This window comes from Embiotoca jacksoni, unplaced genomic scaffold (assembly GCF_022577435.1).
Source record: "Embiotoca jacksoni isolate LCO1_2020_lvr unplaced genomic scaffold, fEmbJac1.0.p SCAF_7, whole genome shotgun sequence".
In the NCBI taxonomy this organism is placed as follows: Eukaryota; Metazoa; Chordata; class Actinopteri; family Embiotocidae; genus Embiotoca; species Embiotoca jacksoni.
In genome coordinates, this window is record NW_027185425.1 from 6784384 (window position 1) to 6925859 (window position 141476).

General features: G+C 42.3%; 9 protein-coding genes across 13 annotated transcripts; 5 read left to right on the forward strand and 4 right to left on the reverse strand.

Annotated features, from left to right (window-relative positions):
• Positions 1-10599: 10599 nt before the first annotated feature.
• On the forward strand, positions 10600-47572 carry cdk6 (cyclin dependent kinase 6). The gene is made up of 8 exons (XM_069177007.1): positions 10600-10795; positions 11636-11986; positions 16609-16744; positions 21811-21978; positions 35124-35233; positions 43353-43403; positions 43830-43965; positions 44179-47572. The coding sequence occupies exons 2-8, from the start codon at positions 11763-11765 to the stop codon at positions 44329-44331; spliced, it is 978 nt and encodes a 325-aa protein (XP_069033108.1). The 5' UTR covers positions 10600-10795; positions 11636-11762; the 3' UTR covers positions 44332-47572.
• Positions 47573-48315: 743 nt separating this feature from the next.
• On the forward strand, positions 48316-57010 carry fam133b (family with sequence similarity 133 member B). 2 transcript variants are annotated; one of them, XM_069177009.1, is made up of 11 exons: positions 48316-48446; positions 49287-49384; positions 50539-50617; positions 53182-53301; positions 53399-53431; positions 53580-53651; positions 54046-54144; positions 54246-54284; positions 54441-54530; positions 55988-56038; positions 56223-57010. In XM_069177009.1, exons 1-11 carry the CDS (start codon positions 48423-48425, stop codon positions 56316-56318), a joined length of 801 nt encoding a protein of 266 aa, XP_069033110.1. In that variant the 5' UTR covers positions 48316-48422; the 3' UTR covers positions 56319-57010. The 2 variants fall into 2 exon arrangements, with proteins under 2 accessions (XP_069033110.1, XP_069033111.1); XM_069177010.1 differs by lacking the exon at positions 55988-56038 and having other exon boundaries at positions 48317-48446.
• Positions 57011-57502: 492 nt separating this feature from the next.
• LOC138215057 (progranulin-like) lies at positions 57503-60494 on the forward strand. Its single transcript, XM_069177008.1, has 6 exons — positions 57503-57828; positions 58089-58238; positions 58383-58685; positions 58842-59015; positions 59622-59765; positions 60006-60494. The coding sequence occupies exons 2-6, from the start codon at positions 58089-58091 to the stop codon at positions 60132-60134; spliced, it is 900 nt and encodes a 299-aa protein (XP_069033109.1). The 5' UTR covers positions 57503-57828; the 3' UTR covers positions 60135-60494.
• Positions 60495-60604: 110 nt separating this feature from the next.
• On the forward strand, positions 60605-67943 carry LOC138215059 (uncharacterized). The gene is made up of 7 exons (XM_069177011.1): positions 60605-61526; positions 63652-63831; positions 64178-64330; positions 64957-65082; positions 65222-65254; positions 66227-66370; positions 66471-67943. The coding sequence occupies exons 1-7, from the start codon at positions 61334-61336 to the stop codon at positions 67127-67129; spliced, it is 1488 nt and encodes a 495-aa protein (XP_069033112.1). The 5' UTR covers positions 60605-61333; the 3' UTR covers positions 67130-67943.
• A 1198-nt stretch (positions 67944-69141) lies between these two features.
• LOC138215083 (serine/threonine-protein phosphatase 6 regulatory ankyrin repeat subunit A) lies at positions 69142-89351 on the forward strand. 2 transcript variants are annotated; one of them, XM_069177051.1, is made up of 29 exons: positions 69142-69240; positions 77794-77877; positions 78707-78785; positions 79898-79968; positions 80555-80755; positions 80843-80930; positions 81022-81164; positions 81334-81441; positions 81525-81629; positions 82161-82239; positions 82409-82523; positions 82765-82847; positions 82929-82992; positions 83265-83333; positions 84222-84362; positions 84482-84593; positions 84694-84720; positions 85072-85146; positions 85278-85479; positions 85625-85712; positions 85882-85999; positions 86155-86374; positions 86471-86558; positions 86648-86731; positions 86824-86972; positions 87058-87140; positions 87587-87669; positions 87774-87865; positions 87982-89351. In XM_069177051.1, the coding sequence occupies exons 1-29, from the start codon at positions 69214-69216 to the stop codon at positions 88278-88280; spliced, it is 3177 nt and encodes a 1058-aa protein (XP_069033152.1). In that variant the 5' UTR covers positions 69142-69213; the 3' UTR covers positions 88281-89351. The 2 variants fall into 2 exon arrangements, with proteins under 2 accessions (XP_069033152.1, XP_069033151.1); XM_069177050.1 differs by lacking the exon at positions 69142-69240 and adding an exon at positions 74969-75574.
• Positions 88792-93630, reverse strand: btd (biotinidase). 2 transcript variants are annotated; one of them, XM_069177052.1, is made up of 6 exons: positions 93096-93630; positions 91106-91255; positions 90780-90931; positions 90521-90698; positions 89806-90396; positions 88792-89725 (listed from the first exon to the last, which is right to left on the reverse strand). In XM_069177052.1, exons 1-6 carry the CDS (start codon positions 93312-93314, stop codon positions 89453-89455), a joined length of 1563 nt encoding a protein of 520 aa, XP_069033153.1. In that variant the 5' UTR covers positions 93315-93630; the 3' UTR covers positions 88792-89452. The 2 variants fall into 2 exon arrangements, with proteins under 2 accessions (XP_069033153.1, XP_069033155.1); XM_069177054.1 differs by lacking the exon at positions 91106-91255.
• A 2876-nt stretch (positions 93631-96506) lies between these two features.
• snx13 (sorting nexin 13) lies at positions 96507-118035 on the reverse strand. Of its 2 annotated transcripts, none has more exons than XM_069176407.1 (25): positions 117867-118035; positions 109857-109969; positions 109645-109747; positions 109306-109395; positions 107177-107298; positions 106878-106996; positions 106545-106649; positions 106314-106402; positions 105966-106049; positions 105709-105847; positions 105505-105593; positions 105227-105326; positions 104317-104510; positions 103985-104089; positions 103462-103632; positions 103286-103355; positions 102486-102664; positions 102274-102381; positions 102071-102181; positions 101677-101838; positions 101488-101559; positions 101250-101395; positions 100582-100650; positions 100385-100497; positions 96507-99231 (listed from the first exon to the last, which is right to left on the reverse strand). In XM_069176407.1, exons 1-25 carry the CDS (start codon positions 117876-117878, stop codon positions 98996-98998), a joined length of 2901 nt encoding a protein of 966 aa, XP_069032508.1. In that variant the 5' UTR covers positions 117879-118035; the 3' UTR covers positions 96507-98995. The 2 variants fall into 2 exon arrangements, with proteins under 2 accessions (XP_069032508.1, XP_069032509.1); XM_069176408.1 differs by having other exon boundaries at positions 102486-102628; positions 117867-118034.
• An 11171-nt stretch (positions 118036-129206) lies between these two features.
• Positions 129207-130871, reverse strand: twist1a (twist family bHLH transcription factor 1a). The gene is made up of 2 exons (XM_069176224.1): positions 130113-130871; positions 129207-129663 (listed from the first exon to the last, which is right to left on the reverse strand). Exon 1 carries the CDS (start codon positions 130692-130694, stop codon positions 130146-130148), a length of 549 nt encoding a protein of 182 aa, XP_069032325.1. The 5' UTR covers positions 130695-130871; the 3' UTR covers positions 129207-129663; positions 130113-130145.
• A 2198-nt stretch (positions 130872-133069) lies between these two features.
• LOC138214525 (fer3-like protein) lies at positions 133070-133543 on the reverse strand. The gene has a single exon (XM_069176225.1). It carries the CDS (start codon positions 133541-133543, stop codon positions 133070-133072), a length of 474 nt encoding a protein of 157 aa, XP_069032326.1.
• Positions 133544-141476: the final 7933 nt, after the last annotated feature.

Consider the following 141476-nt stretch of genomic DNA (forward strand, 5'->3'; position numbering starts at 1 on the left):
TCTCTCTGTGTCTGACTGTTGTTGCTTATGTGGCACCTTGTCTTCATGAGCTGATCGTCTGTTTGAGTCAAGTGTGAATCTTGAAGATTGCCTCAGCATTCTCTGTCCTGAGTCAGTCAAAACGGTGCGTGCGTGCGTGCATGCGTGTGTGTCAGTGTGTATGCGTGTGTGCTTCCTCTGCATTGTACATGCCTGACCTGTCTATACGCAAACCTGTAGATATACTTGTGCAAGCTGCACATTTGTATGTCCTCCATTAATGTAGCTTGTTTCTAGTTGCATGTAGGAATGTGTGTATTTGTGTGCGTCTGTCACTGTGTGTCTGGTGGCAAGGGCCTCACCCCTTTAACGCATTCCACTATCTTGCGCCCACGCACTCACTCACCATGTGACCCGCAGTCAATGACAGGAAATAAGCCGATGTCAAATCCTGCTGCCTGCAACCCAGATCCTCTTCTGCTTCCAGTCAAACACTCAGCTTTGTGTGCTCAAAACATGCTCACAGCACAGAGCACAATGTAAATCTATAGGAACAGAGTAGCGTTTTTATTCAGTATGTGTGTGCACTACTTTCCCCTGCAGTACCTTGCTTGAGTAATTGCTCTCTTAATTCAAAAGACACTGTAAATATAATTCAAACACTTATCCTCATTCACTGCATGTGACACGGTATCTGTCAATCGCAGGTGTAGCACTGATTAAAAACTTACCTCAACAGTTATGTTTACATAGTTGACACCCATGTACACACACAGTCATTATCTTGTTTCCTGTTCTTCAGTCCAGAGCTCCTCAGAAAGATAAAAAAAAAAAATCGAATAATCTTTCTCTGAACAGGCATTTTTTTTTTAGATGTATGTCCTGCTGAGAGGTAAAGAAAAACAGATGCACAGACTTTAAAATATGAGAAGTGTTTACTCCAGACATGACTAAGGAAAAAGTCTGTGGACTGCAAAGTGTATATTTACCTAACCAGAGAAGTGAAAGTGCACAGTTATTCCATTGCTCTTTAATTCATTCTCCAGCAGCTTCTGGTTAAAGACAGACACACACATCTATGAAAAATAGGTGTTTACATCGCACGTGCCACAACCCAAACTTGTGTGTGTGTGTGTGTGTGTGTGTGTGTGTGTGTGTGTGTGTGCTTGTTTTGTGTGGGTGGGTGCACGTGCATGCATACTGAGTTGAATGGACACAGCCACTTCTATGTTCTCTACAGCAGTAAACTGTTGGCTGTGAAGACAGACCATGATCCCAGACTGAAAGTCAGTACTCCCTTTGCTCAGGTCTGTGCTTGTCCTCTTCACTTAGAGCAGGATAAGGGAAAACAACACCATGCACGCACGAGTTTAAGGTAAGACGGTACATATTAACCTTATTTGACCAGCTTCACCGGTTCAGTAAGAAGCTCAAGTAACCTGAGAGGAAAACGTGATAAAGTCAGACACAAGCCCATGATATACTTTTCCTGAAAGTACAGTTTTGTAATTAGGAATTGCCATTAGAGTCAAAACATCAGCATCCAAACACACATACACACCTCTGGCACTTACACAGACTGACTCATTCCCCCTTTTTCCTACCATTGAAGGTGCTGATGTTTATCATCACAACACATGAACTAGCTGGTGGCTGCTCATGTGTACCAGTGTACAGGTCCCCATCTAAATATAATGCTCTCTGCCCCACACCCATGCTGCAAAGCCCAACATCTGGCCCTCTCTCCCTGGAGGTATCACCCTGAAATGTTTTTTTTACTGGCAGGTATTTAAGGTATGAGATTACATAGTTCCCGTCACAAAAGAGAGATGTGGTGATAAGGCTGGACGAGCAGCTGGATGGGACCTATCAACCCCAAAGTATCTTAAATAGAGGCAATCCTTTGTTTGAAGGTATTCAGATGTGAGACCCATAACCACCCACACTGGTGATGTAATCAGCCCGAAGTGTGAAGTAAAACAAGCTGACCCCTGTGTGAGTGAGTGACTGTTGCTGGTGTTCTGGGGGAAATGGAGGGCATGTTGTTTTGAATCCATAAAGAGAACATTTTACAGGAACCTGTGTCCATAAAGTGGGATGGTTCAAGAGAGCTTTTCATTTTATGTGTGATTTTTTTTTTAGAGTCCAGACTGTTCAAAAGCGACCAACACGGGGGTCCATGTCAGCAACTCCCACCAATTACGTCATGTTGTTTCTCATCTTAGCAGAAGGCCACTGTTGCAGCACACTTATAACTGTTTCTGAAATATTTTACAAAATCACAGCATTTTTACAAAGACATTTTAGAGAAATTTAAACTTTAGTGATTCAGTGATTAAATTTTCCCTTTTCTTGTGATTCTTGGACGTTTTAAGGCTAAAGGAGACTTTGATGTTAAGTCCAGTATGTCTAGCCAAAAATAGTCTGTGATGTAACCCCAATAAAACCACAACTTGTCACTTTTCCAATGAGAGAAACAAGATGTAATGTGTTAATCAAACTTTATATGTGCTGCTTTTCTTACCTTTGAACAGGGTTTCTACTGTTTCCAGACTTTAACCACCTGCAGGCAGTAGCAAAAACAAACAGATGTTAGAACGGTATCAATCTTCTCATCTAACTCTCCAACAGAACAAAAATATGTGTATTTCTCAGTATGTTGAACTATTCCTTTAATTTGGTACAGTGTCTGTGTAATGTTTTGATTGGTCATTTTGCCGAGACAGTAGTGTGACTAACATCTATCTCTGTTTGTCCCTCAGAGCTGGTGACGGTACCTTAGACAGACTGTAACTGTTTCTAAATATTTCTGCAAGTTGATTTCATCACATTCTTTTTTCAATGTTTGAAACATTTGTACAACTACTACATTAAATCACTTAAAATGCAGACGTAAATAAGTCGTATCATGTTGAACCAATGAGCAGTCAGTTCTAACAGAGGTCTTACATTCACCTTTGACAACTTGCTGCTTGAAGTTGCATGTGGTGTATCGGTCATGAAACACTTAAAAATGTGTGCGATGCTGCAAGAGGAAAAGTCTCAAAATTTGTGTCAACACACTGCATATACAGCAAAACTGCACTAGCAAAGAGGAACAGTGCTGGAAATTAGACCCTCACCCACAGCGACTGCATACGAGGAGAACTGCTCAGCAACTCTGCTCACTGCAGCCTCAAATATAATCACCAAAACTAATCATTTAAGTCTTATCCCATCTGTAATAACGCCGAGGCTACTTTGTCGCGTAAGGAGAGTCTGCTATTTTGTTCCTTGTATATATACATGCAAGGAAACACAAGCTGGAATGTAAAGTATGTGTTTACTCGTGCAAAACCATGAACAAGAAAAGAAAGAGGTCTGCCAGACCCTCTAATTGAAAGTGATCTGGAAAACAACCTTTGTGTTACCAGTAATTAGATCCCACCTGTGTTGGTGCAAATACCAGGAAACGGGACAGGAAGACCAAGTGCCCCTCCGTAACACGGGACTGAACTCCCACGGCAGGCACACATACAGTATCTGTGACCACTCAGCTGATTACAGACAAGACAGCAAAATTGTTCCCAGGTGAAAGAATAACACGCCTTCACAGTATAAGAGCGGCAGATGCCAGTGAAACTCCAGCGGTGCTTTTGAAGGGCTAATTAAAGCCCTCGCCGCTGTGAGATAAAGTCACTTTGATTTCTTATCGACAGATGTTGTAAAACAATACAGATGATACACTTTTGAACCACTGATATTGTTCATTATATTCTTCCTTTCATGGAGAAGGAGGTCAAAATACTCCAAAATGGGATTTAAACATGCAACAGGTTGCATGGCACATGTGCATGCATTGCATCACAGATAATTTGTTTCTTTCCATCTGTCTTGTTTCTTTTACTGAGACAAATGCCTCTTATTTGTACTAAAGCAGTGAAGCCCAAATTGAAATCATGTCCAGTACACAAACAATTAAAGACAAATGCTCCGCAATCACCTCAAAGTACACTTAAAATTTTAACTTGCACTTATAAATCAGTGCTTTTAAATAATACTTTCCTCTTTTCTTTTTTTTTTTGGCACCAACAGCATCTCCTAAAGGGCCAGTCAAAGTCCAGGAATAATACACCAACCTTAATTTATTCATTATAGTCAAGACAATAAAATGATATGTTAATCTTTAGCAATGATAGCAAAGGTGTTGATTGCATTCCAATAAAATGGAAGACAATATGATACTGTAGTGTACAAAATAAACGGCAAAATGAACTGCTTAACAAGCCTATCCTTAAGTAAAGGTAAAGCATAAGTTGGGTAATTCAAAAACAGACAGAGCAGAGTTTTGCTCATGTCTTCTTGGATTTAAATTAGATTTGATTACATTTTAACCCTGATTCTGCATTTTTACTAATTTCACCTCCAAATGGTCACATGACACTTCGTCTATAGTTTTTATCACAACGGTAAAGTTGCTGAGTTCTTTTGCTTCACATCCCGACTGAATGCCTAAGTGGCAACACAGCAAACATTATCTGTACCCACATCTTCCGCTTCTTTATCTATTATCGCACAGGCTTGAAATAATCCTTCCAATCCACTCTTTAATCACCAATCCATCCCTTTAACAAACAAGACAAAAGAAATCTGTCAAATGTTATTTATTTGCCCCCAGCTTGTTTTCCGGTGTCTGCAGTTAATTTTCTGTGGAATGTGAGGAGCAGCTGTCACTTTAGCACATGAATGGAGCCAGTTTTGCGGCCCAGAGGCATAGGAGTGGATCAACGGCAGAGGAGGGACAGCTGGGCTCGAGGGGACAATAGCACTGTCAGTTAATCATTAATACTCTTAATGAACAGCAGCCAGGCACCAGAGGTTCACTCCACAGTCTCTCCAGAATATTCTGCCTGCGACAGGAGGACGCAGGAAGCCTCGGCTTGCCGGCTGACCCCAAACTGACACTTGTTGATTGGGGCCTGCTGGAGCTTTAAATTGCTGTCTGTCTGATGAAGTTTTACACATCGGCCTTGAGAAAAATCACAACAAAGCGGCATTAGCTTGATTTATTATAATGGAGAAGCAACAGATCTGGGCCAAATTGGTCTTCTTGTCAAACTGCATTGTGGCTGTCAACAAACTGACGTGTGCTGTTCGCTCAAAAGGTTAATATAGTCATGATGAAAGTGAATAATTGTGAGACATTAGAAACAGGAGGTATCCACGCATATAAAGCTAAATGAGGTGGACATTTTGGGAAACACATTTTTCTTCTTCTGAGAGAATTGCTGTTTATTCAGTAGAGTTACCCAAATACAAAACTCTCGGAAAACCCAGCACCCAGCAAAGGAATAGTTATAGTGTGTAAATCTCAGTAGTATTACAACTTGTTGATGTGTAAGGCTTCTCATCTAACACTGTAAAAGAAAGCAAACTACCACATTTTTTTTTAACATTTCAAGCTATATACCTTCATTAAGACACTTTACCAAGAAATCAGGGTGTGTTCAAGGGATAGTCCAGTTTAACTAATGCAATGAGGTTAAAGGTACAGTGGCTACTGCATGGATAAGCTGGCAACTCAGTTGAGCAGGTGCATATAGTCTCTCAGGGATTTAGAAGCATTTTCATTAATTGTCTGATGGTGTAAAAAAAGACTGAGCTGTTAAGATTTTTTTTTTTTTTAAGTCTTTTATCTGATAATCATGAGATTAAAAATGTATTTTTGGTTTCCATTCTACTCTTTCCTTGTTTTGTTTTCTTGCCAGATAATGATTCAAGAAAGCCACCGGACAACCTGAGATGTTCCTGGACGATAAAATAGCTTTTAAAGGGGAGCAGATGTTAGCTGGAGGTCTCATTTGAATGTCACGCCAGCTCTCTGTCTATGTTTGTGTGGATATGTGTGTGTGTGTGTGTGTGTGTGTGTGTGTGTGTGTGCGTGCGTTTGCGAACACATGAATTTGTATGTGAGTGTGTCTGCACGTGGCTGTGCGTCCAGCCTGGCCCTCCCCATCGGCTGGAGGTGGCAGGTGTTCCTGTGTCCCCTAAAAGAGCAGGTTTTTATGTCGCCTCCTCAAGTTAGTGGCTGGGTTGCCATGGCGATGCCCCAACAGAAAGAGGCTTGTGTCTGGGGGCCGGTGCCGGGGAGGAGAGGAGGACAGGGAAAGTGGAGAGAAGGGGCTTACTTGCGCTACACACTCTGGACTTCAGTGTGGCTTGACGAGAAAGAGGAATCAAAGAGAAATCAAGTCAGAGACACAAAACAGAGTCGGATTGTCTGCCGGCATTACGGTGGCCTCCGTCCTCATACTCAAAATGTCACTTAAATATTAAGCTGCAGATGGCTGGATGAGATCTGACCCACATGAAACGCAGCAGACTAAGTGATGCTTGTGAATCCAGACAATGGGATTGGGGACTTAAAAAGGCATCTGATATCAGTTTCCTCCCCAGGTGTGACAGATGTCTGCCTGAAGACTTTTGCTTATTATCACTGTATGCATTGTGGCGTGGACATTCCCCTCCATTTAGGTGGGATGTGGTAGACAGGCCCACAATCAATCTCTCGCTCTCCCTCTGTGTATGTGTGGATCCTCTACAGTGTGTGTGGGTGGTGGGTGTAAGGAGAGACTGGGAGTCACCTGTCCCTTGTTGGCCTCTCTCGTCCCCCCCACGGGAGGGCCGTAATTCTCTCTTGGCTGGACTGATCAGCAGCTGCCATGTGCACGCACGCACGCACACACACACACCCAGACGCACACAAACACACACTGGCATAATGGCAAACACATTCAAACTCATAAAGCATTCTCTTTCACATCTCAGAGTCAGAGTGAGAGATTGAAGTGTTCTTTGTTGGGCTGCTCGAGAGCCGGAGCATATTATGTCTCAAATGATCCGCTTCGGTACATGCGTGACACTGCGATGACGTCATATTGTCGAACATTGTGAGCTGGTTGTGATTCAGATCATATTCTGGGTGACTCGAACTGTGTGTCACGTTTCTTAATGAATAAATTATCTTTTCTCTACTGTTTTTTATTATGACTGTAAAAAGCCACATGCAAAACATATAACTAAAAGCCACCTCACATAGTGTAGGGAAGAAACAGCTACTTTAAATCAGTATTTTTAATTAACAATGTATCAACTCCAAATATGTAATAATATTATTAATAGTTGCTACTTGGGATTTACCCAGGGAAACTTATCAACCAACTCATTCTGTAATTTTCTGTGGAGCGTTTTATTGTCTTTCAGCTAACTGTTTTAATTGTATATGCTGTATTATTCCTATTTTGGTTTATGCTCTCTTAGTATTGCCTTTTTCAAATGACTATATTTAAGCTTTTAGCTAATTTACCAGGAGTTGGTGGAAATGTATGTAAATGTAAAGTATTAGTATTAGATACTTGAAGTAAAAGTACCATTACAGCAATGTAAAAACACTTAATTACAGGTAAAAGTCCTGCGTGAAAAATCCTGCTTAAGTAAAAGTACAGAAGTATTAGCAGTAAAATGTAGTTAAAGTATTACAGTAAAAGTAGTTTGGTTCCTCTGACTGATATATATATTACATTATTAGATTGTTAATATTGAAGCATCAGTGTGTGAGCAGCATGTTACTGTTGTAGCTGCTGGAGTTGTAGCTGGTTTGAACTACTTTATATCCCGTTTTGTATCCAGGGACAGCAGATAAATCTGAGGGGTTGTCAAACAAAGTTCTGATTCACAAATCTGTTTTTAGTTTTTGGAGAGTTTTTTTCTCCTCTGATTTTTGCCTAGATATCAACTCATTTGAACATTTACTGAAATTAAACCATGTGAGAATTTTAGAAGGAAAATCATAATTTGGTGGAGCTGTTAACAGCTCATAGATGTCTGAAATGTGACAGCTATTTGATTCTGAAAACAATTAAATTATCAAATATTTCAAATAATTGTTAAGGTTACAGAAAACTCCACGACCCCGGAGGTGAAAAACACAGGAACTAAAATTCAAACATCAACACAGTCAGAAACAACAGTAATAAAAAAAATGTGTACAGATTTATCATCAGTATTAATAACCTAATCATTTTTACTCCATTACCGCATATATTTAAATACGTTTTACTTCTAATTAAAGTAGGAACTTTTATTTGTATCTGAAAACCAACATTAAAGAGAAACATGACTATTCAACAGTAAAGTTAGAAATGTCCTTAAATCATGCAACCCACATAAGCACATCTTAAGCAACAATTTGCGTGTGAAAATGAATATAAATGGGTTTCAGTTCAAGTCTTGTTCACTGCGACTGCCTGTTGTTTAAGTTACAAAATAAAAGTACAATTTTTACGCAACTAGAGAAGAATAAATTATGAATTATAAGGTTTAAATACTGTGATTAAAGGACAGATTTGGCGCTTAAATGACATTGGGTTAAAGTCAATTTAAATGGCCAAAATATTGGAAGTATTAAGTTTTTGTGCATATTTCAAAGTAACAAACTTTAAGTAAAATGGTACTATTGTGCATGCTGCAACTTCAAGAAGGTCAAGAAACGCACAAGATTAAACACTAAATTATAATCTGACCATACTATTCCCAGAACAGGATGTTCTTAATTGGACCATCCTGTTTCTGGATATTTTCTCAAATGATCCCTCTGCATGAGCCTCATCAAGGCAAACACATGACGAACACAGACTGTGGAAACTGGGGAAAAAAGGTTATGAATCAGATACTGAATCAATGACTGCTGCAGGATGTAGTAAAAAAAAAAAAAAATAGTCATGCTATTTCATAATGTGGGTGTGTGACTGTTTGAGGTTTGTGTGTCTCATCTCTATACTGCATACAACTGATCTAATTGGTTTGTTCTCCAGCCGATGTATGGGAAGTTTGCTGATGTATTCACTCTTGGCGATGGCTCTCAGAGCTGATTTCACATGAACAATGATGATGAAAAAATGTAAATGTCCCCATTTACAGTAATTGGTCTGGGACACATTGTCTGCATTGTGCGTTTTGTGATGTAAATGGTCTAAATTTGGGGTTGCCTATAAAGTTGGGCAGGGGCGACTGCCACAGATACTTCCATGTCATTATCCCCCCAAGGTTTACCTTTTGAGTGGAAATGAGTGGATTCTACGAGCAGCATGGAAGACAAGTTTGCATGAACATCGTAGCACCGGGGGGAATGACCTTCTTCTGATCTTCTGTGTGTCTCTGATACACACCTTCCAATGAAGTTCTGATAATGGGGCTTGGTTACACGCCTGTAATTGGCTATTCATTGGAATAGTCTGACATCAAGTCTTGTCATGTCTAAACCGTGTCCAGCAAGAAAGAGGAAAAAGTGAAATAAAAACTTTATGTTAGAGTTTGACAAGCCTTTAAGGCAACATTTTTAAATATCTACACATATAATTAGAATTCTAAACAGAAATGAACCCGACAAACAAAAGAAAAGAAAAATAAATGTTAGACTGGGCCTATAAAAAATATAAAATTAAGTTAATAAAGGCCACACATTTTAACAGCTGTTCATGTTCAAATGAAATAACTTATAACTTGCATACAAAATACGCATAGGCCTTTACTTGCTGGTTATCAGGGAATTTATTATCAATAACTGCAAGATGAAATAAATAGCACTGTCAATTCATGAAAACCTCAAACATGCTAAGATTTTCTACAGAAATCTAATTTTATACTTCCTTTGGCATAATTATGATTCTAAAGTTATAAATAAATTATGTTAAAAACCTGAAAAAAAAAGTCAGAATTTTCCATCTTTTGCAGTGACAAAAGAGAGGTGAAATTTGCAGGAAATCAGAGCTATATCCTGGTGACGTCAGGAGACGATGAGATGATGCTCAGCACTTCGACTTACTTGTTTTTAAAAATCAGTGTTCGCCAGTGGCACTTGTTGTGAGACATGGAGCCTTGCAAACGACCACCCGAACAGAGGAGTCCCCCCTGTCACAGATCAAGCCTCCGGGCCTTGAACCTGACCCCTCAGGAGCATCTAGGGCGAGCTCGTCACACTGCATTCCCGCTGGCGCATTGTTTCTGCAGGAGTTCCTCAATGGTTTGAGGGAGATAGATAGTGTGGCCGTCCATCCAATAAACCTCCTCTCTCCCCTCCCCGATCCCTGCGGTGCTCCTAGTTTTGACACGGGAGACAAAACCCGCGGAGAGTACTATGAATGGTAAAGCACCAAGGAGGCCGAGGGAGAGCAAAAAGGAGGCGGTGTGCCTTTGTAGTCGGGGAGGAATGCGGAAATGTCCCCGCTCCGTGTCAAACCTCTCTGAAGGGGGTCAGGCCACATTCAGCCGGCGTGGGAAAGCCAGGCAGAGACGGAGCTCACACAGGCGAGCGGGGCTGCAGTTGCATAGGGCCTATCTGCGGATATATGGAAGAAAAGAAAGGAGAAAATCCAAAGAAGAGCGTGGTTTTGGAGGGCTATATCACGCGTTTGCCTTTGTCCTATGACCCCCCCCCCCCTCACAACTACACCCCCTTCTCATACCCCCCCACCACCACACACACACACACAGACACAGTTGCAGTGAGAGTGTGTGCGCGAGTTTTCATACAGCCCTCCTCCTCCTCCGCCTCCTCCTCCTCCTCCTCCCCCGTTTGAGTGTCTCTGCCTGGGCTGGTGCAGTCTGAGGGGATGGGGGGTTAGAGTCTGTACCGTCAACTACCTGTGTGGCCCCCGCATGGAGGACAGCGGCCAGGGATGCGTTTGACAGAGGAGTTTTTATCGGAGACGCGAGAGCCTCCTCAGCATTTTATCGGGCATGCCGACGTTACGAGATTTTACTGACAACACAAAACAAGGTAAATGCTGAAATAAGTGGGCATGTTTGTGCATAATTTGATACAAAAAAAAACAACAAAAAAAACCTGGAAAACGAGGCTAGAAATGTTGATTTACGACCCCATAACATTTCAAGCAGTGACACGAGCGTTTCTTTTTATTAGGTAGAATTTGAGTCAACGCGCACAATTAAATTGGAAAAAAATTAGAGGAAGCGGTCCAAGCTAATGAAAACACCCTTAAAACTCGGCTAATGAATTGTTCTACGCATTTATAACGATTTGCAGGCTTGGGAAGCGAGTTTTACAGTGTTTTAAATGGACTGTTGCTGTAGGAAGTTCAGACAATGCAGCCACGTGCTCGCTAAGTTTGCGTCTCCTGAAACAGAAACTCTTGTTAAAACAGGACAGAGAAAGTAGGTAGTTCAGCATTTTGCTAACAGAAAACAGCCTGCTCTGTAAGGTTTGTGCTCTCCTTTTGCGTGTTCTCTTTATATTATCTTGCCTTTATGTCCTGTACACCTCACATCAACATTACTTTAATGTTGCACGTAGTGAATTTTTTTTTTTTTTAATTTTTTTTTTTTTTTTAATGCGCGAGGCAACATTTTTAATGCAAAGTTAAATTAAAACGGAGCTGAATGTGGTTATTTTGAATTATTTGACATTACTTTGTGTTAGAGGTAGGAGGACGAGCAATGCGTAATAGGAGAGGAGGAGTGGAAGTTGGGACGCAGCTGTGCTCTTTTGATAGTCGGAATAAAACATGATGACAGTCCTGTTATTGCCTACCTGGAGTACTCTGTGACCAAATTTGACAAAGATGGTGTCTTCCTCCATCTGTGTCTCCCTGTCATCTAGGCATTGCATGTGCCAACTTTTTTCTGTGAATATGCCTTTGTGAGAAAAAAGCTCTGGCTCGTTACCCTCGCCGGGATTCCCCCGCAATATTTTCACCAAGAGACCGAGGAAAAGAAAATCTGCAAAAATGGACAAAGAAAGTATTGGTCCTCAATATGAGCCTGTGGCCGAGATTGGAGAAGGAGCCTACGGGAAAGTGTACAAGGCGAGAGATTTGAAGAACGGGGGACGCTTTGTAGCCCTAAAAAGAGTTCGTGTCCAGACGGAGGAAGAAGGAATGCCCCTCTCCACTATCCGGGAGGTGGCGGTACTGAGGCAGCTTGAAGCCTTCGAGCACCCCAATGTTGTCAGGTAAGTGAAGGGGCAGAGGTGGGTAGGTAGTCTGCCTGCTATGTGTGTGTTTGTGTGTGTTAAGGAGAGAGGGCCTGACAGACGGAGAGAGGAACTGTACACATGGCACCAGACACTGTACTTCCTTCTTGACGGTCTCTGGTTCTATGACCTTTAGGGCAGGATTGCACTCCTGCTCGTCTGCTGTGTTTTGCAGCAGAAGTCCTGGTCTTTTACAGTTTTTTTGCTGACTTTGAAATGTGTAGTTGCGCAACAACACACTGTTTGCTGTCACTATCAGCGGGCAGCAGGCACACACCTGTCGGACCATTTCTTCCTCCATTTTTAATGTCATCCACATGGTTCGCTTCCTGTTTTGGTTTGACCCCGCCTCCACTCATCAGTAGATCTGCAACAATTAGTTGACTAATCAGTTAGTTAATTGACAGGCCAACTATTTTGATGATTGATTTGAGTCTTTTTTTTTTTTCTTTTTTTTTATGAAGACATGTTGGAATAAGTGTTCCTTTTATCGTCTATGATAATGAACTGAATATCTTTTGGCTGCGGACTGTTGGTCGGGACAGAGCAAGACATTTAAGGCCGCACACTGGACCTTAGGAAACACTTGTTGATGTTTTCACAATTTGCTGCCGTTTTAGACCAAACAACTAAACTGTTGCTCAAAAAAATAATCAGCAGATTAATTAATACTCATAATAATCATTGGGTGCAACCCTATTCATCATCATTGGTCTGCTCCAATCCGATCACCTCGTGCATTTTTCTCATGGCTCTATCTTTTGGACAAAGAAGACTTTATATGCTTTTATTTTTTAGGGTAGTCAGCACTGATTTGGTCACAAGCACTTTGACATAAGCGTTGATGAACACACATGAGCTTACAGCAAACCTGTGATGTTTCCATTCAACATTTGGCCTTGACTTTTCTGCAAGGTCTTTGTTAGCATGCAGTAGTTTAAACTACATTATTATGCATCTGGTATTCAATAAATGTCTCTGATTAAAGGTCCCCTGCAACCACGTTTGAAGAGGCTTAGAAGTATTCAGCCTTGAATGATGCATTTGTCACCTATGATTTTTCTACACAAAGTTCTGTTACCTGGTTAGAAATGCTTAAAATGAAATGTATGCCTCGTCCCTAATTTATTTATTGATTTCAAAACTTCTGCATACAAGATGTTGCCCACTCCATCAAAAGTCAGTTGTCAATGGAAGTTTGAAGGTGCCACTCACGTACGTTCCTTATTGGACCAGCATTGTCTTCTAAGCTACTTTTAAATACTGCTCGCTTGTACAAAACCTTAAACTCAGACTTTTAGGTGAACACAGAGAAATGTTCTACTTTCAGCAGATGAATTTGAAAATGGCCTTTTAATAAGTAATCTTCTTCACAGGGATCATCAAATATCTAAAAGAAGTCGTATTGACCTAAACACACATTTAAGTGGAGAGTGACTTGAAATTTTACAAATGTACTTACAAGATATTTGCAGACCTTCTTCAGCAAAATACTTGCTCAGGTGTCATCACATAACCTAAAAAAGCTGGGAAGCAGAGGCTTACAATTTTTTAAGTAATCAATTTGCCTGTTTCATGTGACTAGCAGCTGCATAACAGCTTATTTTCAGTTTACTTTGATACAGGACTGACAGGAAACAACACATTCACATTTAAAAGGTTGCAACCAGTAAATATCAAAAAGTTTTTGCGAGTTTAGATAAGAATCAGGTTTCAAAATCAGTAATGAATCACCATGCTCAAATACTAAAAAAAATAGCTGTGATCATTAAAGAAATAATCACCTTTTTAAAATTGTATTTAAAAGACTTTGTGGATCTTGTTTTGTTTTGATGCATTTGAAGTATGTCAAGCTGTTATGTGCTCATGAACACTGATCTGTGCCGTCAAGTACACTTAAACTCTCCCATATCTCTGAACATATATATATTAAAAAAAAAAAAAAAAAAAAAAAAATTCAGTTCCTCTACTGTCTGCACCGCACGCAGCTGCCATTTTCTTTCAGTTTTGTAATGAATTGTACTCGGAGGGGACAGTAGTCAGATACTGCGTCATAGCCAAGGTCTGACCTTGTGCTTGTTTTATTGTGGAATATTGAGTGCTTTGGGACTGAAGGGGAAGTTTCAAATGGATGTTTGAGAGGCATGGCTAGTGCCCTTGTGCCTCTAACAATAATTCCCCAATGTATCAATGAATAATGGAGGATAATGTTGTTGTTTTTTGCTCTTAATGGGATCACAGTGGGGTTTGTCCTCACTGGAAGACAGATGCGTTAGTGGGCATTAAAGTTCAGTTTTATTTAGTGGTTGAATTCACCTTGTGCACTGCTGTGAAAGCATGAATGTATACTGTATGTTACACACAGTAGCATTTGTTGCAGTAAATCATTTCAAGAGTGAAAGCCGTCAGCTCTTTGAACCCTCGGAGAAACTCCTCTACCCCCCCCCCCCCCCCCCCCCCCCCAGTTTAGCCAACTAGCATAGCCAAGCCGCTCAGGCCAGGAAAAGTGCATTGTGGGCCTTCTGTGTGACTCCAGGCAACCCCTGGATGTTTGTAATGAGGCCCATTATTCATTCCATATGTTCAGTGTCTGCTGAGAGCCTCCATTGTAGTCCAACAATCGAGCTGTGAGGGGCGTTTAACCCCAGTGCTTCAGGAGGAGGCTGCCTTCTATTCTGTGACATCATGCACAGGACTAATACCTTGAACGAATTGCCTCCTTCTCTCACTTCTCTGACTCCAGCCTATCCAAGTCCATTGATTACAAGGGTGTTGGTATGGACACATGATGCCTCACTGGATCAGAATAAAGGAGTTTCCAGCAAGATTTACTTGTTTCTTTCCATGCTTCTATTTAAATGGCTTATGTAGACTAGATGGTTTGAGTTATAACAGCACATGCATTGAAAGGTGTTTAATATGTCAGTGTAACACTGAATGAATATAATACCTCATGAATTTTATCAAGTGAATAATTGGACCCTCTTAAGTATCAGTATCTGTTCGTACTCCTTCAGTGTTGGCATTTTGAGGCTGAAAGGTAGCACTAACGCAGAGGTTCCCTCCATCAGAACTACAACTGGGTTATTTTTTCTTCTGTCTCCTTGGTGGAACTCTACTCATTACTTTACTTTGGATTAAAAAAAGGGCTTTGATAACTTCATACGTTTGTGTTCATGGGACAACAAAATTTACTGACTCAAGTAAAGCCAAATTGTATATGATTAGAGGCAAAATTATATGTTTAATGTTTTTTTAAAGAGGGAACCTACACAATTGAATTGACTTTCCACGTAATGTTGTCGTTACAAATAGACAAATGTGTTACATTTAGCCCTGTTAGGTAAAAGTAGCCCCTTTAAAAAATTTCCCCTCGGGGATTAATAAAGTATATACCTACCTACCTACCTACCTACCTTACTGACAACACAATGTGTGTCTGCTGGAGATCCATCATGGGTCTCCATCGTTTGGTCTCCTGTGTTGTCGTGATGACAGATACTGCCTCTGCTCAGCTACATGCAGCCTCCACTCGACTTCCCATAGAGCGTCAGGAGTTGTCATAGTGCCGGTTGAGGAATGCTGCTTGTAGTCCCCAGCGCTTTGAAGAGGACATACTGCATAGCTTTTTTTTTTTTTCAGCTTTTCGTCAAAGCCCTCCTTGGCAGGTCTGCTGACATAATCTGGATTCTTGGCCTTAGTTGGTTGCCTAGTGAAACGCGACCATAAACGCTGGTGTTTTAAGGCTTGATGGTCTCACATTTCCAAAAGCTTTGCATAAAAGTAGTCGATTTTTTTTCAGTGTAATTTGAGATGTTGTTATCAAACCCGTCAAATGAAAATACCCAGCCTGAGGTCCACATTCAGGTTGTTGGCTTAAGATTTATGAGTTGCTGTCCCAGAACTGATGATGCTCTCCTGACCAACCACAGAGCAGTATGTTAAACTGTCAGGTGTTAAGTATTTATCGGAAGAGTTTTCTCTTTCCATAACTGAATTTAGAACTTTTCAAAGAAAGATGAGAAACAACCATTGTGTCTTGTTTCTTTTGCTGCTCTATAGAGCCTTTTGGCATGTTGACGCACCGGTGAAACTCATAACATTAACGAGGACTACGTTACATGTAGACTTTCAAGACAGCCTTATCTAGTATTATTAATGTTATTAATTACACCTGTGTTTGATAGGCCTCTTGCTGTGTCTGAGATCATTCACTTATTGCTTTAAAGTGCTCTGTATTTACTAACCCTCCATTGTATTGTATTTTTAAATATTTGCACGGGACTTTTGTTGTCATTGGAGTTACGCCACTTTTGTTGCAAACCAGTACATTTCTTCACCATTACTGATGGAGCATAAGTGTCAGTAATCTCAATTTACAGCTCACTATAGAGCAAACGATCAAATGTTTATTATGAAGGAATGAATACATGAAAGGGGGAATGGTTTCAGTAAAGTCAGTTACTTAGTAATGTTAATATTTTCTTGTGATATGTTGAGATGTAGATACGCTCGTGCTTTGTCCAGCAGCAGTGTGCTCAGCACAGCGGACCCCGTCAAATCAATTGTATTGATCTCGTCCACTTGTTCTCTTGTTCTAGGTTGTTTGATGTGTGCACAGTCTCTCGGACTGACCGAGAAACCAAACTCACTCTGGTCTTTGAGCATGTGGATCAGGACCTGACCACCTACCTGGAGAAGGCCCCTGACCCCGGAGTACCACCCGAGACCATCAAGGTAACCAGTGCCATTGTTGTCTCTAAGCACTCAGTGAGGCCAACCCCAAAAAAACATCTGTCATGGTCAGAAGAAGCGACATTTGTGTGCTTTCCAACTGAAACATCAATGAGAGATACAATAATTTACATTCCTTGACACATTTCAAAACAAGTAGGATCTCAATTTAAAATATTACTTTCAGTTTGTATTTGGACTATAAAAGAAGCTGTTGGCTAATCCTCTGTGGCTTCGGCGTTGGTTAAACACAGTCATGTCTGTATGGTTCTGAATGAGTTTTCTTGGCCAAAGACGCAGACGACAGAGGAGCAGTTCCCTCAAACATCAGAGGTACCGGGGCGTTTTGAAAGGCAGCACATGTGGCAGATGGGCTCCAAATTAGAGGCTCCGTGCCTTCTCTATTTTCACTTTGCCCTCCAACTTTGTGCAGTATTACAGATGAAGACAGAGAAGGAGTTTTACAAATCTTCCCTTTGTGTTTAAAAACCAGGAGTTCTCAATGCAATCCTAACAAATGTACTTCACAGTAGATCCTCCTTTGTATCACTTCTTCTATTGAAAGTACAGCACAACTCACCATCACTATCAGTTTCTCTAATTCATTAAATAAATCCACCGGGTGTCCACTTACACTTTTGCCAAAAGGTCGGAAGTGGATGTGTTGCCATCTCCTTTCCTCTGTAACCGTCTCCTTTTATGTTAATCTTTCCCACACAAACCCCTTTTTTACAAAATCTCTTTATCGTGTTTCACCCCAAGGTCCGTAGATGTCCCACGAACAATATTGGAAAGGTATATCCCTAATTTTGGACAGAGAGGCCCTCGCAGTTTGAAGTGTCAAATTTGAAACAGAGAAGTTATGGCGCTAGAGTAACCGCTGACCCCCCCCCCCCCCCCCCCCCCCCCCCCCCCCCCCCCCCCCAGGGCTGGGTTTACGTGTGAAAGTTTTGTGTCGAGCTGTAGTGTTGGTGGGATGCTGTGCAAGCATAGATGAGTCGGGTAGATCGCACCTGAGGCTTTCCCAGGGCTCTTGCTGAAGTGGACACAGTGAGCGGTACTGTAGTTTCCATGGTTGTGTCCATGTGATGGTGCCGATTGAATAATGTACCCGTTTTATTAATTTCCTTGTTTGTAAGGTATGACTTTGAAACGTAGATTGGCTTCAAATTAAATGACAGTTATGATGATTCCTTATTTGGTATTTTTCTCGATAAATGGCTGAAACGTGGTTCCAGATATCGGTTAAGGGTTACCCAGTAGAGTAATAATAATTGAAGGATTAATCAAAGAAAGTACTCATTAGTTGCAAACCTAACTGAGTGTGCTTAAAACAAGCTATTGCACCTTTTTCCATCACGTCAGTGTCAACTTTTTTTGAACATACACTTTACATTTGAGCTGTTGGGGAAGTTTCCATGAGATGTCTTTTAATCGAAGGAGAAGAAAATCTCCAATATTGAAGTCTTTTTTTTTGTTCTTCTATAGCCATTTGCAGATTTGAAAACATCTACGAGCCAAGAAAGATTACAAACAAACCATAATGCTTTCATGTATTCTAGCCATCATATGTAAGATTCCCCTCTCCCCCGTCTTCATGTGTAATTTCTATGAATTTTTTTTTTATTTTTTTATACAGTATAGTTGAGCCGATATGATACATCACATCTTCTACAACCATGTCTGAAGACAAAGGCGTCTACAGTTGTTCTGAATGTCCACTTTTGAGTGGGTAAAGAAATCTGGACACTTCCAGACGTCTCCCCTCGCTGGCATCTGTGTTGTTGTGCTCGATTTGTACTGAATATAAAAAGAGAAGTAGTCTCAACTGCTAAGTAAAAGAAAGAAATGATAGACGTTCAAAAACGTGTCTACTTTCTTAACACAACACACTTGTCCTCTCACTGGGTGAAGTGGGCTTCTTTGTGGAATCATCAGTTTTGTAAATTGTCTGATGTACACTCTGCCACAACTCCCAACTTTGTTAAAAAAAAAAAAAAAAAAAAAAAAAAATGCGCGGAGGCTTCGGAAGCAGTTCGACAATCCGACAGCTCTGCATTTGAAGCATAGTGACCCATAAAGGGACCCTCCTGCCTTTGCTTTCTCCCAACATCCTCACAGCTGGAGCCTCGAGGGGACAAAAGGACAAGCAGCAGTGACAACGCAACATAGGCACCATGCCCTGTTATTTCTAGGACAGTGAGCGCTGCACAGTAACCCGAAAGTGGCCCCTCCCCCCACGCAACTTTATTTGCCGTCGGCTAGTCCAGAAGTCCAACATCTGTGACCATCTCATTAAATGCTAATCAACCTTTACTATGTGAACGTTTTCACCTTCAACTAGGAAAAAAAAAACATTCACCCATAAACCGAAAGGAACCGGCATACTTTTCCTGAACACCAATCTATCCCCAGCACCAGACACCCCACCCTGGCCCAGCCTGTCCACTTCAGCCCCCCACCCTCCACCACCCACTCAGACTCAAGACCCACCACATGGTCATTGATGAAAGAGGCCCTCCTCCAGGAATCAAATGAGCTGGAAGGACATCAAGCAGCCGGGTTGCCCCAGCCCCAGTGCTCCTCAGCCGGGCCAGCGCTTGGGTCTCACCCACCCTCCTCTGCCACCATCATCCAAGCTTCCACAGCTCCATTCTGTGGGCCTGTAAAGGGGGAGGTTAATGAAGCATGGGGAGGGAATTACACTAACGCTAACCGGCAGATGTCCCATATTGTGCCGAGCTACAATAAACAATATGGCTGCCTCTGGTACATTAGCATTAGAAAAGAAGGCGCACTCAGAAAGCCATGTTTTGACTGCGTTTTGCAGTGGGGCTGACTACTTTTTTCCTGATCCTCCTGTTTTTTCAGGGTCAGATCTGTTGCCTTTTTGTGTGATTTTGCCTCCCCCTGGCCGAGTTGGTTGTGGTGCCTTTGGTTGAAGTGCTGCAGGTGAAAGAAAGCTGTGGGTTGAGCAACATCTTACCGCTGGAATCAACTCTGAGCGAGGTGGATCACTTTTGCCCCCGGTGCTGCAAGTGTCCTTAAACATTGTAGGGCTATTAATCATCATATTTTCCTACGTGAACTTGACATTTCCCTATTGGCTAAGCGTCAAGTTATTTTGTCAAACACAGTTGAAATATTTTTCATCTCTCAGCTGTGATCGTTCTGATGCTGTAGAGAAGATGTCACTCGCGCCGAGGAGGCCAAGATTGTTTGTCTATTTGTCCAAGAGTCACACTTCTGAGATAATTAGTGTTTACTAGGAAATGCTGCTGAAAGGAAGCATGGTGCAATGGCTATTTAAAGCAGAGGAACTGATGTGTGTGTGTGTGTGTGTGTGTGTGTGTGTGTGTGTGTGTGTGTGTGTGTGTGTGTGAGAGGGGGGGGGGCATGCTATTGTGTCAGCCCCCCTCCACACACACAAAATAACCAACTGCCTGCCTCTGTCCTATGGCCCCGTCTGTCTGCTGCCCTGCTCCGTAGGTCATGGCTGGATGGAGATGTAGAAAGGAAGGTCTGTTTATGCATCCTGCCTGTCCTTGGTCAGAGGGCACACACACACACACACACACACACACACGCTGAGCTGTGCACACACACGGATACATTTAGATTCACTCATATCACATTTACACCGATCCCATTCGGTTTGTTTGTGTACACACACACACACACACACACACACACACACACACACACGCACACACACGCACACATCACTCCCCATCTCCACAGTATTGTGTGGGGTGCCCTGTCTCCTCCTCTATGGGCAGCGCAGCAGCCAGCCCCACGCCATTTGCTAATGTTTTCTGCTTGAGTGTGCAGACCCCTTTGATTCACTCACCAGCTGGTCGGCCAGTGAATAGCGCGGCGGGCTCAGGTCCATGTCACTTGTGAGGTCTTGGCGGAGGGTTTTGGGGTTGTTGTTTTTTTATTTTGGAGGGTGTAGGGGGGGAGTGAGGGTGTAGGTGGGAGTATGTGTCTTATAGAAGGAGAGCATCGTGGCATTTCCCTTTGCAAATGTTTCTCTTTTCTCTTCCTATCTCCGCATTGTGTCCTTTACAGCATTTGTTTTTCTACCAAACGCACAAAAAGACTCGTAAATTGAGCCCCAAAGATTTATTCATTTGATCTGTTGTCAAGTCTTAACCTGAACTTACTCTCCCCAGACTTTACTAAATGAAACAGTCCAAACTATAACTGCCAGACCTACCTGGTCCTCTGTAACGACTTGTTATTTGTTTACAGGTGTGGGACCTGTTTGAGAGTATTGCGGTTTGAAAAGAACAAGTCTAAGCTGGTTTTGACATAGTTTGTTCCTGCTCGCACCAGTTTACTTTTGCTGGTCTGTCATGGATACAGCGCCTCTGGCCATTTCTGAGGTCAGCTTTTGGGCATAAAAAAAAGAGCGGGTACCAATTAACTTAAGCAGGACAGCTGCTGAGTAACAGAGATCTGTGCTTGTACAAAGCGGAGGCCTCTTTCTGCCTCTATTGTGTGTGTGTGTGTGTGTGTGTGTGTGTGTGTGTGTGTGTGTGTGTGTGTGTCAGTTATCAAACATCTGCCGCAGTCGACAAGAAAAGACAGGCCTCTAGTTAACTCCCTCCTTACCACAGTGTCTCAGCTTTTATACTGAACTTCTCACTGCAGGGTCTCGTCACTCAGTCCTTTTGTCGCCTGGTTTGACAAAGGAATAAATTTGAATTGTTGTCGAGGTGCTATGAAGGCATCAGTCTTTGACATTTTGAAATGACAGTTACGGCTGAACTATTTAGGGAGGCAAAATCATCAGGCCATATTGATTCAGAACTGCATATGAAAAATGTAATTGATCTTCAACCATCTGGTCTGTTGATGTGTTACGTGCCATGAACTAACCTGTGTTGTGATTTGGCGTTATATAAATAAAATTGAATTCAATTGGTCTGAAGTGTTTGCTCACATTCATCAGTGTCGTTTATACATGACCTTAAACACCGACTGCAATATTCAAAAAATTTGATCGCCCTCTTTTCAGCTTCGCCTTGTTAATTTTACGCTCCTTCTGTTTTGTTATCCTACAGGATATGATGTACCAGCTGCTCCAGGGGTTGGACTTCCTGCACTCACACCGCGTGGTTCACCGTGACCTGAAGCCCCAAAACATCCTGGTCACCAGCGGCGGACAGATAAAGCTGGCCGACTTTGGTCTCGCCCGCATCTACAGCTTCCAGATGGCTCTCACCTCTGTGGTGAGTTTATGTTGTATGTATGATGGTGTATGATGTATCTGAACACACTCGGTCTCTCCTAATAGTTTCTTACATTAGAGTGAATCAAAACAAATAACTCCCCAACGCTGTGAGCCTGTGGTGTCACTAATTGCGTCATGTTAAATTTTGGCCCTGATGCCAACCAACCTATGCTGCACCTATGTCCTTTAGGGATTTAAAGCTGCTTCTTCTGCATCTTTGTCTGTTTTTTTAAATGTGATGTTCGAAATCTCCAAACAATCCAGACCCAAGAAGTATTTCATTTTGTTCTGCTTACGTAGATCTTGAGTCCACTGCTTTTTTTTAATACAAGCTGGAAACTCTTAGCCTGGTGGGAACCAGACCCATATTCACACAGTGAAATTGGGTCAGGCCAATCTCCACAGGGAATCGTTTGCAGTCGTTCCATCCTACTGGTCATAGACCTCAGGTTAATTTTAACCAATCAGCATGCGCCAAAACCGGCCGACACTCTTGCCACCGCGGCAACTACCCAGTGTCCACCAAAGTGTCTTTTCCCTGAGTGCAGCATATTTTTTTAAAATTGTTTTAATGAACGCCAGCAGCTTGACGAGGTGCTAAATACTAGTTCGGTGCTGAGCACGGAACGTTCTGTGTTTTTTTTTTTTTTTTTTTTCTCGTCACCAAGAGTTGAAAGACATTTCCGCTGTGCTCATCACTGTCACCAGCCGTCCAATCACTGTAGGGGGGGGGGGGGCACTACAAATGTGGTTGATTGGTCCATTCCTCAGAGTGGCTGAGCAAATCAGTGATACGAGCCGAGTTCCCAGACTGTATTCACAGCAAAGAAAACTGAAGCTGTCAGCGATGGTGAACGCAAACCAGGCTAAGAACCACTATCAGCAGATGATACATCATTCCCTCTTGTTTTTACGCAAGTAAACTATATAACTGACCTATATAACTCAGCTTTTTGATAGACACACACACACACACACACACACACACCGCCCGCCTTGAACTTCCCTGCCATCTCCAGAGAGTTAGATGAAAAGCGTCTAATGTGTTGGAGCGGGCACTTACAGGGCATCAGTGGGTAGCTCGGCACAACTGCACCAAATGATAGGATTTCTCTGTGTAAAGTGAGAACCAAAGGCCCTGTAGCCTGTCTCAGGAATCCCTCAGTGGCTGTCGCAGACAGGGATGGAACAGACAAGGAGAGACAGACACCCCTCCCTTCCCACTGTCGGCACTTTGATGTCCAACTGTGGAGCTCTGGGCTCTGATGACCAGATAATATGGAGAGAGACACTGAAAGGAGTCTTTGGGAGAGCTTGACATAAGGAGAGATGAGACTTTTAAGATCAAGGTAGGCAGCGACAGTAGAGTTTAAAAAAAAAAAAAAATTTATAAGCCTTTATTTGTAGGTTTTCTGATCTGCCTCACATTCATGCAGATTCAGGCACTCCTGCTTTTTAATGTTACTCTCACAGTCCACTGTTGAGGCTCCAGAATGAATGGAGGACATGAAGTATGGGGTTGAGGGCCATATTATATCAAGTTGGAAAAGCTTATTGGAACGCAATCTGATTCATCCAGTGGTGCAGCATCTGCCCATCGAAAGTAAATATAAACATCCTCAGGGGAAAGAATGCAAACTCTTATTCCGCTATCGGCATCAGAATAGACACATCTGTGTCACCTCACAAGAGGGCAGCTCGGGTAGTGGACACAAGCAGGTCCTTCTCCCTGCATGTGAAGTAAAGCTCATGTGCAAACATCTGACAGACTCTCCTAAGGACCTATAAGACAATGAAGGCCCTTATTTTTGATTTTAATGAAGTTTACGATGTGGAAAATCTCCCAGATTTCCAAAACTTGTCATGTATGCCAAGCAAGCTGAGCGGTCGATCCAACTCCTGAGGAAGCAGGTTTGAAATGAAGATAAACACATACGTGTATAAAAGAAATTGGCAGGTGAATGTGTCCAAATAACCCCAGTGCACATTTGCTGATGAAACCCTGGATAGGTTTGGGCTCTGGCTTTATAATAAAAACCCAGCAGCAGTGAAATCGCACTACACCCAAGGAGAAGCCAAGTCATTTGTGTAGGAAATTTCTTGATTACACCTATAACAAGATGATGGAGAAGAAAAGAGGCCATATAGCTTCAGCCCAGCGTTTTGGGTTTTTCTTAAGTTTTCAACCTTTTATTGCATTAGCTTCAGCTTTTAACAAATTTGTTTCTCGGGACAGACCAGGAAAAGTAGTCCCTTTTTAAAATATATATTTATTCTCTTCATTTTACATACATTATACCTTTTTCAGTACTTCCTATGGTCATTTTTGGGAAATAAAACCCACTACTGTAGATCTCAGGAATACTTAAAAAGAGATGTTAAGTTTATAAAACAAAAAACAGCGACAGAACAGAAGTGCTGAATTCAAAAGAAATTACTTCAATTTACATCACTTTTTGATGACGTTTTTTGAAACGTAAGGACGGGATCATTGAGAAAGTTAGCACAGCAAAGTTAACTGTTAACTATTAAGGATATTAATACAGCAGTTCTAGGAAAGTACTGATAAAAGTCTATGCTTTAAATGTCAGGACTGACTGAGGGGGAGTTTCAAAATGTTTTTTTTTCTTTCAAGCCTATTTTCTGTTTGACTAATGTGTGATGTAGTCCAGGCCTTTTAACTGTAATAATACAGTTAAGTATTATTATCAGGGGTATTTTTTAGGATTAATATAAGTATTTCCCTTGTTAAGTTCAATAACGTATCATCCATTGATAATAATTCACAGCTAACTTGTGGAGGAAGACTTATCTAACTGTAGAATTTACATCGTGTTACACAAAGTGTATGTGTGGTTTCACTGGCGGGTTTGTCTGCGAGTAGATCTTATACTTCTTTTATGATTACACGGGGGACATTTTTGTCAAGAACAGAATAATTACCCGGGAATCCACCTTTAGACGTAAGTGACAGATATCGAGTCCCTACACACACGCACACACACGCGCACACACACACACACACACACACGCGCACACACACACACGCACACACACACACGCGCGCGCACACACACACTCACTCACTCACTCACTCACTCATACTCATTTCCTTCCTCGGTTATACAGATTGGGCCACACAAAAATGTGTGTGTGTGTGTGTGTGTGTGTGTGTGTGTGTGTGTGTGTGTGTGTGTGTGTGTGTGTGTGTGTCCGCCAGAGCGGAGCACTGCAACTTGAGCATGGGATTTTCGGTTCCAGATGAATGTTCCTGTGTCTGGAATCCCCCTATCAGTCCAACACGCGCACACAACCGCCATTCATCCATTCATTGTTTCCTCTTGCTAATAAAAGCGCGGAATCTACACTGTATACAGCACACATACACACAAATACACACATGGGTTAAGAGGATCTTCCCCTTTGCCCAACAGAGCAGCAGTTACTTATTTAGTCACCTAATGCCACCGTTACTGGCAGACAGATGGGCTTTGGAGAACTGCTGTTGCTTAAGTGAACATGTCGACTTTCTCACTTTCAAAGTGATTCATTTAGCACTTCTAGAATGACAAGATGGCTGAAGTGAGCATTGGCATGAAGAGTCCCTTGCTCCTTTTTTTTTTTTCTGGTGTCACTAACTGAAAGTAGCACTCCTGTACTTTCTGCAGATGATTACCAGCATTGCTTGAACTTCTCTTTTTGTGATGAATTTGCTCTCTCACCTAGCAACATGCTGCGTTGGTGATATGTCATTGACAAAACCTGTGGTCAATGTATGTACGAAAATGTGCAGGCATGACTGTGACTGATGGCCCCATTGACATAACCCATTGATCATGTCTCACATGTTTCACCGCGAGAGAGAGAGAGAGAGAGAGAGAGAGAGAGAGAGAGAGAGAGAGAGAGAGAGAGAGAGACCACCCATTAGGCTGGTATGGGGGTCCAGATTAGGCTGCCCCTGGCAGTCCCTGTGGGACCGTTGCTTTGTTGATGGTTTTTTAATGACCCCAGTCTGGCTACAGGCTCATTGTACTACCTTGAGTGACAGGCAGATGGAAAAAGCTGATGGGTTAGTCTGACATACCAGGAAGGAGTGCTCAGGCATCTTCTCTCTTCCCCCCCCCTCCGTTCGTCCCACTGATATCCCAGTGTGTTTCAGCATTTTTGGTACAAAATACTAGCAAGAGTCTGAAGTGTTACAGAAATTCCTTCATGTTAAAACATTCTTACATTCAAAGACTGGTGTAGGATTTTGGCACATTTGATCAAAGAGACAGCCAGACACAAACCAACTTATCTAACGCATATGTCTGCATGACTTGCAGCCCCCCCCCCCCCCACAAGCACCAATATGCAGCTTGAGGAATTTAGGATATCTCCGTCTCTCAGATTTACTCATCCAACCAAAATGTAATCTTCATATCTAAACCATATTTTATTTTATTTATTAAATATTCATCAATTAATCAACAACTGGTTCTCAACTGGTGGGTCACGCCCCAAAAGTGGGCAACATGGCCATTTTGAGTGGGTCGCAAAAGTTGAAGGAAAAAAGCTCAAACTTTTATTGTTAAGTCTACAGAATTTCTCCTGCGGTACTTTTTCTTTGAAGGACAAATGTTTCCCATGACACAGTGTGCTTGTGTTTGCTGCCACCGTTGTCATGAAGGTAACAGCCAAAACTAATGGCATCATTCAAACATTTATAAACATGATTAGTGTTTGATAAGTCTGCCTTTATTTCATTCTACAAAGGCTGTGTGGTCATTTTATTCAACAAAAATGTGGTTTGATTCAATTCAAGAAATAATTAGTTTGATTTAATTCAACGTAAGTGAGCCTTTTTAATTTTATTTTTTTTTAGCCCACTTTTGTTTGTTTATTACATGTACACGAAGGCATCGCATATTATAGCACAATTGTTTTTGTGAAATAAATAAGATTTGGGTCACGACGTAATTACCAAAGACAAACGTGTCCTGAGGCTTGACAAGTTGGGAACCACCGCCACAGACAGTGTACCTATTCCATGAAACAAGATGTCATCCACAGCAACTCCACCCTTTCAATTAGCAGTTCTTCTCAGGTCCTCAGTTAAAGCTGTAAAAAGGTCTTGAGAAGGAGTCCAGCTCCGTTTTGAGTTTGTGAATAAAGTCCCTGATCCAGAAGTGACAGAAGATTAGAGGTCAGGTGAGGTGTTGTTTTTAAAAGATAACCTCCAGTAACCCGACTATGTCGCCATCAACACATTGGCATCCAATGTAATACAACGGTGACTGGATGATCCCATGAAAACAATTAGTTTACACTCTCATGCATGTCATGCGCATCTCGTTGCCTGTCAAAATTGGATTTGGGAAAACTCAAGGGGACTATCACCGGACTTTTATATCAACGCTCATGTTTTTCTAGTTTGAAGTGGAAATCCACCCAGGGATGCCATCATTTACAGGAGATGACAAGATAAGCTTATTGGTGGTGCAAATGTTTTTGTCTTGCCTATGAGCTTGTCTTAAGTCTGATGTTGAGTAATAGCCAAAGGGAACTTCAAGCCAGATCCTTGGATCAATCAGCGTGTTTTCACATGTTTAGATTTATTAATTTATTATCACTGTTATTATTATTATTACAGTTGCTGTAATGGCTTCCTGTAAACTCTGTTGTTGGTGACATGCAGAGGAGTGAAATTGTTACCTGATCAAAGGTATTTTCCCAACCCCCCCTCCCCTCCCCGGTTCCGTCTGCTCTTAGCCCTCCCACTGCTCTTACGAGAATAAGACACCCATATCTCAGACGACATTAAACAAATTGAAACCAGATTTCCTGCCCGCGCTTAAACTGCAGACGGACTTTTACAATACAAGACTTTCAAGTCTGACTTTTTTCAGTCTGGATTGGCATTTTCACTATGAAAATGTTTTTGCACCCTCAACTATCAGTTGAAATCAGTTGGTTTGGTTTGCATAAGGGGAACGTGTGGATTGATGTTTTCTAACTTGTTGCACGCTATGATAATCTTACCAGATAGTGATGATCATGCAAATAAGATGTCTTTAAATTAGTAAACCCCATGCTTGCTGAAAATGTATTTTGCCCCCCCCCCCCCCCCCCCCGTCAGAAGCTAAAGGAATTGATCCTCTCTTCAAAACACGCAGTGTACTTGCACGTCAGCGGAGACCGATGAAGCTGATGTTACTCTGGGGATGACCAGGGATGAACTGGACGGTCATGTCTGTAAATTTGTTCATTTGCCAGACAATGTGTTTTTACTCTGAGCAGACAGAAAGAAAGGCAGGCAGCGGGAGAGGGAGGGGGGGAAAACCCTTGCACTGCACGCAGGAGAGCACGTGCAGCTCACTCTGGGAATGTTTAGATATCTCCTCAAACGGCTCCACATGGGAAAAAAAGGAAAAGTCATCCTCTATGCTTTGACTGCAGCCGGCTGGAGCAAAGGGGCTGGCCCCGGTTTGACATAAGCAAACACGTACACAGTTCTCACACACACACACACACACACACACACACACACACAACACACACACACACACACACACTTTATGATCACTCCACTGCATTAATTGTTGGTGATGTCTTGGCACTGCTCCTGGTGGAGAAAAGGGGTACTGATTGGTGTGTGTGTGCGCGTGTTACATGCGCATGCATGGTCACCTGGATATTAAAGCCGAGTCTGTACCAGCAACGGCGAGAGGAACAGGAGGAGGAAAAAAAAAAAAAAAAGGAGAAAAAAAATTACAGCATATATCAGGAATTTTCCAGCTAATGATGTGCGGATGTGGTAGCACTGGGGAGAGAGAGCCACTGACTGTGCTGTCTTTGTTTCATTTGCCGAGGGCCCCGTGCTGCATTCCTGTACACTGTGCATACTTTGGCAACAGTTGCAGTGCCCCCCTTTTTTTTTTTTTTCTGTTTTACTGTATACAGTTTGTGTGCTGCTCTGGCACTTTTTCTTTCTAGCCCTGTAGTCTTTTCCTCCCCACACCCTCTGTCTCAGTCTACCTCTTCCTCCCTCATCTCTCTCTCCTAAATCTTCACTGCCTTATTTCCTTTCTTGGCCCGGGGCTGCAGCATTGTTGGGACTGTAAATTGTCCTTTTTGCAGAACAAGAGAAAGAAAGAGGGAAAGTGAGGGAGGAGTGAAATAATGGTGTTTACAACATGGCTGACTGCTGGAGCATGGGGCCTCTCTGGAGACACAACATCACAGCCACAGCTCTACTGTACTCTTGAGTGCATAGTTTTATTATTATTATTATGACATCCGCTCTGCTTCACCCATATGTGGCCTGCCTATATGCTGTGAAGCCTTCATCCGTTTTCCTCTGAGATTCACTTAGGAAGACTTTAATTTGTGGCGAATTGCTCTGAAGAATGTAATCAACTTCAAGCTCAAGACACCATCCATCGAGCCCTTTACCTGCCAGAATTCATTCAGCGATTGCTCAAAGTTAAAGCTTCCAATCATGCTCTTTTCAATTACGACAGTTATTTTGCCTCTGGTGCATTTAAAGCGCCTGTGTGCCAGCTTGCACAAAAACGTATGTGTTTGTATGCAGTGGTCCTCTTTCATCCTGGGCTTCCTCAGTGAGAGGGAATGTAAACACAGGCCCCCGGCCAGGCACCCCATTGCTGCTGCCTTAAGCCCTGTCTTTAGTCATCCTCATGACATCAGGTCCCTCTGAAGGCCCCCCTCAGAAGATCACAGAGTGACAGGAAACTGTGACAGGAGTTGAGGAGAATAGGATGAGGTATGAGGAATGTGATTTCTAACAGCTCCACCAGTTGCCCATAACCGAAAGGATAATTCTCGTTTATTACAATGTAGGTCTTATTTTTTGGTTTTTAGTTTAGCTGTAAATTCTTATCTGTGATGATACCTTTTGTGCACAGCAAAAAATCTGGGCCGACAGTGACATCGCCAACAGGCAAGCTGAGCATGGCATAAAGGCACAACACAACATGCACAACAATGTTTTCTTAAACCTGCCTTAGCTCAGCTGCATTTTCAGGCTGTCTTGAGGTCATTCCACTGCATCTCTTTTGGGTTAACATCTGGAAGTCTCCAAAAGGTGGATCTTCTTTCACCTTTTCTGCATTTTGTACTAAATTTACTTCTGTTTAGGGTCATTGTTATGCTGCATCACCCAGTTATGCTGAGCTTCAGCTGGCAGACAGCCACTCTTGACATTATCCTGGAAGATACCTCAATAAACCTCTGCTCAGTGATGATGAGCTGTTCTGTCCCAAAGTTTTGTGTTTGTTCATAGTAGAAACTTAGGTGAAGATCTGACCATGTTTTAATACAGTGGGGGCAGGAAACAAAAACCTGCCACATTCCCAGATAGAAGCAATTTGGTGAATGCATAGTTAAATCAGAATATTGCCCAGGTTGCAAAGAGCTGACTTATCCTTTAAACATCAAATGCATGCTGCAGATAACTTGCACACATTTGCAGATACACACAAAACGCTGTTGGCACCGGGAAAAGCAGGTGGTCTCCATGTCATGTGTGAGCATTCCCACATAACACAAACCAAACGCCCCCACTCTCACATATGCATGCAGCCTATAGTCACACCAGTGCACTGTACATGTACATGCAGGTCCGGATGTTGCAGGCGGCCTGGCTTGGAGGTCTGGTCTAGGAGGTCTGGAGGTCCTCTGGGGCAGGAGAAGTCATTTCCTCCCTGATGGGGAGCTGGGAGGAGAGAGCAGCCGTGTGGGCTGAGGAGGAGGAGGAGGAGGAGGAAGGGGAGGAGGGGGGGTGGTGGTGGTGGTGAGGGGGAGGATGCTCTCAGCAGAAAGGAATTCCCAGAATGTTGTCCTTTAATCTGGAGTCAGCCTCACACACACTCTCTGTCTCTCTCAGTCTAACTCCCTCTCTTTTTTTTTTTTTTTTGGTCTTTTTCTGACCTCTGGTTTTTTCTGTTACCATGCAGAAGGGAAGAAGTTTCCCAGATAGACACAAAGACAAGACTGAAAATGCAAAGCAGCTGACAGAAGAGAAAAACAGTGTATCACAGTTTTCTGACTTTCTCTATCTCTGACTGTCCAGTAGTATGTGTGCATTAGTCTGGATCTCTGTTTTCTGTGCAGTGAAGGGATATGTGATGCAGAACAGAGAACGAGAAGGGTGAGAAAGTGAAACTAAGGAAGAAGGAATGCAAATGTGGTCAGAAGAAAAAGAAGAAGAAGAAGAAGAAGAGGAGGAGGAGGGGAAAGGACACCAAAAAACAGGGGAACATTACAATTGGGGAATGTCCTTTTTCATTGTGCAACCGCCATATGTTGTTATAATCATCTCTGTGTAAACGGTTATTAAGTTGTGTGTTTTGGCCACGACTCAGAGCCATTTACCTTTTGGAGGTATTTAGTCTAACAGGCTTTGAGACTTCAGCAGTTTTGTGATCAAAATCCATTCATGGCTATTACAGGCTCTCCAAACTGTTAAGTGTTGGCTTTACTGCATTTCAGGCATATGTGTTTTACAGACTTACAGGCTTACAGAAACTGTCAGAGAAAGAGGCATTTTATAGAGAAGGAAACAAGAAGTTGCAGGAGAGAGAGGGAGAGAGGGAGAGAAGGAGAGAGGGAGAGGGAGAGAGGGAGAGAGAGAAGGAAGCAAGGGAGAGGATTTCTGAGAAGACAGATGAAATGAGCTATTTGAGGTACCGACTGTTAACAATTTTAAAATATTGGGCATTAAATAAAATATAGAAGAGCAGTATAGTTTCATAAAGTGGTTTTTTTTTTGTTTTTTTAAACACTTCGTGGTTGGAACTTGCTTGAGCCACACTGTCGCAATAGCAGACAATCTCCCTCATTTAAATGAGTTGTTTATATCTAGGTAGTGCTGCATAAATGTGCTGTAAATACTACCTGTTGCAACAAACTGAAAATAGTCTCTAACAGTGTTCCTCAACTGGTGGGTCGCACTGCCATTTTGAGTGGATAGTGAATGTGTTCACGGACAAAAACATTTTGTGGAAAAGAGTTGAATTATTATTATTATTATTATTATTATTATTATTATTATGCATATATATTTTGAAGGACATGCGTTTTCCATGACCCAGTGTGCATGCAGTAGCCTTTTTTTTTTTTTTTTTTTACCAGCGTTTTCGTGACATTACCACCAAAACTGAAGCCATCACCTCCGTAATTAGCTCTTTTTGAGCATTTTCTAAACGGGTTAATGATTTGATAAGCCTGAGTTTTTATTTTATATTCCTAACATCACTTTAAACGTGGTTTTGGTCTTTTTATGTTATTCATTGACAAAAAAAGAAAATGATAGAATAACGATATAGGCTTGTCCTTTAGTGCAGGGATAGAATGAAAGGCCACCTTACCATAGACGCACAGCTGCAAAAACAGTACACCACAGTGGAAGTAGTTTCAGATTGAAATAACCCTTAATGCAGCTATCTTCCGGTGTGTCTGCAGTGCATGCATGTGTTATGTATATGCCTTAATCTGCAGTTGTGGCCGGGGTTTTCGAATAACTGCATTGCACTGAGGCGGATATACCCCGAGCTCTAGGTCTGTGGTTCTTCCTAGAAGGCTTTGTGTGTGTGTGTGTGTGTGTGTGTGTGTGTGTGTGTGTGTGTGTGTGTGTGTGTGTGTGTGTGTGTGTGTGTGTGTGTGTTTATATGAGCTCTGACTTTTCATTCTGCAGATTGACAAATCCATGAAATGAAGTCACATGCATTTGAGGCTGGAAGTGCTACAGTCACAGGGAAATGTTGTTTGGACCATTTGTCAACTAAGCGTCCATCCAGATTTAAAAAAGGCAATTTGTTTTTGAATGTTTAATGACTGTGCCATTGAGGAAATGTGATGAGCTTTAAATAGATGTTATGATGAACATTTCAAAGTTTAAAACAAATAATAAACTCCTCTAAAAATGAAGCAAAACTGTTGAACTTTCATATGTTGGAAAAACGGCAATATCGGTGTGGAGCTGGGCAGCTGTGCAACTTCCATTCATGATTATCTTTGAGGTTTTTCTGTTCTAAGATTCTTCAATGACCCCAACAGTGAGTCTTTTCATTCTCACCATATGTCTCATTTCTGGTCACGTGACCCAGCCGACTGCATCTCAGCCAACTAGCCTCAACTTCCGCCCTGTTTCCACTAAAGCAGGAAGCAGAGATGAGAGACTATCACGCATCTGCAGAATGCAGCCCCTGAGCTCTATTAATAGTGTCATTCAGTGTAGAAGAAAAAATGTGACCCAACTTTTTATTCCTCTTATCGGGCTGTGTTGACTGCCTCGCTGGTCAGCTCGGGGTTATTTTTGGTCATTGTATCTCAGATATCCAAGACTTCCTCTTGTACTACATTTATGAATAAAGTCCCTTTTGCGTGGAATCCCAAAGCGCATTTTTCTGTTTTACACTGCCATTAATTACTAAATAATATAATTGATGTCCATTTGAATGATCAGGGCTGATAGTTGCTGATGACGGGTGAAACCTTTCGGGATAAGGCTGCCCTGAGGCACAGCTGTGCTTTGTGCTAAATGCGAATACGAGCATTCACGGTGACAACGCTAGCCTGCTAATGTATAGCGGTTGAAATGAGCCACTGGAATCATCTTTGTTTAGCATGTCGGCATGCTGACTTTGCTACTTGGCAGTTAGCTGAAGGTCCAACTGAGGCTGGTGAGAATTAGTTTTCATGGTATTTGATCTTAAACAATCAAAAACAGTCTGATGGTGGCGCTGTATAAAAAGGCAGTGAAACACCAAAGTCTATGATTCATCATCTGGGACCATGAATCTCTCAGCAGAATTTTATAGCAGCCTCATCGGGTTTTTTTTTTAATGTATTTTACTTTGGAACGAATTGCGAGATCAACGTTGATATCAATAAAGTTGCTTTGGGGGAAAAAAACACAAGTTGTCTTTCCCAGCTCATTTTAAATTATGTCGGACTAACAAATGAGTTACTGAAGCTGTTTCAGTGGGATTGAATCCACTGATCAGTGCAAGCAATACTAAAATAAATCCTGTCTACAAGCCATGAAGATATTTGATTGCTGACAGAAACTAACTTCTAAGCACATAAACAAGGACTTAATTCACTCTTCAATAGTTCATATTTGGTTCTCCACATCCTTCGAAGATCGCTGTTCTCATATTACCTATTGAAGCATATTTAAACATGTGGTCAACATCTAAAAAACATTAGGTTCTGGTTCCTTCTTACTCATACTGAGAGTCCAAGATAGCCAAGCCAATAAAGATATCCCGATGACCCTGCACTCGTTTGGCTTACCAACATTAACCTCGGACTCTGAGATCCAGATAAGCACTGTGCAGTGCCTGAAGGGGGAACAGCAGCCAAAAGCTGTTGGAAAAATCTGGAGTTTAGGAAAGCACCTGGAACCGGTCCACTCTCTTACTTGGGGTCACTGAGTTTTGTCTGGAGGCTTTCCCTACTGTAGCTGTTAACAATGCTGCTGCTTTCCTGCAGGCTAGAGCTACACACACTTACACACACTCACATGCACTTAAAGGTCCCAATAGAGTTACAGGGACAAATTTGGAAACCATGCTTAATGTGAAGTGGCACAAAATGGCTGCCATTATACCTCAGGTGGGTGTAGGGTTGTTTAATGAAAGACAGGAAGTGTTTCTTTTCTGTTTTGACAGGAAGACTGGGTAGTGTGGGGTGGTTTATATCCGTCGCCCTGTTATCACATACAACTGTCATCTGCAGGGTTTAAACCGGCGAAATGTATTCTGCATTATTGTAACGGGCAGCCCTCTGTACAAACACTAATCTACTGTAAATGTATGTACAGTATTGTGTGTCCCTGGACTGCTGTGGAAAGACTGTGTGATGTGGGCACTCCAAAATGGGAGCAGGGAGACGTGTCCTGCCAGATATGATTTCATGTATTACGTAAGCCCAAGATGGGGGCAGAGAAGCATTAACCCTGTGTGTGAGAGAGTGTGCTCGAGCCCCCCTAGATGGTGGCATGCACATCGTACCGCTGGCAAGTGATATGTGGTTGTGTCTTTGTGTGTACTTTTTTTTGAAACAATGAGGTCTTAATGGGTTTTCTGCTGTGTGTGTGTGTGTGTGTGTGTGTGTGTGTGTGTGTGTGTATTGAAGGTGGTGACGCTGTGGTACAGAGCCCCAGAAGTGCTGCTCCAGTCCAGTTACGCTACGCCAGTGGACCTGTGGAGTGTTGGCTGCATCTTCGCTGAGATGTTCAGGAGAAGGTAAGAACTGCAGAGAGCTAAATATTGGTATCATATCTCCGAAGTCCATAGGCACACTGCTTTACACCCATGTCGTCTCATCATTGTAATTACTACTGATATCTTGTAGCCTGCGAGGGGGACAGGGAAATGCAATAACAGAGGGACAATATCTCACATCAGCACCTGCAGACACTCTCATCCAAAAATCACCACCATGTGGCCGGATATTCAGACTACATGCCGTCAGCCATTGATGGCTGATTTCAAGGACCAGTTCATCTTTACCTGACAAACATTGCTTGAACTCTACCTGCTTCAACTTAAAAATGGCAGACAACGCTGTGAAATGGGTCCTAAACAATCTAAACCAGTCAAACGTTGAAAATGACCATGCTTGAGCTCCCCGCGTCATTCAGTACGTAGTTAGATGGAGTCTACGGGGAGAATCAGAAGTCGATTATGGTATGACTTCAGATGAACCTCACCAGACTGTTGATATAACTTCATATCAACTTTCTCATTAACCTCGTGCTGTAGGCTGTGGAAGTTCTTGGAGCTTCTCCCTTGCTGCCGCTGAAACTCTGAAACCCATCACTCTGTTTTCACGCCAACTTTAGTTAAAGCAGCAGCCTCCGCTTCAAGGCAACTTTTTTACAGAAAATGACAACATCTTATTTTCTAGCTCTATTTTATTTATTTTTTCGGCCAAGTTTCCCTCGGTATTCTCTTTTCCCAGAAGTGAACAGTGGCGTCTTTGTGCCAGAGATCGATGTGGCCATTTTAAAGTTTAGAATGTGCTAATTAGGCAAAGATAAATATTTTTGTGTATTATTTTTGCTCATTGTGGATTCCAAATAGGTTTAGATTCCCTGCTTTGTTTTTTTTTTTTTTTTTTTGTCATTTGGACTCAGGGAACATGGCTTCTTTTACCTCTCGGGCCTGAAACATTGTACTTTATCTCAGGTTTTAGTTCACATCTTCCTGCTGAAATTGAAGAGAGCTGCCCACGCCTGCGGGTCAGGTGGTCTTACAACATCTTGGCGGCTAATGTCCTCAAGAATGATGTGTTCTCCATCCCATCTTTATCTGCCTCTTTTGATCACGTTGATTTGACTCCTATTACTTGTACTGTTTCTTTTATTCCCATAAGTTATAATGTCTTTACTTTCAGCCCAGTATGGACTGTAACAAGACTCTGCATTACATTGTGGGTAAATATTTTTGTTGTTGTTCATGTTAAGGTGGTTAGTTAAGTGCTATACATCACAATGAGTTCAAAAGTTTGTATTCGTTTTTTTTTTAAAAAGTGATGTTTGGGTTTACTTCGCACTTTGTCACCCGTGTCACTGGCCGGTCCATCATTTGGATTTTAAAGCCGTGAAGCAGGTCACACCGCAGATAACATCTCTTTTTTCCTCTTTTACCACATTTACTGTCAGATTATGATCAATGACGTACAGGGATGCACATTAACTGTCCACACACATTCGCATTCAGGTTGCCCACTAATCATAAGGTTGGCTGTTGAATCCCATGTTCCTTCTGTCCATGTGCCAAAGTGTCCTTTGGCAAGATAATGAACCGAATAATAAACTCCTGATGGCAGGCGAGCACATTGCATGGCAGCTCTGCCGCCATTGATGTGTGAATGCTTCTGAGAATGTCGTTTTGCGACTGTAAGGTGTTAAAGCGCTGTATGAGCGCAGACCATTGATCACTCTAAAATTGCCCAGATACGACTTGACGAGCTCAATCGCTGGTGACATCATCCGCTGGTTTGAGTCCAGCTAAGAGGCTTCACGCTGCTGCAACCTCATCAATCCGGTTTGTCTCATCGCAAATCTTTGGTTCTATCTGAGTAGGCCGGTCACAACTATGACATAATCACTTCATCGCAAATATTTGAGCGTGATTGTCATCATTTTGCATAAACGTTACAATTGTTTCTATTCAGCTCTATAAAAACAGCTGGATGAAATAAAAGTAAACACAAAAATATTTCCACCATTTAAGGTTTGACTTCCACCCTCTTAATGTCATCTTGTCTCATCCACTTCTTCCACGAGGAGAGAATTCAAACTACCAACTTTTTATCTTGTGGTGCCTTTGACGACGTTTCAATAAGCGTCTATTGACATTAACATGGATTTTGTTGCAAAGCCAAACACCAAAGCCAATAATGTCTCTTCCTCTCAATAAGGTGTATTATTAAACTATGATTACATTTTTACTATTGTAGTGGCATAAAATAAACAGGAAAAAAAAGAAAATGTAATTGTTTTTGGAATTATTTGATTGCGGATCAATCGTCCACTAAAATTTCATGATCGTGACGGCTCTTCTTAGGAGGAGAATGTTCAGTTTCGCTGCACTATTAGTTTAGTGAGTTGTGTTCCACATAAAAATTAATTACAGCCATTCAACGCAATAAAAGTATTTGGAAGTTTCTTAAACTAGTCACATTTCTCTCAAATGACACCTGTCAGATGGTTAGCGAGCAGCATACAATCACATTTCGGTTGGCTTATCAAACCATTCCAGTGACACAGGCTGCCTGCTGTGGTTGCAGCATGCAAGTCAAGATTCTGTATGGTATAGGTATTTGTCAGTTTGTGGTCTAACGAACTTCACTCACTGGAGAGCTGGGCTAATAACGGAACCTTTTTCTAAACAAAAAAGTACTTTTAACCGCCTGTCAACAGACCGGAAAAAAAAACCCCATTGACATCAGGACATTATCATCATGGCATTAAGATGATTGAAGTAGTAATATTTATGCTCGTATAGGGACGTGTCTTGTAACCGACAGTAAACCGAGATCGAGCCAGCCGCTAAATGTGTATGGCAGAGGAGATAAGAACAGTCTTTCTGAGGTAGGGCAGAGTGCCAGAAGGAGCAGCCCTGCTTCCTTCCCCAACCGTCTTCACACCCCAACATGCACAGCCGCACACACAGCAACCCCGGCGTTGCACTCAGGACTCGGTGGGATTTTAATAACTCTAGTGGCAAAGGGTGACAAAAAAATGACTATGGCGAGATTATGAAGGCAGATGCTTCCATACAGGGCCAAATGGGGCCACCGAGTGGTTTACGGAGTATAAACACTCTTGTCTTGTGTTTTAGGCTTCACAGTCACCACACAGGGAATTTAGAGCCGCACGTTAGATAATCCAAAATACTAAGTGAGGGAATACCTTTTAGTAAAATGGTGCTATGTTGAATTACAGCTGTTCTGGTAGCTTCCAATCTTTCACCAACCTCGGGTAATGATGTGGTGCTGACATCGAAAGTTGAGAAAGTACTGCAAGTTTGGCTCATTTCAAGTTGTCAAGCAGCAGACTCGCACGATGTTTTCCTGTATTCATTCCTTCTGTAACAGGGTTTGATGTGTTCACTGTAAACTATCTAAAGTTGACGAGTCTGTCCTTTTAGAGCGTTAGTGCGTGGGTGCAGGTCATGTGTTCAAGGTTCATTTGTTAGCCTGCTCTAATAACGGTGACATGTGACAGGTTTTCACGGTGCCAGAAAAGATCTCTACTTGAAATGTTTCCATGTTCACAAGGATGCGCTGACAGGGAGGGTGAAGGATGGACAGGGAGGGTGAAGGACAGACAGGATCTGTTTTGATCTTCTTGGTTTCCTACTTTTACATCCGTTCATAATCTGTTACTGCCTCATGTGACTCAGTTTTGTGAAGGAATTGCTTCAGCTATCACTTGCCACTTAGTATGTTTATGTTTTCTACTTTGGTATATCTGTCAGGTCGATCAGAGTTTGATCAAGAGTCAGATCTGAAGTTGAAGAGTCCTTCGACTAAACGTTTCTGTTGCCTCTTTCTTCGTCTTTGAGTCCTTTTTGCATCTTGGATTAAAGCAGAAACGGTTAGCGGATAAATCAATTAGATGAAGTCAATGAACAAAATCATTTTTAGTTGTTTTGGGAGTCATTTAGATGTTGTCACTTTCCAAGCCAAAATTTCTTTCATTCTCTAATTGCAGCTTCTCAGTTGTGAGGATTTGCTGCTTTTCTTATGTGACTGCATTTCTTTGGGTCTCAGACTGTTGGCGTAGCAAAACATAGTGGCAATTTGGTCACCTTGCCTTGAACCATAGGAAATTGTGGTTGGAATTTGTGTCAAGTTTTTGATTGATTGATTAAAAAAAAAAAAAAAAAAAGGAACGAATTAGCAAACAAATTGATAATGAAAACGGTTGTTAGTTGGAGAACTGATGATCTGAAATATCCCAGAAAAAGACAAAGATGTGTGAACAGTTTTTCAGACTGGTATTGATGATTGTAAAGCCAGCTTATAAAACATCTGATCATATCATTTTCATTCATGTCTGTAGATGTGTGCTCTCACTTGAGTAAAATGAAGCTGGTGTGCAACAAAGCATAGTTTTGTTTTTGAGTAGAGGCAAAGTTCTGATGTTGGATTGGCTGCTTCTTTTTTTTTTTAAGTTAATGTATTCACACTCAGGTTTGCAAATAATACTTGAGTCCGACCTTTGACTCATTGAGGTAAATGGCATTTGCATGTCCAGCACTCTGTGCCATACTGGTGGCAAGGTCAAGTTGGACATGTTTAATGCTATTCAGACCTTATACAACACACGCGTGCTCCATTACCGGCACAAAACTGAAGGGTTTTTCATGGGTTTGTAATCTTTTATTGGTCAAAAATGCATCACCTGTAAGCAAACATCTTGCTGCCAAATAACCAGGAACTATAAATACAATACCATCCCAGTTTTTCTATCCAGCTCCTTTAAAAAGCCGACACAGTCTGAACCCATTAGTGGTCTGGTCCTGATAGCAGTGAGCAGTCTGAGTGTGTGTTGTCTTGGGTGGGAGACTTCCCTGCTCACCCTGACACAATAAGCTGTAAAAAACTTTGCTGTGTGTACTGTATGTGTGCCTTTTCACAATCTGGCGCCTGTCCAACTTTGCCTTAAGGTGCAAGGTGAGGCAGAGCCCTTTGATGGCCTGGAACAGAGCATACACACACTCTCTGTGTCTCTCTGTCTCTCTCTCTCTCTCTCTCTCTCTCTCGCCCCTCTCTCTCTCTCCCTCTCTCTCTCTCTCTCTCTCTCTCTCTCTCTCGCCCCCTCTCTCTCTCTCCCTCTCTCTCTCTCTCTCTCTCTCTCTCTCTCTCGCTCTCTGCAGGTGATTAAGATGGCTTTTTAAAAGGCCACCTGTCAGAGATTAAAGGGCACCTGGGAGAAAAGCAGGGGAAGAAAGCAAACGAGTGACTGAGGGAAAGTGCAGAACAAGAGAGGATGAGAAACTGCTGTTTATTAGTTTGCAGGTTATGTTTAATTTAAGATTAGAATCGTTGACAGCTGAAGAACAATGAACCAGACAGCCCCGCTCATGGTTTAATTGCCTTTCAGAATAGTTGGTGGCAAATTTTAATGCCCTTTTCTGGGAGCAGATTAAAACATCACTTTAGAAAATTAGCCAGTTGATATGTTAGTCTGTTCACTGAAAATGTGTCGTCAGCAATTGTTGATAATAAAGTGATTGATTTTATCCTGGAAGAATGTCAAACGTGCACTGCTTTCTGCTTTGGTTTGAAAATTATGATCTAAAGATGTTACATTAGACTTTTCTCACATTCTGCAGCCTACATGTCATTCTGAAAGTAAGCATTAGGTGCAGTCCCATGTCAGAGCCCCACCGAGCAGTGTCAACCCTAAGTTCACCTCGTGTTGTAGGTCCGTATGTACAAATCCAACCTGAAAACATTTCCATTATGACTCATTATGCTTTGACGGTTACCTCTGAACACAGTCTTCTTCACTTTCATCATCAAACATGGTATTATATACATATATATATATATATATATATATATTTTTTTTTTTTTTTTTTAAACCCTTCTTTAATGACTGTGTACTGTCACGAGAGTAGCTGTTAGAGGAATTTGAGCAAATATCATGCAAGTCTGCATCTGCATGGCTGGGATGGTGTGGAGGTGAGTCATGGTTCAACTGAATGGGGTAAAGGGAGCGTGTTTGCTTGTTGACATTCCTCCAATCGAAAAGATTGATCGTGGTGTGTTTAACAGGCCATGTTCACTTTCTCACAGTTTGCAACTGAATTGTTGAATCCTCCACAATGCACCCTGCAAATGTGCGTTTTGTTTTTGTTTTTTTTTAAACATGCCTGACATGCATGTAGACCTATAGCACCCAAACAGACATGGATGTCGATGCAGCTCACACTGACTGGGGTTGAAACACAGGAGTAAGCCAAACTCAAACACACCATTTCTCTGATTCCCAGTCAGACAGATTGAGCCTCTCGCGTGCAAACACACACACACACACACACACACACACACACACACACACACACACACACACACACACACACACACACACACACACACATTCCAGAGGTTGTCTCAGTGGAATGTGGGACAGAGCAGCGCTGGCACTAAAGGAAGCGTGACTCAGCGGCCTGTCCCAGCCCAGTCTCAGTCCTTCACTGTCACCACTTGTGTGTGTGCATATTTATGTGCACATGCAAATCTGAAAGTGGGAAACAATCCCAATGCTTGCTCGTGTGTGCGCATTTGTGCATCCTTGTGTGTGTAGTTGCTGAAAGTGTGTATGTGCACTTGCACTTGACTGTTGACTGTGTGTGCATGCCATCGGCCAGCCCTATGTGAATCCAGTTATCCCCCTCCAACAAACCGACAAACCGCTCCAGGTTTAAAAATGGACCTCTTGGAATTATCAGCCCTACTTGTTTTGGCACGATAACTTTGCTGAAGGTGTTTTTTTTTTTTTTTTTTTTTTTTTTTTTTTTCTTTCTTTTGCAACAGTCAGAAACTGGTTTGGTCTGATCTTAAATGGCTTTCAATGTTTAACGGAGTGCTTTATCCTGAACAAGCTGGATATGTGGTGAGGTCCTCTTTCAAAGCAGCAGTGCAACACTAAAGAAGCACAGAGACATTTGTGAGTTAAAGGCACCATGTCTGATTAATTGAAGAAAGAAAGAAAAAACTTGTATCATATATCCCTGTCTGGACTGAAGCATGTGACAGAGTTTGCTGTCACTAAAAAGTTGCAACCCCCACTGCGTGACTAATATCCCAGTGTTTGAGTCGGTAGGAAAGTGTGGGTGTTCAGCTATGCAAAGCTTCCTGCAAGTGGGAAAACACAGGGAGCACATGGTGACTAGTCAGTCTTTGTTGACTTCAGTTAAGTGGGGTGCACTTGAAGTGTATTGAGGCCTGGATACATGCATAGCAGCAAACCATTGGTGACAGTGTCCTGCATTACGTTGACATCTGCTGGCGACTAATGATCTCAAACAAGTCAAGTATAACAAGAATGTCTTCTTTCTCTGACACTGGTGCTTTCATATTGCAATTCTGAGATGAAGAAAGTCCTCTCTTTTAAGAGCGCCGCCTCATTTCCCTTCAGAGGAACTTGAACAGGAAGGCTTAGTTGCTATACCTCTTTCTCTGCTAGAATAATCCAACTTTTCTTTCCCACACGTCTCCCCTCCCAATTTCCGACACACACCGACACTCGGAGAGAGCAAAAGCAGACGCACACGCTTTAAGGGATAAATAGGCTTTTTCTGTCCCATGCGGCGACCGGCGGGCTTGTGCTGATGATGACTACTGGAATTTGTGTGGGTGCCAGGCGCAGGCATGGCCGCCCACGGGCATCCAAAGACGGCCCAAAGCCACAGGAACCACCAGCAGCCCTGCTGCCGCTCTCCTCCCTCCTTTCATCCCTGCTCGGGCTCCCTCCCTCGCCGTCTTCTGTGGCACTACCAGTACCGCTCCACAATCCTGAGCTGGAGCTGCGAGTGTGTGGCGACTTCAAACGTTCACATCAGAGTCACACATTCCTCTTTGCCTTGAGCCAAAACCTTATATATTAGGGCTGTTCATCCCGAGTGTCCCATGGGAAAGTGAGCAAAACACTCGCATCTCAAGCAGGTCAACGAGAACACAAAGCTTTGCTCTTTGTCGTGGAATCTTTCTCAATTTCGACATGAGTTTTTATTTTATTTGTGCAGCACAACGCAGGAAGACCTTAATGAACATTTGTTTACACATTAGCCGTCAAACTAACCTGTTTTTTTGGTTGTTTTTTTTTTCTCTCTTTCCCAGACCGCTTTTTCGAGGAAACTCAGATGTTGATCAGCTGGGAAAGATTTTTGAGTAAGTCTTAATAATTGTGTTTCCTTTTGCTTTTAAGATCCTGCAACTTATAGTTTTTTGAGAATGAATGAAAAAGTCTTTATATCCAGACATAGAAATCAGTCAAATCAGTTCAATAACATTTTGGAAACCGCTATCAAATCATGTGTGGATATTTTCCACTTTCCCTTCATTAAACCGGTTAGACAGCGTCTTCCCCAAATATAGAACAAGACGCACACAACTACTATTCTCTAATTAAATCACCCCCTGCCCCCTTAAATTAGATTATGTTGTTTTTCTAGAGTGCACATCGTTAGCTTTTCTCTAATACTTGACATTATTTGGCAAACCAAGGATTATTTTAGCAAAGTTTTGAACTGGAGAGGCTGTGCATGCTGCTCATTGCTGACAGTGAAGGAACTGATGACCATTATCCTCCCACAGTGTTGTTGGGGTACCTTCAGCAGAAGACTGGCCCCAGGAAGTGGCCCTACCACAGAGTGCCTTCACACCGCGGCCCCCGAAACCAGTAGAAGACTTGGTGCCAGACATGGACGAGCAGGGACGGGCTCTATTAATGGTGTGTAGCCTGAACCTTTGTCCAAACCAGTCCGGCTTAATCACGCAGTAGTTATTTTCAGTTTTTTTTTTTTTTTTTTGCCAAACCTTGAAATCTAATAACCTGTTCATTTTATCATGTTATTAGAGCTATAGATTCATTTGACCAATCTTCCTATCTCCTTCACTAATTAGTCTGCGTCCCCCTCTTCTTCACTTCTCTCTCTCCCTGCAGCAATTCCTCGCCTTCAACCCCTCCAGGAGGATATCGGCCTTCGCTGCGCTAAGTCACCCTTACTTTCAAAGTTTGGACAGCCACAGCAGGAGTGTGTACGCAGCCCAGCCCATCCCCAGCAACAAGCCCACTATGGAGGAGAGGACTGCCTGATGGTCCTCCTTCACCTTTAATCATCCCATACAGTGTCCATAACAAAAAGTATTCTGCGCACCCCTCCCTGGTGTTTTTCATGTTCTACTGTTTTCATGGCGTTAAATCAAAGTGTGTTATTTTAAGCTTGTTTGACACTGATCAACAGAAAAGATTTCAATGTCAAAGTGACGACAAATCCATAGAAATCAAGTTAGAATGTAAAAGACAAAATAAATGGTTATAGAAGTAGTCACACCCGAGAGGAAATGTTTAACAGAAATCTGTATTAGCTTTGCACGTTTGGGTACTGCAAATTTTCGAACCGTTTTTCTGATGTGCCTCAAGTTCTTGATTGGATTGTGGGCCTGGATTATGATTTGCGCCTTTGTGTGTTCTTTAGGGGAACATTTGCAGGTTGTTCTTCTGCTTTAAAAAAAAAAAAAGTTTTCTCCCCATTCAGCAGCACGGCTCCCTCCATGATAGCTCTGTATTTTGCTGCGTTAATTTGACCCCGTATCCTTACAAATCCTCAAGAGCCTGCTGTAAAGACGTTTCACCCGAACACCCGGCTTTGCATAGCATTTAGTTTGCTGGGCAAAAACCTTGAATTTTGTTTGCGATCCCGCCACAGAGCCTCGTTTCATATTTTTGAATGTCCCACGTGCCTTTTGGGAAATACATGCTGACATGTCATGAGATTTTTCAACAGTGCCTTTCTTTTTTTTAATCTTCGTTGGTCATAATTCTAGTAATGTCCCCAGGCAGCAGCTGCTCAGTCGGTCTGTGCCAGCTGTTGGGCAGATGCAGATGTACGTGCATTAAACTTAAGAAATCCCAACCAACAACAGTTGGCTGCATCAGTGATAAATAGTGTCAGTTGATAAAACGCGTTAGGGTTGCTTGAGACGTGACTTTTTTTTTCTGATAATCAGTGTCAAAAAGTTGAATTAATTGTGTTTCCACATTATACATGAGCTCGAAAAGAAATCATGAAATGGATCAGAGGGGGAAATATTTTTTACAGTCAATGTGCAAAGGTCCAGGATGTTCTCAGACAGAGAGGGTCAAGACGTGTCCAGAAAGAAGGCACCAACACTCCTGCTCTGATCCATGCACGAAAGCTGTCCTCCTTCCATGAACTGATGGATTGTAATTGCTGCTTTTAGGTTGTGAAATGTTAATTGACTGTGTGTAACAATGCAAAGAGACCTGCATCTCAGATTCACTGTTAGTCGTTGGCAAGACCGACTGTGGAGGCCCTGAAGCTAAAGCCTTTTTATGACCAGTGTTGAGCCCTCCTGACTCTGTGGAGGGGGGTGGGGATGGGGGGGGATTGTACAAGAGGAGCCCGGGTGGACAGCATGGATCTCACCTGCCTTTTATGCTTATTCTGTGTGTGTGTGTGTGTGTGTGTGTGTGTGTGTGTGTGTGTGTGTGACAGAGTGTGTGAGTATGAGTGTGAGTGAGTGTGTGCATGCATGTGCAGCGAGAAGATAAATACACTCACAGATATGTACATGTCCACTGCCACTGACATGAGCATGCTCGTGTACCTATGTGCTCACTGAAACATTATGAGTGTCACAACCAGCCGCTCACTGCCATGTCGTTATCATTCCAGTTTTACCTATAATGTTGCTGCCACCTTGTGGATGTCCAGAGAAACTGCAGACCAGTAGCGGGATTCTAATGGTTTCTGCACTCTTCAAGGAACTCATCATACTGGGCTGATAACAGTGCTGAGACAATGATAAAAGAACTTGGAAATGTTCCTGCCACTCACGTGGTGTTTCAGACTTTTTAATTACTTGTAATCTGCCATGACGGGCTTTTATCAGTATGAAATCCAATTATTAATTACTATCCAGATGATACAGTAATGCACAGGCTTCAATAGGTGGGGAAAGTCCCACCAGCACTATTCAACATGAGAATATTTGGCATAGTATCATGTCACCAATATCCTGTATTTAATTTTAATTTTATTGACAAGTCTTGTATACTTGTTACTTGATTTTTTTTTTTAATTTTTTTTTTAAGATGCTGGGGCATATGATATTCTTACACCACGTACAACAACTCTTTAGATGATTACAGAGTTTGTGTAAAAAATAGTTTGACAATGTAAGGAATGTATAAAAGATAGGCATTGGTACTGTACAGTGTATTGTGCTAGCTGTAATGATAGAAAACTTTTGATACGTTCATTGTCGGCGAAATGGCTAGACGTAGAGTAGCGAGGGTCAGTGGAATGTCGTATGGCGAGAGTACTTTGTCCTTTGAAAATGTCGGGTGGGTCCTGTGGGTGCTTATCGAATTTCCTTTACCTTGGATTGAGAATGACAACAAATTTCACAGTAGTTTTGATATTGAAATAATGCACAAATATTTTGTGTAGAGTTTTTTTTTTTTTTTTTGTGTGTGTGCTTTATTTTACATTAATGTGCTGTTGTATTCCAGTTCAGTTTTTTACCAGCAATGAAAAAAAAGCAAGTTATGCAGAGTTGTATTTTTGTATGTAGTAGTTCTTGCAGAACAGTAACATTTTTAACACTGGTTTATGTTTTCTTAACATGTAGTGCTTGTCAGCACACACACAGACACATTCTTTGACTTTCTCAGGTTCTTGTTATGGACGTCCGAACCTTTCGGGCACAGTTTGCACATCTCTGGGCTACTAAATGAACACATTACAACTTCTTCAGGTTTTCTTTCAAGCTGTTTCACGATCACGTCATTGATCGTAGTCTACTGTCATTCCTATTTATCAATATATATGTTACTGTAGTCATTACTGTCTGAAGATAACTGCCTGTATAAACTGTTTTTGCCAGCAACTTTGAAGTGCTCGATGGCAGACACACCACAAATACATGTGTAATTATCTGCTTGACTAAACACTGTGTTACTTTTCTATTTGATAACTTCTCAGTTCTGGCGTAGGTGGTGAATACAATGCAATTAAAGCTACCATACATTGTAGGCACAGCGGTTTACGGTAAAAAAAAATAATGACTGCTTTAGTCCCATTACAGTTAATACAATCACTGTGCTTTTCTTATGAGTTAACCAGTTTGTAATGCATTTCAATTTCATAACAACTGAAGTCCACTGTTGACCTTCTAGCAGTTTCACTGTTTTTGAAACCAACATAGCTTGATCCATCATATCACTCAAATCGGCATTATACTTATGTATGAATGCATTGGTGTCTTATTATTGTGTTGCACCAGCTGAATAAAAAGCAGCTTTTTATGGATGTTGGTTTTTTTTTTGGCTCGTTTTTCAACACAATTCACATCTGCTGTTGTACTGGTGCACTACTTGGATACTGCCATGGGGGCAGCACAGTGGTTAGCTATGTCTAAATTGGCTGTCGGTGTAAATGTAAGCGTGAAAGGTTGTCAATCTTTTTGTGTCATCCAAAGTCAGCTGGGATAAGCTCCAGTCTCCCCATGACCTTGTTCAGGATAAAGTGGGTGTAGCTAATGGACGCATGGATTCTGGCATTCTGTATTTTCTCAACGATACGCTTCTATTTCATACGAGCTTAAGAACGTGCGCACAGTAAATCACTTGTTTTTCTATCTCCAAATTTGTTTGTTATATGAAAAAAAAAAAAAAAAAAAAAATGTTTTCAGTCTGTTTCACACTTAACCTTATCAGGTTGCCACCTTCCATCAACAAAATGTTGAAAACAAAATAATGCAACAAATACAATGAACAAACGGTAAGCCCGCAACCGAGGGAGAGAAGACAGAAGAAGTACAAGGAACAAATAGAGATAATGTGTGGGAAACACGGAGAGGGTAATAGATTTTATTAGAAAATAAATAAATAAATAAAAATTAAAAAAAATATAACCCACCAGATTATTTACTAGAATACAAAAGACTTTTGTGATATTAAAACAGCTGAGTTGTAGTACGTGCTCCGGGTCAGTAGATGGCGGTATGCAACTGACAGTCGGAATGTCAGTCCTCGGAAAAAAAAAAAGAGACGAAGAAGAAGCTTCCGTCAACTCAGTCTTAAGTGGCTAGGTAAAAGCTAGCAACGGTGATGGTTGTTCTTTCCCTTGGACATGTTTCCTCGTGACTAACTAACTCGACATGGGCAAGAGGGACAATCGCGTGGTGAGATGCGTCACATAATTTGAAATAAAACGGAGGTATTCATTCGCGGTGACATTTTGACTCCCCACCTCGGATAAAAACAAAACAAGCCCAGCGTTAGCGTTTAGCAATGGCTGGCTAACGTATGTGATGCTAGGCCTTAACTGTGCTCAGCTGATCCGCGTATTAATATCCCTAAATATATATATATATATATATATATATATATATATAGAATATTCATCCTCAACAATACGCGTGGAATTTCTGCGTGTTCAGGGTTTTTAAGTTGCTTAACTGCAGCGTGTAATGGCCAAGACTTAAAAGAGCACACGCTAACTTTAGCCTCCGTCCCTTTTGGATCAGTTTCTGTCTTTTTTTTTTTTTTTTTTTGGACGTGCTGATGTTGCGCAGCGTTTTTCGATGCGTCTCGCAGCTTCACCTCGTCTTCAACACGCTGACATAAGATCTAGTAGCAGTCAAAAGATTTGCGTTTCAGCTTCCACGTAGTACGTGAAGCGCAGGGATGTATTTTATTTTGGTTTGTAACACTGTTCGCTGACAGACGTGGATGTGTGAAGTATGAAGTGAATTCAAATACATCTGTGAATAATACATCAGCCCTGCTGTGATCTAACCCTCAAAGGTTTCACTGTTCAGACGTTTTTGTTTTTTTTAAACTGTTTTAGAGCTTTATTGACTCGAATTTAATGTTTTTTTTTGTGTGTGTGGAGATTTTAGCATGTGGTGTTTGCAGAATTATTTAATCTCAGTTCCTTTTCATTTTCCTGATAGTGGGAGTATATTTGAGTACCTGCCGTCGGACGTGTGTAAATAAAGTGCCTCTGTCTGGTGTTTCAGGCTTACATCAACCCCATCGCCGCTGCCCGAGCCCGGGGCCCGGTACAGAACTCTGGACCGACCATCCAGGATTATTTAAGTAGACCTCGGCCGACATGGTGAGTAAAGGGACAGACACTGTGAGATCAGACGCGTACCGTTCTCACTCCCGCCTTCCCCTGATATTTGCATCCCTCCCGGGTCTTTCAGTAACACGGTTCGATTTAGCCATCAGGTTTGGATTTTTGTGCGGCTTTCTATAGTCAGTGGTTCTCTCGACACGGGTAACCAGAACCAGATCTCATCTAATGGGATAAAAATCAACAAGTAAGCTGTGAAAGTGCATTCAAGCTTAGGGTTGTGCTTTGCAATGTTGTGGGTGTGTTTTATTCAGCTAAAGAAGTGTTAGGTATGGGCCCTCACGGAGGAACATTGAGTCCCGCAAATAGATAAAGAAGTTTTGTCTGATGTAAAGCAGCCTTTGTAAAGATATCTTTGTTGGGTAAAGTAGTCGGTGCTTCATAAAATGTTTATCAAGAGAGACAAAATGGTTTTCGTCATTCCGACTCGCTACACGTTTGCACACCATGGACAGAAATCATGACGCTCTTCTGATCTGAATTTGATACGGTATATCATTTTGAGTCCACAGCATAAACAGACTTTGAGGTTACATGAGGGTTTGTTACATTTTTACGCACGCGTAGAATTTGAGTGACACCGGCTCGTTAAAGTTCAGTGTCACAGCAGGAAAATGAAGTGACATTTTTCACTCTATTTAAATGAAGTTGATTTTCAGTGGATTTGAGTCTGTATAGCTGCAATGTCAGCATTATTCCAGGGTGCTCTTGTAAAAAAAAAAAAAAAAAAAAAAGAAGTGCTGCCAAAGACAATTGAAATCAGAAATAGAGGTCCTCTGGAAGTTGATGGCTGTGTGTGAACTGAGGGTTGGTTTACTCATCGCCACAATACATGGATTATAAATGATGTAGATTGAACTGTCAGTTTTGCTATCTATCGCTTTTACTTGAGCATTTACATTTATGCAAAGAGCAAAGAATTTGTAATGCAATATTAAAGAGTACAGGGGCATAAAGTACTTTTTTCTGGCTCTCCAATATTTCTTTTTGATGGTTTTAATGAATTATAGTGTTCACCACATTTTTATCAACAAGAATTTACTGTTCAAATATTGTACAAGAGAAATATTTAACAGACGTAACATTGTAACATTATGAGCTGTATTACAAATGATTTACTGTCTGTTTATCAGGGAGGAGCTAAAGGAGCAGCTGGAGAAGAAGAAAAAGGGCTCTCGAGCTCTGGCTGACTTTGAGGACAAAATGAACGAGGTTTGAATCACATGCCGATGTACTGATCTCTAGAGTGATTCAGCTAGGCAACAAAGTATGCACTAGGGCTGGGCAGTTAATCAAATATATGGATTTACCAACTCTGTGACCCAGTTTCCCCTAATGTTGGTAAAGTTGATAAATGATTTCAGCCAGTCAACCTATTCTTAATGATTTGACAACCAATCACAGCTTAGTTTACTAACAAACAACCAATCGCTGTCAGTTAGTGTGTGTTCATGGTCTTTGTTTATGGATACAGATGTACAGTGGTGTGAAAAAGTGTTTGCCCCCTTCCTGATTTCTTTTTTTTTGCACGTTTGTCACACTTAAATGTTTCAGATCATCAAACAAATTTAAATATTAGTCAAAGATAACACAAGTAAACACAAAATGCAGTTTTTAAATGAAGGTTTTTGTTATTAAGGGAGAAAAAAAGTCCAAACCCACATGGCCCTGTGTGAAAAAATGTTTGCCCCCTAAACCTAATAACTGGTTGGGCCACCCTTAGCAGCAACAACTGCAATCAAGTGTTTGCGATAACTTGCAATGAGTCTTTTACAGCTGTGGAGGAATTTTGGCCCACATCTTTACAGAGTTGTTGTAATTCAGCCACATTAGAGGGTTTTCCAGCACCAACCACCTTTTTAAAAGGTCATGCCACAGCATCTCAATAGGATTCAGGTCAGGACTTTGACTCCAAAGTCTTCATTTTGTTTTTCTTCAGCCATTCAGAGGTGGACTTGCTGGTGTGTTTTGGATCATTGTCCTGCAGCAGAACCCAAGTTGGCTTCAGCTTGAGGTCACGAACAGATGGCCGGACATTCTCCTTCAGGATTTTTTGGTAGACAGAAGAATTCATGGTTCCATTTATCACAGCAAGTCTTCCAGGTCCTGAAGCAGCAAAACAGCCCCAGACCATCACACTACCACCACCATATTTTACTGTTGGTATGATGTTCTTTTTCTGAAATGCGGTGTTACTTTTACACCAGATGTAACGGGACACACCCCTTCCAAAAAGTTCAACTTTTGTCTCGTCAGTCCACAGAGTATTTTCCCAAAAGTCTTGGGGATCATCAAGATGTTTTCTGGCAAAAATGAGACGAGCCTTAATGTTCTTTTTGCTCAGCGGTGGTTTTCGTCCTGGAACTCTGCCATGCATGCCATTTTTGCCCAGTCTCTTTCTTATGGTGGAGTCATGAACACTGATCTTAACTGAGGCAAGTGAGGCCTGCAGTTCTTTGGATGTTGTTGTGGGGTCTTTTGTGACCTCTCGGATGAGTCATCGCTGCGCTCTTGGGGTAATTTTGGTCGGCCGGCCACTCCTGGGAAGGTTCACCGCTGTTCCATGTTTTCTCCATTTGTGGATAATGGCTCTCACTGTGGTTCGCTGGAGTCTCAAAGCTTTAGAAATGGCTTTACAACCTTTTCCAGACTGATAGATCTCAATTACTTTCTTTCTCATTTGTTCCTGAATTTCTTTGGATCTCGGCATGATGTCTCGCTTTTGAGGATCTTTTGGTCGACTTCACTCTGTCAGGCAGGTCCTATTTAAGTGATTTCTTGATTGAGAACAGGTGTGGCAGTAATCAGGCCTGGGTGTGGCGAGAGAAATTGAACTCAGGTGTGATAAACCACAGTTAAATTATGTTTTAACAGGAGGGGGCAAACACTTTTTCACACAGGGCCATGTGGGTTTGGATTTTTTTTTCTCCCTTAATAATAAAAACCTTCATTTAAAAACTGCATTTTGTGTTTACTTGTGTTATCTTTGACTAATATTTTAATTTATTTGATGATCTGAAACATTTAAGTGCGACAGACACGCAAAGAAATTGGAAATCAGGAAGGGGGCAGACACTTTTTCACACCACTGTAGGCACGTTTCTTCCTACCAGCCAGCAGTTATAAATGATCTGAACAGCCCAATGTTGGAGACACCGAAACAGCCACAGGTGCAGACGAGGAAGAAATCATACAGTGTGAAGAAAAAAAAAAAGAGGGTGTGCTAGTCGTGTGGGTTCATTTAGGCTTCAGTGAACACAATATATTAAAGAACAGATGCAGAAGCTGAATGCAAATACTGGAAGACAAAAGTTAGTGACGAGGCAACGCAAACCAAACCATGTCACAGAATCTGCCGTGTGCATGTTAAGAAAAAGAAAACGGCCGAAAATCAACTCGCACGTGGGTGCTTCTTAGACACAGCAGTTGAGGACACAGGTGGTGTACTTCATACGCTAAAACTATTTAACTTCTGTTGTTTGGAAATATGCAATATTTCAGTTAACTTTCTGTTGTACAGTGCTAAATCAAAAATGTATAAATATCAAACGTGTTTTCTGCATGTGTATTGAGAATCATTTTAACCAATAAAAATCTGGATAAATGTACACCAAGCCCTCACGTCCAGAATATAACATGTGGTCACAGTGTTTAACTGCTCTACAAGACAATCACTTGCGCTTCTTACTTGGTTAGAAGTTGCTGCATGTTGGGGAAAAAGTTAGTAGATAAATATCAGTTATTACATCTATAACGTTATTTCCCGTTGTTTTCAGAGATGGAGAAAAGAGCTGGCAAAAAACAGAGAAAAACGGCTCGGTGGAAGTGACAAGGACAAAGAACGAGATAAAAAAGCAGCGGACAAAGACAAAGAGGAGAAGAAAGACAAGAAGGAGGTACGATACCGATCCCATATTAGAAATTTGAAGTTTCACCTTTTTAAATCTCATCTTTACTTACGTTGACTTCTCTTTGGTCGGCATTTGTTTTCAGAAAAAGAAGAAAGAGAAGAAGAAATCTAACAGGGTGAGGAGACGCCTCCAGTATTCTGATGGCCACACAAAACACGCAGTGTTGCTTATTTTATTGAATCCTATGAATCTAATGTTCTGATTTCAAACAAGCGAATAACCTCAAGTCTAATGAACCCTGCTTCTACTGTGTTTTGGTCAAGCATTCTTCATCTTCCTCCTCCTCATCGAGTTCTGATTCCTCCAGCAGCTCCTCCGCAGAGTCTGAAGATGAGGTAGGTCGCATCAGACTTCACAGTGTGATTTAAAAAAAAAAAAGAGCACTGTTAACCTCAATGTAACACTCGGAGATGCATGTATGAGAATGTGGTTATTGATCTGCCCATATCACAGTTTTTGACCCCAATCCTGACGGCAAAAAGCAAATCTGTATTCGACATGAAGCTAGTTTGACAGCTGAATAGCTCGGCATTACGAAAACGTATCCTGCATTAAAGTATGCTGTATAATCTGTGGAGAGATTTGTGTCGTACTTAAATTGTTGTATTAAAAAAAAAAAGGGATAGACGTATATTAAAACACAACTTAACCTCACAATACACGGAAGCTCAATAGTTTTGTTTTATGCCGCTCGACACCGTTTGATTGTAATTCCGTTTGTGTTCACAGGACGAAAAGAAGAGCGTGAAGAAGAAGCGGAAGAGAAAGAGGTCGTCAGCCAGGAAAGCGTCGGACAGCTCGGACGAAGAATCAGATGCTGAAAGCAAGGTTTATCTTTTTATTGTGGCACAACTGGCTTCTTTTGTTTCATCACATCTTCATAGAAACAGACTCTGGTAGTAAAAATGTGTGTTTTTCTGCCCAAAAAGAAAAGAAAAAGAATCAAGGTTGAAGGCGACAAAGACAAGGTAGTTTACTCTAATTCAGTGACTCATTGAACTGTCTTTTTGGTGGCAATAAATTGACATGGGTACAGTTCCACAGATTTGTGATGCTCGGTGTCCAATGCACCTGTTAAATCTTTTTTTCTTTTGTTTTTTTACTGTAAATCTTGTGTCCATCAGGATGAAAAGGGACGCAGAAGAAAAAGGAAGGCAGAAAGAATTCATAAAGGCTCATCTTCAGAGTCGTCTGCCGACTCAGAGGGTGAAGAGGTATTAAGTGTTTTTATTGTATAATTATAGAAGGGGAAGTGAGCTGTTGACAGCGCTGAAATCTGCAGAGAATGCCGTTCAGTGTTTCTTTTTCAACTATTCTTCTGGCAAACCGGTTAGCAGTCCTACTTCCACAAACTGACTTGAATTAATTCATCCGGCTCTCCTCCTTGTTCCTCTTTTAGTTCTTTGTTCCTCTTAATTAGAAGTCTTTTTGAGAACTCGCGACACCTGAATTTATTCCTGTGACGCTCCATGCTAACATGAAAATGCACCAGATTTGCAGCTTTGGTCAGATTTAGTCGTCTTCATCATTTAAGCATTTGGTCAAATTGAACCACAGAAATTTCATTGTCTAGTTTTAGTCAACAAAGCACTTCATATGTTAACCCCATTTTACTCATCAATTAAATTTGAATATTGCAGTACATTTTAGACCTTTGGCCAATGTTAAGTCAGATTCCCAGCAGTGTATAAATATTTTCTTTGTGGGTATGTTTTATTTCTGTGCTCCGCCTCTTCTTCTGAAATAAAACAATGAGGAACAGAATGCACAAGGAGCAACGTCCACTCTCAAGCCCTTTCAGAAGACACATTTAACCGTTTAATTTGACTGCAGTTGAAAGTTAATGTGTGGTTTTCTGTGTTCCAGTTCCAAGCACTGTATCTAAACCACATTTACAGTACACGTTTACCAAACATCAAGTCTCACTTTCATTTTCCCTTATATATTCACTCTGCCAGATGTTCATGTTTTCTTTCTTTCGCGCTTTAGAGGAAGTCGGTTAAATGATGTTTAAATCATTTTAATACGTTTTGTTTTTTTCTCTGTATAAAACTCGTGTTCACTATAAGCTGTCAGTACAACCCATCGACAGTTACTGTAGGTTTAACTCGTGTCTTTAGAGGTGCTCAAAGTATCACTCAGGAAGGAGATCTTGACCGCGATTAACCACCGCCGTCTAAAAAAAACAAAAAACAGCCCCACTTTAACGGTTTAATATAACTTTCACAGCATTCATCAAATCAGTTTCTTAACCCTTTTCTTCATGTTTTTTTTTTTTTTTAAACTAAAATGGCTCCAAATCAGTTGTCAGTTCAGTGTTTTATTTTCACTGGAAAAACATGCATTGCTGATGATTTTGTACTAACTTTTGTGGCCAAATTTATGAGCAAAATGTAAAATATAGTTTAAACAAAACACGACAAAACCATCGGCGTCTTGTTGCCCTGTTTTGTATGTAGTATATGTAACAGAAGACAGAGATTTGATTCATAAAGAAGATTATACCTGACAAATCTGGACTAAAATTCACTTGTTCATTTAACTGCTGTTGCTGTTGCAGCTGCCTCTAAAAACTCCCATATTGTGAAATGAGAAATGGTCTTTTTAGGAGTAGCTGGATCTCAAAACTTCCCTCTTTTCATGTTCACATTTCTACTTTTCCCTCTAATAGAGAGAACCCAAGAAGAAAAAGAGAAGTAGTGAGGAAAAGGAGAAATTCACAGTGAGCAATTTGCTTGATTTCCTTTTTTCAAATTACAGTCAGAACAAGATTATTCGGGGGCGAGGGGGGGGGGGGGGTTAACTATTACCTTATTCTTGTCTGTATAGCTGCAGATGTAGCTTAAATGAAGTGAATGCTTTATTTAAAAGTCATTTCCTAAATGCAAAATGTTTACTGTTTCCAGGATAAATCCAAGAAAAAGAGGAAAAAGAAGCACAAGAAACACGGCAGGAAAAAGAAAAAGAAGGCAGCGTCTCAGTCAGACTCGGAGCTCGACTAACAGCCGTGTCTCCACGGTTCTCTTGTTCTCCCGACAGTTCACTATAGTGTCATTTTTTTTTTTTTTTTTTTTTGCCTTCGACAACCACAAACTTCTCCCATCCAGCTTTGGTCACCTCGCCTGAACGAGGTGACCTACTGACTTGTAATGCTGGGGTTCTGTGCGTGAAGTGAAAACGAGGGAAGCACACGTCCCTCTTAAGTGGCAACGACTGGTACATATCATTCATCGATTTTTTTTTTTTTTTTTTTTTTTTTTTTTTTTTTAAATTATCACTATGCTTTTTGTAGATTGTTGTTCTTTAAGTTACAGCCATCGACAGGACTGAAGTGAATTCCACACTACTACCCCCCGCCTCCCCCCGGCCACTCTTCTTCTTTATTCTGGAGATTTCGGTGTTCCTCGCGCTCAACACCCACCTCCAGTATGCTGGCCCTGCAGGAGTCACTCCCTTTGCTTCACCTCGACATCGACCATTGCTACGTGAGGCTGTTCTGCTAGTGCCTGTGTCATGCATGTAGACTTGACGACCTGATGTCTCGCCAGCCTCATATTGAAGTTGGACCCGTTATAAGAAAGCTACCCAGTCAACCTCACACAAGGGATAACTGTTTTGTTAGACGAGTTGTTACACTGCAGTGTAAATGTATGAATAATGGGAATTCATCAATAAAGTATTGTTTTAGCTTTTATTGCTGTTACTTAGTTACAACCTTTAGGCTGAGAAGTACTTATTTTTGGTGTGTGTGTGTGTGTGTGTGTGTGTATCAAAATCAAATTACACGTTCATATATGGTGCAGCTCCCGTGACTCGCTGCAGTTCTTTCAAAACTTACCCCATTTTATATGAAACTTTTAAAGATTTGGGAAGTTGACTATTTATGAGTGGTGGAAAGTAAGTACAGTCACTCAAGTCTGCCAGATACATGTAGTGCACTAAAAAGTGTTTTCTCCCGAAATGGAGCACAATAGCGAGTTGGAAATGATGGGAAAATATGCACAATTTAAAATTGGGCCAAAGTACATTATTCAGTACGTTTCATTTATAAAGCTACATAAATCAGTAGAATATTTCTTTAAAGATGTTATCCACTATAGAGTTATGGGTCATATCAGACTAAAAGTTTAGAAACATTTGGCCTACTCACTTTGAAAATAAAGGTCATTGTTTTCAAATGATGCATACAGGCAGGTCTTGTGATTGAAATAATGCAAGGTATCAAAGGTTAATGTGAGTTCAATGTGTGTTGTTTATGTGTTTTTACTTTTGCGCAATGATTACCAAACCCTCCTTTACAATTCCCCAGTGTGGTCAGTTGTGGTGAACTCCTGTAGTTGCAGTGACACATCTGGCCTAATCTGACAGTCACGGGTTATGTACAATTCAGCTTCCAGATTTCGTTCAAGGGGAGTGTCTAACCTCTTCTATAAAGAGCAACGTGTTTGCTCTTCAGTTCAGAGAAAGTGAGACGTTCGACAGGAAGCTGCTAAGTCACTGCTCTGGCTGAAGGTAAGCGATAGAAACCTACAACTCTCTTTGAACTCTACTTTTTTGCCATAACTGCCACCAGTGTAATGCTTTAATAAACACAGAATTCACATTTATCAAAACTGCCTAGTGAGGTTGTTTTAAGTGAACAGGAACTTTTTAGAAGGCTAAAACTAAACAAAAGAGAGTAAAAGTTTCACATTTGCTGTAAGTAAATTTGAATAAAAATCACATTTATTGTAACAACAGAAACATCTCCCTGTTGATTCTCTCTCCTCCAGATGTTGAGGATCACTCTGTGCTTGTTAGTTGGAGGATTTGTGTGGGGTTTTGTTTCTTCCTCCAACACATGCCCTGATGGGAATGTCTGCTCTGATTTCTCCACCTGCTGCAAGACTACCGATGGCTATAGCTGCTGTGCATATCCAAAGGTAAGTCAGACATATTCACACATAAGGTAACCTGCCACCAGCATAGTGTCTTAATGTTAGTTGTCAAAAAAATGACGTTTTGCTCCTGGAAAACTGGTCCTCATATTTCTTGACTCGTTGTCTCCGTGTGTTATGTGTCTTCAGGCTGTGTGCTGCGCCGATCAGGCCCACTGCTGCCCCTCAGGATTTCACTGTAACCTGGGCACCTCCATGTGTGAGAAAGTCAACGAGCCGTGGCTGAGCATGCCCATGATGAAGAAGGAGGCTGCAGAGGAACCAAGCGCCCTGGTTCTTCCTGTAACTCACCTCCAGGAGCCCCAAAATGACCTTGTCCCAGAGCAAAAAAAGAGTTCAGTTGTCCACTGTGACAACTACCATGTCTGTCCCGATGGCACGACTTGCTGCCGACACCCTAAAGGTGTCTGGTTCTGTTGTCCCTACTCTTCTGTGAGTTGACCTACATACACTTGCGCAATAAGACACATGATTCGAATGAAATTCCTTTTGCTGACATCAACTCAAAGCTTGCAACTTGTTTTTAAACTGCTACCAAAACATTGTGTCACTTTGTATTGATTGATGCATTAAATGTGTGTCTTACAGGGTCGGTGTTGTTCAGATGGCTACCACTGTTGTCCAATGGGCTACGACTGTGATCTCACGTACACACACTGTGTGAGGAAAAGCCCGATGTATCCATTCAGCCCCAAACAACCTCTGTCTTCAGTCCTTGCCTCGTTCATTTCACCGTCAGAGGACGAAAGCAACGTGGAGGAGGTAGGAAACACCGCACCGTACCTTCGTATGTGAAGTGTGTCGTGGGAATATTTCACTCATTATTTCTGTGCTTCAGTCAAGGTTTGACAACGTTAACAACTAACTGAAAAACATAAAGCTAAATCATCATAAATGTCCTGCTGCAGGAGAATGAATATTTGATATACATTCATCGTGGGGTGAGGAACACCATGAATGCGAATGTCTGAATAAGCAACTGTTTGCTAACAAGTTAGTCATATGAACTTAAAAGTGGATGGTATGTGGTCAAAAAAAAAAGTATGTTTTGGATTTACTGTGATTGATCCCTGGGTTTTCACTAACATTTTGTAGCGTAGCGACATAAACCAGGTTTTTAGTTGCTGGATTTTGGGGTGTACGACATTAAGTAGGCCAAATCACACAATGCTAGTGAAAGGGAAAAATTACTTGTGAATCCGCCTTGTGATTCAGATCTTTTGCAATATTTAAATGGTACTTTCTTGGCCCGGGCCACACCCTTCCACCCTGAAAAACAGGGAAAAAAAAAAAAAAAGAGAGAGAAAAAGCACAGAGGTAAAGTAAGAACCAGAGAATGATTGTTAGCATGTCTTTCCCGTTTTGCAGACACCCACGGCAGCTCTGACAGAAGCCAGCAACAGCTTCCCTGATGCAGGAGTCATTCGCTGCGATGCCAAGCATTTCTGCCCTCAAGGAAGTACTTGCTGCAAGGGACGAACGGGCAGGTGGAACTGCTGTCCCTACCCGCTGGTATGGATTGTGCAGTTGTTTGGAGTGAGATTAGGTTGTCAGATATTAAAGATGTCAAGAAGCAATGTCAGGTAGACATGCAATAGAGATGGTTTAAATCACAAGGACAGTGAATGATCAATGATCATGGTGGTGTGTGCTCTGATCATAAGCCTAGAAATGAAAGTGCTTATCACCCTTTAGTGCAATAATTTATTGATCAATATTTTGTTCTAACACCAAGACTTGGACTGATTTCAGGGCCAGTGTTGTGCAGATGGTCTGCACTGCTGTCAGTATGGATACATCTGCGACCATGGAGGCATGACCTGCAGAAGAGGGTACTCTCAGGTCCCCTCGGGACCACAGGGATACGCCAAAACAGGCTGAGTGAAGACATGCTGCTCAAATACACTGACAGATTTGTCATCAATTTGGTCCATAGTTCAGATGAAATCGAATAATGCAGTACTGCTTCACTGAAGAACATTAACAGACACGCTTGGCTACGTATTGAATCAGTAAAACACAGATCATCTAAAAAATAATGCACTTATACTTACAGTTTGTAATAGTACCATTGCAGCTGTGTGGTATTTTGAAAATGCTCCATTTTTCTCTTTTTTTTTTTCTTTAAGAAATAGACAAATAATAGATAAATGTATGCTCTACTGCAAATCATTTCATGATCTTTTGTACTGAAAGGGAAAAACATGGACATTTTAAAATATAAAAAATGAGTCAATTGTTTTATTTCTATTGTGTTGTCTCATGCTGATGTTAATTTCAAAGATTTAGATGTTGATATAATAAGTATAATAATGATAATCACAATCCTAATGATATCAGTAATGGCAAAATCCTCAATTAATGCCTAGCAGAAGAATATAGGGATACAGACTATAAATAAGACTTTATTATAATACACAGAGGTCAGTTCATGTTTAACAGTTTACAGAAGGGTATCTCAGAGAGGTGTTTGCACTCCACATTATAGTCAATCAAGATTGTGGCAGTAGTGTAACACCCTGGAAAATATAGAACAAGTTATGATGAATTGTTGAAAATGTGATTTAGACAGGGAGACATTAAAGAATATGGAAATCGGAGAGATTTAACCGACAGAACCTGAGGCTATTTTCAGGGTAATTTCCCGACCTAAACTTGTATCTTGGTCATTGTAAGAGCTAGCCATTCGTGTTATATCTTGGTTTTTTTTTTCAGAAATGTCGAGACTATGATATGACGATTACTAAGAAGGGATATCAGTTTGGACACAGAGGGCTCTGAGGGTAAATTTAGTCGATTTTATAGTAAAAGGCAGGATTGGGAAATCGGTTGTAATTTATTTTTAATATTATTATTATTATTATTATTATTATTATTATGTTAAAAAAAAAAAAAAAAAGAAAAAAAGACCAATTAGCATTCAGATGAACTCAACGTTTACGAGTCTCCACACTCCGATACAGTAGGCGGCAGCACGCATTTATAAAGTAGGTTTGAAATCCGCCAATAACGCCAAAGAATGAGTAGCAGAAGAAGAGGAGAGGGGGCGAAGACGAAGAAGACCCTGCCCTGGCGGAAAGATGAGTCAAATCGCAGAACTGAAGCTTTTTGTGTCCGAGCGGCTCCACGCTGCTACTTCTGAAATACTAGGGGCCATTGAAAAAACATTAACGGATTACGAGGAGCAGGCGTCCCGTTTAAAGGAAGAAAACGATCGCCACCGCTCTCTGCTGGACATCATCCTCAAAGCCTCAAAGTTAACGCAGGCAGAAGGTTGGTCCGTCCGAGCACGCCGCGTACCTTGATACCTGTCCCACTTTAAGTCACTAAACAGGACACGCAGTCGCTTTTTAAAGACGAGTGTTTTAACACACCTGGGTGCACGGTTCGGGTCCATGAACGAAATAGATTATACTGTAAGAATATGTTCCCCCCCCCAAAAAAAACACCATCGCGATATTTCTGGGTATTTGTGCGATATTCTTGACAACGTGACAAAAATATTCTGTTATAAATTTCAAAGAACGTGCGATTACAACAACAACAAAAAAAAAGTGTTTTAGTTGCACGTGTCGGCATAACAGTAACAGTGGGCCTTCAAATAATTAGTATAAGCCGATACATTAGCGAGACTGTAAGAAAACCCCGCCCACAATAGTGAAGCCACGCCCCCTTTTGTACCTAAATTGTTAGGCGTGGGACGCGAGTCGCGTCGTGGTATGACGAATTGTTCAAATCAGCACAGTGGAATTTTGCCATAATCACGAAATGAAAGAATCAAATGATGAAATTATATCCAATACCATACATGTCGTTATCGCACATCCGTAACTTTAGGACTAACTGCTAAGCCAGCAGCGCTCGTTTACCTATTATAATAGCTAAATTAGAATAAGCAAAAAATGGGACCGTTGACAGCTGCTTATGGGATGGCCGGGTGTTTAAAATTGGAGGTAGCTTCTACGTTTTACAGGGCGAAAGTGTTTTAAAGTGCAGTACCACTAAGGGCCTGTAGTGGTTGGCTCCATAGACTCCTGCTAAACTTTTTGTTATGGAGTACAGTCAATCATTTTTTTTTTTTTTTTTTTCAGAAGTCATTATGGTGTCATAAGCTTATTTCACTCCTTCTGAAAAGAATTCCAGAATTAATTAGATATTTGGACCCAAAAAGCGGTACAGTCCTGCTATGTCTGGTTTGATTGACATGCCTGGGGTACAGTCAGGTTTCCGCCGCAGGTGGGCTCTTAATAAGATCGATCCCGCGCTCGTCCCAGGTATGCTCACTTCTGGCTCCAAAAAAAACAACAACAAAAAAAGATGGCGACGGCCGAAATGCAGATCTTAGGGGTTCAAAAGTGGCAGATCACAAACCAATGGGTGACGTCACAGTGGGTTGCCGCTTGGTATGAACAGTCACGAACATACCACTTGAATAACAACTGCTATTTATAGTTTTACATTAACGGTATTAAATGAAATGAACGTACAACACAGACAATAGCTTTACCGCACTACAACATGAAGTTGGAAATTATAACTAACTACAAATAGGAACAGTGAGCTCCTTACCTTTTTTTTTTATAATAAAGCTACAGAAGGGTACAATTTTTAGATGGCCAAGCTACAGACAGTGCATGTATTGACAGTTAGATCATTATCATTTTTAACGTTGCCTAATGCCAATAGCATTTGCACTAATTATGTCAGTTTCCAGCACAACACAGTTGCAGCCCTCTTAAACAACCCTAAAAGTGATGACGATTTTCAATCTGTGCACTGAAATGGTTTAAAACGTTCAAGATTGATATGATGCCCGCCACCAACTGGGCCATGTAAAACTCTAAATATGCAGATACACTCCAGACTTAATGATTCTCGAATCCCATTCACAACAGAGCCACTGTTCATGGCATTTGCACCTGTTGTTTTCCGAGGATGATAAGTCAGAATGCCTGCTGTGAAGAAGGCTTGTTGACATGTTTAATGTGTCGCGATAAATATGTCACGCCGCTCTCTCATTGAATTGTACGTTTTGAATGTTTTCTCCATGTCAGTAAGGACAGTTGCGCTGTGCCGAGTGTGCAAACATCTGGGTTCTGGGTGACATGCCACTATTTCATGCCGGCAGCTGCCAAATGCCACAACGTGTTACAGAGGTGTGCGGCTACGGGCGACACCGAGCTAACCTGCCAGGGCTGAGCCCATGTCTTCGATTCATGGTCACCCTGTTTACTAGTCACCCTCGTTGCTCTGCTCTCCGCAGTAATTTTTTGATTGATACCAGAAGTACAAGAAAATGGCTTTTCATGGTGTAACTTTTTTGCTATTTCTCTCCACACGTGCATGATTGTGCCAATCCTTAGTTCCAGCTTGTTTTGTTCTGCTCTTTTCTTTGCAGAAAGTCATGCCAACAAAAGACCTTCTTCTCCTTCTGCTCCTCCTGCTCCTTCTGCTCCTCCTGCTCCTCCTGCTCCCGCAGCTGCTGCAGCAGCTGCTGCAGCTGCAGCTGCTAGCCAACATGCATTTGACGCAAGATGTAGACGCAGGGCCAGAGATGCTCCCTTGCCGACTGATAGTGGTAGGACTTGCATATAGTTAGATTGTCTTCTTCAGTGAAAACAATTCACCAAGTTCCTTGGTAAAGCTCAACTTCATGTTAACAACTAGTTTAAGAAAAGTAATGGAGGTCTTGCCAGGCATGATTATGGACTTGTTGTATGCTGCATGGACACCTGTCACTTCAGTGTGATGTAATATTATAACACCAATTTTATTACTCTTACATTATTCTTACTATCCTTTAATTAGTTCCACCCTGGAGCGCGAATGGTTGATTGTTTTCAGGGCCATTGTTGCAGTTTGTTCTAACTTCAGTAATCCTCTTTATGTCAAGTCATGAAATTAGATCTTTGTTTATTTTCCAGACTTGCAGACTCTCTTTACTTCGCGTGATGACTTTCTAAAGTTTAAAGGCGAGGGGAACTGTCCCTTCTGCCTCAAGAGAGCGGGTGCAACTGAAACACATCTGATGAAACGCCATTACTTTTATGCCGTTCATTTTACTCAGGGTGGCACTGGTAAGTTTTATGTTGTATCAAAAATAAAAACGTGATCTTTTCCTTTAAGAACACGATCATGAATAAAATATTTCACAGAATAGCTTGTGTAGTGTCACTGTGAGACATTAGAAACAATATTTGAACATGAAGACAACCTTTTATTGTGTCCTGTTGAAAGCTTAACTTGCTTCCTACAGCAGAGTAACTTTTTCACTTCTAGAATATTTCCAAAGCATACCAAAGCGCTTTAGGTTAATTGAGGCAATGTTCTTTGTGGGCGACTGGTTTTAGAAAGTGTCACAAAAGTCAACGTTTTTCGGTTGGATGTGTTCGCCTTTTTAAACATTGTTCATCTTCTTATTTTTGTCTTCTTAAAAAATAGGCCACGAATGCAGTTCGTTCTCTTCCCTTTGAAATCCCATGTTTCGGCCACACCAACCCAGACACCAGAAAAAAAAAAACACAGATTCTGATAAGATTAAAAGGAGCTAAATGTTCAGTTTAAAGTCGCGCAATTTTCAAGTATCCTTGCTATTTTTCAAAGAATGAAAAAGTTGTAAAACATGATAAAACAACCTGGCCTTTTAAGTGTTCATTTTTGGGGGGTTTGGTGCCAATCCGTCTGCTTTCTTTTCTGGTTTCAGAAAAGTTTGTGATACCGTGTATGTGCAAAGACAAGATCCAGGGCAGAAGTCACTGGCACTGCCCATACTGCAAAAAGATCATTTATCGGAAATGTAACTTTGAGGGCCACCTGTCTAAACAACACGGTATGTTGTATCAATCCTTTGTATTGTTAATGTTTTCTGTTCTGCTGAATTACAGCGCCGCCTCTATTAATACGGGAATATTGTTATTTTCGCTCTCTTAAAAAAAACCCGATTGACTATTGTGTTTCTTACTTTACAGGTTATGCAATACATTATAAAGACCAAGATGCAGGTTAGTTGACAAATATGTGGGGAGATTGTCACTAAAATGAGAATAGCTGGTCCACCTTAAAGGTCAGTCCAATTTAAGTGAGCCTGGTCCGTTTGGGCTGATGCACTGTAGCTAACTTCAGTACTAACCTCTTATACTGTTGTCAGTAGGTGGCAGCAAGACACTTTGCGTGGGTCTTTAAGAGTTGTAGTATTTACTCACTGCACACATCCTAAACTGTACACACATTGCACTACTATGTTCACACAGCTGTACTGCCAACTCCACACTCCGCTCTAGTGTCCGGTTGCCAGCCTCACCGTCTCACAAACTCGCTTTTTCACGACCGCACACTCGCTTAAGCACACAACCTACACACTCAGCATAGTTTCTTTATGTTCGGCTTTGGCGATGTAAAAAAAAACCAAAAAAACACATGGACACTGCGCATAAGTGTTATGACAGCAGGGAAAACCCTGCCTACAACAACATTCATTAGCTGCACAATAATGTAGCAGAAATCTCTATGAGTTGAAAATTTCTCTGTAAGCACCAGTAAATTCAGTGCATTAGAGTTATTTGAATTTCAGAACAATGCAACCCTCTGAACAACGTGATCTTCAGGGTTTACACTCTAACATAAGGTGTTTTATTTTGGAATTCGTATTAAAAAAAGATTTGAAAAAAATTGTCATTTGAAAATTTAAAAAATTGGATTTTCAAATGTCTGAAAATCTGATAACACGATTTGCAGGTCAGTTGCTACAGTTTATAAATTATTTTCAGTCACTCCGACACATTTGGTCACCATCTAAATGTTTTCTCTTCTCTTTCTGTCACAGCAGTCATACTGTATATTTAAGCAGGGATGGTACGGCCTCAGATTTGTAGTGACTGATGCAAATAAATAATAATTTGATGGAGTATTAACAATAAGAAATGCATATTTTGTTGTCTATCAGTATATAACACATTGCTCTGCTCTTCCTTCAGAGACCAATCTGCCATCTGTTGCTGCCTTTGAGGGAGAGGCGCTCCTGAGTCCTGAACACTGGTGTCAGCAGGAGCTGGGTAGTATGGACCAGGAGATACAACATGCCACACTGGTGCTTCAAGTGAAAGAAGAAGCAGACCAAGGTCTGGAAAAAAGAGCATTGTCGCTTTCACAGCAAACTGTTAAGTAGAACACGTATTAAAGCTTGTGATGTTATTTTTTTTTTTTTCCCTTTATCCTCAGGGAGCAATCCAGTGGTACAGTACTCTGAACCAGGTGACATCGCCTGTGTGGATAGCTTTATCCAAGATATTGGTGAAATCAGCAGTGTGCAAAGCAGCAAGGGACACCCTCTCTCTAATTCTTCATCTCAGGCTGTGGAACCTGGGCCTGGTAGTCGGGTTAGTGAAGGGATAAAGCCAGCCGGGGAACCTCGGCACACCACTGGAAACAGTGCTGTTTCTGAGAATGGAAGCTGCAGCAAGAATGAGGAGTGGAAGACCAAAACACCTTGTTCAAATTTAAAAGCACTCGGTTCAAAAAGGAGAAAGCGTGTGAAGAGATCTTCACCTCCTGTGAGTTTAAATATAAAGAAACCAAAACAGTTATCTGCCAGTCAGAACCTCACAGGTCCTCATTCGTGTAAGGCATGTGGAAAGGTTTTCCATTACATGTACACACTGAGGACACATGTGCAAGCACACACAATGGACAAAGTCCACATTTGTGGAATTTGTGGCAGAAATGTAGAGTCTACACAGAGCTTAGTTCAACACCTACAAAGCCACAACAAGAGGAACAAGTGTGGTACATGTGGCAAACAATTTTCTAGTAATTCCCGTCTGAAACGGCATATGAGATTTCATAGACCAAAGGGTTTAAATGTCCTGTCGTCAGCTTGAAGTCCCTCTCCTAGCGTCGATTAAACCCATATGAAACTCATCTCTGTTCATCAAAATGACATATTTTGAAGTTTTCTTTTTAGGGGGGAAAAAAGTCCCCGAATGCCAAACAGTGGCTTTGATGTAACTACACCTTTGCCTTCACTCAATACATGCGGATCTATGAGTAAGTAACTAGGCCGTGCGTCGATCTCCTCCCACCCCTCCACCGATCGCCTGCAGCTCGAGTTGGCGGAGCGAGGATGAGGAAGGTCCCCCCCCCCAGGAAGTTGACAGGATTGGTTTCTTAGGTATGTGATATATATATAAAAAAAAAAAACCTGACTGACGGAATCTGTTTTTTAAGTTGCAAAACAGAAATGCTTAGCCGTGGTGTTCATTGTTTTTACAGTCATGATACGTCTTCCAGCGTATAACCTAACACCACATGGACATGTTAACAAGTTAAAAAAAAAAAAAAAGATTTTCATTGGAGGCAGTTTTTACCACAACTGCGGGGAAATTCTAGAGATGCCTGTAAATACACAAAAACCTGCTGTGATCACTGGAATCTGATCCATTACAGTAAAATCTACTGTTTGTGAGTACAGAGGACTGAAAAACCCCAATTAAAAATAAATACATGCATACATAAATACAATGAATAAATATACTATTAAATGCACCAAAAACATTAAAAAAAAACAACAACAAAAAAACACAACAATGATGGCATTAATTAATTATCCCATTATGAATCAGAAATGCATACAGAAATGTAAAAATAGGGGGAAAATGCCAAGGGAAAGTAATACAGAAATAAATACATAAATTAGAGGAATGTTTTCATGGTAGAAAATTAAATGGGAAAACTGGAATTTAAACAGGTAAATAAATACAGATGCAAATTAAAACATCAATTTGTCACATTTTATCAATAAATCGGTGGCAACATTTAATAGCATATTTATTGATTGAGTCATTTATTTATTTATTTTTGATTATGTCAGTTTTCATTCTCTGTATGGGAGATGACCAGTGTTGTACTAATGAGAGAAATGACTAGCAGTCAGTGTTGGGCAGTATATTGACATTTTTGGTTTATTGTGCTTTACTGTATACTGTTTGTTGATTTTTTTGTTTGTTTGTAAAAAACCCTTAAAAATGTGTAGACTTAATGCCCAATAAAAAAAAAATTAAAAAAAACTTTCATGTATTATTTCTTTGTGTCTATTTGTTTCACATATCATCATTTTGGAAGTGACAGGTTTTCAGGTTGAGGCGGTTAGTCAGACATAATCACAACAACAAATACATTTTGCTTTCAACTGATGTAAACGACAGTGCAGTGAACATCAATGTGGAGATTTAATGAAATCTGTTTAAATTCAAGGTCAGGGAATGATTTGTCTTTTCCAAACTATAGCAAATGATCATAATATTCACTTTTAAAAGCCCATACCCTCCACAGTTACCAAATTCAGGTATCCAAAGTTCATAAACTAAACTGCTGCACTAAAATGTGACAAGCATTTATCATTTTTGATATAATAAAAACAGAAACTTTATGCCGCGTCTGCCATACTGGGAATGCACATGTTTTGGATTGGACTTTCCATATCGGTAAAATAATAAATATTTTCCTGGAAATGGAAGTGGAAGAACACCACGAATGCACATATGAAATGTGTAAAGAGAATTAGTTTTCAAGGACGTCGCAGTGTGCGCTGTGTTATGGGAAATATAACAATGCGTTTACAGTAAATACACATGAAGTTCACAACGAGAAGTTTTTTTTTTTTTTTTTTTTTTTTAATGATCAATGAAAATGCAGGAAACTTGAGGACTTAACATAATTGTTTTGAATGTCGTGTTTGTGGTGCGTTTTAGTCCCAACTTTATTCCCGATTTGTCATTTTTGATTGCGTCCCATCATGTGGTGACAGGAAGGGGAGAGGAGGAGGAGGAGGGGAGGAGGATTTCAGAGGCTGTTCTCTGTCAGTCCCCCCCCCCTCCACCTCCTCCACCACCACCTCCACCCCCCCGGTGAACATACAGTAACTCCCGGGCGAGTTATTGCCTCCTTTCAGCTTTATTCGGGGAACATGGCTGTGTTGAAGATACAAGAGCAGGTAACGTCACCTATCTAACTAACGTTTAGTCAGCTGACCGAGAGGTGTTTCACTGGATGTAGTTAAAGTCAACGCGTTGTCACGTTAGTTAGGATAGCCAAACTTTACTCGCGTTAAACCGCGTCTTTATGTCTTAAACCAGTCTGGTAAATGGGGGAAATAAATGCCGAGCTAATGTCGCGTCGTTCTTCTTCATTAAGTCAACTAAACGTCTGACGCGTTAGCTAAACCAAGCTAGCGTTTACCAGTAAACAGAAAAGCAGGTAACGTAGGAAGCGAACGTCACGTGACGTCACGTCCACGTCCACGTGACGTCACCTGTTTGCCTCAACGTCAACTTTCAGTTCAGTTTAAACGGCTTAAAACGTCAAATCAGCGGCAACGCGGCCGTCGGTGGGTCTTCGGTGCTTTTGACTGTTGCTCCGCGTGGCGGTGATGGACGGATGAGCACAGCTGGACGTCTCCGAGGTTACCGGGGGTGACTAACTTAATGATCATTACAGCTGTAACACACCTTACACATTAAGTAAATACGATCATAAATCGGACCGCATATTTCCCGAATTTAACGGACTTCAAGCAGTTTTTTTTTTTTTTTTTCCGCCCGGGGACTTTGCTCTGTCAGCTGTCTGTCTCGGCTCCCCGCACATGTTCTCCAGGGGGGGGGGGGGCAGTCACCTGTTGCTGGAGATGAGAAAGGCTGTCGGACTGAAGTAGCAGGTGGTGGCGCTGGCTCTGAACTCCACAGCTGCGCTCACGAATGAGACACTATCCACACGCTCAGATCAGCTGTTGTGAACACCACTGCCTGGAGGGCAGTGAGACCCAGTGGGCTCATTCATTGGGAGATGAACTCGGTGGTGGAAGAAGTATTCAGATCCTTTTACTTCAGTAAAAAAAAAAAAAAAAGTAACAACGCGATCGTGTAAGAATGCTCCATTATAAGTCAAAGTCCTGCAAGAAAAATCCTTAAGAAGAAGTAGCAGCAAAATGTTGTTAAAGTATTAAAAAAGAAAGAAAAAGTACTGGTTGGGTCCCTCTGGCTGACATCATTAGATTATTAATACAGCATCAGTGTGTAAGCAGCATGTTCGTGTTGTTTTTGCTGGAAGTGGAGCCGCTTTGATCCGAGGAATCGTCTGACGAATACTGGGCGAGGAAAGAAGAAAAACACTTGTCAGTTTTAGGACTTTTAGGATCTTTGATACATTTGGTGGGATATTGGATCATTTGAAAACATGCGAAGTTTAGAGGAAAATGACGACTGGGCGGAGCTATTAACAACTCGTAGACATGTAAAATGTGACCTTGACTAACGCACTGCTTTTTGTAAGACATCAGAAGCCCCCCCAAAAAAAGGTTGGAAACCACCGGCTTATCTTTTAGTGTGTTGTATTTTAAAAGCTTGTTATATTATGCATTCACTTTAAAAGTAGGTAAAGCTGTCAGATTAATATCGTGTTGTAGAAAGTACAATATATTTATTTGAATTTAGTGGAGTGGAAGTATAAATTAGCGTCAAATGGAGATATGCAACTAAAGTAGAAGTACCTTAAAATTAAAAAGCACAGTACTTGAGTAAATGCCCTGAATTACTTTCCACCACTGGTAAATCCTGGATTACATTGCTGTTGTTTTACTCGCAGAAGTTATTTTGTTAGTTATAGGATCTCTTTATTTTATTTTTCTTATTTTCCGCCGTATGTCCGTCTCTATTAAATGTAGTCAGCCAGTCCCATTGACGTGTGTTTGCATGTTGTACGACATTCTGAAGGAAACGAACAAAATACTCACGTCTGTGTACGGATGTGCTCGGACAGGTTGGATGCAATTAGGAAAATTAAAAAAAAAAAAAAATCAGTTGCCAACATTTGAATCAACAGAAAAAAACAATTCTCTTCTCCTTTTAATATTTTTGAACTCGGGGAAATTGTCCTGCTGTCACCGTTAATCAGACACTACTCGCAATTTAAAGCTGCCTCAGCTTTACTTTCAGCTTCTGGAAACTTGACGGTTTAGCATTGTTTGTTGCATTTCACGGAATACGTGATTTATGGGAAATTGTGGGGATAATGATGAAATGAAGATGGGGCTTAGAAATCCTGTTATGTGTTGGTTCAGAATTGGCTTAAATGGATCTAAGAAGATTCGGTGAAAATGCGAAATGAATCAAAGTGGGTCAGCGATTGTGCCGCCATGTGGCCTGTCCTGGACTAACCGGACAGGCATCAAGCGCGCAACAAACGGAAGAGTGTGTGGTTAGATCCCCCTCTCCATTCTCCATTGTTCTGTGTGCTGCTTGCTGACGGATAAAATGGACAAAGAGACAAAAATAGTCACACTGAGAGAGAGAGGGCTGAACTGGAGACTTCTTCCCAAGGCCTCTGTTTGTCCACTAGAGGGCGTCCTGTTGCTTTGGAACATAACAGAGTGTCCTGGCAAGGTGATGGTAAAGAGGTTTTCTATGTTTAGAATAGTCCGGGACTTTTCGGAAGTGTCTTATGATTTAATGCATCAGCAACATGCCGGGAACCTCCAGCAGCCGAACATCCTCTCGGCTCCGTGCAACATCTCGTTTGTTTGTGCACAAGTGACGTGTACGGTTCATTTACGGCCCGACTGGTTTAGGGTTCCTTTTGTTTTTACTGACGGGTTTAAGCAAGTCATTGATTCTGTTGAGTCGATGTGCGGGCTCACCACACAACCGCGTCAGAATTGTTACATAATTATTGAATTATCGCAATTATTGAACTGACTGAAACCATTTTGCACGATAGTTGCAACAGTTCCCATTCATCTGTATAAAAACAGCTGGATGAAACGAACAGGAACGTCACATTTCTATCACAATTTCCACGCCATTATCTACCGTTTGAAGTTTACCTGGCACTCTATTAATGATGTCATCTGGTTGCACCGCTCTTCTTCTTCTTCTTCTTCATAAGTTGTACATGTATTAAAATATGATTAGGCTTATACGATAATAGTGGCAAAAAAAAAAGGACGAGAAAATGTCATAAATCCTAACAACTCCGATACACACTGCCAAGCTCAACACTGGGTCATCGTGCATCCCCAAAATGTGTTTTTAAAACGTAAACTATATAGGCAACAACAAACTTCATACAATAGCTAGATAAACAGACAACGCTACACTGAATGCATCATTTGCAGTAAAATTCATAATCAAGTAAAACAACTTAAAAGTGGCAAATTATACAAACTTACATCAGTTCAAATGAATTTAATGTGAACTCATCCTCAGCTTGCATTACGTCGGAGCGTGCAATGTATAGCAGGTCACGATGGTCCGAGTGTACATACCATACATGTAGCAAAAGCTTTTAATAGACATTACACTCCCTTGATCTATAAAAGCTTTGAAGACTCCAGTTGTCAGCATCTTATTTGCTGCTGTCTGCGTGAGTTATGCGTGCCAACACACACACACACACACACACACACACACACACACACGCATGCTCACTCGCTCTCTCTCTCTCTCACACACACACGCTGGTCTTTGTGTTTCTTCACTGGGATTACATTACACTGCATCCTGTTGCTGGCTGAGAGCAGAGGTCATTGCGAGCCCGTCCACTTTCCCTTCGCACGTGCTCACCGTCCCGTCAGGGCTCTCATGAAGTAGCGAGTGGGTTGAATGAAATTGTATTCATGATAATATTGTGACTACTTCATCTTGCTGTTGTTGTTGTTGTTCACCTTCCGCATGTGGGCCCTGGTATCCCAGGTCAGTATTAACGGAGCAGGCATTTTAGCTTTGCTTACCTGATGGAGACACAAGCCCAACACTTTTTTTTTTTTCAGTTTTTTGTTGTCAAGATTGTCGTTGTTCTGCTTGTTTGTTGTTGGCACTTATATACCCTATGTCTTTTAGTCTATGCTTTCTCTGCTTGGCTTTTCTGTTCACTGCTGATTATATGTTTAAACGCACGAAGACACAAGCAGTTTACAAAAATACTTCTTCTTTTTTTTGTTTTTTTTGTTTTTGTTTGGCATATTACAACAGATCTCTTTTGTAAATATCTCCGGGCTGCATTGCTGAGAACATCCCCAGCGCTAGCGAGTGGGATAGACAAAACATCGGTTGTTTGTTCATATCTTTCTTTTTCTGCGCCTTTGATAAAAATCTGTACCGTCAATTGCGGCAACAGAAAGACTGCAGGCTGTGTTTCGTATTAAGATTCTTTACGGGAAGTCCATCAGACTCAAAATTTCGGCCCGCAGAAAGACTCCATCCGAATGAATCGCTTTCTGTCGTTCGCCTTCCCTTGCACCGTCCTTCCCTCTGAGTTAATGGGGTTGTGTTGCTTGGCAAGATTGCTCTCTTTAGGATCTGTGTTGAATATGAAGGAGACTGAGAGAGACACACACACACACACACACACACACACACACACACACACACACACGCGTACAGACTGGTCTTGTTAGCTACCCTCAAATTCTTTGGCAAAGCCAGTTTGTTCCAGTTCCATAATGAGGAGATGGGGACTTTTGAAGCTATGCCACCGATACACCAAAGAGGATAGTGGAACACGCATACATCTACACACGCACGCACACACACACACACACACACACACACACACACACACACACACACACACACACACACACACACACACACACACACACACACACACACACACACACACACACACACACACACACCAATCTGGGATCCATTTTCTTCTGTTCTCTCACAGTTACAACAAGGGGCCTCTTCTGTTTTAGCACCAACTTTATGAACATGCAGGCCACTTAAATCTTTAGTGAAATTAATTCTAAAAAAGAGCACCACATTATCGCAGGCATGGTTTTGTTTTATCATGTGATGTTGTGGTTACAGCTTTTTAAAAGCTTGAGGCTTGGCCATTTAACAAAATATAAGAAGCGCTTTAAGTTTTTCTTTCACTTCAGTGCCTCAAAGTCCAATAACAAACATAATCGGAGCCTTGTTGGATCAGCACTCAATCCATAAAACAGGCGTCGGATCAATCATATGATACAGTTGTAAACATTCAGATATCCAGACAGCGTCAAAGCTCTCAGCAAACAACATGGCATTGGTTGCTGAGGATAGCAGGGTTTAAAAAAAAAAGAAGGAAAGAACGGAGAACGTTGCACCATCATTCTCTCTTTCTTACTCTTGGGCAGCACCCCTCATACCCGTCAACATGCACGTCTTGGGGATCAGCACTGTCCAGGAAGTTGACTTGATTACAATTACACATCAACAACAGGCCCTAACTTTCTTTTTCCATGTCATTTCTTTTATGCTTCGGCTCATCTTTATTTCTATTTCTTGACTTTCTCTGTCAACTTTCCCCTGCCTTCCAGTTTGCACCCGTTCTGCCCTTTTTTTTGTTGTTGTTTTTGTTTTGTTCTTTGCTCAATTCATCTTCAGGTTTCTTTGTATTCTGTAATGCTTTTGGTACCTGCCTACCATTATTCTCTCTCTCTGTCTCAACCCACCCTTTTCCTTTCATTTGTGCTCTTTCTCTTTCTCTTTCTCTCTCTCTATCTCCCCCCCCCCCCCCCCCCCCCCCCTCCTCCCCTTACTCTCCCTCTCTTGGTCTCCTCTTTTGAAAGAGCTGCTGGCTTCAGCAGTCTGCCTGAAATGAGCGACGCACACATACATTGGGTGCTGCCCCACCTCCCACCCCACCCCCCGTCTGCGCTAATCACAGGGTCTGCGCTCGCGTGTGTTTGCATCAGATGTGTGTGTGCGTGCGTGCGTGCGTTCCTGGCTGCAGCACAGTAGCGAGGATATGAAGCTGCCTGTGTGCTGCTAGGCAGCCCGGGCTCATTCTGCCGCATGCCTCTTACCGCCACCATTACGCAGAGGAATTCCCTGCCGTCTCCGCCGCCGCCGCTCCCACCGAGTGCGAGTGTGGGTTAGAGAGAGGAGCAGAAGAGACACGCTGCAAAGCAACACTGACAGATAAGAGGACAAAGCTGGATTTCACATTGGATTGTACGTGACGACGTGCAGCGTTCGGTTTGCCGGGAAAGCACCATGTTCACGGGATTTATCGCTGACCTTTGTGCGCCTGGACTGCGCACATATGCGGGAAGGGACACGGTGTATTTATGAGTGTGACCGAGAGAGTGGGGTGCGCGATTGCGTGGCGTGTGTGAGCGTTTGTTCCTGATGCGGTCAGAGCGGGCCAGCCGTGTGTGTATCGTGGTGCTGGAGGAGGTAGAGGAGGATGAGCCCTGCTCTTCATCCCCACCTCCTCGGCCCAAATCATCCCCGGACCGCAGATCCCATCATGCCTCTGGAAAGGCTGCCGCTCAGGACGACAAGGTGAGATGGGGCCCTCCTGGCTCGGTTCTTTCTGGGCTGAATTTGAGTTTGTTGAATCTTCGACTCGTGCAGATTTCGCCATGTTTCAGGTTTTTAATCTACAGTTTTATGTTTAAATGACAGCAATGACTCGGATTTCAAACAGACCGCTGCACTTCTCATACCCGGCCTAAAGTTCAAATCTGTGCTCAAGTACATACTTGCATGTCTCATTGTAGCGAAATACAATGAGCTGCTAACACGTTATCCAATACTATATATAGCTCCAGTCTAGTCCTGCCATATGAGAGGACTGGTGGTTTGTATGGATTATCAGCAAAGCCCGGTCTATGTGGTATCCAGTGTTGGATGTATGTAGAAGAAGCCGACCATTGGAACATGTTAATAAGTCTTTTCATCTCATGAAAGCTGCTCTTTTGAGGAAAGGAAGGGGACAGCCAGAGAAGATGTGCCTGATCTGATGACAGGGGTTGCACTCGGGTTCTGCATCCTCCTCCTTTGATCTCTGACATTGTTTCAGTGGTTGTCAAGTGTAATAGGCACGAGACAGATGCTAGACAGACCCACTTATTTTTAGTTGGGGAAAAAAAATGAGAGAGGCTGAGAATAAGGTGCAGACTGACATCATAGTTCTTGTACAGTCCTTAGTACTACCCATGTAGTACTAAGTGGATACAATAAATTGAATTGAGCTTAACCTTGGCAGGCCTCTCCGGTGAAAAGGGCCTGTATGTGGAAAAATGCTTAGCAGTGAGATGGACATGGTGCTTCAAACGACTTGACATGCTTTATAGATTTCAAAAGAGTGAATGGTAACTTAATATAATTCAGAAGGGCTTTGAAATTGGAAGATTCCTACGACCTACCCAAAATCAGCAATGTCAGTGCTTTTATGTTTGTGTAGTTTGTCAGTGCATGTTTGATAATGTTGCAGCAAATTCAATTTTCTGAGATCAATTCTATTTTCCAGATTAAATTCTGAAACTAAGTGCTTATTCAACACTTTGAAAGAGGGAAACAGTTTGCATTATTTATCGAATGCTTGAGTACAGTGATTATATATAATAAAATCTGTGTTGCTGTAACGTTATAGACGAAAAGTGACTCATAATTAAAGCCATGGTAGGGCAGTTTATTGTCTAGCAATATAATGTAATACTGAATATCTGTGTAACCAAATGTTAACATGAAGACAGAACTGGTATTCTTTAAGATGATGTAGCAAACGGTATTCAGCGCAGGCCAGACTTATTTCTCTTGCAGCTGAATTTGCTTATAGTTTGAATTTTAACATCGGTGTTCGAGGAGCAGTCTGTTATCCAAGACAAAATTCAAGTCACAAAGACAACAAGTTCACCATGAATGTGAAAACATGTCAAGAGTGCTGTATTTTGAGCCAAGAATCCAGAGTTGAATTGGGAGCTGAAAATAGTTTGACTTCACTTTAACCTTTAATTTGAATGCACCGTGGTCTGTTGTTCCCCACTAATACGCCTGGAAGGTTCATCATGACTGCAGAGCTACACTGTTTACAAATCCCACTCTGTATCAGGCAGAGCGATGCTCCTATACATGCTGTTTACATTATTGCACACAAGCACAGATGACGCTGAGGTGAGAGAGTGTGTGTGTGTGTGTGTGTGTGTGTGTGTGTGTGTGCGTGCGTGCGTGCGTGTGTGCCGACAGTGTTTTTCATTCAGTTGGAGCGTCCTCCATCTGGTGTCATTTGTCATCTCTTCTCAAGAACATTCACACGGTTTATACCTTGTTTATATTTTCCTAATGTTGTGGAGGAGACCAAATGCTTTTCTTTTTACAGATGGCCTTTTTTTTTTTTTTTTTTTTTTTTTTTTTTTTATTGTTGGTCACATTTAAATCAAAAGTCCTCACACTACGTGGCAAGAGAGCGCAACTTTAACCACTCACAGACCGACTCAAGCATTTGTGTAAGGTGTGCATGCGTGCACATGTTGATGTGCTGCATCCTGCAGCTGCTCCTTTCATAAACAAATAGGTGATATACAGCCATTTGTGACCTATGGCTCTCTCCCAGCCCAGGATTATACTGTGTGTGTGAGACTCCTCCATCTGTAACTCCCATAACTCTCACTGATAACACAGTTGTCAGCAGAGAAAATTACTGCCTTGCAAATTGAACATGGAGTGCTGTCCATCAGCATTTTCTCATCTTTTTATTTTATTTTTTTTGGTCTCTGAAGCCATCTCTTCTAAGGGCCATCTTCAACGTGGACCCAGATGAAGTTCGTTCCCTCATATTCAAGAAAGAGGACGTCAACATTCAGGTGAGTCACACTCTCGCTGCTTCAGGTTGACTGGCTTTCACTCTGTAACAAGATTTCACACTTGTACATCAGCTGAATTCCCCTGATTTTCCTCCTGGTATCGAGTATTTGATGGTTTTGTTTTGTTCTGAGTGCCTCCCTGTGCATTTCTCAGTGACCTCACACACACAATATAAACAACAGCAAGGAGAGCAGCAGGCTGCAATTGATCTGGGTTCCTCCTGATCGATTGACTGACTGAGTGCGCCTTCTGGTATCTTCCTACAGTCCCCTTCTTATATTGCCGTCAACTAGGCAGGACACGTGAACAAGGGACATAACTTTCTCCTGCTCTCTCCTGTTTTTACCCCCATTGCGTCTTTCTAAATATATTTCCTCAGTTTACACCCCGCCCCAGCCCATTCTTTGTTTTTACTTCCTGTGCCTCTGTGTCTCTGTGGGTCTATAGTGCTAGGGTCATCACACTGAATCTCCCTGGAGTCAGCAACACTGGCCCGGGCCTATTGCAGTCACGTGACATTTGTTTATAGCCCCACTTTGCTGATTGCTCTCTGCTGTGCTGAAAGAGAGAAGCGGGGGTGAAGCAGCAGGGTGTGATGGAGTGAAGTGAAGAATAAAAGTGAACAGATGATAGACTTTTCTCTCCTCGTGGCTCTATTCTCATGTTTCCTGTGGTCTGCAGCAGTGTGAGGTCTATGGATTTAGTCTTGGCATGTGATGTATGCACTTGCAGATCTTGATGTTTGTTCCTATGTCTTCGTGTTTGGGTGAAAGAGAGAAACGACGTCCGTGCTTAAATCTGTGTTTTTGTTTTGTAACCTCCTCACAGGACAATGAAAAGCGGACCCCGCTGCACGCTGCAGCCTACCTGGGAGATGCTGAGATCATTGAACTGCTCATCCTCTCAGGTAAACACGACAGCCCTGCCCTGCTCTGCTGGCTGCAATCAATCCGATTAGCCATCTGCTCGATTTCATTTCCAACTAACCACCAGCATCAATTGTATTTGAGAGCTTACTTACAAACTGGCTGTCAGCAAGCATTCCTGGATGCATTTATTTCACCACGTGTTTCAGCTCTCTATCCATATTAGCTCTCCTAAATTCTATGTATTAGTTCCTCTGACTCGCACTGCAATGTAGCTGAAACTCGGCCGTTTACAATCCTCCTTAAAACAAGTCAAAAATCCATTTGTTTATTTTTAATGTAAGATCATTTTTCCACTCGATTCTTTGTTTCAGGAAATTGTGAAGGTGTGTCACTAAAATTCTTAAAAGGTGAAACAAAATTGTAAACGAGATAACTAGCTTTCTGTTTTCAAAAAGAAAAGATAAATCAAAAAAATTGGGCATTAATGCCAAATTGAATGTCTTCAGTGCCATGTTGCCCTTTGCTTGTGTCTGACTACTTTACTTTGTCCCTGTTCCGTCGAGCTCTGTGCTTTTCCTGAACTCTCCAAAGGGCCCGCCTGTTTCTCATCCGCACGTTGCTCCCTGTGGTTTCCGGGCCCTGCTCGCTGCTCTGAAACTGTCACTTGGTGACTTGTGACATTTCTTGTGATTTATCAATCATCTGATAGGGATCCTCTCTGGCACTGACTTGGCTCTCGGTGAAGTGAGCTAAGCATGACAGGAGGAGGGGCTAACACTGGCGTAACGTTAGAGGAATGGAATGGTCGCGTGTGTGTGTGTGTGTGTGTGTGTGTGTGTGTGTGTGTGTGTGTGTGTGTGTTTAGTGTTTCTCAATAATGTGAAGAGATAGCAACAGGTGCAGCTTCGGGGCTATTTTAACCCCCAAGCCATGCCAAAGAGGTCCATGGGAATTGTATAGCTTCCTGGCACTGTTGGCTCACCCCCCTTCCCACGTGTCCTGTAAAAAAAAAAGACCTTTTGAATGTCTGCCTTCAGCTCTGTTATGTGTTTCCAAGTGTTTTTCACCATGTCTGCCTTTTGCTGTTGCCTTTGTTGGCATTTCTTTGACATCTTCTCCTTCCTCTCTCACTCTCCTTTTCTCATTCGAGGAGCCCGAGTTAATGCCAAAGACAACAAGTGGTTGACTCCTCTTCACCGAGCTGTCGCCTCTTGTAGTGAGGTAACACATTACACAAACACACATGCTGACGTGTACTTTGGTGACTGCACTGCAGCTCTGACTCAGTTCTCCTGGTCACAATGAATAAAATGTGATGAGTCTCCCATTCAGGTTATTATAGATTTTCCGACGATGGACAAGCTCCTGTTTGACAATACAAATTCAAATTCTCTGCGTGAACTTTCCCCAATGATAATAGCACTTAAAGCATACATAGAAGATAGTTTATCTATTTTTTTACTGGCAAGAGTTGGAGAAATGTGTTGCCGTTATGATCAATTTGACACATTTGTACAATCTGGCCTTAAAGGGGCAAATGGATAAAACCACTATGCCATGGTTGATGTTTGATAAACCTTCACCTGTTCTGCTTGGTCCTGGGCAACATGCCTAAGCTAACACAGCCCCTTTGTGTTGTTTCACCTTCTTTAGTGCTATTTTTGGCATGAAAGCCCCCTAAGAATAGCTAAGAATTTTAAAATTGCCCTCACAGCTACTTGCAAACGCTGGCATGTAACTTTGTTTGAACACCTAACAAATAGGCCGTCTGTGTGCACAGTCTTACCCACGTTCACTCTCGATTCAGGACGCGGTGGCAGCGTTGCTGAAGCACAGTGCAGATGTAAACGCTCGGGACAAGAACTGGCAGACGCCGCTCCATGTAGCAGCTAGCAACAAGGCAGTACGCTGTGCCGAGGCTTTGGTCCCGCTACTAAGCAACGTCAATGTTTCTGACCGGGCAGGACGCACTGCCCTGCACCATGCTGCCTTTAGTGGACACGTAGAGGTCGGTCCCTTTCCTTTATATATGCGCACAGGCAAAAAAACAAAAAAAACAAAACACCTATTTAATTTGACCTTGTGTGTGTGTCAGATGGTGAAGTTGCTGCTGTCCAGAGGAGCCAACATTAATGCATTTGACAAGAAGGACAGGAGAGCCATCCACTGGGCAGCTTACATGGGTAAGCTTCTTGTAATGTTGTGTTATCGCGGTCATCTAAATAAACTGGACGAGTGACTATGGCTCCTCTCATTCTCACCCTTCTGTCTCAGGCCACCTGGAGGTAGTGAAGTTATTGGTGGCCAGTGGAGCTGAGGTGGACTGTAAGGACAAGAAGGCCTACACACCGCTACATGCAGCCGCCTCCAGTGGCATGAGCAGCACGGTGCACTACCTGCTGAGCCTGGGTGTCCACGTCAGTACACGCGCAGACACAAACACGCATGCAATGGCAATGTCCTTAAAATGTCCTTAAAATGTCTTTTAATGTGTCGTGATCCACATGAGCTGAATTCTTAACTGTATACGTCCATTATTTTCAGTCAAAAACCATACATAAACCCAGATTGTTCCTCTCCGCGTAGGTGAATGAGGTGAACACTTACGGAAACACACCTCTCCATTTGGCCTGCTACAATGGACAGGATGTGGTGGTGGGTGAGCTCATCGAGGCAGGAGCCAACGCCAACCAGGTGTGTGCGAGTCACTCTTGACCTAATAGTGGAAGCATGGAATCTGTGTGTGTATAATTGTGTTATTTGGTACCTTGCTTCAGGTGAACGAGAGGGGTTTTTCTGCTCTCCACTTTGCTTCCTCCTCACGGCAGGGGGCGCTGTGCCAGGAGCTCCTATTGGCCCACGGAGCTCACATCGACTTGCAGGTGTGTCTATATGCAGATGCGCTTCATTAAAACCCACAGATTAGCTGATGAATGGAATTTGCTTTACATTGATACAGCTGAAGTGGGTGTATATACAATGCTATACGTCGCCTGTATATATTATAAAAAATAGCATATTATGACATGCCAGCTCTTACCAATGTGCATCCTGCTCTGTATCTAGTAGAAAGCCGAAAGGACAGTGTTGTTAACACTTTGGTAAGCAGTGATGGAAACTGATATTAGGTCCCCACAGCCTCAAGATGCAGAGCCATATGGAAGATGGAGGGGGAGGGTTGACTCCCTAAGGCAACAAGCTGCTCAGGGATTATTTGTGTGGGGGTGTGTGTGGTCCACAGGGAGCTCTAAGAGAGCTTCTGTTCATTCTAAGTTTGAACTCTACAGTATAAGATCCACAGTTTAACAGCAACCTACACGGGTACTTTATTATTCCTCTACTTGTACCACAGCACTAAACATTGTAATTGTCTTCTCTGCCTGTCTCCCCTGTCTCTCCATCCATCTGTCCAGAGTAAGGATGGTAAGACTCCCCTCCACATGGCAGCTACACATGGAAGGTTCTCCTGCTCACAGGCCCTCATTCAAAATGGTGAGAGCCCCTGCAGTGTGCTGTCTGTTTCATGCATGGATTCAAATTAGCTTGCATAGCAGGGTAGTGATCATACATGTAGTGTATACTGTATGTGGTGTAGAATTATTTGTTTTGAGTGTTTCAATCAAGGAAACATACATATAATACCCCGTATTTATGTGTGTAGGAGCTGAGATTGATTGTGAGGACAAAAGCAGAAACACTGCCCTCCACATTGCTGCCCGATATGGTCATGAGCTCATCATCACAGCACTCATCAAACACGGAGCCAACACCGCCAAGTCAGTAACAACCGATATTTAACCATCTGTCTATCCTCCCACTTTGTATTATCTATGCTTTAGTAATAAGCAGCACAAATAAAAATGGGACAGTCTGATGACCAGAGATGGTTCAATTCAGGTTAAACCTTTCTTGAAACCTTTCTCACTTTCTTTCTGTCTTCAAAAATGCTCCCACTCTCCCACACCGCCCGTCTCCTGTCCTGTCTTGACTTGTCTTCTTTGCCTTTCATGTTTTCAGGAGAGGCATTCATGGGATGTTCCCGCTACACCTGGCAGCTCTCAGCGGCTTCTCAGATTGCTGCAGGAAGCTGCTGTCCTCAGGTACATTCATGCTGACACCATTCTCGCCAGTGGAATCACCTCGCTGACATCCACACTGATGCTGATTACATATTTGTGCAGGGTTTGTCATCGACACCCCTGACGACTTTGGAAGGACCTGTCTACATGCTGCTGCAGCTGGAGGGTGATTATTCTTTCTTTCTGCTTTTTTTTATTGTTTTATTTCTGCTCTTCTTTCTCTGGTTTCTTTATTCCTCAGTTAATGGCATTTAATTCATTTTTCATCTTTTCATATTTTAGGACGTGTTTGGGTGGAATCTAAAATTACTTCTTTGAGTGTAACGTGTTTTAATGAGTGACAGAAATGCACTGATATATCTTCCTAGCGGTTAATTATAATGCAGCTCATTAGCATGTGAAGACAATCGTCACTGATGAAGTTGTCTCTCCAACCAGAAACCTGGAGTGTCTGAACCTGCTGTTAAACATCGGAGCAGACTTTAACAGGAAGGACAACTTTGGGAGGTAAGCTAAAGCTTGTAAAGTTTGTATGGTAGGTAGGTAGGTAGGTAGTTAGTTACTTTATTAATCCCCAAGGGGAAATCTTTTCGTTACAGCAGCATTTATAGATACAGGAAAGCAGTAAAATCACAGTAAAAAATATTAAATATAAAAATGCACAGTATATACAATAAAGTAGAATAAAATAAAATAGAATAATTAAATTAAAACTAACTAAACAATAGTGCAAAGTTCTTTATTTATTTATTTTTTGTCAGTATGTCAGTTGTAACAAAGTAAAGTTAACTGAGCAATGTAGCAGCAAGTTAAGGCTTTCTTATCTACTGGCATGATTTCTGTCGGTTACAGTAACGGTATGTAGCGAGCCAGAAGGTCGACACGAATATAGAGACCCACAAAAACGACCTACACGCTGAAGGCAAATTTACGAAAAGTAATTGCAAAGAATTGTTTAACGTCACAAAACTCTGCTCTAATTAGCATGACCTAAATTCATCATGAAGGGGTTTATTTTTGCGCTGAGCAAGTGTATCTCTTCCTTTCTCTTCCTTGCCGTGTCAAGTGACTTCAAACCTACTTCTCGGAGCGCTCAAAAACCTCCGACTTTCCTAATCAGATTAGGAATATCGTCCCAGTTCGACAGCCATTCAGGTGTATTTTCCCACTCTGAGCTTGGATCTTTCCTACTTCTCAGTTGCTTATAAACGCGGCAAAAAAATGTCAAAATCAAACTAAGCGTATGGCGTAGAAGTTACAACAGTAGTGCCAATATGGCTACGAGAGAGAAATCAAAGAAGAGCTGCGGACGGCGGTTAACTGTGGACCACAGTTTGCGGAGTAGACGATGAAGTTCTCATCAATTTCGATTGTCTAACCCCCCCCCCTCCGCAGGGCTCCACTTCACTATGCATCGGCCAACTGTAACTACCAGTGTGTTTTTGCCCTGGTGGGCTCCGGGGCAAGTGTAAATGAGCTGGACCAGAGAGGCTGTAGCTCTTTGCACTACGCTGCTGCTGCTGACACTGATGGAAAGTAAGTTCTCCTGTGTGGTAAATACACAGTTTACAATTGCATATCAAAGTATCGTCAGAGGAAGGCTTTTGTTTGAGAAAAAAAAAAAAAAATACAAATAAATCTCTCGTCTCTGGCAGGTGTGTTGAGTACCTGTTGAGGAACGATGCTGATCCAGGAGTTCGAGACAAACAGGGTTACAGCGCGGTGCACTACGCCTCGGCCTTTGGACGCACACTCTGCCTGGAACTAGTGTGTAAAGCTGCTGCACCGAGTGAAAATATCGTGCGAATGTTGTCCATGCCCTACAGAGTAGTCATGATTACATAAACATGTAATGTGTTTCTTTCAGATGGCGAGTGAGACACCTCTTGACGTGGTAAGAAAGACATTTCAATCAGCCGCTGTAGCACCTCCAGCTCTTACATTGATTGTTTTTCAGTAGCTCCCTCTGTCGTGTGCGTAGGGGCTCCATCAACTGCTGGGCAGATGAAGCCAACGGGAAACCTCTTGCGTTTTATTTACTGGATAACAATATTCAGGCAAATGTTGAATGCATTTTGCAAGAGATTTCTTTTTTTTTCTTTATATTTAATCTCCTTGTGGCGCACACCTTCACCATGCCCCCTCAATCTCCCATGCAGCCGCCTTTTATTGTCTTTCAATAAATTCCGTGTGCGCAGATCTGCATCTGAAATGAGTAACATGCAAAACCACCTTCCTGTTTCAGTTAATGGAGACATCAGGAGCAGACGTCCTGAGCGACTCGGAGAGCCAGGCCCCCATCAGTCCACTCCATTTGGCGGTGAGTTGCAGGATCCGTCGGCGTGCTTGTTTTTGACTGCATGTCTTTCAACACCCCAGGATTTCACTGGATCTGCCATCTTCGACGGCACATTCCCGTTAAGCAAGCAAGTGTGTCCTCCATCCGCGCAGGCTTACCACGGACACTGTGGAGCGTTAGAGGTCCTCCTGTCGTCCCTGCTGGATGTGGACGTTCGCAGCCCAGAGGGACGGACCCCGCTCAATCTGGCCAGCTCCAGGGGTCATCAGGAGTGTGTCTCCCTGCTGCTGCACCACGGCGCCTCACCCATGACCCGTGACTACATACACAAAAAGACAGCCATACACGCTGCAGGTACACATACAGGCAGTTTTAACCGTGGAAATCTGTTTGGATGCAACAACACCTTCACCTGAACTTGCTGTTGCTGTCGAAAAAGAAATCAAGCACCAGCATGTGTGTGTGTGTGTGTGTGTGTGTGTGTGTGTGTCTGCCGTAGCTATGAATGGCCACCCAGAGTGCCTGCGCCTGCTCATGAGCAACAACGACCAGCACATTAACGTGGACGCACAAGACACCAACGGACAGTGAGTGTGTATGTGTGTGCGTAGACAAAATGGCTTAAGCTGGAGGCTTTTCTGTGAGTTTATTGTGTTACTGTTTTGTTTGACGATGTTACTTTAATTGCGTTCCGCTGAAAACTACATTCAATCAACAATCTCGTTGCGTTCTGCCATATTTCCACTTTGTGTACAGGACTGCTTTGATGCTGGCAGTGCTGAGTGGACATACGGAGTGTGTGTTCTCACTGCTCAGTCAAGGAGCCAGTGTGGAGAATCAGGACCGGTGGGGCAGGACAGCGCTGCATCGAGGGGTGAGATAGTAACACACACACACACACACACACACACACACACATCACAACTTAAACTACAATAATTCATTTCTTATACATTATAATACATGCTTTTACGTTCAGATTGTTTGACATTATGCCTATTTCTAATGTTTTTCCTAATTGTCACATAGGCTGTGACAGGCCAGGAGGAGTGTGTGGAGGCCCTCCTCCAGCGGGGGGCCAGTGTGTGTGTGAGGGACATCCGGGGCCGCTCCCCTCTTCACCTGGCGTCTGCTTGCGGCCGTGTGGGTGTCCTGGGTGCTCTGCTGCAGAGCACCGGCAGCTCACACACTCACACACACCTGACTGACAGCCAGGGCTACACACCGCTGCACTGGGCCTGCTACAACGGTACGGGGACACAGTAAGACAGAACTTCTCTGTTCTGTACGAAGCCACGGTGAAGTTGTTTTCACATCCGTTTCTGTCCTTCCTCTGTTTCGTCAGGATACGACGCGTGCGTGGAGGTGTTGTTAGATCAGGAGGCGTTCAGGAAGATTAAAGGCAACTCGTTCAGCCCACTGCACTGTGCCGTGTAAGACAGTGTTCGTCTGTATCGCCAATTGTTTTATGAGTGCCGGATGCGGTGTAAGGATGTGTGACGGGGCGTGTTGTGGGTTCCAGGATGAACGACAACGAGGGAGTAGCCGAGATGTTAATTGACGCTCTGGGTGCAAATATCGTCAACACCACCGACTCCAAGGGCAGGTGAGAGATGTAAACACACTCCATGTTCCATTGTGCGTTGTCCGGGCACCGACTTTGTTCCCACATTAACGCTGACGCCGGTGTCGACGCAGGACCCCCCTTCACGCTGCAGCTTTTTCTGACCACGTGGAGTGCGTTTCCCTCCTCCTGAGCCACGGAGCTCAGGCAAATGTTGTGGACACACAAACGAGCAGGACACCGCTGATGATGGCAGCTCTAAACGGACAGACCAATGCCGTGGGTCAGTATACTTCGCGATAAGCTGCCGGCACCTTGATTTTTTTGTAAACCGTTCACATGCAATCATCTCTGCGCGTTTGTGACAGAAGTGTTGGTGAGCAGTGCTAAAGCCGACCTGACACTGCAGGACACGCACAGGAACACGGCGTTACACCTGGCTTGCAGCAAGGTAACAACCATTCAGAGACAGGAAATGACTGTTGGAAAGGTTTACTTATCCCACACAGTCGGGACTTTCTCGCGTAGTTGTAAATGTAACAAAGGATTTCCACCAAATGTTTAAAAAAAAAAAGAGAGAATTTGTCCTGCGTAGAAAGCTGTTACTATGGTTACTGTGTAAATTACGGACTTGAACAAGTCAGAGTGGACATTTGTTTCTTTTTTATGTCTCTGCACCGGAGATAGCCATAGCCGCAGGCATTATGTTTTTGGGTCGTCTGTGCTGTGCTGTGTCTGTTTGAGTGACAGGCTTGTGGTGCAGTCAGGTTACAGCCATCGGCGGGTGAAACGTAGTCTCGCCGGGTTTCATTGCAGCAACTCTACGTTCATATTATGCGTGACGAGTACAATTTTATTTGTTTTCATTTGCCCTGTCCGTCACTTCGTTCCTGTCAGGGTCATGAGACGAGTGCCTTGTTGATTCTGGAGAAAATCAGCGACAGGAACCTCATCAACTGCACCAATGCTGGTCTGCAGACGTATGTAGCATTCCCGAGGAGCAGACAATCAGCTGCTCAGCAGGGTAACCTGCTGTAAACTCGGACCGGACTCCCTTTAATTCTGTACCTCCTTGTGCTCGCAGGCCCCTGCATGTAGCGGCCAGGAAGGGATTGACGGTGGTTGTCCAGGAGCTGCTGGGGAAAGGAGCCAGTGTGCTAGCCGTGGACGAGAACGGTCGGCTTTCACCCCGCTGCTTTAGCACACAGCCGCTGTTCAGTCGTAGCTCCTCTGTGAAACGTGAACGGTGTTTTTTTTTTTTTTTTTGTCTGCCTCTCTCTTTTTATTCCCAGGTTACACTCCGGCTTTGGCCTGCGCTCCCAACCGTGACGTAGCCGACTGCCTGGCGCTCATCCTCAACTCGATGATGCCCGCCTCCCCTGTGGTCACCATCGCAGCCCTGCCCGCGCTCGCTCTCACTCAGACATTCATCAACCACCACCCGACCTCCAACCACGTCTCCAAAGGCGTGGCCTTCGATGCCCCACCTCCCCTGAGGCCCGACCACGCCTCCTACTGCAGGCCGGAGCGCCCGCTGTCCTCCGTCTCTGCGGACGATGAACTGAATGACTCCGATTCAGAGACGTACTGAGGACTACTGGACAAGAGCCCCACAACACTGGCAGAGCTAGCCAGCCACTCAGGAGCCTTAATAGATCACTGACAAGAGACTAAAAGAGGGAGAAAATAGAGCAGGTTATTTTTAGGTAAGCTTCTTCAAATCTAAAAATAATCCTTGTCCTAAACCAGATGCTTTTTTTTTTTTTTCCTTAAGGTGCATACAGAAGAAAATCATGTATGAAAATGTAGAATAAGGTGAGTACACACTATATTGTTTTTCAGACAGCATCACTGTATGGTCAGTATCATGGCCAGTCTTTTTAAGCTTAAAACTATTGATTTTTTTTTTTTTCCCCTTTTTAAAGTGGAGTGGTTTTAAGCCTTTTCAGAGAATTTTTCCCTCTAATTGACTAGAAGAACATCTACTGAAGAAAAGCTCAGAGGACTTGCTTTCACGGCACGATTGTCAAAAGACAAAACCAGAGGGACAATCTAATGGGACCAGCTGAATATGTGTTATCCCTACTGTAGTTTTGAGGGTTTTTTTTTTTATTTTTTTTATTTTTATTTTTTATCCGGAGTTCTTCTCTGAGCCGTCACGGCAGACACACCGATGACTGTCGAGCTCAAGGACATCGCTGCGTCGGTGATTAGGAGGCACGTTAGGATTCCCGGGAGAGAAGGTCATTATTGAGACCTTTTGTATTTATTCCAAGTGGAGATTGAGTCCTTGACAGCTGATGCTGACAGCGGGTGGATGCGAGACCCGTTTGCTGTACGACTGGTTCAGGGGTCGGTTGAGTGACAGCCTGAGTGAGAGGCCCAAGAAATTGTTAAATTGCAACGCTGTAACTACATAATGTCCGTGTTCTGTACGAGAGACGGGGGGGGGGGGGGGGGGAGTTGCTCACACCGTGTGAATGTGTGAGAGTGTGTGTGAGGGTGAGAGTGTGCGTGGGAGACGGAGAAAGAAAGAAACTATTAAATAAATATTGCCTTTTTTTTAGGATTATGCAACTTTCAGGCAGAGGATGAATGCTACTTGGTGCAATGTTTGTAAAGATGAAGTCATAGATTAATAAAGATATTTGTTTTTAATTTATTTCAATTCGTTCACGTCTTGACGGCTGAATGCCCGAACTGGTTTTGACCGGAACATCTTGTTTCGATTTCTCCCCGCCGCACATCGACTCCAACAGCGGGTCACTCACTGTCCAGGTGGTACATCCTTCCGTACAGACAGGCCGTGACCAGGCCGCCGGCCATGTTTGAGTGTTTCATGGTCACTCCGCCGTCCGCAGCTGTCGCCACACTCTCTGGCTGCTCCAGCACCAGACCGCTAGCCAAAACTGACGGGTACACGTATCTGGTCTCAAACGTGCCCTTTAGCAGGAAGTCCATTTTGGACTCGGCTTCTTCCACTTCCTGTCCGCAGGAGCTGGATTCCAGCGCCGCGCAGCGGACCACTGCGCACACCTGCAAACGGAGACTCGGTGAACACGTGGGTCGTGGTCGTAAAAACTGTGAAAAACATTGGAAGTTCTTCTCGTTCCTACCTGCAGGGCGTAGCGTCCGTTGACGGTGTGCGTTCCTGCGAACGCGCCCAGCGCGTAGAGCTCCTTCGTGTTGCCGCGTGGCAACCGCCTGTACTGCAGGTGACAGCAGAAAGTGCCATCGCACACTTTAAGTTCACCTTCGGTCTCTTTTAAAAGGACAAATCGAAACGGGTCATGCATCATGGATGAGGTGAAGGCGGGGTTGGAGGGAGGGACTGACGGCGCAGGGGGACGATCAACACGGCCGTCTCGGCGGCAGTATCCAGAATCTGCAGGCACTGGTGATGTGCGCTCACTCTGACCTCCCCCCTCTTCTGCGTCTTCACTCTGTCCCGCCCACCGTGGGTCTAAGACCGGCACCCTGGCCACCAGCAGCCTGCCCTCCTCGGGGTCCCCTTTCGAAGCGTGGTGGCAGGTGGCAGAAAAAGGGCTGTGGATACCGCTTCCCGTCATGATGAGTCGGTCGTTCCGAATGTTGGCAGCCAGCAGGGTGACGTTGGCACCCAGACTGAACGCCCGCTGAAACTGGATTGTGTCCAGCAGGGGGAGCTGGTTCATCCAGGCTGTGGGGTAGATCAGTTGACGCACACCCTGAAAGAGATGCAAAAAAAAGAAAAAAAAAAAAGAGGCCACGGCAATGAAAATCAAACACGGCGAATTTGAAAATGTATTGAGTGGATATGTGTGTCTATTTTTTTTTTTTTTTTTTTTCTACCTTCTCCAACAGGATTCCTGTAGGATCGTGGAACAGGATGTCAAAGCAGATGATGAGGCCAAACCTCCCAGCAAAAGGTGTCTCAAATGTTATGATTTCAGATTGTGGAGGTTTGTCGAAGGCCTTCTCGAAGTAGAGATTGTGTTTATGGTAGCGAGCCACCAGCAGCCCATCTGAACTGCATGAAAGAAGAAACCTGAAGTGTATTGTGTGTTTCCTGTGCAAATACTGGATTTCTCTTTTAAGCTCTAAACTGCACCTGAAAACCACGTTGGTGTTGAACTGCCAGCGTCCGTCCGAGGGACAGGAGGAGGAGGGGTCGGTCTTCAGGGGACAGGGTTGCAGGTCTGCCATGTTGGCCACCAGGTAGAGGTTGTAACGACGGGCCATGCAGCTTAATCGCTGGAGAACCTATGAAACAAAAAAAACAAGCTCAGTTGTTAATGACATTCAGACACACTTGAGTGAAAGCACTGTACAGCCTGTTGGGGTCTACGTGGTAAAAAAAAAAAAAAAACGTCCTCAACACGCAAGTTTGCCATGTCAGGATGCCAACATGTTCGCCAACATCCGATTTAAACGAACCTCGGTGTTGCCGTTTCGGCCCGGCTCCATGCAAGGGTTCCAGCTCTCCCGCTGGGGGTCGGGGATGGTTTCCAGGTAGCCAGAGATGGATGACCGGGTGTAGTTGAAACCCTGAAGGCCGTCCTCTGGAAACACCAGGATCTGAGCACCCTGAGTGTGAGAAGGTGAAGGCAGAGAGAGATGGGACGGGGCAAAGGACTTGATTCATCTACCCTGACAAACAACCTGTCTTTATCGGGGAATTTAGGGGAAAACAAAACACTAACGGCTACGTTTGCTGTGGAACACTCTGTCTGTCTTCATGACCACCGAACCAGCACAGAGTAAAGTATTCGGTGTTGTTTCTTCATATTGATCAATCAGAAACTGCTTGTGGTCATAACCCCAAGCTCCCAAGTTAAATATTTGCAGTTTATGTCAAGAGGCAATAGCAGCAGCGCTGAAGGGGGTCAAAGGACGGTAAAGTATAAACAAAGAGGGATTAAAACTGCGAGCGGTGATATGCGGGCCTTCGCACGCTGCACGTCGGGCCGCCGGCTCCTCGACGCGTGCAGCACGCGTGGGTTCGCATATTCCCGCTTGCAGTTAAAAAAAAAAAAAAATAGCAATCTTGTTCCTTGTTCTTCTTTAAAAAGAAATTGCCTTTTTTTTTTGGCGGCTTTAACATCTTCAAAAAGTCATGAAAGTTGTTGCCTGACGCATGTGCAAAGTTTCGCGAGGTTTGGAGCATCCTTTGACCTTAAACATCAACTTCCTGTGTCACGGCGAAACATCAAACTTAGCCGCATCGCCCTGGTTATATTATATATATATATAATATATACTATAGACAAAAATTACTTTTGGGTCTCTTTTTGGACGACATGCTATAATGTGACTTTTTTGTTCTTATTTTGGACAAAATGCTATAGTATGACTTTTTTGCCATGTTTTGGACGAGATACTATAGTGGATAGGAATTTAAAGGCAAATTAATTTTTTTATTGTCAAAAAGTGTTTTGTCCGTCATTTGAACATGAATAAAACAAAATCCTGAATAGGTGGCGTTAAACATTGAGTGGATTCCTGTTAAAGTCCCTCCTGACTATGACCCTACTTTATATCAAGAGTTTATACCTTACAGTTACTGAGAAAATCGAAGGCAAAGTTCACTTTTTTTCCGCATTTTGACATTGAAATTTCCTAATTTAAAATATTCATCACAAATAATCTGTAATAGCTGGCGAAAAACTTTGACTGGATTCCCGTTCAGGAGAATCTCGACTATGAATCTGGGTAATATCAAAAAGTTTGACTTTTTTTTCATATTTCGGACGACATGCTATAGTATGACTTTTATTTCACATTTTGTTTAAAAATTTCCAAAAAAGGTCAAATTTCTCTTTCAAAATTTCCAAGAAAGGGAAATCTTCCCTTTCAAAATTTTTAAGAGAAAATTTCCAAAAAAGGGAAATTATACTTTCTATAACGACTTCTTTCTGAATTGGCAAGGATGTGTGCAGTGGGAATTGAGCCAATAACCTTCTCAATGAAAGGCACCAGCATTGTGGCTGGGACACTGACTTTCTGTCAGATTTTGGATGACATACTATAATGACTTTTTTTTTTTTTTTTTAATAATTTGGACGACATCCTATAGTGACTTTTCTTTCATATTTCGTTTCAAAATTTCCAAAAAAAAAAGGGAAAATTTCACTTTCTACAAGGATAATTTCTTTCTGAATTGACAAGTATGTGTCCAGCGGGAATCAAACCAATGACCTTCTCAATGAAAGACACACGCTATAGTTTGACTTTTTTTTTTGTTGTTGTCATATTTGGGACGACAAGCAGTCCCGATCGGCTGGCTCGCTGACGTGCAAGCACGCGAGGGGCCACATATCGCTGCTTGTAGTTTTTAATTGTACCGCGTTACTTACGGAGACGCGTTTAGCAACGCGCAACGCTGTTTTTAGTGACTGAAATTATGCACATTTAAAACTCGTCGTACCTCCCGGGCGGCCCGGGCGGCCTGCTCCTCGTAGATGTCCAGGTTTTTCTGCATGTGTCGCAGAGCATCGCGGCGGGACAGGGGGACGTGAGGCTCCGGGTTCAGGATTACTTTGTGCTCGTACACGGCCGCAACGAACGACGAGTCCCGAACGGGCTTCACTGGACCTACTGCCGACGCTAAATAAACACCGAGAAAAAGGGCAACGAGCAAAAACATCGTTTCTTCCCTGAGAGGTAAAAATAATAAAAAATAATAATAATACTGCACGCTAACCCAGACTCGTTAGACCATTTTCCACCTGGGGGGTCAGAAGTCCACACGTGAGCCACAGCAGACTCAGCACACAGTGTCCCGGTTAAAAGTTCAGAAAAAGCTCCCCTTGCGAGGTAGTGTAGTTTTTTGTTTTCCTGTACGAATGTGAATCAACGACTAGTTTGTGCAGCGGCTCCATGTTGTGCTTTGAGAACATCGCTTGCCACACCGCGAGAGATGTTATCAAAAGCCATCGAAACAAACTTTTATTTTGAAAATACCGAACAGGAAATACAAAGGCGCGTGAACTGGAACTACTTTGGAAAGTCCGACCTTGCCTCGCGGCTGATCGGACTCGGGCTTGTTTGAATACAGCTTCGTGTTTAATGTAGTTAACTTATTTAAACGAGTTCCAGGAGCGGACTAAAGCTGATTGTTTTTCCACGTCTGTCTGTCCGCTTGTCTGCTATTTCTACGCGGTTTTTAACCCGAGAGAATTAGCATTAACACACACAGGGCAGCCTGTAGCAGCGCAATGTCAACAGCCCCAGAGGTACCAACAGGAGGAGGAGGAGGAGGAGGAGAAGATGCCCTCATGTCCCAGTCCAGCCAGATGTTTAAGAGCTGCTGGAGCTGCAGACTGATCTCCGGTGGTGGTCTGATCCTGTCCGGAGCTTACGTGTACAGTGCAGCCCGGAAAGGGATGCTACGAGGCGGCCCTACCTCCATGGGGACAGTGGCGCAGATTACATTTGCTGCTTGTAAATTCTACCATATTCTTAAGACTTTCTGCATTATTATTATTATTATTATTATTATTACCTGCGGTCTTTAAACTCTTTTTTTTTTTTTTTTTTTTTTTTTTTATCTTCCAGGCTTGGCTGCATGGGGGGTTGTTGTCATGACCGACCCGGTAGGAAAGGCACAGAGGAAGACGTGATGGCTCTTCAGAAAAGACTCTCCCTGCACAAAATAAATGCCACTCAGCTCAAACGTGGCCTACATGTTGTTATTGACGTGACATCGAGCCAAAGACGCTGCTCACCAGAACAACAGCCCTGGAAGCTGCTGCTGACCGGTTACATTTCAATGGAGAGAAATCATGTCTGATAGTTGGGACTAAAATGCTCTTTTAAGATCTCTTTGTCATCGCTGAAATATATGTAGTATGCGCCGTAGCTCATTTCAACTGCAACTGTAAAGGTTTGCCAAAAGATACAGTAACGGGTCGTTTTTTTATAACCAGCAGTTTGATTTGATTTAGCACAGAAACCGATGACACAAATGATGGCTCTGCTCAATTTAAGTTCTCCAGTAAGTCCGAACAGGGAGCCAACGTACAATATCGGAGCCCTACTCGTGAAACAGCAGTTACTTATCTGTGCTTTTCTTCTACTTTAATGTCGATTTGATTGCATTATAATTAAATTGTTAAAAATATTTTATGTTGTGATTTATTTATTTTTTTTCCAGTAGCCTACTGATATGGTACTAATAATAAATACTGCACAAGTTGTTTAGAATTTGAGGAAGACCGGAACAACAGCAGAGGGATGATTCTACCAGTTTTCCCAGGAGGAAAACGCCGGGGACGAGCTGGCAGAGGGACACTACGGAATCGTCAATTTTGCTTAGGAAGGTTCCAAAGTGATGTGGGGACGCAACCCGGAAGTAAATAAGTGGCAGTTTGAGGGGTCTTCGGTTCTTCCTTTCTTATCTCCTTCAGCAGAGGACACACCAGATCATATTGTGTGTATTCGACTGGATGCATGCTGGACTTGCAACATCGCGTGATGGTTAGAAATTTTGTCCAACTTTAGCCGGCGCTGCAAAACGTCACGATGTCAAAACCTCGCGGCTGCTCTTTCCCGGCTGCACCGGGTCAGAACCTCATCGCGGACGACACTCTGTCCTGATTGGGTTTTTAAGTTTCACCGACGTGCATGACCGACGTTCGCTTTTATTCTAAGGCCTTCAGAGCAGTCATCTCCTGTAAGTGTCTCTCCTAATTTATTAGTCCGCTCCTTCTGTAGCTCAGGTTTTACATTGTAGTTTTACATCCAGCAAGAAAACTGTAAACAGAGGTTGTTTCCATTAAACATGCTCAGATCAAATGTCGCGTCCAACACTGATGGAAAACGCTGTCGGGTCTGTACATTTTAGAGAGCAACATGTTTGGGTGAGTAAACAGTGTCAGCTCATCAGTCTGAAATAGCGAGGTTTACACTTGTACACTTAAAATACAAACCACAGAGCAGCTGCAGGTTTTCGACACGGAGTTATATGAACAAGCTGCTGCTGAGAAACAGCTGGACGGACCTTTACGTGCCGCATGAAGTTGAGTGCAGCCCTTGTGAATTTTCATCTGATCTTGACCTCGTGATGTTTTCCTTTGAGGTCAAGGAATAGAGCTTAGGAAAGGATTTAGGAAGACATTTTTTTTTTTTTGGACTATTTGAATGCTTGAGAGTCCTTTGAATCCTTTATGAGTGGGCGGGTGTTCATGTCACCAACAGACAGCAGGTGAATGAAGAAGAGACATGAATGGACGAGCTGCTGAAAACAGTTGTCAAATTTGCATGAGGTGTATGGCACCATAATATATTTTACAGAAAGTTCAGTAATCAATACTCGCGGAACGTGAAATGGTGTTGTGGGCACCCCACTCGGGGCCGACATTGTGGGCCCGAGATATGGGACCCTCGTGGGCGAGCCCACACCAAATCCTAAAGCGTGGGCATTGTGCGGGGCTGCCCAGTAGGGCCCCATAGTTTGGGAAAGCCCAAATGGGGGCTTGCCTACAGATAATCCACACTGGGGCCCAAAGGGGGAAGGGCCCGCCGTGGCTTGTTTGCTGGGGTGTCGGCTCCCCGACAGAGCCAGCCCAAGATGCGTTAAGTGCTTCTACAAACATCGGTACAGTAGATGTTAATGATGAATGTACATCAGTGTTATCAGGTAGTTATCAATAGCCACGTCCCTGCGGTGGAAGGTAACAACAAAAAGCCCTTTGCGAACATATATGGACAAATATGTTCTCCGTTTTGGCAATTATGTGGAAATGTGGCTGATGTTCCTCAAGCCGGGAGAGAAACTTCAGCACCACCTGTAACATGTAACCTGCAACACACTTAAAGACACCGCACACACACCGAGTCGGTTAGTCTGAGTTACCTTTTATTAGTGTTATACTGATCTGAGCACAACTGCTCACAAGGAAAAGTTTGAGAAGCATGATGCAAAAACAAAAACAAAAACAAAACAAAACAAAAAAAACACCCTAAAGTCATTTTCAGTCGCGTAAAATGATCATGACATTCTGATTGATTTTTTTTTTTTAGGTTAAAGAAAAATATGAAAATAGAGTTGACAGTACATTTAGGCACACTATTAACACATACTGTACACAGATATGCACAATTTTCAATATTGTAGATTCATATATACTGGGGTTAAAAAAAGACAAGCCTTCCTGTATAGAGAGGTGTGCAGAAAGTTAAAGGTGACATCTCCTCTGTCGTGGGGACAAAATATTCACCTCCCAGTAAGAGAGGCTCCAGTCCAATGTCCTCCAACTCAGCCAATCAGAGTCCATCAGGGCTGCTCAGTGCAAGCAAATCACAGCAGACGAGGGAGTTCCATCCAGTGACACGAAGCCAACGGAAGCGGGAGTCCCACAGTTGCTACGGTAAATGCTAATTAGCAGTGTTTCCATTGGTCACAGGACACGGCTCTTCTGTGAACCCGTCGGACCTACTGAGGGGTCGGGGGCGCACGCACGCGAGGTGGGTTTTCTTTCCAGCAGTACGTTCATGATAACAAAGACACGACAGGGCTTTGAACGCATAAAACGCCACTCATGAGTTAAAAAGAAGCAGTTGTCCGAGGCCGCCTCTGAACTAGCTGCAGCCCAGTCATTGGGCTGTGACACGGAGAAATCCCCCCCCCCCCTCCCCCCCTTTCCACTGTCGAATCAATACCCAAGTCACAGACTCTTTGCAGGAGTGGGCAGGGGATAGGTGGAAAATACCCCCCTGCACACCAAAAAAAAAAAAAAAGAAGAAAACTCAAGACTTATAAAACAAGTCTGTAAAATAAACTTTTACAACAACGGAATGTTAAGTTGTTGGGGGTAAGAAGACGTTTCTGGGGAAACTTCTTTCTACTGTTAAAACAATATGGTTTACAATTTTCAGTATACATGCATTAGGAGGAAACAAAAAAATATTGCACCAAATTAAAGACATTTTCTCAGATTAAAAGTGATTAGGGATATATTTTCATATCTCTATTTTGATTTCCTTGTAATGGTCAGTCATGTGAAGAAAGCTACCTCTAGCGTACAACTCTTGGTCAGTATATACTGTATATAGATTTAAGGCTGGTTCACTAACTCACACTGGCACAGTTTCTGACTTCGTGTGAAACACACACACACGCACACACACACACGCACACACACACACACGCACGCACGATTTCTACACAAGCCAAGTACAGGACAGACCAAAGAGTACATTCGATAGTGTTCCTCCCACAATAACACAGTTCAGTGTGTCACCTCTTGGGTCATTAAAAGGGCAACACTGCATCCTTTCCCCTCACGTGATCGGCGATGTGAAGCACAGTAATGTTTAGAGTATCCCCGACGTCAAATCAGCACACGCGCACACGCACACGCACATATGAACAGCATGAGCTTTGGTCGTCAAAGGTCGTGACAGTAGCGTTAAAGGGGATGTGGCCCGTTCTCGGTGGATCGAGGGTGGTGCTGATGCTGTAACACTTTAGAGACAGAGAGACGAGAACAAAAAAAAACAAAAACAAAGTCTTGCCTCAAGAAAAGCATCGAGGCTGAAAAGAAAGAAAGAAAAAAAAAAAAATGCTGACAATAAAATTCAACTCATTCTTTCGACCCATATTTGTTCAGTCACATTTTAAAAACAGCGCCTTTTTTTTTTTAATTTTTTTTTTTTTTAAACCCAGTGCTATTGACATTTTTGGTTGCTATGACAACAGGAAAAAAAAAAAAAAAGTGCGAGTTAACGAGTGTTTTTGCAGCTCAAATGTCTACAGCTTGCGGGTAAGTCTGATTGCAGCCGTGCGGCCAGTTCACTGAGGTGGCGGACTGTGCCGGCTAAAAGACGGAAGCTGGGAGGTAAGGCAAAGTGTGGGTCTATGCTATCTAGTCCTGCAGTTTAAAAACAATACAGTACTCGTGGTCTGCTCTCTGGACCACAAGAAAGCAGCATTGGCTGGCCCAGGATAACGCTAAACACAAACTAAAAAGTCCAAAAAGGGAGGGGGAAATATATGAACTAATAAAAAGAAAAAAAAAAGAAAAAAAAAAAAGACCATGTTCAGCCTTGGTGCAAATTATAGGATTTGTATTTGCGCATGTGAGTATCACAGAGTTAGAGTAGGACAGAGTGTGTGTTGTGCAACTTTCAGTTCTTTCTTAGCAGAAAAATTATCAGCTTGGATAACTGGAGTGTTTTCTCCGGCAGAAGTGTGTGAGGGAAGAGGAAGGGCAGAAGTCACACGCATACCTCAACGTTCACGTCAAGCCCCCCACGCTCACTCGCAGCTCTCAAGTCTCTGTGTGCGGAAGTTGGCCTGCGTCCCGTTGCCTCGGCCCTCTCCTGTCACCTCTTCAGGGACGAGGATTTGAGTTTCTGGCTGTATCTGTGGATGCGCGGCGAACGGGAGTGTAGCTTGACAAAGAGCTCGGGGAATTTGTACTGCGGGAACATGGTCTCCAAGAAGCCCTCCAGGAAAACGTAGACCAGCCGCCGGTTCATGGGCTGGTACTGAAACATGTCAAAGACGCGGAGTATGCCCTTTCTCGTGGTGTCTGCTCCGATGATGTGCTTCAGCTCGTCTTGAGGCGGGAACAGAAATACAGTGTAGGCATCAGCAGTGGGCACATAAAAGAGAAGCTTTTCCTAGAGGGTGCATTTTTTTTTCTTCTTCTTAATCTCGAGTTCTCATCAGAGGGGCACTTAGGCCATTAAACTGCCCCTTCAATGAGGCATAAGGACAGGGATGATGCATGGAACTGTTGGTACTTGGGTAACAGAAAAGAATATGATGGGGAAGCTAATCTTTTTTTTCTTTGTTTTTTTTCTTATAAAACCTGAAAAATACTGTTCGGCTTCAGATTCAGCTCAAATTCCAACTTTAAGTAACACGTCAGTTTTCTAACGGAGTATATACAAGCAGCAACCCAGCGCAGCGTCACCCATTGGAATGTGAAATGCTGTTTCGAAGACTGTAGTCTGTCATTTTTGGACATCGTCGTCTTGGTTTTTGGGATCTGACCGAGGAACCCGAGGACACGAAAGCCGCCCACCTTATACCAGCAAACTGACTACACCCAATACGTGTCAATGAGACCAGGCACACCCCTAAAGATACCTAACTTTGAGGCCTAACGTCTAATTAATGATGGAACTATTTTCAGAAGGACCACCCCGACTCTGATCAGAATGACACCGTATTGACTAAAAAAAAAAAAAAAAATAAATAAATAAATAAATAAATCTTGACTTTGTATTTCACGAGAGAAGCTGCTCGAATGGCAGGCAGAGGCTATTTGGAGCCGTCCCCCGAGTGACTTTTTCACCCCCCCCCCCCTCACTCCTCTGTCCTCATTCCACGACGGATGCCACAAACCCCTCCTTACTTTTCGCAGAATCGAAGAGGCTACGAGGTGGAGCCGTGAGCGAGATAACACGAGACCAGCCTTTGCAGATGTCTACCGTAAGACTGACGCACCCCTTTATTAGATCTCCGTTAGGGGATTGGACGCTGCAGCTCATCAGACTGCTGACATCAAGCTGTCACTCGTCAAAAAACCGACTTCACTTCTGTTTCTCTCTCCTCATTTCAGACAAATTAGAAGAGCCCTTTACCCGATGTGTATTGAAACGGTGTGTTTTAGTTTTAGATGAGAAGAACGTAGATGAGGTTTGTCCCTAATATAGTAGCCACTACTATATTTATCCATCGTGGGAGTGTGCATTTTTTTTTACCTGGCATGATGCCCAGCAGGCTGGTCTTGGAAGCTATCCGTGTCCTCATGCGGATGCTCTTGTCACGACGGGGCGGCGTCTCAGCTAGAATACCATTAGGCCAGTAAGAGTCCCTGCACAGAGATGGACGGACTGAGGATTATTTAAGATGCCACCGACGGAGCAGAAACCGTCGCAACAAAAGGGGACGGGGTTACCTGAACTTCTTAACGTAGTCTGCCACCTGCTCCGGTGACGTCAAGTAGTCCACATGATCCACGATTTTCCTGCACAAACAAAGGAAAGAGGATTCAGGTTGTCCTCTTTCTGACGTGGACTCGTCACCCACTCTTTGTTTTGTGGAAGAATTCTGGGAGAAACTCTGACGCTGTAAGGGCGATTGCGTACATGTGCTCAGTTGAAGCTTGTGCCCAGATTCTGCGATCTGCTAATTCGTTATCGTGTTTTGCTGTTCACGCTAGAACTCGTAGTTCTGCAAAAAAAAAAAGGCAGACTGTGCCTCTAAGATCAAAAGATAAGATGTCACTAAACACACTCTTCTTATTTCATCACCAAGACAGTTTAACACGCAGGAAATAGGATTAGAGATCCCAGCATCAGTTTAGTTAAAGGCCTGCATGATTCACCCGTGACATAAAGATGAATTCAGTCCTACCTGAAACAGACTTTTCTTAAAACCACCACAAGTTCTGCCAAAACTGTTTAACTGGTATGGGTTGCGTTATAAATTAGAAATTATGTTTCAGTTGGCATGTAAACCCAAGAAGTCAATTCTAACTGGTTGATATACATTTCTAACTGGTATGCTGTACCGATTGTGTGTACTGCATTTCAGTGTTCTCTGAGGATTGCGTGTTCCTCTGACCTGTTGATCGTGTCTCCATATGTGGCCCTGATGAGCTGCTGCAGCAAGTTTTTAATGTTCCTGCGCAGCCACTGGTTTTTCTCTTTGAGGTCAAACACCTCGTCCATCAGCAGCAGCATTACCCGCAGTGGGATATTGTCGTCCACCTGGACACACAACACACACACACATTCACCACCTCACTGAAAGCGTAATAAAAGACATAAACACCCATCAATGAAACTGCCCAATGACTCACATTGTCATCTAGCTGGGCAGAGACTCGACAGTGTTCTGGGTCGATCTCAGATTTGGGGAGGAGTGGAGGCACCTGGGGGGAAAAAAAAGAAGCAAGACACTGGATGGTCAGAGCTTGGCTGAACTGACACATCAGCACGGCAGGCAAAATTTGCGATTCACGACATGTATTAATATTAGACGGTTCTACCTTGAATATGGACTGCTTGATGTCCTGACCCAGTCTCTCTGACATGCGGCCCATGTTGTCAGAGACCTTGGTCATGCCCTCAGCAAGACTGTCTGGCAGGGCTTTCACTACGTTGGACACGTTCCTCATGGAGCTTCGCAGAGGATTCACAAATGTGTCTATCTGATGGGGGATAAAAAAAAAAAAAAGACCTTTATAAAACCAGACAAAATCTTAGACATGTTTTCACAATATAGCCAGTGAAAGTTCTCTGAATTTATCAGTGTTTATTTGTCCAATATACCAAAACCTTTTTTACACCTTACATTATTTATTACAATTAATTGACAATTAAAAACTACAACATGACACTGAAGCACTCGTGCTTTGATTGAAAAAAAAAAAATGTAGAGACCTTCCGCGCAAACTCTCCTTTGCCCTTGCTGTAGGCCTTGTTCTCGAGGAAGTCATAGACATAGGGGATCAGAGTTGGGCAGGCCTTCACCATCTCTGGGTTCAGCAGCAACTGCAACACGCATACGCGCACAAAGTTATTGATATACCCTGTACAAAATGATGCAAAAAAAAAAATTGCGAACTAACACGTAAAACTTTTACCTGTAAGTAAGCATTGAGGTCTTTTTTTCTCTTCTCCAAGAAGTCTCTGTCCATGTTGTTGAAGGTCTTCTTCCCTGGCAGCTTGAGGATCGACGCCAGGTTCTCAAACTAAAACACAACACAAATAACGTTCAGAGGAGGAAAAAGGGCGTCTTTAATCACTACTTTTGATTTGTTTATTCTGAATTCGATTATTTTACTTAAACTCGCACCTGTTCAGTGATCCTCATATGGAAGTCATGGAAGTCAGAGTAGCGGCGGTACGTCTTCCAGCAGTCCTCACTGCCATCTTGATTGCGTCTGAACACAGTGATGGCGTACAACGCGTAGGTCTTACCATGGTCGTTGCAAACCCCTGCAGCACCCCAGAAGCCGGGGAGACAAGCATCAGCTACCCCGCCCGGCAATAAATCCAAAAGGAGAACGGAGGACGGGGAATGGGTTGATGGACGAGGAATGGAGGGGAAAGAAAGAAAAGTGTTGCAGGGGCAAAGTGTCAGGGTGGAAGAGCAAGCGAAAGAAAGAATACAGAGCAAAGGGTGTGGAAATGTGATAAAAAGGGAGGAAAGCGTGACAGAATGGCAGGAAAGATAAAAGAGGGGGAGGGGGGAAGGGAAGAACAGAAAAACAGTAAAGGTGATGGAATGAAAGAAATAAAGAATACAGGAACAGTGAAGTGACACAGCAGACACATGCAGATGAATGGAGCTGAAAAGTGAAAAGTTGAAAGAAAAACCATGCGGGGAGGGACTAGTAGGGGTTACAGATACAGATATAAACAGGACCAATTCACACACTATTTAACATGAGGCGCAACAACAACCAAATCCCACACCAAGTCGAAAGAAAAGCTTCCAGACAGGAGTTGCCAGAATCGACCATAAACCCTTATTGATAAGCATTCATCCAGGTCTGACATTTATCAAAAGGTTATACTATGAAAATGAGTTCTGCAGCAATTTGCAGAAGGCACACAGAAAAACCTAGCTTCCTGAAGACTTTGGAAGTGTACCTGTGTCGGAGATGAAGGCATGCAAGTGCATAGTTTCATCGTGGCAGGAGTTGGACAAGTCGTCCAAAGACTGAAATCACAGGAGAGAAGGCATTAAAAGAAACACTAAAAAAAAAAAAAAAAACAGGAGGATAAACCATTAAAAAAGTTCCAGATGTGAAGCGAAGAGGACTAACTAGGTTTATGCTTCCTGTGGGAGAGCCATTAAAGGATTCCCCGTCACCGTCATCAGACCCTCGGTAGCTTGGCTCTTTCAACATGTCCAGCTCTGCTAGCATGCGGACGTAGAGAGGACTCTGCTTGAAGGACGGGTAATAGCGCTCATCACGTAGCATCATGTCATACACCTGTGGCAACGAACGAGCAATAATACTTGTTAGCGGGTGCAAAACGAGAAAAGAGGCAAATAAAACCAAGAAAATAAAGAGTATACGAGGGTGGATCAAAAAGACCATGGTCTTGATGCAGCACTGAAACATGCACAGAGCGCAAGAAAGTAATAAGCGTTGTAAAGAAGTCTTCCAAGCTACATTGCTTGATCAGCATCAAACTCCTGAGCTACACATGTTTTTGTGAAACAGGAACAGCCTGGGAACTCCTTTGATTGTAAAACAGGTGTTTAGAGAGACTATCTAAGTATTGGTTCGTAAAAGTCCCTCATGCAGAGACTATGAAAGTCTGTTTTAAAAGTTTGACTACCTTTCTCTGGATCTCATCAAATATGTCTGGCGTCGGGTCGTCTTTTTGTAGATTCTCCCCCAGTTTTGTTACCGATTCCTCGTCCACCTGCACCCTGGGGGATGCCTGTCAGAGCAGACAGAGGTCGGTAGGGTAACGTCTCGCAACACTAGACTGCACCGGCCAAAGTAGGCGGCGCTTTCGATCAAATATACCCGTGTATAAATTATGATGTAACTAAAGACAAGAAAGTATAGAGAGTTAAAACATTTTACTTTTGAGTTCATCTCATTTACGGCTTAAAAATATTTTCACACGTGGATGCGTACATGGCGTGTTGATGCCCCTCCTACCTTTTCAGAGAGGTATTGTTCATAGACACCGAGAGCAGCGGCCTTCAGCAGCCCCTTGGTGGCGCTGGGCTGCTTCTTGCCGTCTTTCTGCCAGACCTGCATGGCCTCCAGCTGCTGCTGCGCCGTCACCCTGTATCCTTCCACCGTGAGCCAGAAGAACAGCTCGGCCTGAGCCCCCGCTGCCTGCATGAAGTCTGGATCAACAGACAAACAGCACTTGGTCCAAATGTTGTTCGTCTGCTGTCGCACTTTGGTTACACATAGATATGCGGTGAGTGAACCGGGGCCTTTAAAGTGTAGCACTTAAGTCATTTTGGCAGCCTGTGGTCTCTGGTGATCTTGTTACTAAAGATCCATCTACCGTTTCACTCTTATGATACCGAGACCCTGCCCCTTCCACTCTTTTTAAACTTAGTTGTTTAAAATTTGTCCGAGTTCTATTTATTAAAAAGATCTTTTGTAATTGTTAATTGAACATTATGGAATCCGTTGTACTGTTTAGACTGTTGGCTGTTTTCACAACAGATCTGATGCAACTAGACTTGACTCCTTGTTTACACACACACACACACACACACACACACACACACACACACACACACACACACACACATACTCACAAACTCAGGCTGTTTTCACAACAGATCTGATGCAACTTGACTTGACTCCTAGTTTACACACACTCACACTATCGTAATCTGATCTGTAAAGCGGAGTGACTTTTTAAAATCTCTGATGAGGTCGTGTGGACTGTGAAGGAACGTGTCAAGAGGGTTGGGGTTACAAATTCTAAAGAAAGGGACTAAATTATGGATTAAAAGGATAATTAACAGGAATGTTCAGGATTAAGGCCTCTGGTTGGTGACGTTTGTCATCCATGTGGTACGTGATGATGTGTTTTCAGAATTACCCATAAAGAACTGCAGGGCTATGTTGTGGACGAGGATGTGATCCAGTGGGATAACACACAGCTTGCCGAAGTTGGCCGCCAGCTTCAAGGCATCGACCTCCTACATAACACAGGAACAGGATAAGTAACGTCTGATACACAAAGCAAAAAATATAACTGCTGAAGTCAACCAATACGCGTGCAGACAAAGTTTGACCATCAACCAAAATGTATCCTAGTTACGTACGTTATCCTCCAGTACAAGCGGTGTACTGTAAGGCCGTGTTGCAGTTTCTCACCTTGCCAGAGTGTAGCCTCTGGATCCTGGTCTCACACACTTTCTTCACAAACAGAAGACTGTTAATCTGGTTCTTGATCACATTGATGTCTAAAAGAGAGACGCAGGAGAGCAGCGAATTTATTTAGCTCAAACTTATGGATGCACAAACATGACAAATTAGTGTGTCTGCATGTAAATGAAAACAAAAAAAGTGAGCGCCCACCATCTCCAGCGGTGTCCAGAGAGCGGAGATACTGCAGCTCCTCCAGCACCTTGTCTTTAACGGCCTCCAGCTCAGCGGGCTTATCTGTTAACTTCAGGATGTTCATGAAGGCTTCGTAGTTGCAGCTAGAGTCCCGAATCTAGGCATAATTATGGGAACAAACATACCAATATTAAATTACATTTCTACCCTAAATTGGTTTTGGGGATGTCTCTTGTATTGAACTTGAGCTTGTTTGGATGGATGTTAACTCTCACCATCCAGATGACAAATTGGTTGATGTAGTCGGGGTCGCTCAGCTGGTTGATCAGAGGAAGCAACACACCACGCGCCAGCACCTCCTTAAAAAAAAAAATATATAATTTTTTTTTAAAACATCACAGTGCATTTCCAGGTGACACTACAAATATGCCACCACGCAGCCAGTGCAGCGGTGCTGCTTATTCAGGAGCATGTTGTTGAAAATAACAGGCTTATGGCTGGCAGCCAAACTGGCACAATTTGGCTGGTGGCTTCACCAAGATAAACAAACGCAGGTTGTATGACATAATGCGCGTTGTTTCTCCTTCAATTTGCATCTCAAACTAATTAATTTGTGCACTCACCCTCAGGAAGTATCTCATGTTCTTGTTGTGGAAATCTCCAGGAGGTAGTAACAGATATAGAAGCAGCTCACACAAGTCCCGAAGAAAACCTGACACACAAACGCGCACGCACACGCACACACACACACACACACACACACACACACACACAGCATATGTTTCGGTTGCGTCCTCAAAGGGAAACACACGAGTGAGAAAGGATCCTCGTGGCAGTGCGAAATGTGCGTTTACCTTCTTCATCTTTATGCGAGGTGCACACAACGTCTCGACAAATCTTCCTCTCCATCTCCACCTCGGCCTCAAAGAATGAGTCCACCAGCTCTTCCGTTATGTCCCCTGTTCAGACATCAGTCTTCATTATCTGTACGTTAATGTCAATTTTCTCGTCCTGACATTGTTAGAAACTTCTGCAATTGCAATCACTTTTCTGAAGTTAACCAAGCTTTGATTTAGCACAGGATCATCAGTGTTAAAGAAAAGCTGAATCAACTCTGGAGACGCGTCAAATATACTAATAACTATTTTTGAATGATAAAGCTAGTGTGTATGAACATGTTTGCGTACTTTGCTTGTCCTCTCTGTCGATGAGGCGATCCTGGGCTTTTCTGAAGACACGTAAATGGGTGGCAAAGTCGTCCACCAGGCGAGTAGTGAAGTAAGGCTGCCAGTCCACCTCTTTGGACCTTGGCACACAAACACAAATAGAAACGGTTAAGATTTGGTCCGATTGGCTTAAAAACATTCCTTTAGGTAGGTAGGTAGGTAGGTAGGTATATACTTTATTAATCCCCGAGGGGAAATTTTTTAAATCTTAAGTCTTTACGAAGACAGGAAGCGTCTGTGTGAGTGTGCGTGTCTGGTACCGTGTGGAGAACTGGACGAGGGCATTCTGCAGCGTCTGTCTGATCTCGAGTAGGAAGGACTCGTCCTCGCTCAGAGTGTAGTACCAGTACTGGATGTAGTCTCTCAGAGCAAACTGGATCACCTAAAGGGAGAGACGAAGAAGACGTTTAGTGCAAACAACCCAGGAAGCTGGACTCTGAGAAATAGTTAATTAACTTTCTGAAAATGAAAACTCTTTATCGTTCAGCTCTGCTACAAACACTCGGAGAACAGATGTTGCAAGTTCATGTAAAGCGGGATGAATCAATCGTTTAGCTGTACTCTGTTCCATATAATAGATATGTAGCTGAGTGGTATGACTCAATCCAGGCAACGCTTGAATCAGCAAAACGGTCAGTATGAAGTCTGTATAAGCTGCAGAGAGAGAGGGAGTAATTTGTAAAACAAAAGTGCACTTATGTGAGCAAATGAGAGGAAAAAAAAAGAAAAGATGAAGGCAATGTGCCAGAAAAATCACATTTCTTGCAGAGAGCATGACGGCGGCTACATTTAGCTGTGCAAGATCTCCACGTTCACATGATGCTGACATGATAAGTGTGCATTTCCAGGGAGGAGGGGAGAACACAGACACCTCAGCAGAGCAGCGAGTGTCATCTGACCATCACTAACTGCTGAGTCTGCACTTCACTCCGCCGGCCACGCTGCTTTTGCTGAAGACGACATGCTAAAAGCTCATTCTTTTGAAACCATGTGTCAAGAAAACCTGTGACTGCCAAACAAAAGCCACTAAGCTCAAGTTTCCCATCTGCAATGCTGACAGGCAATCTACCCATCATTCAGAAGATCTATTTACAAACGTGTTAAGCCGAGTTAATCACCAGCAGACTCGCAGGCAGAGAAAACGGTCTTTTCCTTTTACATTGAGTGTAACGGCACAGAAAGTTTCAGTTCCACTTTCTGTCAGGACACTTTTCAGTCAAGACAAGGTCTATTTTCCGGACATCATTTCTTAAAACATATTTATACATTATAAAATAAATTATTCCGGCGGAAGTCAGTGTGGCACTAATACAGATGTTAACTAAATACATTTGAAAAGAAAATCTTCTTGTGGAGGTTGTATACGTGTCAAAAATAAGAAAATAATGCAAAAAAAAAAAATAAACTTATACATACAACAATTACAGGAGCAGATCTGAGTCATTCTGTTTGAAGTGAAGAGTAAGAAATGCCTCTATAAGTGTGTACCAGCACCATATTTTTATATAACACAATATAATTTGATTAAGCTAATACATTAATTGAGTTATAGGTTGCATTTCTTCCAGTATTTTTGGTTGATTACATTTTTATTTGTTTGGAAAAAAAATGCCAAACACGCTGCTCCAGACTGATCTTTTGACACACAAAAGGCAGGAAACAATCCTCAAAAGAACACATGGCATAGAGGCTTAGTCTGATAGTGAATACTTCGTGTTGGCTCGAGGCCAGTAAGTCGGTGACCTGGGCCAGCTGATGGGTCAGACAGTGACCCAACAGAGGCAGTGTCCACAATGTCTGCAGTGTTAGCAGTCATAATCCTCCTTATCTGTTGTCCCATTAACATTTGAGCTGTACTTCTCATGAACAATGAAAGAGTATGCCCCTGATAGCTGAGGAACATTTTCCACCATTTACTGACATTTTAAAAAAGGCCAAACGGTGTCTCCGTTAATCGAGAAAATGATTGAAAAGATTAATAGAAAGTAAAAATGATTATTTGAAACCTTACTTTTGAATTCATAACATTTGTATTAGTCATTTGTGTATCATAAATTCAAACTTTCAGTAGTTAACCAGTTATTCAGTTTTTTGTAATTCATTATTCATAATTGATCCATTTGGCAACTATACATATATGTTTTTGTGGAGCTGGTGATAACCGTGTAAGGGGCAACATTCTCATAAAGGAATTATAAAAATCAGAATTCACAGAGTATTGGTCACATGTTGCATCTCATACAATAAATTTAAGATAATTTTGCACGTTCTAATTTTGACTGTAAGGGTTTCACAAGTGTTGCTGCTGAAGCTTCAACACAGGTGCCAAATGCACAGGAAGTCACATGACATAACACAAAGAAAGACAAACACACGCGCACATACACACCTGTTGTAGTGGTTCATCAATGAAATTGGAGCCAGTCAGTCTCCTGTCAATCTTTATGGGCTTCAAATCCAGCTTCATTTCATCCAATGTCTGAGAGAGACAAAGCAGCATTCATCACAATGAGAGATCAGAGAGCAGTGATATGTGAGCAATGGACACAATGAAAAATGCAATGATCCACATGGTGACGGGCAGGCCAACTTTATCAACAAAAGAATTTAATTAACATCTCATTAATTTGTTTGTGCAGGCGAGGTGAAAGTGTGTGTGTGTGTGTGTGTGTGTGTGTGTGTGTGTGTGTGTGTGTGTGTGTGTGTGTGTGTTTGGGTGTACCTTTACCTTCAGTATACCAATTTGTGTGGGTGGCAAGTAAGAGTGTTCGCACTTTTCCAGATGTTTCTCTGAGTTGATCTTTCCGTAAAGCAAAGTAACAGCGAAGCCCCTGGAAAGCAGAAGTGAGATTGCGAGAACGATGACAAACTGATCAGTCTGGCTGCTGTGGTTACTTGTGTAAAGACGTGATAATGTAGTTTTGAGATCTTGTTGCTCACCCTCCAATGAAGCAGAAGATATAAAAGGCCAGGTAGAATATGGCAAAGGGTCCAAAGGTGACGAGGAACAGCACGACTCCAAGACCCCCCCATCCCCAGATGGACAGACTGGCCTGAAACACACATAAGAAGAAACACCTGCTAAATACTCCATGAACTTCATCTTATACTTCAACTTGTGTAAAGATAATATTTTTTATATCTTAATTTATGTGTACATTCATAAAGATAAAACGCAGAGTGGGCTTTTAAACTTTTGTCAGTTCCTGCATAAATTCCACAAATAAAACAATTTTGTTTTTTTTAACTGGTGCTCTGATAGAGACAAAATCAGATAATTAAACAGCTGCACTGTTGTATGATGTCATCCACTGGGCAGAAAAAAAACCACAGTTCTACATTTTACAGGAGATGTCGGCACAGGAAGAGATTATTTAAGAAGACACAGTGGGGTGTGTTGTATTGTTAGGGAGTATCAGACGAATAGCGCACGTGCATATTCCTGTGTCACATCGGATTTCCTGTTATTGTCAGTGCAGGAAACTGAGCTCTTGTTCCTCGCTTACAACTCTGTCCCACTTTTTCCACGTAATGTACTCTCATGTCTCTATTTGTTCAGCCCCATACTCCTGGTACGGACACTGTTACGAAATCAGAAAATGTAACCACGCCTGGAATCATTGAGGATGTATGTTGGATGTTGTTACATGAAGGACGTGTCTGCCATCAGTGGTGCCACTAATGGGCTAATGAAACAAGGCAATGCACACCTTAGCAAAGGACTACAGAATGTAGTTGTCTCATTGTCATGAGTCAATGTGTAAAATGGAGTTATTTACACAAATTCTGAAATGTGAAAAACTCAAGAGTTGCACCACCTGACTGTAACGCCCTCAGATAGAGTCAGTGATGGACATGGTGATCAGCAGTGATGATCTTCGGCTGCCCTACATTCACACTGGAGTTCTTTAGATAAGCAGCTCCACTGATGGAGCCAGATAGGGACAGACAGAGCTTCCTCAGGACACTGAGACATTGTTGTCACGGCTGGGGTCGGCTACAGCCAATCGGATGACACACATAAGACGAGCTAACAATTGTGTCACATTCGGACATTTGGGCCAGCCAGTTTACTAAGTATATTATGAGCAGCACACACAGACAGCCTATTGAGTATCAATGGTAATCAAACTACTATTAAGGCGTATGGACAGATTCAAATAAATTTGTGAAAGAGACAACCTGTGGCTCTACTGATATATAAATGCCCTGTTTTGCTGAAATTAAGAGAAAAGACCACTGATGTTGCATGAGGCTGCAACGGTGAACGATGACAAATTTATTCATATGATTTCAATAGTAATTCAATTATCAATGTGACTATAATTACTTGATAACAAATTGAAATTCCATTCCACCAAACTTAGTACGACAGCTTTTGGTCAACATAAATGTTTTAATATTCAAAGACAGTCTGGAGGCAGAGCGGAGCACATGAATGCCTCATGAATAAGATGTCCTGGTGAAGTTTAGACTCCCAAACTGGGCCATTTAATACTGAATGCCAAGCAGACAGAGTTCAAAATGTAATGTAACACAAATACTGCAAAGCTTAATCTGATACTGTCCAAAAAGGTAAATACAACAGTATACATTTGTTATTTTTGTCACTTGTAGTTTAACATTGCTTTCTCTTGTTAAGTTTTGCTAGGTTTGCTTCCTCACCATCCCCGTCAGGGTGGATATCGCCACTCAAACTGGCCACAGCTGTTTGTGCTGGTTCGTGCTGTATGCAGAGCATTATGATTTACAATTAACCAACGATCCTAGTTGGATCAGGTTTCATAAAAGCAATTACAAAATGACTTCAGTGGCACTGGTTCAGACCTCAGAACAGCATGTGATTACCCCTCATCACCACACCAGCTGAGGTTAATGTCACAACTTACAGAGAAGATTAAAAACCTGATGCTGATGGCCGTCAGTGATGACCTCCTGACCCTGGCTTTACGTACTCATTGTAAGGCCACAACCCGTCAGACAGGCCGAGACGAGACAGCAGAACTGGTTTTAAACATGTGGGTCATTACTCTAACCGAAATGAACAATATCTGTGCACGCCTTTGAATATATGACGCACGGCAGACTATCACTTCTTTTATAAACCTGGTTATGGGAGAAATCAGGCTTAAACAGGAAGTATTAAAGCAGGTTTACATGCAGTGCAATACCCTGATTACTGTGTAAAAAAAAAAAAAAAAAAAAAAAAAAAAAAACATGTTACTAGTCAAGAATCAATTCTCTCCCCTAGACTTCACCATATTTTAAACCAGGCTTGATGTATTTTAATCATATTAAGTTATGTAAGACGCTCCAGTTTTTCTTTTTGTTGAAACATCTGAACTGACAGCACAAACATAAGGAGCATGCAGTTTTAAAAGGAAGCAATGCTGATGTTTTCTTTTATAGTTCCGTGATGCTTTTGCAACTCTGCCCATCTGAGGTATTAACACACCTTCCTCTAACAATCGGCTAAACAGATACACTACGGTACACAAAATCTGGTTTCCCATGAAAAATGTAGCAGTGCAAACAAAGTTTTTCTAAATCCCTTATCCCCCTTTTGAAAGCCAGAATTCTTATAAACATGAAGTTAAAAGACATCAGTGTATTACACAAAGCTGACAGTAACTAAATGCCTTTAGCACATGTTAGTGTCTGGGTTGCAGAATGTGTCCAAACTGGCTTGACTACCCCTTCTTTCTCAAGACATAACTGGTTCGAACAAAGTCACTGACAGCAGGGTTGGGAAGAGAAGTAGGCCTGGGCAGTGAGGAGGACCATTGTTAAGCTGATCTGGGAGGGTAGAGACACAAAGGAAAGCTATTCAGTGACATTTACAGCTTACCACAAACTCTTGACACTTCCAAGGTAACTATGACATTATCAGCCACAATGTTGTCAAGACTTACAAAAAAAAAAAAAAAAAACTTTGATAGAAACCTCAGTGAACACCTTGACCTGCAGTAACACAGCTACACTGTTTAACTTTCACCCACACCATCGCAGAGAAGCCAGCTGACAAACATGTATTATCACGACCAGGCCTAAAATATATGAAAAGATGTGACTATTATACACACACACACAAGCTAACGTTGAGATAATGAGGTCTCGTAATTGCCTTGATTAACTTGAGGCAGCTATTACTGACTGATTGTTGCTAAAGAACGACATAGACCTTGGTGATAAGGTAACGAGACTAAGCAGGCTGTAACACAGATACCGGTCACATTTGGCTAAATCATTGTGACAAACTGAATTATTTCAAGCCCGTGGCTGTGCATATAGGCCAGCCCTGTGCTATTCATAATAAACTGCAAGCAGTCTTTCCTCCAGGTGTATTTCTAAATATAGTCCCATACTCAACTAAAGAAGGCAAATCACTTTAGTAAAAAAAAAAAATAATAAAAAAAAAAAATTAGCAGCGGCACAGTAAAAGCAGGTAAAATAGCTCATTTAGAGAGTGTATGCTATTTTGCTTTTCCATCTGTATGATTCAAACGTAAAGGAAATACATCCAGGAACCATCATACCAGATGCAGGTATTCCCTGAGAAAGTATTTGAATGTAGACCAAATGGGAAATGTACGTCTGGTCTGACATCAATGGTGCCAGTGAGAAGTAGTGACTATGGAGGCTATCAGTATGGCTGTGTGAAGAGGTGATGAGACTGTGGAGGCTTGTTTCTGAAGGAGAGATGATAACTGACACTCTTGAGTCATTACAGCTTACAAAGGGTTTAAAACATGAACCATCTGTTCCAGTGCTTAACACCCGGGCCCGTCGGGGATGCACACATCCAAACATCTAGGCGTTTCCTTATGCAACCCACGCTGAACACACACACACACACACACACACACACACACACACACACACACACACACACCATAACCGTGACAATACTTAGTATCTGAACAAGATGTCTGCACATGCAAGATGAATGTTCAAGTGAGACCTTTTATTTAATGTAAAGTATTAATCGGTGGAGTGCAGGCTGGGCAACGTGGTGTACTATTCATTTTAATTTTACACATTGTTTCAAATATATTTAAGAGAACTGGATTTCACTGATAAATCTAAGATCTAATCTTTTATCCTGGTTGAGTCATGTCTTAGATCTACTGTCATCTTCCTGTTGTTTCCTCTCTTATCTAAACTTTAAAATGAACAACCTAAACTGTGCATGATCTAAATGTTCAAAAGCACTGTGACATAAAGAGGCAAGGTTTTCAAGAAATGTTCTATTGTTGGACGTCCTTGGCTCCTGGCACATTCAGACATGCACACACAGCCTCTTATCAGTGTCCTGAAGATTATTATTATTATTTCACAGATTTCCTGGTACAATTTGACAACCAATCAACACATACTGCGCAAGCACACGCACACACACATGTGCGGGAAGACCGACGCTGATGGACTGGACATTTCTATTTTTGTGATCAATGCAAGTCCACAAGCGCTTAGCTGCAACCCTGATCAGCGTGGTCATTGGGCGAGAGGTTAACTTAGCCCATTAAAGCTCTCCTGTGGGAGACTCGCGGTTAATGACTGAGAGGAAAAGAGAGTGAGCGTTCATTCTGGTCTAATCCGCCAGGACCACCATAATACAAAGAGCTACCCTATTAACCTTAGGACCAAATCTCAAGGATGAAAACAGTATAGGAAGTACTGATGCTTCATTTGCAGAAGTGACAACACACATTTCTCATTGTAGTTTAGTTATAAATGAGAAATGGAACTGTGAGTTATATCAAATTGGATAAATTTCTATTACTATTCAAACTTTCACTCTTTCAGAAGCATTGTTACATTTAGCAGTAGATGTCTTGTCAGTCTGCTCCTTAAAAAGATCATTGGGTCCACTGGGTTTTGCCAATACTTTTATTCACACAAAAACAACTTCATCAAAAGAAATGTCTCATTTTGATGAAGAGTTTTGCCTGAAATCTCATCAACATGTCTGGGTAGTCAGTCTTCCTCTGTCAAATCACTAACAGCTCACATGAAACAGCGCTGCAGATACAAAGTCCAGCTGCCTGCGGTGCACTGGCTTCATGGCCAGGTTTTATTTTTTTTGTACCACTTTTTGTTTCCAGTTTGTGATGGCCACCTCCCTTGAGCTGTAGTTTATCTCCTGTAGGGAGGGTGAAGTCAGACCCATGTTTTCTTCCCCCAGAGTCCCCAGTTCCTTATTTTCATCTTCTTTTAGTCAGAAGCTGCTCCAGGAGGGCATAGGTGGGGATTTGTGTTATTCACCCAAGATCTCAACCAGCTAATTTGAATCACTAGGCCAGCAGTATCCACACTAGATACTGGAACTGGCGCAAACAACAAAGCAGAAGGCGCACTTCATGGGAATTGAACTCCAACCTGTGCAAAGCTGATGCAGTTTCAAGTCAAATGACATAAACTAATGCAAAACTCAATCATAAGTGGTCAAAAGTCGAACCGAGATGCCACGTGTAAACTACATTCTGTCTCTGCATGAACTAAACTCCCTGTGGATATATCTGGATACACAGCACAGGTCTTGCACAGGGCTTAACTCTTGAGAGCTGTTCGCTTGTTTGGCAGGGCAACAACCTCTACTGAGTGTAGGAGGGAAGGAGAGGTGTGCCTGATGTGACAGCATGCTGGCCTTAATGTCTACCGTGCTTTGATTAAGACAGCTTAATGAGGTTTAGCCAGGGGTGAACAGCAGTGAGAAAATTGTGTGTGCCTGTGGATAAACACACAAAGCACTCACAGCTCTAAACCTAGACTTAAAGAAGTACAATATATGATCCCATATCCCACCTCCAATTCTTTTCTATCATTTCTAATTCAGGTTTTTACAAAGTAATGTGTAATAAAACATTATTATTATGGTCATGCAGATCTGTCTTAAAGCCTTCAGGCCCCTGATCAGATCCATTGCAATGAAGAAATAGTTTGTGGTGGGTAGAAAGTTTCACGTTGTTATAATGGTATGTAGGCGGAAAATGCAGAAAATGCAGGTCGTGCCAGATAGAGACAAACAATCTGATGAGGAAAATGAACTCAGTGAATTTGGAGTGTCAGGCTCCAATTGTTTGCCTCATTTCATTTTGTGATGAGAATCACAGCAAAAGTTATGTGGGGAAATATAAACGTCTGAACATTAGAGCTTGAAATTCTCAACCCTGCCCTGCTCGACTCCATGACGTAGCTTCAAGCTCCGATTATTTCATTATTCCAGTGGTTTGAGAGGGTCTGGCTCTGTGGTGCAGTAGATAAATGAACTAGAACCAGAGGCTGGGGGATCCTCCAGAGTTGTGGGTCTGTTCTGTGTCCCAAATTACAAATTAGGTGGACGCTTTGATGAAACAAGCATCAGGTAGACAGCCTGTCTTTTTTATTCAGAGAACAACTACTTTATAGCTGCCAATTCAGTTTGCAAGTAAATCGTTCCCACTTTCTGTACATTTCAAGTGCACTCCACAGAATCATAGAGCCCATTTTTTTTCTATTGCATATTTCCAGTAGAGTAGGCAGTCCCTAAATGTGGCCCAGGATATATTTAGGTACACACTGCTAACAAAAAACAAATGTGGCCAAATGCATCTACACCACCTCAGAACGTAGTCTGAGCGGATCGGATCTCAATATGTCTGGTGGACATTCACAGCTGTCCACTTGTGATCAACTCACCCAGCACACACTTTGAAGTCAGTTTGAACAGGCCTAGCTCAGCGTACAAAGGTGAATTTATAAAGCTACGCGGGTATAACGCTTACCAACAGGAAATATTGAAAATTAAATTACACAATAATACACATCACAGCGGAAAGCAAACGCAATGCTCGTGAAAGTCTAAGAAAGCAACGAGAGGAGAAGCAGTCAGAGGGTAGTGTAAAACCCAGAGTCATCCCCGACTACAGCAAAGAGCAACATGTCCAAAGAGCTCCTAAACTAAAGTTGAACACTTGACTAGTCATTAGACACAGATCAGCACCTGCCAGTTAGACATGCAGAAGAAGGTGGTGCAGTGGCAGCTCGGGCCCAATTACCATCCTAGACCTGTACTTAAACCGCAGGACAGGTGATACCTGCTGCTCAGTCTGGTCTGTTTGCTTGTCAGCAGACAGCAGGCCACTCGTCTTGTCAGGTCAGGAAGGAAACCGGCGTGCATCACGTGACAACTTAACTACATGTCAGCCTGAGTCGCCACCTAAAATCTCTTCCGACTACTGACCAACAATGTGCTCCCTATCAATAATTCAACACCCGCCTGTGATGAGGTGTTTTGTTCGTGTCCGACAAGAGAATCGAGCCTTTCTGAATGACAGTCCAAAAGCTGAACGTCACTGGAAACTTCTCCGTCGTAAAAAAAAAAAAAAATGTACAGAAATATCCCGGACTTTTCCTGGAGTAATAGAAGAAAAAGGCACAACAGTTGTGTCATTTGCAGTCAGCTGTCACCGCTCGGTAAGATTACGAACCCGAGACAGGTGACAAGCAAAAGAGGTCCACAACCGTGCTGGCAATCGGTCCCGTCGATAACGAATCACTTTCCTTTCGCCTTTTTAAGCTCTCTATCCGTCCCAGCAGCTACCGCCCAGCTCACCTGCGCTTGTTGTATTGCAGAAACTCGTTGTTGAAGGACCTCACTCATAATCTAAACGCATGTTACCGACATTATCCGTGTCGAGCTAATTCCAGCGCGGACATCCTAAACCCGGCGTATTAACTTGGCGTTAACGGCGTAATCCCCCGAGCTGACCGCCACTTATAGCTGACAGCCCCCTTTTTCTCAAAACACCGCGGCTGCGTGCCGTCCTCTCCCCGTCGGGCTCCCGTGTTTACCTGCCGGGGCTTGACGCTAAAGGCGCTAGCCGCTTCGAGCTAACTTAGCCAGGTCCACCAGCGGCAAACAAACTACAGCGATCGACGCGCGCGTCTATTTCACCGGCGCCGACTTACCTCTGCAAACATCGTCTAAAAAAAAAAAGGCTGTGCGTGCGGCGGCTCTGGCTAACCCCGCCGCATTTTAACGTGCGAAGAGGAGGTGATACTCTCGGTTAAAAACGGTCGTATTTCCAACCTCTGTACTCTCCTCGGAGCGTCGCCATGTTTGCGAGGTTTACGTCTTGGGTGCCCCGTTTTCTGGACGTCGACATGTGATTGGCTGCTCGGCGATGACGCAGGATGCTGTGATAATCACGATTGACTGACCTAAATAAAATAATAGTCCACCAAATTCTGACACATCTTTCTCTTCTGAGCTTTACCCAAGTTCAATATTATTGTATCAAATTATTTACACCCAACATTTTAGCCATGTGTTGTGTTTTCCAACTCTGACCTGGAATTACAGTAACCATTAAATCTCAATTTAAAATAATGTTGATCGGACAGAAAGAAAGAAAAAAAAACACTGACAAAAATGCGAAATTTTATGTCTTTCTACGGTATATTTAGTCAAGTCAATTTCATTTATATTGCACATTTAAACACACAAAAATTTGTCCAAAATGTCGCACAACATCAAAGAGATGTTATTTTTAAAGTCTGATCACATGATTCACCAGTGGCTACCTGGTGATAATGCATAATTCATTGCTCCAGTAGGACCATCTTTAACCTGAGCTTTACCTTACAATGCCTGCAAAGAGAGAGCAGTGGGGACCTGGGGCAAAAAGTCAGAGACAAAGGATCCAAGAGTGACTGACAAAGATTGTTGGCTGCCAGAGAGATCTGTAGGTCATGACATTTGTCTTCAAACGAACAGAGCACCTCACAGCTAGAAAAGATGAAGCAAAATAAAGTTGCTGGCTCTTCCACATCCAGGACAGGGGAGCACCAAGCTGGCCATTGTTTTAATGCCCAAGTATATACAGAAGGAACAAAAACCTCTGCCTTTCTTCTTCTCTCTCTCAGTCAGCTTATTTCTCCCTCTCTCTGTCACACACATGCTGAAATACACAGGCAACTAACTGTAGACTTTATACCTACGCTTTATGAATTACAAGCCTGTTAGGAGCAAAACATGTGACAAGCCAATTGGTGTTTCTGCATATAGTGTGAGCTATTTCCTTCATACAGGAACTATAAGATTATAGGGACTTGTTGATCAACCTGTTTGGGAGTTTTGCATTGAGCAATGCTCTTGAAATAATAATGGCAAATACAAAAAGGAAATTACATTAGTCACGATATTGCTCCAAACCTCTAAATTGCTTCTCAAAAGGTCTAAAAAATGTGTTGTTGTGATGATTTTTAGAAACTGCCCTGACATCAGCTGCAGTTCCTAACCTGCAGTGTTGTAATGTCACCACACGAGGACACTGTCAAGCCATCTTAAAGTCATCACTAATGTGATTGTGAGTCTTAAGAAGAAGAAATTCTCAAATAAATCATGTTGTAAGCTACTTGGCAGTCAGTTCCACAAACGGCCAACAATCCTCTCAAAGAGGAGCAAAAAACAGACCAGTGCTCCACAAAATTAAATAATAAGAGGAATTCAAAAGCTGTTATAGAATAAAATATTTTATTTCTTACTGTAAAAATGTAATACTAAATGTCTTGCAGATAAACGCAGATTGAGAGGATTTGAAGAAGAGATCACTCACATATCCAATAAAAAGGTAAACAAGATGCTTCGACAAAGCACTTGAATCTGTGTATTAAGCCACATCTTGGCAAACGATGAGTGTTTGCACCATGATCATTCTGACTGACAGCAGTGACGGACACTTCTGGAGTCTGAGAGGTTTCAATAGAAATGTATGATAGTTTTTCCTGCCCTGAAAACTTGTCTGAATTTAATACATTTTAATCAACTCATTCCAAGTGCTATTGCAGTTTCTAAGACGAGCTACAGTAAGGCTTGTGGTTGAAGCTCCTTCTTTCTGTCTTACTTGCTAGAAAGCTCATGGCAAAAGAGGCTGTGTGCAGACCACCTGATCTAGCAGCGCATTAGGTGGTTTTCTGGAAGTACTCAATTTTAATGCTGTCATGGTAAATTATATCACTCTTTTCAAGGCGTTTGTTTTGTTTTTGCTGCAAAGAAACATTATTTACTTGTGTGCATTTGTTGGATGACCATATATCTAAGTGAGTCAAACAGCAACTCAAAATCTATTTGTCATTTAAAGCAATCTTTGACTTATTTCCACGTAAAACACACGTTTTTGTGTAGCTTTTCGTTTTCGTAAGTCAACAAGTGACCTGAGGCATGGCGTTCATGATGGTCTGTTCTGGAGGAAGAGGACCGGTGTGTCGTAGTTCAGAGGTCAGGAGGTGGAATGTGACAGCCAATGGTAATTTAATGACTAAGGAAATGCATTATATAGCTCCATATCATTGTTGCTGGCTGCAAACCGAATATTTACAAAATGTCATCTTTTAAACTACAGGAAAACAGCCTCATACTTTCAGCCTAGTGACTTGCATTTTTGGGAAAAACATAAAGTGCAGAATCTTTAACCCTCGTGTTGTCCTTGGGTCAAAATGACCCACAGCTGTGTTCAACCAAGTTCTATTTTATTTTCATATTTGTTTGGGATCATTGGTGACAAGGAGGCTGTGAGGGTTTCTTTAAAGAATGATGACCAATGATCCCCAAAAAATATAAAAATATAGAAATAAAATAGAACTTGGTTGAACACAGCTGCGGGTCATTTTGACCTGAGGACAACAGGAGGGTTAACTGAGGTTAAATTAAAAAAAAAAAAAAAAAAGCAGGACATAAAAACACTGCTTCAATCCTGCAGCATGGTTTTGACAAAATACTCATTTCCAACAATAACAAAAAAACTGTGTGTGTAGCCATATGTTGGCAAAAATCTTCTTGGAACAAACAGATTGACAGCGGAGAAGTGGAGTATGAGTAATCTGGTGAAATCATGCTGACCTCAGCCACTGTTTCTGTCTAGAGGGAAACTATAAAATGTTTACAGCCACCCAAGGTTAATGTTTGAGACTTACTTATCTTGTAAAAATAGATCAGAGTTACAAGTTTTGAACCTGACTTTGGTGACATGGGAAAGATGTATGTCATTATTTTAGCTTTTACTAAGTTGACACTAATGTGTACATCCTCAGCTGTATGGCTGTATGTGTTGCAATCCTGTGTAGTGTGCGGTGCCAGGGTGACACAAGGCAGATTAGGGGTGACACTGGCTAAATGTTTGCAGATGAGGGCTTCCAATATTTAATCACCGCAGTAACAAGGGTCATCAGGGTGGGCCAGTGGGCCAACTAGCCCAGGGGTATTATGGGGTACGATGTTTATTTCAGAATCAGATGGTGGGTATGTGAATGTGTGTACGAGGTAGATTGTGAGTGTGTGTGCGAGCGTGTATGCCCTCAATTGTCCCTTGACCACACGCCTGAGGGGAAAGTGTGCTTGGTCACTGCTCTTCCAAACTTCCCTTAACTCAACCTTCTCCCCTCTGACCTCTGAATAATCCACACAGTCACAGTCTTGGCAGGATGAGGAGAGTAGACACTTCCTGATGCACAACAACTCTGTCATTCTTATGCTACGTGCACCTTCCTGCGGTCCAATATTAGCCATGCATGTCACACATGCACATCATAAGTTGGATAGTTAACTGTCGTTGTGGAAGTTATACTGCTCAGTGAATAACCTTTAGTCATTCTGGCTTTATGCAACCTCATACAAGTCACATGCGACTTCAGCACAGATGGCAGACACAAAAGTTACATCACAGTATTGCGCAGCAGTACCAATAATGTTGCATACTCACCAAACCGCATTCTAAAAGTGAGAGAACAAAAAACAAAACAAAAAAGAAGTAACCAGGTTACCAAAAAGTAGTTTAACTCTGAAGTAACTAAAGTTGCAATTGCAAATACCACGGCTAACCTGGGTTATATTAGGCTAAATAGCATTTCTTCTGCTGTCAATCAGCAGTCTCATATAGTTTTCAAAGCAACATAAAATAAGTTACCAATAATTAATTAGCACTTTTCAGCCCCAGTGGAACTTTACAAAGCATCTAATTTACCCATTTATACACACATTCGCACAACAGTGTGGATCTCAGGGGTTTCGCAAAGATATTTTACATGTAAACTGCAAGAGCCTGCAGTTGAACCACCAACCGTGATTAATAGAATACCTGTTTCCCCACCTGAGCCACCTACACCCTTTTTTTTTCTTGAGTCAACAGAAACAGTCCTCAAAACCAATGTAGCAGTGTTGAAATTAAAGAGAATGACTTTTTTAAAAGAAAGAAAAAAGAAAAAGCTTGCCAGCCTCAGTTTCATCGGTTAGGTCTGACTTTATTTTATAGTTAAAAGCAATTCAATTTTTGTGTGTGTAAAGACTACCTGTTTTGACTTTATTAATTCGTAGAGCAAACAGCAATTTTAAAAATAGAAGAATCCTGTTTTGACTGGACATGCTTGCTCTAAGAAAAGGGGTGAGGTCACTAGCAAGATGTTTTACAGCGTTAATCGCCCACATCATGTGTTAAACTGGGTGTTTTCATCATTTTTTTCATTCTATTCTCATAACACCAGCGCAAAATTGTTCTTTATCCCCTCTCCTCCAACCTTTTCACAGTTGGATTTGTACAGTAAAACAAAATAGCCACACAGAGATAAGGTAGATCTATGTTTCACTGTTCAAAAGAGTTCAAATAAACCTGCTCTCCATCCATTTAGGAAATTCCACAAAAGTGTAGTGGGGATATGGCCAGGAATACCACAAGTCTTCAGGGAACACCGCAGGAGAATGTTTCCCGGAATTTTGGGGCCTGTACAACCACAGCAGCAGCTCGTTTTAGGTCTGAATGTGGCTCACTTTTGAGATAACGCAGGTAGCAGAGCTTTTTGTCTCCCTGACTGTGTCTCTCTCGAGGACCTGCAATGAAAACAATAAATGGAGAAAAGAAGACAAGTGGGGGCAGTGGGGGAGTAGAGGAAAATATAGTAGACGAGAAAAAGTGCATTTTTCAAACTGTGAATAATTTGTATGCCATGACATGATGCTGCGCAGGACCACTTCCTGTGGCTCAGGTTTCAGTGTGTGTGAGTGTAAATGTGCTATGGGGGGAGGGTCAACTTCCTGCACCGACTCCTCTGATTTCTGGGGGCCTTAGATTTGTGGAAAACTTGGAAAGAATATGCACTAAAAGCAGGAATTCGTGAAAGATCAAAAAACCTTTGGCTCTGGAGATTTCTAAATGGGTGTATTGAGTAGCTACACTTGACTTTAACGAAATATAAATGCATATGAGGCATAATTTAAATAATAAAGATTAATAAAGCAATGACTGGGTCTTTAATGTCTCTTGACAATATAAGTTGCATTAAATCAGTATATAAGCCTCCTCACACACATATTTATGTGTGGGAAAGGATGTGGGTTTGTGTGTTAGCGCGTGCAGGTGCTGATTATATGTGTGGCCCCATGAAGTGTTGTATGTTCAGTTCTAAGCTAAAGAACCTTGTTCAGACATTATGTTTTCCCTCCCTTTAAATTCACATCAGGCCCACCCTTTAATAGCCGAGTAGATATCCCTGTGGTGCCGTTCCTCATAACCCCTGTTTATCTTAAAGCCAAGGAGCCAAGATTTACCTCAGTCAAGTTGTGTTATTGTGTAACCCACTTCCTCTCAGATGCACAACCTGGCTGTTTGTTCAGCCCTTTGTTTTAGCTCAGTTTAGTCGCTATTGATGAATTTTTCCTGTATTTCTCTCTCTTTGCTCCATTTGTGTGTCTGTGAGTGTGTCCAGCTTGAGGCCTGGCAGTATCTGTTCTGAGGTTTTTGTGGCTGCAGGTAGCGGACCTGTTCACTTAAACACTGTACCTCTAATATACTCCAGATGATTCAACTATTTATAACTCTCCCACACACATGTGCTAACACACACACACACACACACACACACACACACACACACACACACACACACACACACACACACACACACACACACACAGTGTTGGCCTGTTGTAATCCTGGCACCTTACTTTATATGCCATCATTTCTTGGGACAGGTTTGCTGGAAACACACATACAGACATACAAACACACACATGTCCTTCTTGTACTAACTGTATGTACTTTTGGTCTCAAGACCTTTTGCCTCTCTTTTTAAAGAGGTGGTGTTATTTTACACTTTTCCTGTTAGTATACCATACGTGTGTGTGTGTATGAGAGAGTTTAGAAGTTGGCACTAACCTTTACCAGGCAGCTGTGGGGAAGAGAATTATGGGGCATTTAGGCCAGTTTTACAGGACTAGAAAAAAACATGCAAATGGTTCATATGACACCAAACGCCCGGCTTATAAAATTACACAACCAACATCTTCAGAGAGAGAAAAGAAAGAGACACACAGACAAAAAAAACACCAGTCAGAAAAGTAAATATGAAGTTCTAATATTAAACATTTTGAAAAGTGAAAGAAAACAACACACACACTCTGATTCAGAGCACAATTGGCTAGAAAAATGCTGACCAGTGATAATCACTGCATCAGCAAGACTTTGTTTTCTTACAGTCGCTGCATCTTTCTTTTTGTCTCTGTATGGTTTTCTTCCTTTCTGAAAGTACACTTACACTCTCGAGAGTTGGACACACACTTGTAGTGAGGTGACACTGAGTAAATAGAGAGGCAATGATGAGTGTTTTTGTATTTGTGCGTGGAGGTAACAAAAAGAGAAGAAAGGGAGGGACTTTGAAAAGGAGGAGGAAATGAGAGGGGAAATATTAAACAGAGCGAGGAGGCAGATTATATGATAGATAAAAGGAGAGAATATGATGAAGAGGAGGGAAGAGAAGGGGGAGCGGGGATTGGGCTGGGAAAGAGAGGGGAAGAAAGAGGTGGAAAGACAGAAACAGACCACCTCAAAGTAATGAGAGAGTGACGGAGGAGATAGAAATAAAGAGGGTGGAGAAAGAAACAGAGACCACCCCACAGTGGAGACCAGAAGGAAGGCCACAGATATTAACGTCTATTTCTCTCCCAGCACAGCTCCTCTTCGACCAACACTAAGGCTGGAGTCGCTCTTACTGCCAAGTCATCCCTCACTCTGCCTCTATGTATGTGTGTGTGCGGACTCACTCATGACAGGGGCCCCCAAAACACTAGTAAACTGCGGCTGTGCTCTGCTTATTGCTTTCAACAGAGAAAAGCTCAAAAACTTTATGTAATCCATGATGATGCAACACTGCATGTGTTTTTGTGTGTTTGTGTGTGCATCAGATAAATCTGAGTTACTATGTGAGGAGTCAAAACAATGCTCTCTACTATTAACACAACAAGGAAACATACATTTCCCCACTGACAGCCACTCTCCCATCATTGTGAATGGACCTAAGTTGAGTCAAACAATGCCCTCTCTCTGTGGAAATAACACACAGCGTGTTGTGCGTGACCCGGGGCTTTTCCACACTGATTGTCCGTAGATCTATGCGTGATAAGAAGCCACAGTGATTTTATAAGGTAAACATGGCGAAACCCCTTTAACCTTAATCAACAGACCTCCAAAAGTTTCCCATTTTTAGCCAGAATTAAACATTCAGAAAGTTTAAATCCAATAAAGGAACTCTGTATAGGGTGCAGTAAATTAAGTTAGGAGAAAGAGCCTATGTGTTTGGATGAGCCGTGCTGGCCTTTGATAAAGCGCCCATGTTTATATTTGTAAAGCGGGGCCACTGTGATATTGTCTGGTATGTGGAGAGTTATAAGAGGCTTGTGTTTAACTCGATCTGCAAGATAAACAGCTGTGGGCTAGAGAGCTGAGAGGATTCATATAAGTTTGTTCCCTTCTTTCTGCCCCTTCTTTCTTGAATCCTCCTCTTCGTTTTCTCACTGCTTTATCAGTGTGCTCAGTTTTTTAACTCTGCCATAATCCTACACAATCTCTCTGCTCTCCTCCATGCATCTGACAAGTATTAGTGAACTGAGTGGACATTTTTGTGGAGGTGAATGTGGTGGCTCGTGGTCCAGCTGGGGGTCATTGCATTCTGGGGACAGGGTCAGTTTGAGAGGTCACAGGTTAAAACTGGTGGGTGCAGTTGGCACCGACCTCGGGGAATGTGTGAGTGAATGCTCATTGTTGTTGGAACAGTAACCCTGTCTCTATTGAGAATTAAAACAATTCTAAAAGGTTCACAACATTAATTCCTACCAATATTTACTACATGACAGTAGTACAACGCTTTATGCCAAAAACTGTGGAGCTCACAACAGACAGATGTTTCTATTACTCCAAAATGACGTAGACATGAAGTTATCCAGACTTTTAATCCCTAGTATGAGTTGGATCCACCAATTTCCATCATGTAACCGAGTAGCATCTTTCCCTTTCAATACCCTGCCTCCCAAATGTCTGCTCCTTTCAAGCACACACGCCTCTTGTTTTTTACATAAAATGGATCCCAAGTCCAAAACCCCCATGATATTAGTGGGCTTATTTTTCAGACTTTGGAAATCTCCCCCCAGAGACATTATACAACAGCATTATGACAAGTAACCTGAGTTTCATGTGAAAAAATTTTTATGGAATATTGATTTAAAATGGCACATGAAGAGACAGTTTGACTGCAATAAAAGTGCACCTCTTTCACAATAAATACACAATATATCGATGAAAGTGAGTGATTTTCAGACTCCTGTGTGTTTTCTGTGTGCACTCTGTGTTTCCAGACAGAAACACACCACTCTCACCCCCACAGCACCTTCTCATACAGATTTGTGGAAAATGAATTTCAAACATTTGATATTCAAATAGATAATATAAAAGAAAAGGTCAAAAACTACTCAAAGAAGGAGTAGAATAATAAAAAAAAAATCTCTGCAATGAATTTTAATATGCTCACAATAGCCTCTATGTAGCAAAAACAAATTAATACATGTGCTCTACTTGGGCCAGATCACTAATTTATTCTCATATTCTCATAATCCACACAGAGACAAAAAGGTTTGAGTGATATTGCGTTTCACTTCAGAAAAAGTCCTCCGGTATGATTATCTTGATTTCAGCTGTATGAGTCAAAGGCAGCAGAGCACAACTAAAAAGAGACTCCAGTGCACACACATACATATACACCTACAAACACACACAATGACTGCTTCAGGTTGAGATGAAACACAGATAATTAGCTCTAATGGAAACCAGACTTGCAAATCAAGTCTCTCTCTCCCCCCTGTCTGTCTCAGCCCGACTTCCTCTCCCACCTCGTCTTTTTGTGTTGTTGAGGGTTAATGTAAACCAGGGCTTGTTACCCTGTAATAGGGGAACTTCAGAGAGAGAGATGGAAGTGAGGGAGACACAATGCTGAAAGAAGTCAAAAGATATAGGTAGAGCTCTGTTTGAGTGTTTAAACCCTCAAACAAACTACAACCTGGGCTTGTTTTATATGTATAGCAGTCAGAAATCCATGTTTAGAGAGATTTATAGCTGGCTGTTGGCTGTCATTATTAATATACACACAGGCCTGCACATTTGGCTTTAAGATCATTTTAAGGACTGAAACAAGGAGATATAAATAGTGATTAATGGGTGGGGGAGAGCGTGTGTGTCAGTCATCAAAGAGTCTATAAATCATAGCACACTAAAAACTTGAGAGGCAGATGCCTTCACACTGATAACAAGCAGTCATCCCATTACTTTCGAACATCAAAGGGGGCAGGAGCTGAGTTGCAGGAGCCTTCTTCCCCCTCCATCTTTTCCCTCTCTCTCTCTCTGAGGAATGTATTTCCCTGTTTGGTAGGCGTGAGAAATCTCCCTCGGTGTGTGCATAACCTATATGTGTTTGTGTGTGTGGTTGTGTGTGTGTGTGTGTGTGTGTGTGTGTGTGTGTGTGTGTGTGTGTGTGTTGTGTTGAAGCCTCAGAGGTGACATTCCTTCATGTCAGAGCAACAGCCTCAAGTTTAAGATAACACGACCACGGTGATCTAAGGGTGGGAATCGATTCCCCCTGGCGGCTGGCGAGGGCTTCAGGTCAGAGCTGATGGCTTTACCTTCCGCACGCAACCCGTGATGCAAAAACACAGTTATGCTCCCGCAATCATCCCTTAACAACCCCTATGGAGGGATGTGGAGCTCCCTAAAGTGAGTCTGTATTGACCCCAGTATCTTTATTTCTCTTCTTGTTCAGACTGATATAACTGTAGAACTCTTCTTATTGCTTAATCCTACTGCAACATTATGTGTGGCAGCCTTGAAACATTTATACAGGACTCTTGTATTTATTAGATAAAGCTTCAGACATGTAAGGGCAATTATATAGTTGTTTTTTCCAAATATAATCTAGTTTTACATCTATGGACATATGTTAGCCCAGATATTTCTTTGATATTTTCCATTTTTACGCATTCTATAGGGCATTTATTTTCTGCAGGTTGTTATGAGATCATTGGGCCTCTAACTGAGATTGATTTCTACATTAAGTTTAATGTCCTTATTTAAGAAATCCTTCTTTTTTCATCACAATTTTATATCACACATATTGTTTGAGCAAAAAAAAGAATCCAAATCATTCATCTTCATTCTGGGTCAGTTAATGTGCAGAAAACTATCCAATGAAAATTTTATTTTTTAAACATTTTGAAAATTCAGTAAGAAAATGGTCACCAGAGTAACGGTGTTGTTATGCAACAGCTGTTTGAAAATTTAATTGAGTGAAACCAGTCAACTGACAGTTTGTTTCGTCATATGTTTTGCTGTGAGACCCTGTAAGACTAATTTTAATAATTCCTGTTTTTTTTTTAATGTTTATAATCACTTCTTTTTCACCAGAACAGCTGGTGTATGTAACTACACAGCCCATGCAGTTTGCATTGTCACACATATCCACCCCTTTTATCTGTCAAAAGTCTTGTGTTATAGCTGCTGTAGCACCTGCAGGGGACGGGCATGCTGATCTGTGGCTCGGAGGACATCTGGGAATATCATGCATGCCTCCCAGAGATTCACCTTGTTCACAGACCACCAGCTAATTATGGGTTTCCCAGATCCCTGAGCTCAAGACATCACTACAGACTAAGCCACCGGTATGAGATGTTTTCTTTAGCCCCCTCCACTGTGGTTCAGTTAACTGGGGATTCACCAACAACCACTGAAAATAAACGCTCTGCACACGGCCAAAGTACTAAGACCATGAAAAATGAGTTTGTTTCAAGAAATTTCAGGTATTTATTAAAATTCTTGTGCAGCAATGTCTACCCTCCTAACTATGGCTGATGGTCATGCATTTGACCAGTCCTGCTCGAGCTTGAATGAAAATCCAGACCATTAAAAGGATTGAAAGATACCTTCATTTTTTTTTTTTTTATTATTCAAGACATTACCAAATATTTACAAAACTCCAAATGCTCAGATTCTCAGTTCATTCAGCGCTCTGTGATATCCCAAAAATAAATAACTTTTATTTGAGAGGGGGAAAGGAATTTCAAACCTGTGTAGAAAAATAAATATAAAATACTTCATTTTCTGTGAAACATTGTCACAGGGAATGTAGGATGAATTGTCATTTTTCTTTCGTTTTTCAAAACAAAGCAGTGCATCAGAGCTTGTTTTGTTTTTACAACATTCATAGTCGCAGTGGTCTTTCTTTCTTCATATCCGTCCAGTCTGTCCTAAGTGCTCCCTTGCAAACATTACAGTCCATGCAAAGAGAAATATGAAAAGGCTGCTTTCCTCTGAGGCCTGAAGCACAGCGGCTGAGCCTGGGCCTCAGCTGTGTTTCGCCTGTTTCAGTCTGTCTGATCCACTTGTTCTTCAGTCTGGGCAACCTGTGAAAAGAAATAATATTTTGGTTGAGAACATTTTTTTATCCAGCACACAGAATTAAATCAACTATTTCTTAATGCAGTTGGAGGATAAATGTGCAATCGTGACACCTGGTTGTGACATGAGGTTGGCAATGTAAACATAAAGCTATGTTTTCAGGGGGGAAATACATTGTCTAGTCCCCTGTTGCATGACATAGAAATGTCATACTCTATATGGATATTTTTTTTGCTGTTAAATAATGTATGTAATTTGAGTTTATGGGCACCAACACACCTCTTTCATGACAAAATTAAACAGGACTAATACCCACTGAAACATTAGTTACACTACTCTACTTCTAAGTCTACTACTTTGATATTTCATCTGGGGGCTGTGCTCAAAGTGCGCATGGGATCATTTTTGGCACACCTCATGTCCCTGCAGGATGAAAAGTGAAAGGAGCTCATACCGTGCTGTCAGATCCACAGCAGGCCTGGCCCTGCTAATGGGACGTAGTAGACAAGGACCACGCGCCCCCCATCCTCCAGACCGAGAACGCGTAGCTCAGGCGCTCGTGCGCCACGTAGCTGCAGCTGGTTCCTCGCGCGTCCAGCTCGTCGCTCTGTAGAACTTGGCACAGAAAGTCGATGTACCGGGCCGCCAGCTTCAGCGTCTGGATCTTGCTGAGTTTGTCCGACGGGAGGGTGGGAATGATCTTACGTAACGACGTGAACGCCTCGTTCAGAGACTGCGTCCGTTGCCGCTCGCGGATGTTGGCCATCACGCGCTGTGTCTGCAGGTCATCGAAGGAGCGCGCGGGGCTGCTGCTGGCCTCACTGCCGCCGCTCCCAGCGCTGCCGCCTCCTCCGTCGCAGCTCTTTCTGCATTTCTTCTTCCCGGGGCTGGGACTCTCCAGGTCTCCCTCCTCTTCTTCGTCCGTGCTCCTCCGCGCTGTCCGCCTCTTCCTCGCGCCTCTCCGCGGAAGCTGACGGTCGGTCTCCTCCTCGCTATTGCCAGCGCTGTCCATTGGGGAGGAGTCGTCTTCCCGCATCGTCTTCTTCTTTTTTTTTTTAGAAACTTTTCTGTGGTCTTTAGGACCGTTATAACCCCTGACCCAAATCCACTGAAGTGGTTACAACATCAACAAACGCGGCAGGTAACAAGGAGTGCAGCCTGCAGTCAGGCGGGGGCTGCTGTTACTGTAAATCTCGTGCGCCACGGAGAGTGAGAGGTGTCTGCCAGACGGGGACGAGCCGAGCTCTTATAAGAGGGGAACGAGCAGGAGGATTTTGGGGAGAGCTGTGATTGGGTGAGGAGGGATGTAACATAATACCGCAGGAGAAGGAGAGCTCTCGCTATAATATTAGGAATAGAGTTTAAGACATCGAGGCTTTTTTAAAAAAAATTTTTTACACAAGATTGGAAGGATGTAACCAATAGAGGCGGGGTTAGGTAGCTTTGCGCAAACAAAACCGTCTCGCCACCCCACCTCGATATATTTCTGTCTCAAACGCACAATGTTTTTTTTTTTTTTATTTCTTTTGGATTTATTACAAATTAAACAGAGTAAATGGAGTTCATCTTACTTTAAAAAAAAAAAAAAATAGGCCTCATGTCATGTTCAGGCTTTTTTTTTTTTTGTGCTCACATTGTTAAGTGATGTAGGCTGTTGCAGTAGTTCTCGGTTATTATGTTGTTTTAGAATAAAAAGTGGAGTGTCGTTGGTTTTGTTTTGGTTCCTAAACTCGTATTTTGTGGTCCAAAGTCTGACCCGCTGTTTGAGTCACTGTCTATAAAAAAAAAAAAAAAAATTATACGACCATATAGTCAAAAAGACATGTCACTTGTCTTTTCTTCTTTCCCAAACAGAACAACAGAAGTTCCTCCACAAACCGGTTAGGCCTTAAGTCTCCGTGTTCAGGTTTAGACGCCTGAGATGGGGAGCAGTGGTAACGGTGAAAAACATCAGACCTACTGAAACACAGGAGGTTGTCGCAGCAGGAGGCCGCTGCTCGTATAAGCAGACCAAGGTGTTTATTTTTGCCGTCAGCGGCCCCGCATTGAGGTATGCACTTAAATGGGTCTGACTCCCGCAGGGATCTCGGCAGCGCGGCTCAGGTTTAAAAGATCGTCCGTCCCAGGGAGCTCTTAGGGCGGATCCGTGCTCACAGCGGGGTCGCTGAAGGCGGTGTACGCCTGGAACGCAATGCAAATACTGAAGGTGAAGAAGATGGACTTGAGGAGAGAGAAAGAGCAGCTCGCACACTCAGAGCTTAAACACGCACGCACGGCCACCCAGCTCTTTAGGCCCATAATATCACGAACCAGCAGAAATATCTCTACATGGAGCTGAAACTGGATCTGGCGACTTTTGGAGGTGGTCTGTGGTGTGAATTACCCACCGAGAGGCCTCCCCTCTGATGAGGGAGGATACAGAAATCGCCGCAAGCCCCTTTCAGGTCTCGGATCTCCCCGCATTAAATGGTTATCTCTTGTCTTTCATCCTTCAGTCCGGGACAAGAAGAGCGCGTCTGTGGGTCTGTCACTCAGTTTATCTCTTCGCTCTATATCTTTTACACCTCAGTGCCAAAGATAACCTCCAGCTTCGTGCAGCGATCTTTGGATTTGCGATTCAAATCTGCTCGATTTCAACGTCGTTTGTTGGATAAGGCCTTCAAGGGCCGATAACCCCTTCTCATTTTCTCCCATTTTCTGTTTCCGAAGCTGCCCTTCAGCACACCTGTTCAGTGCAGCAGGCCAGGTGAGACGAGCGGCGGCGTAGCTCTCCAAGGTGCTTAAAACCACACAGCTTCAGTCTCGCATCCTCCGTTAAAATTTTAGCATTCGTTGTATTTCTTCTAATAAAGGTCTTATCGTAGTCTACAAAATCAAACATTTATGCCTTCAGAATAGTATTTCATGTATCTTTTTTTTTTTTTACGAAACAAAAGCATGTATGCCTCAAATATGTAAACTGTGCATAATTGGACATTCAATTAGTTATTCTATAAATTCGATTAGTCAAAATTTAAGCTTATGTTGTTTTCTTTGTCGTTAAATTGCAGAGAAAAGGGACACATTCATCAGCCTGTAAGTTTATTCTTAAGAAAAAAAAACAAGCCACATAATATTAAACGGAGGAGGGGCTCTTGGCTTGTATGTGCCAGGTCAAATAAATATAATAATATCTTGATATAAGTTTCTGAATAAAAATGTGTTTTTAAATCATTGCAAAAAAAAATAATCTCTAGCTAGACTTTGCACCAAATATTTCTTAAGCTTTCTGTTTTGTTTGAGATTCACCGTTTGGATGAAGATTATAAATAATAAAAGTCAGTTTCTTCATTTATGTCTATGTCTCTGTTGAAATCAATGGCGGAGCCAGTCATTCTTCATGGAATAAAATGTATATTGAACTATTCTGTCTCAGGTGTTCTCCAGCAGGTCCGTCATGAAGGATATGTAGACCATGGCAAGGCGCAGCGTCTCGATACGTGACAGTCTCTTCTCGTAGGCGAAGGTTGGCACTTTTCTCCTCAGTTCATCAAAAGCCTCATTCAGGCTAAACATCCGTTTTCTTTCCCGCACATTGGCCGCCTGCCGCTGGACCACGGTTATTATCCTCCTCCGTTTGGACTGGGTATGACTGTGGTTGCCGCGGCTGCAGAACCTTGGCGAGCCTATCAGATGCTCGGAGCGGAGCTGCGCACTGAGCAAGCCGTCCTCCACGTCTCGGCTCCAGGGAGAGTCGTTTAGCCGCCGCTGGTTGCTCGGACTGGATGGAGTGTCATCCACCTGTTGTTTCGGTCCTAAAGGATACTTTTGCGGAAAGTCCATCAGGTTCATGTCACTGACAAAATTGATCAACGTGGAGTTCACTAAGCAGCCTTGCATCTCCATATTCAGTCCCCAACTGCAGCTTCACAGAGAATAAGCCACTTTTGTACGTCTGGTATCCAGTCAAGCGCAAAACCCGAGTCCAATCACAGCTTTCAGACCGGCTAAAGTTGTTCACAAGACACTGAGACCAAAGCAGTAGAGCATCCCAACAAGTGAATCAAGCCTTCTCCAAATCCGGTCAGTGCGCAACAGGGTGAGATCCTATTTGGCTCAAGTCCAAGAGTCTTTCCTGCCGTTTTAATAAGTCGCCTATATCACCTCACAGCGCGACATCTTTCATGTCCCCTCTAGCTCTAAATTGAGTCAATTTCTGCTGGTATTCCTCCGTTGAGTGGGTTGTGAGAGGCTTTTAAAAAGGCCGAGAGGAAGCTGGAGGGCTCGGCCAACTGAAGACCCTTAATGAGCTTCTGAAGAACGGAGGCTCTTGACAGAGGGTCATACAGTCCTGTTTGCACTCTCCCCTCAGCTTCGCAGGCTAAATAATGACACTTTTATCACTTAAACCAGCCAGGAGAAGACCAAATAGAACATTCTCTAACAGTCACTACACACCACAAGCTTTTCTGTTGCAAATTAAAGCAAATAACTGTCCGTTCCCATGGCAGGCCTAGTGTCCACAGTGCAGGGACTGCTGAGAGAGCCAGCAGTGTAACTGCAGGCTTTAATCCTGAAGGGAGTTCCTGGTCATTATAATTAAAAAAAAATTGGCAAGTGGTTTTCACATCATGTTCAAGTTTCACATGTAACAGGTAATTTTGGGTAGAGGAAATTTGGCTGAGTCGGTAGTTGTTAGAATGACTTTTCATCACATTTTATTATGGCCTAATTGTGTATAAGCTCATGGATCATTGTGTCCAGGGAGGAGTCCATAGTGTTTGGAGGGCTTTTAGAGTCCAAACCTTTTTGAAATGTTTTTTTTCTAGTAGTTGGGGTTATGTGTGTGTGTGTGTGGGGGCACATGAGCATCACATTGAACAGCAGATTTCACTTCTTTTTACCCACAATTTTTTTTTTTTTTTTTTTTTAAACCACCAAGAGCATAAAACACAGATCTGCCCGTTGTATTGTTTTAATTTGTTACAAGTGTAACAATACTTAAGAAATTCTGTTTAGACATATCAAAACAAGCCACGATAGAGGGATAGTGACAGGGATACATGTCCAGTTGCTTGTTGATTGTGCTCCTGGTTGAATGAACAGGCTTCCATAAGATCAAAATCAACAATATATGAAAATTGCCTTGTCGTTTGCTGTTCGAAATGTCTTATGTAACACTGCGTGCTTTTTCCAAATACACAAGTGCCTGAATGTATGGCTGTCTGTCTTGTACACTCACTTCAACCTTAGTGTATCTTCTCCATCTTCCTCTGCTGCTTCTTCATCCTCTCGCTCTCTGTTTTCCTGGCAGGCAGATAAACATGATGGGACATTCCGCCGGTTGTCGTGGAAACGCTGAGAAAGCACAGCTGGGCGGGAGAATATGAGGTAATCTCACCCTGGGGCTACTTAGTAAATATTGGTCTTAAATAAAGAGTAAAACCCCAAAAGAGGTGCGCGCACGCGCGCACGCACGCACACACATACAGGGGTTTATCCTAATTTAGTCTGAGTCAGGACAGACCTTCACACAGACATTCATAATGGCCCATTTCCTGCTCTGCTCTGTTATTATTGGTTAAATTGGTGAAATAAATGATAGTTTGTGGTGTGACTAAATGTTTATGGAAGTAAACAGTGGTGGTTTGACAGATACAAACTCTGTGTAAAACCGAATCCGGTTCAAAAGTCTTGAGGTTTGAAGTTTTGTGAAAATTTTGCTTCATTGTAGAATTTGAGTGAATCTACAGTGGATTGGCTCAAAATATCGACAGCCTAACACCATAAAATATTCTGCATTATGTTACGAGCATAGCAGAAAGAGCATCTTCACACTGATTCCCAGCTGGATATTGGGCCAAAGAAACCACTTAGTACGACGGTAAATGTGAGTACAAAGCCTGGAAAAAACACACTTTGGTTCTTGTAGTTTGGGAAAAGAGAACTTCTGAGAAAACTACAGTGAAGATGGTGGCACTGGCTCACAGAACATCTGATGTGGTACACAATCCAAAGGGCCATCAATCCATTCATTATGTATACCTGTATTATCCTGTCCACTCGTATCAGGCGTGGCTGGAGCCAATTCCATACAGCTGACTTTGGGCGAGGGCAGGATGCACAGGTCGCCAGTCCATCAAAGAGCCAACATGGAAAGACATGCAACCACTCACATTCACACACACTGCAAATTTAGAATGATCAATTAACCTACAATGCATGTCTTTGGACTGTGGGAGGAAGTTAGAGAACCCAGAGAAAACCCATAAAGAACATTCAAAGTCCACACAGAGAAGCCCTAGCTAACCAGATGATTCGAACCCAGGACCCTCCTGCTGTGAGGCGACAGTGCTAACCGCAGCACTAACCTGTTTCATCAAATTATTCGTCCCAATTAAAGATGGATGGATAGATTTTCATTTTCACAACTGCATCCACTACCTTGGCATTTTAATTTTGTTGAGGTTATTAAACATTACAGTGATTCTCTCTATTCTTGGCACAATAGTTGTAAGTTAAAGAGAGTTGTTCAGGCCAAAAGGGGGGGGCGGTTATATAACTTCCTGGGTGTATCTAGCAGGGTGACAAGGTTATGCATTGTGATGATATCGGGTAAAGTTATAACATTTTTAATGTAACACTTTCAATAATGTCAAATGATTGAGTCTGAGAAAAAAAAACATATTTCTCATATGTTACAGTATTTTTACACTGAAGTAGCTGTCATTTATTCGTTTTTAAATATAGAAATCACCAGAGAACTCCATGTGTGCTGCTCCAGAGCAGCCAGAGCTGTTCTCACCATGTAAATCTGTCTTGCTACTCCTCCTCTGGCTCTGTCCTCAGTGTTGCTGTAAGAGCACGGCCAAATCTCGCCCACTACCACTGTAAATCTGAAACTCGACACTTCTCTCTCGTTCTGTTTCTTTCTTTCTCCCCTTGATGCTGTCTCCTCCGCAGGTTTTCCTTCGCTGAACTGTTTCCCTCCACATTTCCCTCGTTTTTATTGCTTGTTTTCTATACAGGTATTTAACATACAAGTACATATCGTACATGTATCTCACCATCGCTCTCTCTCCAACTTTTTCTCTCTTTTCTCAAATTAGGAAATTTTAGCTACAAAGGTTGTTCTTGGATTTTTTTCCAGTAGACGGAAAGTTAATGTTGTTTTATTAATTACAGATACAGACCACATGGACCTTTTATGCATGGTAGAATAATTATACTTACATTGTGAACCAGTAACATATTTCTGTAATAATATACTTAACCACAGTCATGCCAATAAGGCAAATTTATATTTGAAAATTTGAGAGGGAGGAGTCAAAGGGAAACAGAGGGAGTAAGGAAGATGTGTTTAACTCCTGACCTATCTGCCTCCTTCATTGTGTCACTGTCCAGCTCACTCCTTTTCCCTTCTTCCTCCCTCCACATCCTGAAGCTGACTCATTGGTTCACTTGTCCCACCTTCTACTACATCTTGCCCTCTGATTGGCTGGACCCTTTAGCCACCAGCCAGTTGTGGGGTGTTTACACAGCTGGGTGGCCATGTGAAAGATAGGGCTCATGCCTTGGACAAACCCCAATACCACATCATATATCTTCTAAACCCCACTCCCCAATTCCTCCTCCTCTTCCTCCTAACCTACGCCTCCCATTCGCCAAACCGCTGCATGCCTTCAGCTCCTCCTTTCTGAGTAACCCTTCTTCTCCTCACTTTCAGTCTCACGACATGGCTCCGCTACCCACCCTCACCCATGTCAGCACCTTTCCTTGGTTCACCCCCGCCCCCCTTTTCAGTCTGAGTAACGTCTGTGTTTATTTTCTAAAAGAGGGTCATCTACTCTTTACTGGGTATTTTGAGGGTGCCATGCTTCATTTGTTTTAAGAGTCATATTCTCAACTCCAGGGTGTGCTAAGATGTCTGAGTTGTCTTGGAGACTGATGCCGCTAATGAGGACGATGAAGATAGGAGTGTCATGCACTGTGCCCAATAGGTTCGTCCTCACGTCACTGTATGCGAGCTTATTTGGGTTTGTTTGTGTGTAAATCAAAATCTGTTAAATCAGTGTTTTATTGTCTTTACACTGAGATTATTTATATAAATTAGGTTTGATAATTGTGTTACAAAGATTTGACATTTTATGCCTTCGCGCCAGTGACAGCTGGCTGGTGGACAGACACTCACAGGCCATCTCGGGCGTGTGAGTGTGATGTCTCAAGAGTTTTTGAGAAAATTTGCACAAATATTCACTTGGTCCTAAAAATGACCAGATTCGATTTTGGGGTTCAAAGGTCAGGTTCACACTGACTCAGATCTGTCCCATTCTTTTGAAGGCGATATCTTAACAACAATGAGCCTTTTTTTTTTTTTTTTTTTTTTTTTTTTTTTAAATTTTAAGCACAAACTTTCACTTGGTCGAAAGAATGATATGATTGGATTTTGGTGGTCAAAGGCCACTGTGACCTCACATCTGTCCTGTTATGGTGAACGCAATACTGAAGGAACGCCTTAAAATAATGTCTTCAAATTTTGCACAAAAGTTTACATGGACTTAAGGTTGAAATGAAAAGAATTTTAGTAGTTAAAGGTCAAAGGTTACTTTTACCTCATGCCTCTCTTGTTCTCATGAACACTATCTTGGGAACGCCTTGACGAAGTTCCTTCAAATTTGGCAAAAACATGTACTTGGACATAAAGATTGACTGATAAGATTTTGGTTGGTCAAAAGGTCAAGCTTTTTCTTCAGTAAGAATCAACTTCATTGGCCAAGCATGGACACACATTTCCTAAAAGTCTTCACTACATGTATGACATGTAATAACATAATTGGCCAGCAAATCTGAGCCTGATTCTGAAATATAGGCATCACCAAAGAGAAACGGCAACAATTCTCACACAAATACAATTTCTTTTTTTCTCGTATCATGTAATTGCTTAAATATGACAGAACACAATTCTGGAATTCTGTTGTATATTTAGACAATAAAAATTGCTGTATAGCACTTCCATTCTTTTTTTTTAAAATGATTTGGAACCTTAGGCGTGGATGAAAATGATCCCACTCAAAGACTGTTTATGCTGAAGTGGCATTACAAAATTAGACTTTTTGATGCAAAAAGCCTTAAAAACAAAAGTTTTTAATCTCTGAAACAAATTCCCCTCTCTTACTGTTACTTTATGGTGCCTGCCACATTGTAAACTTCATAAACTTTTGTAAAAGTTTGGATCTGAATAACAACACCGTGGGGTGCTGATGGCCTTTAACATGTAAAGCAACATTTGGAGCTAGAGGTAAAGTTTATGGTTCATGTAAAGGGGAAAGCTATACCCTCTTTTTGACCTGCCTCTTCACTAGTGTTGTATTTTGAATATGAAGAGAAGAACATTTATCAGGAGCGCTCAGTGTTGCCTTCAGTGGAAGCGACATGAATTTAGAAATACAGTACATAAAGAAAAAATTAAGGGATCTTTGCGTCTTTCTTTTTATGTTAATAATTTTTGGCTAAAGTTGCACTACGTAATTAAAATTAGTGTGCTTGCCAGAATGAGCAGATGGTTCACAGATCAGGGGAGTTTCTTTCATCTACGTGTCAATGATTTAAACAGTGCTTTTCCAGAAATCCGCTCTGATGTGCACATCATTGGCAGTATGGCCACCCACGTTTCACTTCTTTTCATCTCTCCCTTTCTCTTTCTGCCTTGCCTAAAGGTACCCAGAGCTGTGCCCTGCAGTCTGACAAGGTCATCATAAAAATATGATAATAAAATATTTAGTTGTGTCCTGGGTATTGTCCTGTAAAGTTACATGACTAAACATGAGATCACTTTTTCCAGACCCAGAAGTTTTTTTTCCCCCTCTTGGCTTATTTATTTTTCTGTGGTTTTGAGAGTTTGTGGCTGAAGGTCTGATGATATGCTGTGTGGGCTCCCCTCCTTACCGCTTCCTTCATAACTCCTCTACACTTTTCTGCTTTTCTCTGGATTTATATGCAAAAGGTATAGGGTGGGTTAAAAATAAAACATTTTACATTAGCTTGTTGTTCCACAGTAAATCATTGTGTTTGGCTAACCTACTACATTCATGTGTAGCTCATATTATTTGACCTCATTCTTTCAATATTTGCTGTATCTTCACAGATTACATTACTATCATAATATCTGCATACAGCTAAGATTAAAACCAAGTTACCCTTCATTTATACCTTTTATCCTTTCCCTGTCATATTCCCCCATTGCTTTGGGTGTAGGAGTTACAGTTTGGTCTGAACACTGTCTAGACGCCTATGAGCCTCCCATTACCTCCTGATTATACTGAGCCCTATTAATCTCACTGGGCTGGCTGGCCAGGGCACACACAGACACACACAAATGGGCAGATACTAAAAAAAATAAAATATTTAAAGCAGCATGAAAGGTCCAAAAACATTGCGTGCAAAGTGAGTGTAACAAATATAACCAAGCAAATGAGAAAACACACAATAAATGCTCCATAATGTGAAAATATATCCTGTGTATATATGATGTAAATATTTATATAATATAATCATTAAAACGTTAATCAGAAAAACATATACATAAACATATGTATACTGATGTGTCTGTGTGTAAAAGGTACACAGTAAATATATAATGTATACACTAGGTGTACTAAATTAAAAAAATGGTTTATTCTAAAATAAAATATTCCACATTTGAATTAAAAGATAAAAGTTGAAATACTCCTAAATGATAGAGCAATGTGGTTTAAGAGATTTATTTTGTTTTTAGTGCCCATTTTCAAGCATCAGTGAAGAAAATATTTACTACTATAGAGGTCATAGTACTAAGTACAATTTTAAACTAAAGACATGGGCAAACAGTGCAAGTTACACATTTCTGGTAGAATAGACACCAGTAGAAAAGACAGTATTAGCTTCAGATATAAATAATTGTCATTGAAATTGTATAATGTTTACTTATGGGATGCCTCAAGGCTCTTTGTTAAGTCCCTCTTTTTTTTATTATTCATTTTTGTTATTGGGTATTGAGATTTATTTTTAAAAATGTTGTACATGTATTGGGGTCAAAACCGTTTACATTTATTTCATTTGCAGTTGATACTTAATTTGTCTTTTTTTGGTAAAACATTGGAAACCTTAATCTGAGTAAAGCCAAACTGATGATTTTTTGGCAAACCTGCCTGACAGAGAGCAATGAACACTTAAGATAAACATCTTTGGAATTGTGACGGTGAAATCGAATAAATACCATTCAAGTGAATATTCAGACAATGTATACAAGAGGATTAATAGCAGTCTCATATCTGAACTACATACTGTAAGAAGGTACCGCCAGCAGTGGGCTAGTTTAGTTTAGCATTAAGCCTGGAAACAAGTCCAAATCCATACAAGCAAAGAAGTGTAAAATCAACAAGTTGTGTGTTTCATGGAAGAGTGATGTGCTAGACTGTTTCTTGGCTGGGAGCAGTAACTTCCTAGAGTCTTGTTGTCACCATGAGCTTCAGCTTTAAAAGGTGCTGGTTGGAGGATTTTGTAACATTAGGAAAAATCCAGTCCGACTATTTATGCTACGCTACGATAATTGGCTGCTGGCTGATGTTGCTACACATGAGATTGGTTTCGGTATGCTCTCTAACTAAGAAAGCAAATGATTTCCAAATAAGTTGACCTCTTGCTTCAACTTAAAACCGGATGTCATCACACAACACACACGCACAAACACACATGTAGAGGAAGAGGTCAGATAATCAAACCTTGTGATGATTACTTATCTGATTTTCATACATTCACTGATGAGGTAAAGACACTCATACACAAGGATGTGAATGTGTGT

Coding starts and splice junctions, on each gene's coding strand:
- cdk6 (XM_069177007.1), top strand. CDS start 11,763: ATGGACAAAGAAAGTATTGGTCCTCAATATGAGCCTGTGGCCGAGATT. Junction 21,979..35,123: donor AGATGGCTCTCACCTCTGTG/GTGAGTTTATGT, acceptor TGTGTATTGAAG/GTGGTGACGCTGTGGTACAG. Junction 43,404..43,829: donor CAGCTGGGAAAGATTTTTGA/GTAAGTCTTAAT, acceptor ATCCTCCCACAG/TGTTGTTGGGGTACCTTCAG.
- fam133b (XM_069177009.1), top strand. CDS start 48,423: ATGGGCAAGAGGGACAATCGCGTG. Junction 53,302..53,398: donor AGAAGAAAGACAAGAAGGAG/GTACGATACCGA, acceptor ATTTGTTTTCAG/AAAAAGAAGAAAGAGAAGAA. Junction 56,039..56,222: donor AGGAAAAGGAGAAATTCACA/GTGAGCAATTTG, acceptor TACTGTTTCCAG/GATAAATCCAAGAAAAAGAG.
- LOC138215057 (XM_069177008.1), top strand. CDS start 58,089: ATGTTGAGGATCACTCTGTGCTTGTTAGTTGGAGGATTTGTGTGGGGT. Junction 59,016..59,621: donor ACGAAAGCAACGTGGAGGAG/GTAGGAAACACC, acceptor CCCGTTTTGCAG/ACACCCACGGCAGCTCTGAC. Junction 59,766..60,005: donor ACTGCTGTCCCTACCCGCTG/GTATGGATTGTG, acceptor GACTGATTTCAG/GGCCAGTGTTGTGCAGATGG.
- LOC138215059 (XM_069177011.1), top strand. CDS start 61,334: ATGAGTCAAATCGCAGAACTGAAGCTTTTTGTGTCCGAGCGGCTCCAC. Junction 64,331..64,956: donor TTTTACTCAGGGTGGCACTG/GTAAGTTTTATG, acceptor TTCTGGTTTCAG/AAAAGTTTGTGATACCGTGT. Junction 65,255..66,226: donor TTATAAAGACCAAGATGCAG/GTTAGTTGACAA, acceptor CTCTTCCTTCAG/AGACCAATCTGCCATCTGTT.
- LOC138215083 (XM_069177050.1), top strand. CDS start 75,419: ATGCGGTCAGAGCGGGCCAGCCGTGTGTGTATCGTGGTGCTGGAGGAG. Junction 79,969..80,554: donor CTGTCGCCTCTTGTAGTGAG/GTAACACATTAC, acceptor CTCTCGATTCAG/GACGCGGTGGCAGCGTTGCT. Junction 86,000..86,154: donor GGACAGCGCTGCATCGAGGG/GTGAGATAGTAA, acceptor ATTGTCACATAG/GCTGTGACAGGCCAGGAGGA.
- btd (XM_069177052.1), bottom strand. CDS start 93,314: ATGTTTTTGCTCGTTGCCCTTTTTCTCGGTGTTTATTTAGCGTCGGCA. Junction 91,256..93,095: donor CCGCCCGGGCCGCCCGGGAG/GTACGACGAGTT, acceptor TCTCACACTCAG/GGTGCTCAGATCCTGGTGTT. Junction 90,397..90,520: donor CAGGAATCCTGTTGGAGAAG/GTAGAAAAAAAA, acceptor CATCTCTTTCAG/GGTGTGCGTCAACTGATCTA.
- snx13 (XM_069176407.1), bottom strand. Junction 102,665..103,285: donor TGCCTTCATCTCCGACACAG/GTACACTTCCAA, acceptor CGGGCGGGGTAG/CTGATGCTTGTCTCCCCGGC. Junction 102,182..102,273: donor ACCTCAATGCTTACTTACAG/GTAAAAGTTTTA, acceptor TGCGTGTTGCAG/TTGCTGCTGAACCCAGAGAT.
- twist1a (XM_069176224.1), bottom strand. CDS start 130,694: ATGCGGGAAGACGACTCCTCCCCAATGGACAGCGCTGGCAATAGCGAG.
- LOC138214525 (XM_069176225.1), bottom strand. CDS start 133,543: ATGGAGATGCAAGGCTGCTTAGTGAACTCCACGTTGATCAATTTTGTC.